This window comes from Pinus tabuliformis, chromosome 8 (assembly GCF_031772625.1).
Source record: "Pinus tabuliformis cultivar Carrire ecotype Pingquan chromosome 8, CPIR1, whole genome shotgun sequence".
Taxonomy (NCBI): domain Eukaryota; kingdom Viridiplantae; phylum Streptophyta; class Pinopsida; order Pinales; family Pinaceae; genus Pinus; species Pinus tabuliformis.
This window is the reverse complement of record NC_142294.1, coordinates 72,043,003-72,187,181: the sequence shown is the minus strand read 5'-3', so window position 1 is coordinate 72,187,181 and position 144,179 is coordinate 72,043,003.

Genomic DNA, 144,179 nt, shown 5'->3' with positions numbered 1-144,179 from the left:
ATCTAAGAATCGCTAAGAAGCATTGATACCTTATCACATTAGCTACATTATCATCTATTAGGTCATATATTCATTGTTTATTCATTTACAAATCAAAACACAATGAGATCCAGACATCATCACTGCCATAATACATGTTCATAACCCACATATAACCAATATAAATAACAAGGATATAACAAACATAAAGACCACATATAAACAAGTATATTTATCCATCAAATACAAGAGGAAAGAAGCTCTTATTAACATATGCAAAATGCAACTAGGTCTAGGACTTCCATGAACCACCTGACCATAGACTAGGATGAACCAAATCTCTCTTTCAACCAATCACCCCCGTGCCATATTCCAAGCATGAATGTGGGATCTCATGTAACACATCCAACAAAACCAAACTAGGGATTCCAGAGACCAAAACACCTCAACCTTCAACCAAGGATTCCACCTTATGGTTGGACATCACTAACCATCACCAGATTAGTCTCCACCCAAGTTGTCAACGGCTCCAAAGCATTTCTTCCAACCAGGGCTTCTAAGACTAGTAACTCAACCCACTATTGTTGTCAGGATTCAAGTGTATTTGTCCAACTAGGGCTTTCAAGACTAGTAAATCAACCCACCAAGGGCTTCTAGAGAGCTTGTCTAACCAAGGCTTCTAGGACTAGTAAATCAACCCAGCCTGTTACAGGTATTCTAGATCATTTTTCCAACCAAGGCTTCCAAGAACTAGTAACTCAACCCAGAACCAAAGGAACATGAGAAGCAACCAGGAAAAAAAGGAAAGAATCCCAAAACACCATGGATATCCATGAAATGGCAAAGCTAATCAAATCCAGCATCAATCTAGGAATTTCTCCATGCTAATGACAAATGATAACGAAAAAACCATATGCATATGCCATGCATGCCAATACTAGTAAGGAAGTCACACATGCAACTCAGTACCTGCAAGAAAAACACATTGTAGTTTCTGATCCTGATGTCCTCTTGCACTTTCCTACTCTTCCTTTTCCTTCTCACTCCAAAACTCCAAGTATGACACACTCCTCCAAGAGTGTTCCAAGAACACTCTAAGTGTCCAAGAGTATGAGAGAGAGAGAGAATATAGAGAGCTCCAAAATTGAACTAAGAAAAGGTACCAACTGATCCTCAGAAGCCTTTTTATTAATGAGGCCTCTATTTCTTCATTTCCATTATTTTACTTCATTTTCCTCCTCACATGCAACCTATGACCTTTCACCTCCGTTTTCTCCTAATTTCCATTATTTTCATAAATAAAATGCCAATTAATGTCTCATGCCTTTCTAAAGACTTTTGATTTTTCCTTTGTCAATTTCCTTAGCCATTAATTAATCATGAGTCATCCCCATCACTTTGTTTTTGCCCAACATCTATCTTGGGATATGTGTCCCATTACCATGCTTATTATTTTTCCTTTATTAACTTTATTACATGGATTTTTGACTGGGGTTGTTACATCAAGCACAACCTAACCCACCTTATGTTGTGATGATGAAAATTCCCACAGGGAAACAATATCAACCATATGAAGGTATCCCTCAGATGCCTTATGGTCAACAAATCCAAACTAAGCAATTTCAACCTTTACAAAGTTATCCTAGAGAGGAAATGTGTATATTGGTTATCAGAATCCTCCCTATCCCGGAACCAAGATACATATTAACTAGGCTATCACAACTTTTCCAGGATATCCTCCACCAAACTCAACAGAAAGTTACCATTTGTGGGAATTCTCAAATTTATGGATTTAACCAAGCTCACCAATTATCCCATTTCCCATTCTCCTTGGTGGTCGGTTATTCCCTCGAAGTTTCCTAGTGATATCCCAAAATTCAATGGAAATCCCAGAGAAGACTGATCCATACATGTGATAACTTATCATTTGTGGTGTTCTTTGAAAATTTTCAATGATGACTCATTTAATTTATTTCTTTTCCAGCATACAGTCATTGGTACGACATAAAAATGGTATATTGAATTACCACGAGCTTCATTTGATAATTTCAGTGCCTTGGCTACCATATTCCTAACACAATTCCAATTACCCATACAATAAGATACTGTAACAAAAATTTTAACCAATTTCAAGCAAATTGATGCCAATCACATCTCAGATCACATTCATGAGTGGTGACATCCTCGTCATTTAGTTAATATGTTTTTTCCTAATCAATTATTAGTTGAATGGTTCATTAAGTCTCTATCTCCATCAATCATAGAAGACATTGCCAAGGGTGGAGTCATGACCAAAGAGAAGGTAATTGCTCATTCCCATTATTTGGATCTCATCTACACCTAATCTGGCATTCTTTATGATAAAGTACCAAATTCTCTATGACCTTCCAATATTGTTCCTCAACCTCCTAGTAAAGAATCACATGCCTCTGATGGTGTGATTAGTTCTACTAGTTAGCGGTCAATGAGTAAACCATTTGGTTCGACTCTTGTTGTGGTTGCTCAAAGCTCTTCGTCCACTCCTACAACTTTTGCTACTAAGATCAATGTCGTTCAATCTTATAAAGGCAAGTCTCAACAACTCGGAAGAAAGAAGAAAGGCAAAGGTAAAAAGAAGAAAGAAACCCTTCACAAGATAAATAAAACAATCAGTCTTCTAAAGAAAAGCGGAAACCTTATTACTGATTAATGATTTGTAATGAGGAGCATTTCAGACACAATTTTCCACACCGGGAATAAGTGAATCAATTCCTTAAATCATCCACTACACTAGTTGTGTTGACAGATTTGTTTATGAATCAAGAGACTAATATGGTTTCTCAGGTTCCTGCTTTCTCTAACTCAATTTTGATGCTTTCCTCTACTAAGCCCAAAAATGACATTATGGTGGCCACCTGAAATAAACACTACGATAATGTGAATCACTCAAATGGTCAGGCTACTAATTGACCTGCTATTTCGACTGCATCGGATCCTACTACAAACGTCATACGTACTGATTTAAGAATTAAGTATCCCAAAGGCGTTATCCATAAATCTACATTCAACCCTTGTGCAAGAGTTGCTCAGAATTATAACATAGTTGAGGATATGGCTTAGGCTCCTTCATATATGTCGACTCTTGAGTTGTTGCAAAATTTTCCCGCCCAAAAGAAGGCTTTTCTATTGGAAATTGGATGTATTGATCCCTCAAATTCCAAACTCGTAGTTTTTATCCATGAGAATCATACACCTCGACTTTCGGCTCAATTAGATTTCATGATCTAGGTTGTCATTCGTGGTAAGAATATTCATTGTTCCATTGTGGATGAGGGAGCCTCAACCTGTATTATGTCCATGTCTGGCTGAAAGGGCATTGGTTGTCCTTAATTACATCAGTGACCGACCAATTTGAAGGCTTTTGATGGAAGAAGCCATAAACCTTGTGGCATTTTGAATTTTCTGCAAGTGGAATTAGGCGGACAGACCTTATCAGTAGAGGTCAAAGTTATCAATGGACTGCTAGATTACAATCTTCTACTAGGTCATACATGGGTCTATGTTATGGATGTTATGGTTTTGACCTATTTTAGAATGATAAATTTTCCTCATAAAGGCAGTATAGTTTCCATTGACCAACTCACTTTCTTCACCATCAATTATTCAGTTACTGGAAGCGTTCCTCTCATTGGGGAAACCCCACACCCATATCAGCATGTCAAGGTTGGACTGCTTAAGCCTCTCTCATGGGAACCTTTTCACTTCCTCCTCCTTCACTTCCTGACAAATCTACTTCGATTTCCTATATCAATACAATTATCCTCTTTTACTAGTCCAAGTAATCCTTAAATAGTACCAGATGAATCTAATCTTGAATATTTTGGTGATCGCATGACGATCAATCCCATTGAGATTGAATATGAAGCCATCTATTCAACCTGTGTGGTGAGCTCTACGCTCTCCTCATTGATCAATTGGGTTAACCATTCTTTAGATTACGACACATCCTCTAATTCTTTCTCTCTTATGTTTCCTACAGATGAGAGCATCATGGAGATCCTGATAGCAGATGATGCATTGTTTGATGATCATCATCATCGTTCCTCCTTGCTAGATTCCTACGAGGATAATCTTAGAGAACTTTATTGACCGAATATCATTTAGTTGTCTATGAATTTTGTATAAATCCATGGTGTCTATTTTGAGAAGAAATTTTCGAACATTGAACAAACTATCCCTCTTGACATTTCAATCAAAATTGACATTGTCAAGAATCTACATATGGGTGTGTTCATTTGTCCCGATGAGATCAAGACTTATAAAGCCCTGTTCTAGGAGTTTAGAGATTTTTTTGCCTGGTATTATGAATAAATACTAGGTATCATTTCGAACATCATTTTGCATGAAATTAAAGCATATCCTGATGCTAAACCATTTTAGTAGCACCTCCATCTAGTTCATACTAGGAAGGCTAGCACTAGTAAAGTTGAAGTTAAAAATCTTCTACGGATTGGTTTGATCTATCCGACCTCTTTAAATGATTGGGTGTCTAACATTGTTCTTGCCATGAAGAAATAAGGAAAAATTTGTGTGTGTCGATTATCGAGACATGAATCGTGCTTGTTTGAAGGACAATTATACCACCCCATTCATCCATCAAGTTGTTGATGATTATGTCAGTTGTGAGATATTTTCATTTGTGGATGGCTTCTCCAGCTATAATCATATCAGCATTCTCCTGGCGGACCAACATAAAACCATGTTCATTTTTCCCTAGGGCACATTTGCGTAGAGGGTGATGAATTACACATTCCATGACATTAAACATATTGTGCAAGCATATTTAGACGATTTTCCTACTCATTAGAAACATTAGGTTGATCACTCAGTGCATCCTAGGGCCATATTTTTATGATGTAGACATTATAACATTCGACTCAATCCACAAAAGTGTGTGTTTTGTGTAAGTTTTGGCCTACTTCTCGGTTCCATGGTATCAAAACATGCAATTTGTATTGACCAATTGAAAGTACATGTGATCATCGATTTGCTTGCTCCTTCTCCCCTTCTTCGCCTTCAACGACTCCAAGGGAAGGCTAACTTTCTTTGAGGGTTCGTTCCCAACTACGTCGAACTGACAAAAGGATTTACTCGCTTGCTAAAGAAAGGGATTCCCTTCCATTGGGATGATGCTACTCAAAATGTATTTGATGCCTTCAAAGATGTACATTTTCAGGCATCCTTGTTATATCCCCCAAATTACCAACATGATTATTTGATGTGCCTCACCGTTCTAGTTACTACCATTGCTATGGTATTGGTCTAGGAGGATGATGTATGAAATAAACATCATATTTATTACTCGATTAAGAATATCAATGATACAAAAGTCAAGTATACTCATGTTGAAACGTTAGCTTTGGTGTTTTTCCAAGTTGTCTAGATATTTTGCTATTACATATTACTCCGCAAAACTATAGTTATTTTGGATTGCAACCCCCTGACATATATCTTATCTTATCATGACAATTATTGGGGGGAAAGTACTCCAAGTGGATTGTAAACCTAAAGGATTTCAATTTGGAATTCATCAAATCCAGGTCAAATAAATCCTTAGTTTTTTCTAAGCTAATGTGTGACCTTCCCACTGTTGAGACTGAGACAATGTCTAGTGATTCTATTATGGATGAGTCGTTTTTCCTGATCTCATCATCTGAACCGTCATATGGAGACATTATAATATATCTACAAACCTAAACTTTCTGGTCTGATACCTCTCATTCTAACCAGCGATGTATCCAATATCAAGCCAAAAATTACATTATAATTGGTGACACCATTTATCGTTGTGTTATCAAGATTCTATTTTGAAGGTACCTCCCTCATGAGGTGGTCATATGTCTGATTATGCCACCACATAGAAGATCCTGCTTGTTAGTTATTTTTGGCCTACCATATTTCGTGATTGCATCCTCGCTATCCAAAAGTGTCATGCACGGCATATATATGATTGTAAGACCCATGCTCTGCATGTGTCCTTTGCATCATGTTATTGCCATTGGACCATTTTCAAAATGGGGCATTGATTTCATGACATGTAACCCTCACTTGGTCGGGGGGCATGGCTATATCATTGTAGAAATTGACTATTTTACGAAATGGTCTGAGATGATTCCTACGTACAATAATACTGGTGAAACAACTGCTCTCTTTTTCTTCAACCATGTCATTGCTCAGTTTAGTGTTCCACAGGTTGTAGTTATGGACTATGGAAAAAAAAATTGCAATCACATTATGTCTAAAATGAATGCCACAAGAGTTCCACTCCCTACTACCCTCAAGCAAATGGGCAAGTTGAGGAAATCAATAAAGTTGTAACATCCTCCTCCCACATCTACCCAAGCAACGGGCCAGTCGGGGTAAACATGTGATGAGAAGCCACTATGATATGATTCAACCTCCTAAGTAACCTTAAGGAATTGGAATCGATGAAATCACACCATTCAAACATCAATCATCAACTACAGGACCCTCAAGAACCAATCCAATAGTTTAGACAGCTTGCCTTGGGGTCCCACTGAGCTTTTGGACAATTTAAGGCTCAATGATCCCATGCTATAAGCATAAGGGTGACCAGAAACCCAAAGTCGCTCCCATAGGATTTCCTCCCAGCAACCAGAGACCTAAATTGTCAGTGTTATGCTATCAAATCCAGGATTTTAGCCACTTTTTTAGGCGTAGAGCCCAAGTCACTACCCAGAATTGAACCATCTCTTTAGATTGGTAACTTAACATGGAAATGTAACACCCCATACGAGGTCTACCCAAAGTAACCATGCCAACTGGGGTAAACATGAGGAGACATGATACTACAATCAGATTCGACCTCCTATGTCACCTTAAGGAAGTGGAATTGACGAAACATCACATAAAGTCATCCAACACCATCAACATACCCCTCAGGAGACAAGTCATCCTATCCTTGGGTCCCACTATTATTCTGCAGCTCTTAGGCCTCAGTCTCTCTCATTCTATGGGAAAGGGAGTGACCAACAGGCCTTCCTACCAGCGATTATGGTTCAGAATTACCAGTTTTTGTGCTAACTACTCCAGAATTGCTAGTTTTGTGCTAGTGAATCCTGGCCTCTGCCCAAAACTTGTTGTAACTTTTAGAAATTATTAAAAACATGATAACCATGCTGATCAATAAAAAATCATCCTCAGGACTAGGCCTAAGCATCCCCAACCAAGACTAACATTTTTTCAAACACTTGGCATCAATGCAACCTACAAGTCTAGGATACAAGACAAAGCATAAATGACTGAAGCAATTTATGAAACATCATCAGAAGGATCACCTCCTTATCCATTGAACTAATGTATCATCAATTAGGTCTTGCATCCATCCATTGTATAGTTACAAGTAAATACATGAAACAACCATGACATAAACCAGTCATTCAACCATGCTTATAACCAGCATAAAACCATATAAATATAAGAGATATGATAGTCATTAAATCCACATATAAATCAATGAAAAATTAAGAGAACTTAGCTTTTATTGAACATAGGAAAATCTAACCAGTTTTGGGACTTCCACATACCACCCGACCATAGACATGGCTGAACCAAATCTCTCTTTCATCCAGTCACCCCTGTGCCATATTCCAATAATGAATGTGGGATCTCATAGAACAACCAAGGGAATCTAGAGGTTAAACCACCTCCATCGTCATCAAACTGTGATCACAGCAAAACTGGTGCTCTGATCACAACTGAACATAACTTGGAATACCATCTAGAATCTATCACTATACTTGAGAAATTTTCCTCTCCTTGTCTCTCAGACTTTACCACAATCCAAACAGAATCACTAGGCCCTAAATTGAGACCAATCTCTCAGGCTTTACCACAATCCAAGCCTTGATCACTAGGCCCTAAACTAATACTTCTCCCTCAGGATTTACCATTTATCCAGCCAAAACTGATCAACGTATTCCTAGGCCTTTGGGAATGAACCTTGAGACCACCTCCACCTCGGATTCTGAAAGCCATCCAAAAAACCAAAGCTCAAAAATCTAAATAAATATCCCAACACCATGGAATCTGGGAAAGGAAAGGCTATGTTGAAAACCACTATCATAACCCAGAAAAACCATGCCACCGACAATAAGAGAACCATACACCAACATGTAAATCCATGCATGTACAAACCAGCTAGGAAATCACACATGCAAAAGGTTACCTGCAAGTATTCCTTCTTAAGCTACTTGATCCTACTTTTCTTTCCTTTGATTTCTTTTCCTTCCTTGATCCAAAGCTAGAGTGCTCAAAGAAAATTCCAAGTGACCAAGAGTGAGAGAGAGAGAGAGAGAGAGAGAGAGAATAGTGAAAGAGCTCCAATCTTTCCCTAACCAAGAGCTTACACTGACTAATCTTAACACTAAGCAACCTACCAACTAATCCTTAGAAGCCTTTTTATGAATGAGGCCTCTATTTTCTTCATTTCCTCCTCACACTCAACCTGTGACCTTTCACCTTACTTTTCTCCTAATTTCCTTTATTTTCATAAATAAATGTGCCAAAAATGCATTTTTTTCCTTTTGATGCCTTTTCCTTAGCCTTTTCAAATTTTCCTTGGCCAAAACACACATCTAGTGATGCCCACTAGGATATCTTTGCCCAAAATTCAGCTTGGAATACATGTCTCTTACCCTTGCTTTTATTTTTCCTTTATTTACTTTATTACATGGAATTTTCACCAAGGGCGTTATAGAACCCTCCCCCTTGGGGAAACACCACCCTCGGTGTTAAACCACACCAAGACCTCAGCAAAACCATAGAAAAGAAAACATACTACCTATGGAGCTTTATAACTTAGCTCGTTGTAGTATTTACAATGAAGGACCTGCTGAAAAGAAAAACATCATGACAACATGACAATATAACAACCATACTGCTTACTAGAGCTTCATAACATAGCTCATTATGGTATTTACAATAACCACAAATACACATATCCATATTTTCTAAACTAGAAAATAAAGGTATATGATGCCTGTATCAATCAACAAGGGAATCGAGAGGATTACACCTCCACCGTCAAAGTAATACCAGGATTCACCTCCTTCCTAGGAAGTCCAAAATCCACTTCCATAGTCAAAGTTGCAACAAATTTTTAGTGCTACAATCCCGTGCCACTTGTTCTCTTAATGAGCAGTTACCAGCTCATTGTTCTAGGGCACACTCCCAATGTGCATCTGATTCCATCTAGTAATTCTAATGGCCAAAACAATATATTTGCAACCTTCCATTCTCTTCTACACAGTCCCTTGGCAAATCTGGTCACCCCCTTCTATGCAGTTACTCACATTCCAAGTTCCTCGGAATCCCCTAACCCAGGCGATCCATCCCTTGGCAAGGCTTCCTCGCGTCGAAAGATACAAAAACAAGGCATATACCTACCTCAAAACCATCATACTACTCATAGCATGCTCATGGAAATCAATGGACACTATTGGGTACCAGTGTCCCACAATGGCCCTACTCTTGAAGTGTTTTACTAGCATACTACTACATGTTACAATTTATTTTGTTGTTGCTACTAATTCTTGTAGTCAATTTCAAACACTTGACTAGGCATGTTCATGCATTCCTGTTCCAAGCACATAAATCCCATTAGTTCAAATAAATTGAAATAACCTCAAACCAAACCTCATTGGTAGTTTGTCAATAAGGTACACATGCAATCTTGTTTGCTTCCTATCACAAAAAGTCAAAATAACTATTTGATCAAAACATGATGTATAAACATATCACTTCTGGTTAGCTCAAAACACAACTATCATAAATCAAAATCATAAATTACATATAACCATCATAAACCAAAATCATAGATCACATGTAATCATCATAAACCATAGTCATAAATCACATGTAACCATCATAAACCAAAATCATATATCATATATAACCATCATATACCATAATCATAAATCACATGCATAATAAAACTGAAATAAAATGTTAATACTTATCCTTTCATCAATCCTTAGCTTCCACCTTTGTCTTTATTTCATGCGCACTCTAGATCAGTTGCCACACTCGACAAACACCAAGTGCCTTCTCCTCAACCACGTGCACACACACATAGTGTGCATCACACATGTACAACTAAAAACATCATACAACACCATGCAATACATGCATCTGCACCATTACCATATGTACCACATGTACATAGTTTCACTTGTACTTTGCAATCACCTGCACAATGTCGGTAAAGCATCACATGTGCATGGCACCACATACACAACGTGTACACAACTCCACATTTACACTGCACCACTATACAAAATGTACACAATACAAAATGTACACAGCATCAGATGCACGACATGTGCACGACACAACATGTACATAGCATCATATGCATGGCATGTACATAGCACCACATGCACAATGCACCACATGTACAACATGTACATGGCACCACATGCTCACAACACCACTTGTACAATCATGCACACAACACCATATGTACATAGCACCATATGTACAACATGCTTAGAACACCATATGTACATAACACTACATATCCAACATGTACATAGCATCATCTGTACACGGCACTACATATCCAACATGTGAATAGCACCATATGCACACAACACTACATATCCATCATGTACATAGCATCATCTATACCTGGCACTGCATATTTAATATTCACACAACACTATTTGTACCATCATGTACATAACATTGCATAAACAACATGTACACACGCTATGTATAAACAACATTGCATGCACACAACATCATAGATTCAATATGTACAACATATACAACATATGCATAACAATAGTACCTCACATCCAAAAGCACCCTGCCTCTACTAAGAAACCTTTCTCCTAGTGTCTTATCTATGCTTGTCCCAACATGTCGCAGACCACACTACTTTCATTTCGCCGATGTATCCTTCCACATTACCTACCATAAACATATGCATAATACAAGTGTACAATATCAATTCATATCCACATGATACTCACCTCGTATATTTTTCATGGCTACTCTTCCCACTTGATTGCTCATGAACCAGGATTCTCTTCGTGTCATTCACCTGCATAAGAAATCATTCCTCCACAAGAACGATCCCTGAAAACCCTGTCAGACAGTGACAACATACATACATACATATATAATCATTAGAATAAAACAATCATCATCATGTTAGTCAATGACATACATACATACACACATACATTGATGTATACATATATATACATCAACATCATCATGGTCATAACATGATTACTAGATAACACGAGGTCTAGGTTAAGAGAACTTCCTTATTCATGCAAAACATTGAGAAAAAGCATTCTCAACATAGCCAAGGCATCTGACACCTTAGATCCATTTACTTTATATTTTCTAGTTACCTTTCTCATGTCTATACTACCACCGTCCATTTACCACAATGGACCCAGCCAGTACAACCGAATATCATAGTCTTACCTTCTGTTGCACTTACTCATGCATAGAGCTTCATCTGAGTCTTACATCAACTACTGTGTACCATATGACTCTCCTTGAGCTCCATTAACTTCCTCATTTCCAAACCAATTCCCAAGACTCAAAACATAAAAGGCAACCAAAGAAACAAGCAAGAAGAAGATCATGAAAACCCATTACAACAATACAACACCACAACAAAGTGGCACAGTTATGCACCAGACACATGGAAAATTGTAAATCAAGTGCAACAACCACAAAATACCAAAATCACAAGACTAACAATAGACACCATCACTCAATCCCCATGGTTCCTAGTGCTTCCAAAGGAAAGATCAACCTGGGCTTTCTTCATTATTCCTGGCAATCTCTCTTGCCATGCAACTCCCTGCATTATACTACCATAAACAAATAATGCCAGTGCATAAATAAACATAAAAATAGATCAATTACCTTATCTTTTCATGTGAGCACATTTCCTTGTAGTTGAACATGTCCATGCCATCTCTCAAGGGACTTAAATTCCTTTGGCAAATCCACCTGTAACTAAAGACTGGCTAATGTACCTAGCAAGTACATGTTCATGAATCTAGCACATATCCACATAATCTCAGGCAATATTAAAGTTAATAAGACTTCATGTATGCAAAACACTCATTCGTTTGGAATTAGGGTTTTCAAACCTAGCCAAAGAAATTCTTGACCAATTCCTTTCTTTTACCTTTTTCCTTGTTGCAATCGAGGCTTACTATGCATTGACGCATAACCCAACTATTAGTTATATAAACACATCAACAATTACCTTGTCACGCTAATACCAAGTATGTTTCCTGCAACTTCTCACGCATGTCAACCACATGTTCCTCATATCAATACAATCATATCTATCAATTCAAAATCAACCTTTACCTTGACTAACAATCATGCCATAATCCATAGTCAACTCATAGTCATAAGTTATAATACATAATGCTACAACTATCACCTATCATACTCAAGTACATTTCAGCTATCTCAACTCATATGTATTAGCACAATCATCTTAAAACAATATCATTTGAACACATATATTATGCAATTCATCAAACATTCAACCAAATTGCAAACATACCATGTTAAATAAATCAACTAGATGATGTAATAGACACCAAAAGCTCAAACACCCAATAGATGACATAATCAAATAGTCAAGCACCAATACTACGACATAAGCAAACTCGTACCTTGTTGTATCTTAGGGGAGGATATCCTTTTTGCACAATCAAACTAGTTAGCATGATATAACTTCTCAACACATCAGCTTAAACATAAATAACATCATGTTATCCATAACAATCAGTAACAAACATGTTCACATCTTAACTCGGAAACAATTATCATTTATGCATAGCAATCACATATGTACGATCGGTCTAGATTAGTACAATGCATTGCAACACAATAATTTGACTCATACATGAATGTCGTAAACCTAAACATCTGCATATGCCAATCCAACTTAGTGTGATACATATAACATCAAGATATAAATTCTATAACCCTAATCATCAAGCTATCTGTCATATAAAAACAACAATTTAACCTATAACGTACTCATCAACAACATATAACATAATCATCAGGTTATCTAATATAAAACAACAATAGAAATGCATACAACTACAAGTTATTATCATTCTTGACTATCCGACACATGTGCATGTAACTACACTAATCAACTAACATCTATCATGAATGTAACCATAACATCAAAAGACATGTACATAAACCTAATGTATATAAATGTAATGAATATAACAATGATTGATTTACATACCTGCATGCCAAACATACGATACCTGTATGACGATCTACTCTTACCCCAAAGTCCAATGTGGCAACCTCATTATGATGCTTTGCATCTTCTATTCTATCTCATCCAACACATTAGCATCATAACATGAAAATATCACCTTGACGATGTAAATTGCATACCATGACTTCAGAAAGTGTGTTTGAAGTACTATTCATGCATAACTATAACCAAGACCATACATCCATGCAACTATCAACATGCTTAAGAAATGCTTAATCAACTACACATACACATAATCACATGTAGTTGAGCATAAGTGATCAATTATTGTAATCAACCTACAAGACTGATGCATGTAATCAAATAACCAAGAATGCAACCCAATGTAGAAGAATGTAATCAAGCTACATATAATTGTATAACCAATCATTTACTCTTGATGATGCTTTCCATAAAATCAACATCAAGTTCCTCATGAAAACCTTACTACAACCATGATCAATCATTATGAAATGCAACAAGCACATGGAACACAAGTGTAAGAGCCACACATGCAACTAACATGCACGCATAACCAACACATCCACCCATATTTGTAGCACCAGATATGACCCAAAGAGAGCAAAATCATGCTCTGATACCAATCTGTAACACCCCCTCCTAGGTATAACCAAAGTAACCATGCCAAAGGATACAAGACATAGCATAAATGACTTAAAAAGCATATGAAACATCACCATAAGGATCACCTCCTTCTCCATTGAACTGCTAGATCATCAATTACATCTTGCATCCATCCATTGAATAGTTACAAGTAAATACATGAAATAACCATGACATAAACCAGTCATTCAACCATGCTTATAACTAGCATAAAACCATATAAATACCAGAGATACGACAGTCATTAAATCCACATATAAATCAGTGAAAAGTAATAGAACTCAGCTTTTATTGATCATATGAAAATAGACCATGTTCGGTACTTCCACGTACCACCTAATCATAGACATGGCTGAACCAAATCTCTCTTTCAGCTAGTCACCCCCGTGCCATATTCCAAGCATGAATGTGGGAACTCATAGAAAAACCAATCCTAGAAGAACCAAGGGAATCCAGAGGTTAAAAAACGTCCACCCTCATCAAACCATGATCACACCAAAACTGGTGCTCTAATCGCAACCGAACAGAACTTGGAATGCCATCTGGAATCCATCACTATCCTTGAGGAATTTTCCATCTCCTTGTCTCTCAGGATTTATGAAATCCAAATTGGATCACTAGGCCCTAAACCAAGACTAGACTCTCAAGCTTTACCGTAATCCAAACCCAATTCACTAGGCCTTAAACTGAGACTTCTCCCTCAGGATTTACTGAGTATCCCACTAAAACTAGTCAAGGAATTCCTAGGCCTTTCAGAATGAACGTTGAGACCACCTCCACCCCAGATTCTGAAATCCATCTGGAAAACCAAAGCTCAAAAATATAAATAAACATCCTAACACCATGGCATCTGGAAAAAGGGAAGGTTAGGTTGAAAACCATTATCATAACATGGAAAAACCATGCCACCGACAACAAGAGAACCATACACCAACATAAAAAGCCATGCATTTCCAAACCAGCTAAGAAATAATGCATGAAAAAGGTTACCTACAAGTATTCCTGTTGAAGTTGCTTGATCATGCTTTCCTTTCCTTTGTTTTGTTTTCCTTCCTTGATTGAAAGCTAGTGTGCTCCAAGAAAACTCTAAGTGACCAAGAGTAAGAGAGAGAGAGAATAATGAGAGAGCTCCAAAATTTCCCTGACCAAGAGCTTACATTGACTAAGCTTAACACTGAGAAACTTGCCAACTGATCCTCAAAAACCTTTTTATGAATGAGGCCTATATTTTCTTCATTTTCCATTGTTTTCCTTCATTTCCTCGTCACATGCAACATGTGACCTTTCACCTTACTTTTATCCTAATTTCCTTTATTTTCATAAATAAATGTGTCGAAAATTCCTTTTTTTTTTCCTTTTAGTTCCTTTGCCTTAGCCTTTTCCAATTTATCTTAGCCAAAACACACATCCATTGATGCCCATTAGGATATCTTTGCCCAACATTCATCTTGGAATACGTGTCCCTTACCCGTGGTCTTATTTTGCCTTTATTTACTTTATTGCATGGAATTTTCACCAGAGTTGTTACATGAAATGAGAACATAAGAAAATACATGTTCAATACCTTGATAGGATCCCTACTAACCTTGAGAGGAATTTAGTCAAACATATCGTTGACATGTAATCTACAGGTGTAAATAATAGAGTTAAGTGTAGCGATCTCATACTTATCTGAGAATCACTATGAACCATTGTTTCCTCATGCCATTTGTTTCATTATCATCTATTAGGTCATAGACACATTATCCATTCACATACAAGTAAAAACATGTATAGAGTCATACATAACTATTGTCATATAATGTGCATATAACCAGCATAATAGGAACAGAAATACAATAAATGTGACAGCCATCAAATCCATAAATACATTAGTACCTTTACACATGGAAATCAAGGAAAGGATTTCTCATTAATTAATGCCATGAACCAACCGGAGATGGGACTACCATGTTCCACCTAATCGTAGAATGGCTAAGCCAAATCTCTCTTCAGCCATTCACCCCTGTGCCATATTCCAAGTATGAATGTGGGATCTCATAGAACACATCAATCAAAACTCATACAGGGCTTCCAGAGGCCATCCACCTCAACCCATAAAATAGTGATTCAACCTCATGGCCGGACATCACCAAAACCATCATCAAATCGGTCTCCATCCAAGCCTTTTAGGGCTTCTAAAGCATTTGTCCAACCAAGGCTTCCAAAACTATTAACTCAACCCACAGCTTATACAGGGCTTCCAGAGCATTTTTCCAATCAAGGTTTCTAGGACTAGTAACTCAACCCACCAAGGGATTCCAAAGTTTTTTTCTAACCAAGGCTTCCAGGACTAGTAACTCAACCCAAGATGTTACAGGGCTTCCAGAGCGCTTGTTCAACCAAGGTTTCTAGGACTAATAACTCAACCCAAACTAAGGAAACATGAGAACCAACCAAAAAAAAAAATGAAAGTAAACCCACAATCACCATGGCTATCCAAGAAATAGAAAGGCTAGGCATTCCACTGTCGATCAAGGTCATCCTCCATGCCAATGACAAATCACATGCATATTCCATGCATGCCAAAATTAGTGAATAAATCATACATGCAACTCAGCACCTATAAGAAAATATGATGTAGCTGTTGATGTCAATGCTTTCTTGCAATTTCCTACTCTTCCTTTGCCTTCTTGCTCCAAGAATCCAAGTATGCCACACCCTCCAAGAGTGCTCTAAGATATATCTAAGTATCCAAGAGTATGAGAGAGAGAAAAAATGAGAAAGCTCCAACACTGAAAGAACAAAATATTACCCACTAATCCTCAGAAGCCTTTTTATAAATGAGGCCTCTATTTTCCTCATTTTCCATTATTTTCATAAATAAATGTGCCAACAATGCCTTTTAATGCCTTAGCCATTTCCTTTTCCAATTTCCTTAGCTATAAACAACCAAATGAACACCCCCTAGGATGTATTGCCCAACATTCAACTTGGAATAAGTGTCCTAGTCATCTGTGGTTTTTTTTTTAAACATTTATTACATGGAATTTTCACCAAGGCTATTATAGAACCCTCCCCCTTGGGGGACACTGTCCTCAGTGTTCAATCACATATACCTTAGCAACCTACTGAAAGAAGACATACTGCTTATGGAGCTTTATAACACATCTCTTTACGGTATTTACATCCATACATGGGTGTACATATAACAACATCTTCAAAATATATATAGCGAAACATATGCCAAATCATATATCAAAACATATATAAAACATATACTAAAATCATATCTAAGTATATATATCAAAACATCATATATCATATATCAACCATCATAAAGCATATATCAATCACCATAAAGCATATACTAAACCAACATAAAACAAATACTAAACCACCATAAAGCAACTACCAACCACCATAAGAAATCACCAAACCACCATATCAAAGTTGCTTTGCCTCAACTGAAAAACAATGAGGTATATGTGGCCCACATTTGATCCACCATCTCCCATGTAGCTTCATCAAGCCTGAAGTGCTTCCTTTGCACTTTAACTTGCTCTATTGCTTGGTTCAGGAGCATGAGCACCTTTTTCTGCAATATGTACTGAGGCTCCAACTGGAATTCTCCATATGGTTCCACCTGAAATATAGACCATTCGGCCACATAATCAACATATTTAGCATACTTCTTAAGAAATGAGACATGGAAAACATCATGGACATTCATTGTCAGAGACAGTACAAGTAGATAGGCTATTGGACCAATCCTCTCAATTATATTGAAGGGTCCACAAAACCATGGTGCGAGCTTGGCACATGATCTAGTATGCAAGGAGCTCTTGTTTGGTTTGATGCACAAGTACACATGTTCCCCAACTTGGAACTCCTTGAACAACCTGTTCCTGTCTGCATAACTCTTCTACCTATCCTATGTTTTCTAGAGATTCTTCTTGATCAATTGCATCTCCTCTTCCATGTCTGCCAACATATCTAGTCCAATCAATACTCTGTTAACCAAATCACTCCAACTAATGGGAGTGTTACAACTGTACCCATACAATGCCTCAAAAGGACTCATCGTTAGTTACTCCTGATAATCATTTTTGTATGAAAACTCAACCAAAGGGAGATACTCTTCCCATTTGCATTGTTGATGCATCACATACATCCTCAACATGTCCTTTAATATCCTTTTGACCCTATCCATCTATCCATCTGTCTGCAGATGATAAGTTGTGTTGAAGGCCAACTCTGTGCCCAAACATGAAAATAACTCCTTCCAAAATTTGGAAGTGAACTTTGCATCCATGTCTGACAAAATATTCTTTGGAACACCATGTAATCTAACCACATCCCTAATGAATACCTGTGCCACATCACTAGCTGAGAATGTAAACTTCAGAGGAATGAATTGTGCAACCTGTGTTAACCTATCCACAATTACCATGATGGAATCATGTTGCTTCATTGTCCTCGGAAACCCTATGATGAATTCCATGGAAATGACCTCCCATTTCCACTCTGGAATCATGATCAACTGTAGTAATCCACCTAGATGTTTGCACTCTGCCTTCACTCGCAGACAATCGAAACATCTAGCCACAAACTCTCCTACATCCCTCTTCACGTTTGGCCAATAGTAATATCTCTTCACTACAGTCAGTGTCTTCTGGTAACCTGGGTGACCTAAATACATTTTTGCATGAAACTCCCTCAAGATCACCTTCTTAAGATCACTTTCATACTGTACATATATCCTATCTCAGAACCTAACCAATCCATCTCCCACAAGACAATAGTCCATGCCCTATGCACTTGCACCTGTACCTATACCACTCCCTATACCTATACCATCATTTGTACCTATAAATATACTATCACATGTACCTATACATGTGCATGTACATGTATTGCCACCTATACCTTCACCAATACATGTACCTATACCTATACTATCACCCTGCTACAACCTATGCACAATTTCCATATACTTGACATCCTGTTGTTCTACCTGGAAGATCCCATCTGATAAATCTGTCCCATAAGATCTCATAGTTTCCAAGTGATGGATATGTATCTATATACTGAGAACATCTGCCACCCTATTCTCCTTACCTTTGATGTACCTAATCTCGAAGTCAAAATTGCTGATCATGGCCAGACATCTAGCCTACCTGGCATTCTGATTCGAATGGTCAAACAAGTACCTCAATCCAATGTGATCACCCATAAGCACAAACCGCTTGCAAAGAATTTAGTGTTTCCGCATCTTTAGTGCATGTATAATCACTGCTAACTCAAGATCATGCGCCAGGTAGTTTTTCTCATGCTTGTTTAGTTTCCAGGACTCATAATATACCACCTTTCCATCCTACCTAAGGACTCCACAAAGCCCTATCTTGTAAACATCTGTATATACTACAAACTCTTTGTTTGGATTTGTAATCTGTAGTATTGGTGGATGTGTTAGCAAATGCTTAAGCTGCTCAAAGCTAGTCTCACGTTCTTCAATCCATTTGAACTTCTTACCTTTCCTCTGCAATGATGTGATGGGGTAAGCAATCTATGAGAAGTTCATGATGAACCTCCTATAGTATCCTGCCAAACCCATGAAAGATCTCACCTCATCCACACTATTAGGAGCTACCCACTCCATGATGGCCCTTATCTTTTCTCGATCTACTGCAATGCCCTCCTTGGAGACAACATGTCCCAAGTAGTGTACCTCCGTCTAAAAGAAACTACATTTGTTGAGCTTAGCATACAACTGATGCTCTCTCAACAACCTCAACATTGCTGCTAAGTGCTCGGCATGCTCTTCCTCATTTTTAGAATATACCAGTACATCATCAAAGAAAATAATGAAAAACTTATCCAAATATGGATGCAACATAGTATTCATCAAACACATGAATGTAGCTAGAGCATTTTTCAAGCCAAATGGAACAACAACAAACTCATAATGCCCATACCTGGTCTTGAATGAGGTCTTATATATGTCCTCCTCTTTTATGTGTACCTTATGGTATCTGGATCTCAAGCCAATCTTTGAGAACACTGCTACTCCCTTCAATTAATCGAACAAGTCATCAATCCTTGGTGAAGGGTATCTATTCTGGATAGTCACTCTGTTCAACTACCTGTAATCAATGCATAATCTGAGGGTACCATCCTTCTTCCTCACAAAAAAGACTGTTGTGCCCCAAGGTGATACACTTGGCCTAATGTACCCCTTATCTAACATTCCCTCCAGTTGCAGCTTTAACTCAACCAACTCAGGTGTTCTCATCTTGTAAGGTTCTTTCGATCCTGGAGCTGCCCTTGGCACTAACTCAATGAAAAAGTATAACTCCCTATGAGGTGGAAACGTTGTAATGTCCTCAAGAAATACATCCCTAAACTATTGTAAAACTAGGTACTTGTTCAACACATCTACATCCTCAAACTCCTTACCCTTATCACTATAAATATGTACTGCAAATAGCTTGCACCCTTTCCTATGGCTATGCTTTTCTTGCATAGTTGTCACCATCCTAATTGATGTGGCTTTCTTCTTACCCTGCAAGACTCTCGGTTCTCCATTGTCATCAACACATTCAATGGCCTTGTCATAGTAGTCAACCTTGGTTGTACGTATATACAACTAATCCATGCCCAATAACATATTGTATGAACCCAACAGTAAAAGATTCAAATGCATTGTGGTAGACATACCATTTAAGTCAAATGCGCAAGCTCTTACCCAATGATGAACTCGCTTCTTTGTACCTGTATCCAACTGAACTAACCAAGACTCTGCATGCAACTCCTTATTCAACCCACACTTATCCACCAAGTTAGGACTAACATAGCTATAATTAGATCCATGGTCAATCAAAATATAAATAACTTGATCACGAAGATTACCGTCCATCTCAATCATAGATGTTTGATGTTTTGCCTGCATGTTGTCCACAGCTGCATATATATGAGGAATACTCTATCCAACATCTCCAACAGTATGTGCCTCCTGTGCATTGTATATTTTGGGTCTACCACCCTGATTCTGTGGACAATCTCTCTTGCGATGATCTTTTCCACAAGTCCAACACTCTATAGGCTTCCAGCCTCCATCCTTGTTTTTCTCTTCAACTTGATATCTGTGTCCTCTATTTGATGCATTGAACCTCTTAGGTGGTGCAACATTCTCCTTGTTATCTGTACCATGTGGCCTTGCTCACTTTTTATCCCATTTTCCTTTGTTCTTTACATTACCTCTCCAGTCTGGCTTAGTCTCAATTTTGTGCTTTGATTGTTCATAGCAATGCTTTAGCTTTCGAATGGACTCTTCCAATGATCTAGGCTCATCGAATTCAATCATGTCTTTGAATGTAATCGATAGTCCACTAATGAATCTCTAAATCTTAGCCTTCTCCTCCTTAAGGTAAGGCACATACCTCAACAGTTCCAAGAACTTATTGGTGTACTCATCATCTATCATGGATCCCATTTTTAGTTCATAGAATTATTTTTCCCTGTCATCGAAGTATCTCTTCGATAGATAATTCTTCTTGAATAGTCGCTCAAACTCATTCCAAGTTAGATCTTCCTCATATGTATGTTTAACAGTCTTCACATCTTTCCACCAGAAGTCTTCTTTACCTTTAAGACTGAAAATATCCACTATAGCTTTCATGTTCTTTGAGTAGTCATGCAACCTAAAGAATTTCTTCATACCAGACATCCATGCCTCTATATCTTGTGATCTCTTTATCTCTCCATCAAAAGTAGGTGTCTTTGCCTTCTTAAATTCATACGACAATTATCCCCTATCATTCCTCTTGTAAGGATGATACCGATAATGATCATAGTGCCTATCTGAATCAGAACTAGAATCATACTTGTATCTATCCCTCCTCCTCTCTGAAGTGTCCTGTTATCACTCAGGTTGTCCCTCAGGTTGTAATAAAGGGATACGGCCGAGGTAACCATAGACCAACTTTGGACTATAGGTTCTAGCCCACCTGCAATTAGAGAGGGCTCTCTCTTTATGATTTAGCTTTATTTGAAAGGATTTTAGGCTAGCTATTGAATTTGGGAGTTTTTGTTTTGATTTTGGTGGGAAAATTGATGTTTCCAGGTAAAGAGGCAGGTATAGTGTGAAAATTTTAAACCATTGGGCATGGAGTCAAAGAGTAGGACTGCTGGTGCGTTTTCTTGGTCACAAGAGAGGTATGGAGCAAGGTAACTGCGCATGAAACAATGTTTCAGGTTTAAAGGATGGAGTGAATGTTAAGTAATGAGAGGCAGTTAAGAATCTCTTGATCAGCTTAACAGAGGGAAACAACGGAGCCCTACCTAGGGGCAGTAAAGAATCCCTAGATAATTGGCAAACACAGGTGAATTAGGGTAAATACGAGCCAGAAGGAATTCATATTCATTACCAATTCATTCAAATGAAAACATAAAGGAACAGCAGAAATTGAGCATAGAGTGCATTTAAACAAGTTCTAGGCTAATCTTTCTTTCTGCTATTTAGATAGTGGTAAACAATGAACAGAGGTAAGATGCACTTATTGTTTCATGCTGCAGCACAGGAATTCCATCTTTCAGTCTCTAGAAATCATTAACAACACATCAGACAGTGTCTTCTCCAGGCTTTTAGCAATCTTTGATTACAGAAACAGTCTCAGGTATACAGTGCGAGTCTCTAGTGAGAATTATCAATCGACCAACCCTTAAAACAGTACAGAGGGTGGTATATATAGGGAAAACTCTCCTAATTGCCTTTATTACAACCTGACCTAAACAGGTCTGAGAAATGATTACTTTTAACCTAATCCTATCCAGAAATAAATGTAAGAAAATATCTTGAGCTGCGCTGAGGGCAGCCGTATCAAAACTGAGTAAATGTGTTGTCCTCGGTGGCTTGGTGCAGTGTTTCTGTAATAACTGTGCATGGGCTTCTGCTCCATTGTAGTTCGGTGGCTTTAAATGCTTTAACTGTGATTTGAGAGCTGGGATGGGTTTGCACAAATTGATTTGACTTTGGTGGTTGCCATTCAATGTAACCTGCTTTGGGAACTGAAGGTTTCCATTAAACAATTTAACTGGTACACTTTGCTGCTTCATCTCTCCTCTGATACTCTTTGACAAATGAATTGGGTTGCGTCTCTCCTTTCGTTGTGGGTCAAATCACAAATTAATGGCCGTTGTTCGGCCCTCTGTTTCTTTTAGAACTGTCTTCTGATCCTTTCTGCATGCTTCGCAGAGAAAAACGGGTCATTCAGCACCTTTTGGGCTTGCTGGGGGGTGCGCGATGAGGGGTTTTCCACTTCGGCTCATTTCCCGTAGCCATACACGATTAGCGCTAGGCGCTAATCGCGCATGGAAAACTGCCTCAGAAACTAATTCTGGGCTTCCTAAGCACGATTTTCGCCTTTCGCCTCAAAAATTGATGATGACGTAAGCAGGCGGGACCTGGTACGGCGGATGACGTCAACATGATGATGTCAGCATGATGACATCGGTGAGATGATGTCAGCATGTACGGTGGATGACGTGGTAGGGACATGGTGGCAGTGACGTGGCAAGGGTGACTCGGCAGGAGGATGACGTGTGCAGATGATGTGGCAAGGTCCTGGGGAAGTCGTCAAGGGGGGGAATAGGCGGTTTATGGTTTTCGTCGGAACGCCTTTGGTACGGGGGCAGTTTCTGTCAGAGCAGCTCTGACGCAATAGAAAGTGGACGCACGTCCTCCTGTACGGGGAGAAAACCACTACAATATCAGAGGCCAACGTCCGGATGCAGGGGGCGCTCCGAAATTGGCGAGAGCCATCGGATGGGGAGGGAGCAGATCGGAGGGTTGTCGGGACGGTTATCTGGTGGGTGGTTAAAGGACGGAGCCCGCCCAAATATTTAATGAAAAATGTGATGCGGCGGGGGGGTTTGAACTTAGGAAAGTGGGTTTTGGGGTTCTTTATATAAGGTTCGGGCGGGGTAAATGCTTTAAATAATGTTTAATAAAACTTTTAAACATTAATTTTTGAGAAATGATTGCAGAGGGGAAAGATAGAAGGTTTTGAGGGGTAAAGGGGTGAATGAGGAAGGTTATTAGCCTAATCAAATGTTAGGCTAATTCCAGGACACGGAAGGCTAATGCTGGGTTCCGGATGAATTCAGCATTTCCAAGACTTTGATAAATATGGCTATAATGCCAAGGGATGGGAATATATACATAGGGGAGTTATATAGTGCTTTTTAGTAAGGGAAGGGGAAATGATGTAGGGAGTTAAATAGTATAGTTAGGAATTAATATGAATTTGTGAGATGAAGTGTGGGGGAGAGCCTAAGTTTGTGAACTGAACTTAGATATGGGGAGTGGATGAAAATGTGAAGAAATGATTTTTACACAAGGAATGTGGCTTCTTTTCATCAAGGAAAGCCCAAAATTGACTTAGTTTTTCACAAAAATGAAAAGATGACAGGACTGTTGGGCAGATCCCAAGGTCCTCAATGGGATGTTAGTGAGTGATTTGGGGGAATAAAAGAATGGGGGGTTAGACATGCCTCGCTTGAGCTCCTTCATATAAAATGCCTGACATATGTGACCTGAATAGATGTAACACTTAAAAATAGGAAATGGATCACATGGCTTGATTCTGCAACCACAAAAAGTACCTACCCAGCCTACTTACCTAACATTTTTTGCTTCTTTTGGTTTGGGTGCACTTGAACTTGCAGACCCAGCTTTACAATTTTTCTTTTCTTTGTTCTCCTATCTAAGTCTACACTTACTTCTGCGAAGGGCCCAGATTAAGCAGTTGGGCTCCTTTGATTCTCTACCTATCTACAAATCTGCCAAGATTAAACTGTTTGGACAGATATCATTCTCTATATTATAAAACAAGAAATTGAAACCTAGGGAGGCAAAGATTAAACTGTTTGGCCTTCCCTTAACTGAAAGAAATATTCAAAAATGGAATGCAGCAGTGGCACTTAGACTAGCACACTTTCATGGCATCTTCTGGAAATATGGAACACTACAGCCTGCAAAGTATGACATATTTGGCATGTAAAAATGTCAATCATGAAAAATGAACACCTATTGCAATAGGAGGCTAACAGTGGCTCCACTTGGGGATGGCTTTTCCTTGTGAAAAGCCAAGAACAGCAGGTCAGAATGCCTTGATCTTCTATGCCTGCTGTGGATTGAAGGAACTTCTTTGTGTTGGCTGTTAGATAATTGAAGCTTTGTAATATGAACAACATCCTCCTTAATTGAACTATTGTGAAATGCATAGCATTGCCTGCTTTCTTTTGCGTGCTTGCTATTATGTAGAATGTTGCTTGAGAATTGTACCTTTTGAAACATTCTCACACATGGATCAAAACTGGTGTGTTTGCTTTACTTTTGCTTTGACCAAGGGTGCTAATATAAACCGAAAATACTACTCTGCTTTGATCCCTCTAGCTGAAAACTGCGAACAGTTTGCTTTTACCATGAATTGCTTGTGATTCGACAGTGCTTCTCTTGCTGTTTTGTTGAGATCAGTGCAGGGACAGAGCTTTTTGAAACTGGAACACTTGTATTGGCTATGTCTTCACAAAATTTACTGTTGCTCCCTTGAAAATTGGTTTGCTGATATAAAAATGAAAACAAAGTGCTGATATATACGAATATCATTGTACAAAAGATATACACAAAAAGCCGCATTGTATCCTCTAAATGGGATCATGGTAATGTTTTAGCATACGACCATTGATAGGGCCTTCTTCAGCAGTATTGCCATCTATAGATTTGAGAAAATATGTGTTATTTCCCTGAACAACAAAAATAACGAGTGGTCCTTTCCATAAAAAATCAAACTTGGCATGCTTGCCCTTGTCTTCTCTTCTTGAGTCCCACCTTAGAACTTTGTCACCAAAGTAGAAATCCTCAGCCTTAACTCTCTTGTCAAACATCTTTTTGAGTTTTTCTTGCAGAATTTGAGCTCTGTCATAAACGTGTTCTCTGGTTTGCTAAAGATGAATGGTCTAATTAATTCTTCTTTGAATGTCATTTGGTTCAGCTTGAATCTCCAGTAACAGCTTGATAGTAGGAATGCCCAGGGATGAAGGAAATCTGGCCTCCATGCCATATACTAGCTCATAAGGGCTCATCCCAATGGATCTCTTAGTTGAAAGTCTATCTGCCCATAGGGCATTTACTAGCTTTTTGTGCCAGTTCTTCTTGTTCTCTTCCAGCACTTTCTTTATGATGTTGATGAGGCTTTTGTTAGATGATTCGGCCAAGCCATTACCTTGAGGGTAATAAGCTGTAGAGTGGCCCAAGGTAATATGAAATTGGTGGCAGAAATTGATCATCTTTTTGGACTTAAAGGCAGCGGCATTGTCAGTGATGATTTTCTCAGGGCAGCCAAATCTAGAAAGGATATTGCACTCAAGGAATTGGATAATGATGGTGTCATTGGCTTGCCTACAGGGAATGGCTTCAACCCACTTAGTGAAATAGTTAGTGGCTGTTAGGATCCATTTGTGCTGGCCTGAGGAAGAGGGATGGATTTCTCCAATGAATTCAAGACCCCATTGTTGAAAAGGTTTTTCAGTTGAGATGGGTTTAAGGGGCAAAGGTAACAGCTTTCTCTTGCCCTCAAAGATTTGGCACTTGTGACATGACATGGCAAATTTCTTTACATCTGCAAAAAGAGAGGGCCAATAGAAACCGGCCCTTAAGATTTTATCAGCAGTGGACTTCCAATATAGATGTCCTCCACAATCACCTGCATGGAATTATTTCATGACTTTGTTAGTTTCATTCGTGGTTAAACAATTCAGCAATATACCCTCATGATTTCTCCAAAATAATGCACCATCTATTACACAAAACTTTAAAGCCTTCATTTTCAAAAATCTCTTCTTGGTCTTGGACAATCCTGGGGGAGCACACAGGTTCAACAATACAAAGCATATATTAGCGTACCATGGGGATTGCAAAAATATTTCACTGATCTGTGGAGTCACCAGCTCCGGTTCATTGTCCAGCTGGTTAATGTCTAGGGCCCGAAAGTTTGTTTCGGACATCAGTTTGGCTAAACCTTGTCCCTTTATTAGCTTGGTTGGTTTTATTTTTATGTCATACTCAAGGATATTTGCTATCCACTTGCCTCTTTTGCCTTCTAAACCCTCTTGGGTCAGTATGTCTTTTACAGCAACGTGTGGGACATAGGCAATCACATGTGAATATAAAATGTATACTCTGAAATCCTTGATGGCCTTAACGAGTGCATAGGCCTGCTTTTCCATGATTGGGTACTTCAAAGGGGCGTCTCTTAAGGCTCGACTAAAAAATGCAATCGGCTTTTCAGCTCCCTGTTCATCCTTTTGCAAAAGGACAGCAGCTATAGTATGATCAGATGCAAACGAGAATATGATAAAGTCTTTGTCAAATTGTGGGCTGGTGAGGACAGGGGTTTGGGTTAAGGCCGTTTTGATGCTCTCAAATGCTTGCTTGGTTTCAAGAGACCATTTTACCTTGGCATCCTTTTTTAACATGTTGCTTAACAGTCATATCAGTTCAGCTAAATTTGGAATAAATCTTCTTAGGAAATTGATCTTTCCAAGGAATGCTTGCAGCTCTTTTATGTTTCTTGGATATGGGATTTGGAGGATGGCTTGGATTCTTTCAGGATCAATTCTAATCCCATCTTTTGATATGATGTGGCCAAGTAATTTGTCTTCTTCAAGGCCAAAGAGAGGCTTCTTGGGGTTCAAGGAAATGCCATATTTCCTGCATGTCATGAATATTTGCCTAAGATGCTTGAGGTGCTCTTCGTCAGATTTGGAAAATGGGGTAAGATAATCAAGATAGACAACTAGGAAGTCATGTATTTCTTTAGCAAACGCAATATCCATTGCTCGTTGAAAGGTTGCACCAGCGTTTTTAAGTCCGAATGGCATCTTAACATACTTAAATGTTCCCCACGGTGTGGTAAAGGTTGTTTTGTCTTGGTCATCCAGGTGAACAAGTATTTGGTTGAAACCTGAAAAGCCATCCAGCAAAGAGATTCTAGATGACCCCACTACTCTTTGTAGGATGTGGTCCATTTTGGGCAAAGGATAGTGGTATTTTAGGGAGACTTGGTTTAAATTTCTCAGATCTACACAAAGTCTAATCTCACCTGTCTTATTTCTTGTGGGAACAAGGTTGGATACCCATTCAGAAAATATGATGGGTGCTATTATGCCTGCTTCAAACATCCTCTTCACTTCCTTCTCAATCATGGGAAGAAGCATAGGGTTAATTCTTCTAAGTTTCTGTTTGAAGGGTTTCTAGTTTGGTTTTAAGGGAATTGTGTGTTCGATCACCGAGGTGTCATAGGATTTCAAATCCTCATAACTCCAAGCAAATACATCTTGGAACTCTTTAAATAAATCAATATACTTGGGCTTTTGATCAGGTGGCAAATTTTTGGATAGTTTGATCATTTTGGGATTCTCTTTTGTCCCGATGTTGTGTTCTTCTATAGCAGCGTTTAATGGTTGTAATTTCAGCTTTCTGGGAACATCATTGGCGTCAAATATGTCTTCTAATTGGGTTAAGCTAGCAGGCAGAAAATTATCGTTCAAGTCAATGATATCTGCCTCTGTTTTGGAAATTTCTTCCAAATGCATTCGTTTCAGCTGTTCTATGTTTGTTTTGTCAAAAACAGTTGGGTTCAGGATCTGTTTGGCTATTGCAGCTGTTACAGCTTGCTGATTTTCCTGCTGATTTTCAGTTGTTTGATGTTGGTCATCTGTCATAGTGTCCATGTCAATGTTAATATTTGAAAACTCATGCTCAAGGGTAAGGAAATTATTAATCTGGACATCATTCTCGAACACTTGCCAATCTTTGACGTTATTTGGGACAGAAGGCCTATGTTTTATTTCAGCTATGAAGTGATGGTTTGGCTCAAAGGGAAGCTTGCATGTACTAGCAAAAGTGGCTAGGCTATGTGCATGAATGTTATGCTCTCTTGAAATCTTGGCCAGGCTGAATTCAGTGAATGCAGTGAGTATGTTAGTGGCAGCAGTCCTATAGGCCCTCATTCTATTGTCATTGGTTACAAAGTTACCTTTCATCTGTTGTATGATTAAATCAGAGTCACCTAAAATGGACACCTTTGCAGCTCCTAGAGCTTTGAGCAATTTAAGGCCTAAAAGCAAAGCCTCATACTCTGCCATATTGTTTGTGCATTTGAAATTCAGTCTGTAGGCATGACCTTATGCATGATTGTTATGTGTATTGTGAATCCATACACCTGCCCCTGCTCCTAACTTGTTGACAGAGCCATCAAACTCTAAATACGATGTGATTTCTTGGTTGTGGTTAGCACTAAGAGTTTCAGCTATGTTAGGATTGAGCAGACTTGAAATTTCTGTTTGGGGAGCTTCTTCTAGTATGCTGGTTGCATTAATTGTTGTGACAGTCTCATGGGTATGTGCAACCGATTCTTCATTAATGTGTGCTTGTTGTTCTAGAGCCAAAGGCTCATCATCAGTTGGCGAATTTATATCATCATTAAACAAAATAAAGGAATCCATGTCAGAATGGATTGAGTAAATGGGAAAATTTTCAGGATTGCTCTCACTACTTACCACATATTTCATAAGTGTTTCTCTATATAGTCTCTTTGGTTGCCCAAAGACTGAAATCGTAGCATAGGGGAGGTCTAGTTGAAGGGATCCTTGGAGCTTTGCTCCCCATGATCTTGACAGGAGCATACCATATTTTGGTGGGATGTCAGCCACCACCACATCCATGAGGATGGTCTTGTTGGGATATTGGACTAGGGATACGCACAAGTCTTTGATGAGGCCTAAACACTTGACCTGGCTTGAGTCAAAGGAAAACAGATCTTTGTAGGGTCTGGTAATATCAAGGTTCAGCTTTTCCATAACTGTCTTGGGCATCAGATTATGTGATGCTCCTGAATCAAACATAGCGTTGTGCAAAACTTTGTCATGTATATGCAAACTAACATAAAAGGGTGGAATAGGTCCATATGTTGATTTTCCATTAACTTCTGGGCCAAACAGCAGTTCAGGAGTATCATCCAGAACATTTACATCATCCTTATTCTCTAGTATTTGAAGTGATCTTTGAATTTGTTGCCTATATACATCGTGCTTGGAAAGTTCTGAGAGGGGGATGGATATCTTCAACCTAGCTATTTCTGCCTCTAAATTAAATGGCTTTTCCAATGGAGTCTTGGTGTTGATAATGGCAGTTTTTTCTGTTTCATTTGAATTATCTGGTATTTGCTCTTGTTTATCGGCGTTATGGGAAGTGATCGCCTGCGGTTTTTCGACTTCGGGAGAGTTTTTTGGAACGTTGTTTGAGTTTTTCTCAGAGGAAGAAGGTGGAAAAACCTTATCTATAAAAGGCTGCGCTTCTGTAATGTCTTCTACAGTCACTTGATGTGGGTTTGGGGCAGTTGTATCAGCTGGTTATGTTATGGCAGCCTTGCTCTTAATCTTGTTGGGCTGTTTGCCATCCTTTGTTTTGCTAGGTTCAGAAATGTCAATGGTCCTAGTTCTCAGCTTATATTGTTTGTGTACTTCATACATAGCAGTATCATAACCTTGTTTAAAATCAAAAGACTCACCAGACTTAGTGTGAAACTGATTATAATTATGGTCATCTTGGTCTTCTTGGCTCAGAAAAGTTTGTTGTTCACCCTTTAGATCCATCAGGTTCATATGAGTATCTTCTAAGGGTTCACTAGAAGTAGATCATTCAACATAGTTATCTTGAAAAGGAGGTCTTATGTCATGGTCGGGGCTAGACCTGCCAGCATTTGTGTTCTACGTTTTCCTAAAATTTGGGTTCCTTATGGTATTGGGCTGTTGTCCTTCCCATGATGATCTTCTCTCAACGCTTTCTACTCTTTCTCCCAGCCTTTGCAGGCCATTGATAATAGCATCAAGCTTTTGATCAAAGGCTGAGGGTTCTTCCTTAAAGGTGGTTCTTCTTTCCATTCTAGCTCTGTTCCTTTTGGAAATTAGGTTGGCCTCTACGCTAACAGCAACATTTTGCATGTCTGCAAGGGTCTGAGGAGCTCTTTCTTTTAACTGGTATGCCATGTCTGGGTCGAATCCATCAGGGAATTTATACAAGGCAAGGTCAGGTGGGGGTCTTAAGTTCTGTGGTATTGCATTATAGACATTATTGAATCTTGCACAGTACTCCAAAACAGTCTCCTGAGGACCTCTTTTAATTGTATCATATTCAGCTAGTATGTGCAAGGGGTCTTTCTTTTTCTCCCATCTGTTGGTAAAGGATTGGTAAAGCTCATCTGGGGTGGTTATGGAGTTTGCAACAAGTGATCTAAACCAAGTTCTTACATCACCGGTTAAACTTTGAACAAAAATTCTCATTCTCACGCTATCATCGTCTATCTCGTAGTTTTCAAAATAGTCTTGAATCTTTTTGGTATGCCAAAGGGATGTGAAAGGACCGGTACTTTCAAAATAGGTAATTTTGGATTGATACTCCTGAGGTAAGGCCCCAGGATTAGCAGGCAATTGCAGGGGTGCATATCTATTAGCCATATTTGCTGGGATAAGTGGAACAACTGGGACAACAGGGATAACAGGGGTAACTGGAACGACAGTAGCGGTAGTTGTAGTATGTGCAGTGAATGGAGGTGTGGAAGGAGTGCTATGAGATGTGGATGATGAACCAGGGGAAGCAGGAGTTGAACGAAATAAAACCTTGACTGGGGTTGGAACACAGCTTGGGTGAGCTGTTTCAGGACTCAAATCAGCAAAAGCTTCCTGTCTTTCTTGCTTCCTGAGGATCTTTGGGATTAAGTTCAGATTTTCAAAAGCAGCTGGTGGGTCTGGATCTGGATTTGACCTTGTATATCGTGGATTCTTCTTGGGAGCCAACTTCCGAACTGTTTTGGTGTTTTTCTGGGAATGTTTTTATAATTAACAAGGGACTGATCAGATTTTGGAATAGCTGTGTATAGTTTAAAACTAGCATGAAGATTGACTGAAGCAGCTTTTATCTACTCCTGTAAATGTAGAAAAAGAACAGTTTCAAAGGCTTGTTGGCTGACATTTAGGCTTCATCTGTAGCTTTAAGGGATATACAGCAATTAGAAAATCAACTTTTCCAGTGGATTTTCACAACCTTGTTCGTAAAATTAACTGAGGAGGGTCCCTAGCGGAGTCGCCATTATGTTATCACTCAGGTTGTCCCTCAGGTTGTAATAAAGGGATACGGCCGAGGTAACCACAGACCAACTTTGGACTACAGGTTCTAGCCCACGTGCAATCAGAGAGGGCTCTCTCTTTATGATTTAGCTTTATTTGAAAGGATTTTAGGCTAGCTATTGAATTCAGGAGTTTTTGTTTTGATTTTGGTGGGAAAATTGATGTTTCCAAGTAAAGAGGCAAGTATAGTGTGAAAATTTCAAACCATTGGGCATGGAGTCAAAGAGTAGGACTGCTGGTGCATTTTCTTGGTCACAATAGAGGTATGGAGCAAGGTAACTGCGCATGAAACAATGTTTCAGGTTTAAAGGATGGAGTGAATGCTAAGTAATGAGAGGTAGTTAAGAATCTATCGATCAGCTTAACAGAGGGAAACAACGTAGCCCTACCTAGGGGCAGTAAAGAATCCCTAGATAATTGGCAAACACAGGTGAATTAGGGTAAATATGAGCCAGAAGGAATTCATATTCATTACCAATTCATTCAGATGAAAACATAAAGGAACAGCAGAAATTGAGCATAGAGTGCATTTAAACAAGTTCTAGGCTAATCTTTCTTTCTTCTATTTAGATAGTGGTAAACAATGAACAGAGGTAAGATGCACTTATTGTTTCATGCTGCAGCACAGGAATTCCATCTTTCAGTCTCTAGAAATCATTAACAACACATCAGACAGTGTCTTCTCCAGGCTTTTAGCAATCTTTGATTACAGAAACAGTCTCAGGTATACAGTGCGAGTCTCTAGTGAGAATTATCAATCGACCAACCCTTAAAATAGTACAGAGGGTGGTATATATAGGGAAAAATCTCCTAATTGCCTTTATTACAACCTGACCTAAACAGGTCTGAGAAATGATTACTTTTAACCTAATCCTATCCAGAAATAAATGTAAGAAAATATCTTGAGCTGCGCTGAGGGCAGCCGTATCAAAACTGAGTAAATGTGTTGTCCTCGGTGGCTTGGTGCAGTGTTTCTGTAATAACTGTGCATGGGCTTCTGCTCCATTGTAGTTCAGTGGCTTTAAATGCTTTAACTGTGATTTGAGAGCTGGGATGGGTTTGCACAAATTGATTTGACTTTGTTGGCTGCCATTCAATGTAACCTGCTTTGGGAACTGAAGGTTTCCATTAAACAATTTAACTGGTACACTTTGCTGCTTCATCTCTCCTCTGATACTCTTTGACAAATGAATTGGGTTGCGTCTCTCCTTTCGCTGTGGGTCAAATCACAAATTAATGGCCACTGTTCAACCCTCTGTTTCTTTTAGAACTGTCTTCTGATCCTTTCTGCATGCTTCGCAGAGAAAAACAGGTCATTCGACACCTTTTGGGCTTGCTGGGGGCTGTGCGATGAGGGGTTTTCCACTTCAGCTCAGTTCCTGTAGCCATGCGCGATTAGCACTAGGCGCTAATCGCGCATGAAAAACTGCCTCAGAAACTGATTACAGGCTTCCTAAGCACGATTTTCGCCTTTTGCCTCAAAAATTGATGATGATATTAGCAATATGTAAGCAGGCGGGACCTAGTACGGTGGATGACATCAGCATGATGACGTCAGAGAGATGACGTCAACATGTACAGTGGATGATGTGGTAGGGACATGGTGGCAGTGACGTGGCAAGGGTGACTCGGCAGGAGGACGACGTGTGCAGATGATGTGGCAAGGTCCTGGGGCAGTCGTCAAGGGGGGGGAATAGGCGGTTTATGGTTTTCGTCGGACCGCCTTTGGTACGGGGGCGGTTTCTGTCAGAGCGGCTCCGATGCAATAGAAAGCGGACGCGCGTCCTCCTGTACGGGGAGAAAACCACTGCAATATCGGAGGCTAACGTCCGGATGCAGGGGGTGCTCCGAAATCGGCGAGAGCCGTCGGATGGGGAGGGGGCAGATCGGAGGGCTGTCGGGACGGTTATCTGGCGGGTGGTTAAAGGATGGGGCCCGCCCAAATATTTAATGAAAAATGCGATGCGGCGGGGGGGTTTGAACTTAGGAAAGTGGGTTTTGGGGTTCTTTATATAAGGTTCAGGCGGGGTAAATGCTTTAAATAATGTTTAATAAAACTTTTAAACATTAATTTTTGAGAAATGGTTGCAGAGGGGATAGATAGAAGGTTTTGAGGGGTAAAGGGGTGAATGAGGAAGGTTATTAGCCTAATCAAATGTTAGGCTAATCCCAGGACACGGAAGGCTAATGCTAGGTTCCAGATGAATTCAACATTTCCAAGACTTTGATAAATATGGCTATAATGCCAAGGGATGGGAATATATACATAGGGGAGTTATATAGTGCTTTTTAGTAAGGGAAGGGGAAATGATGTAGGGAGTTAAATAGTATAGTTAGGAATTAATATGAATTTGTGAGATGAAGTGTGGGGGAGAGCCTAAGTTTGTGAACTGAACTTAGATATGGGGAGTGGATGAAAATGTGAAGAAATGATTTTTACACAAGGAATGTGGCTTCTTTTCATTAAGGAAAGCCCAAAATTGACTTAGTTTTTTACAAAAATGAAAAGATGATAGGACTGTTGGGCAGATCCTAAGGTCCTCAATGGGATGTTAGTGAGTGATTTGTGGGAATAAAAGAATGGGGGGTTAGACATGCCTCGCTTGAGCTCCTTCATATAAAATGCCTGACATATGTGACCTGAATAGATGTAACACTTAAAAATAGGAAATGGATCACATGGCTTGATTCTGCAACCACAAAAAGTACCTACCCAGCCTACTTACCTAACATTTTTTGCTTCTTTTGGTTTGGGTGCACTTGAACTTGCAGACCCAGCTTTACAATTTTTCTTTTCTCTGTTCTCCTATCTAAGTCTACACTTATTTTTGCCAAGGGCCCAGATTAAGCAGTTGGGCTCCTTTGATTCTCTACCTATCTACAAATCTGCCAAGATTAAACTGTTTGGACAGATATCATTCTCTATATTCTAAAACAGGAAATTGAAACCTAGGGAGGCCAAGATTAAACTGTTTGGCCTTCCCTTAACTGAAAGAAATCTTCAAAAATGGAATGTAGCAATGGCACTTAGACTAGCACACTTTCATGGCATCTTGTGGAAATATGGAACACTGCAGCCTGCAAAGTATGACATATTTGGCATGTAAAAATGTCAATCATGAAAAATGAACACCTGTTGTAACAGGAGGCTAACATGTCCAACAATATTCCATCTCTAACTGTATCATCTCTATCTAATCGGCGACCACCATGTGATCTATTACCGTATTCCCAATTAGTTTTATCTTCCTGCTCATGACTGATTCGTAGTGGTCCTTGTCGCTACAAATACGACAAGCTCTGAAGTATTACTGCATTCACCTTTGCTAACTTTTCCTATGACTGTATGATTATGTCATTATCTGCCTTACAACTCCTTATCTCCTCCTTTAAACTTCTCAATGTAACTGCCAAGTCAGAGGGGTTCCCAACACCATAATGCTCTTCAAATTCATAGGGAGAGTCTCTATATTCAACCATCTTGCTAGTCATTTGATATTTCTTCCTGCAAGGCATAATATGTTAGATAAACCAAATCACAATAAACCAATGTACCTTAGTATAGCTCGGGGAGGATACTTGTCTGCAAGATCACCAAATCAGTGTGATACATGTATAACATAATCATAACATCATATAGACATACGTGAGTAAATGTATCAATTCATAAACATTACTCAAACTAGGATCCAGTGATCAATGCAAGGCCCTATCAACAATGCATGTTATGACCTCATGCATGACAACCACCATTACTCCATTTTACACATTGCCACATGCAACCAGTAGTATGCATTTATAATGCCAAACCAACTACAAATACGCATAACCACATGTAGTTGATGATGGGCCTCCAAATTAGACATAAATTAAGGCCCATCTGACCATCCTTTAGCACATTAAACCCTCTCTTTTTGCATTAGATAATGTATTTTTAACTTTAATATGTTCATTAGGAGGGTTTATGGATAGTTGCATATTTGTGCCTAATATTATTGAGTTTTGTAGAATATTGTGAATGTTGAGCAGATTATGGAGATTTAGAGGAGGAGATAATTTAGGGACTTTCTCAATACTATAAGAGGATCAATATTAGATAATAAATCAACAAGATATTCTAAAATTATTGCATAGATTCTAGAGCTCCAATGATTGAGAAAATCTAGGAATGTGTTCCCTATCATTTAAGGTAGATTCCTAGTGTTGGCAACCAGATCCATTATTTGAGGGATTTTGGAGGGGAAAGCTTCCTCCTTTCATGGGGAATTTTTACTAATAATTTTTTAAAGTACCAAGTCGAATTTACCTTTAGGGGTTGATTTTTCTTAGTCTTCTGAGACAGAGAACTCGTATTTTTGCACCTCCACTATCATTTCTTGCAAGAATATAATTGTAATGATGGAAATAATGAATATTGGTGCCATGTTTAGCTTCTAAATCTTTGTATCCTTCATAGCACTCTATTTTCCTTGGCCTTGGCCATCCCAGGGGCCTCAGAGCCCTTTTGTATCATTTATTTTTCTTCATTTTACTTCTTATTCACATGCATATCTTGTTCTTATTTTTTTCTATTTATGCATTTAGTATTAATGATTCCTTATTGCAGGATTGGGTTAAATGGTTGAATTAAGTTATTTTTCTAGATCACAAGCATCATTTCATCCTTGGAACAACTTTGGAAGCTCATAGTAATCATTTAGCTACTTAGATTAGTTTTCTTATTCCCAAATCTAAATTTCTAGAAGTCCCTTGTGGCAAATAATAGAAAACATTTCTGCTATTTTTTAGAAGATGCTAACGATATTCAATTGAGTTGATTCCACTTTCATTATATCACAAAAAAATATATTTAATAAAAAAATTTACCCCATTTAATTTTAACTTAATTAGGTTAGGCATTTGATAGATTTACTAGTTCACTATTTCTTCAATTTCTAGATTTTAGACTAGTAATTTTCTGTTATTTTTAGCATGGGTTAACAAGGGTATTTTTGAGCAATTCCACTTGGAATGGAGACCTAAGACATCTTAGTCAATAAAAAAAATTGTCTTGACCAATTTGGATTTAATTTTCTTGGTAATTTGGTGAATTATAACTTCTTGTAGCATCATGTAGTTTCTTGTATCACTCTTTCAACATGTATATACTTATCAGATTTGCTCAAAAAGATTGGTTTTCATCCCTTAGGGTTTAATCATGACCCGTAGGCTCTAAATAAATGGTTGAAGAGGAATAAAAATCACTTAGGACTTGCCTTTTTACCCATGCAAAACATCTCGGCGATTTGGGTTAATGGATAGATTTATGAAATGGGAATACAATGATGATTTTATTGATTTCCACATCCAAGGAACTCTACCAATGGATCTGAAATCTTTGAAATGTAATGATTGACATTTAGTTCATAATATTTACTTTATGAAATTACAATAGATTTCTTTCCTTGTATTTTCTTTCTTGCAATAGGTTAAGGTTTCCATTTCAAGCATTTCATTTTTTGAAATTTGTTTAGGATTTGATTTCATTACATTTACTCCATTACATCATGACAACCAAGGAAAGACACATTGTATGTTGCACATATAGTGTCGATACCTCTTAAGTTTGTATGAACCCCGGGTTGGTAATTAAATTTGGTAGCTTTGGGAGTGTTAGGGCCTAAATCTACCTTAGGCTGAGAAAGGTAGGTCTAGGGTAACATCAAACCACGCTTAACCTGGTAGCTAGCCCTCCCAGGTCGGGTGAGAGCTCTCTCCTTGTCAATATCATGAAAATATGGCAAATAAAGCTTGAGATGACTGATATAAAGACTAATTTTAGGCTAGGTATGTGCTCAGAGGAGTTTGATTGAATTTAATGGTGGTTTGTTGGATCAAATGTGGAAGGCAGTTTTGGGTGCGGGGAATGAGCTCAGTTTTGCAGAGGTTTCTGTGGGGCGAGGTAGGCAAGTGCTTTAGTACCTTGAATTAAGTGAAATGGAGATTCTTAAGACTGGTGAGGAGTTGTAGAGGGCATGGAAATTTCATGAGTCCTCTTCAAATAGTAGAAAACATGTAAAGCTAAACAAACACTAAGGTAGAGCACTGCAACATCAATGATTTCCACCTTTATACTTGATTCATTTAGTTAAGCTGAAAAGAGAGAGATAATGGCACACATAAACATATGGTAACTTGAATCATAGAAGGAAAAAAAATACTAAGTCACCTTGCCACAAGAATCCCACAAAATGCTGCAAACCCTAGTCTATTTCCTTGCCAAATTGCAGAAATGATATACAATAGTGCTCAAAGCATTCACAAGAGTCCAACCTTGACAAATGACTGAAAAATCACATGATATAGACCTCCAAACCACCTATTCTATCCATCAGGGGTTGAATCCATGAGAATAGGGGTGGTTTCAACCATATCTAATCTAGGAACACAAAAATAGGTAGTGGAACAACTTACCTCTAAAACCTAGGAAACTGATTCATTCAACTCAAAACAACCTACAACTAATGTATCTACCTCATCAAGTCAATTTTTATCATTTTTACATCATAGTACATAAATTTAAATCATTTCACATCATCAATTTGACCATAAGAGAGAAAAAGTCAAACTAGAAGAAAACTAGGCGAAAAACAAAGCTTTTGAGCAAAATTGGTAATTTTTCATCCTGTGCGTAGCACCATTTTTCTTGTGTGTAGCACTTTTTCCAAGCTGATTTTGGAAGGCTTCCCGAGGTCCAAATTAGGTGCACAATAGCTTGGTGGAAATCCCTGTGAGTCTACTTTCTGGAACAACTTGAAGTTTTGGATTTGGAGTCCATTTGACCCTCCTAAATTGCAATCTCCAAAGACTGCTTCTTGTGTGGCCAAAACGTGGCAGAGAGGGCATTTTTTAGGTGTTTTTGGCCCTTTTGGAGGTCCAAAACTTGTCAAAATTTCCTAGTAATTTTTGAGTATGTATAAATTTTCATAAGGAATCCAAAAATGCCAAGTTTTCTTCAAATGGAGGTCCCCATCAAAAGCGAGCGCCAAGTGGCGCTACGCACCTGCCAGAAAAACCTATTTTTTGCATTAAAAATTTCAAAAATGACAAAAATTGCTCCAAATTTCTTGAAATTTGGCATGAGTGATCCTTGTTATGTGATTTGATGGGCCAATGATGCTTCAACCAATATCTTTGAGTTTATCATGCTCTTTTTCCTTTCTTAAGGCCCTTTTTCAACTTATCCTTAAGCCTCTTCATTATGCTGTCAACATACTATCCTTTGTTCCACTGTTCACCAACATTTGGAATGCTTATTGTTTCTTAGATAGTGGTAGGTGACAAGGTGAAGGAGACACCAGCAAGTTTCACTTGGCCATTATGTAGATGAGTGACAAACAACCGAGCAAGCTCATAGCAAGAATGATGTCTAAAACAAGATATAGCAAGAGGAAAAGCAAGCAACTCTTGAAACTGATAGTTTCCTCCCGGATGATCTTTCCCCCTTTGTGTGGCTCTCTTGGTACATGAGCTTCTCTGGAAGAATCACTGAGAGTTTCCTCTTCCCTCTGATAGTCTAAATTTGTCTACATGCTTATGAATTGGAAGTGAAAACAGATGAGTATGAAGAGATTTGGAAATATGAGGTGAGTGGTGTGTATAAGGAAGTGAATGCTAGGAGGAAGGGTTTCTTTTGGGAATGAGGGTAGTGTATGGTATTATGAATGTGGAATAAGGGATTTGATAATGAAGCGGATGTAGTGAAGGAATAGGAAGTGGGAGTTATGGTTTGGGAATAAAGTATAGGGCTAGGGTTTGGTAAATGAGAGTGGGGTTTAGGGAGTGAATGTTGATGATGTTAGGGAAGGGGCATTGGATTTTCTAGGCTGAATATGGATGAAGTGAAAAACAAGAGCAATGCCCTTTAAAAACTTGCAAAAGAGGATTTAGGAATTAGCTAGGGTTTATGTTAGCAATTTAGCTAGGGTTTTTCTTAAAGGAAACCAAAAACATCAAAGGCACCAAACACAAATTCCCTGAACAAGGAGGAATGCTTTACTTACTTGGAACAAGCTTTAATTTGATTTTTAGGAAGTTTGGAAGAGTTTTGAAGTGTTTATGTCTTTTGGAACAGGTGCGTAGCGCCATTTTGCAGACCAGTTTTGGAGGCCTTCCCGGTGTCCAAATTGGGCGCGGGATAGCTCGTTGGAAAGCTTATTGAGTCTACTTTCTAGAAAATCTTGAATGTTCCAATTTGGAGTTAATTTTCCCTATCAAAAGTCAAATCTCCCAAGACGGTTCAAAATGTGAAAAATGAGGCTGCCTAAATGCAGAGTGTTGTTGCGGTCAACTTTTGAAGGTCTTCTTCAAGTCCAAATTGAGCTCATGATAGCTCATTGGAAATATCTTTGTGCCTAGTTATCATTTGACTCATCAAGAAAGTCATGTGGCCAACCCAGCTAGGAGAAATCTTTATTTTCACAAGGTCACTTCAGAGGTGCATCAATTCTCCTGAGGCAACTGTAATTTTGACATTTCTCTAAAACCATGACACCTGTGTAAAAAGTGAAGGAGGTTTTTCTTTCTTGGCATATTACAGAAAAAAATATCTCTCAATTTTTCCAAATTCATTTTTTCTTTCTCAGAAACATCATTTGAGTAAAACCTATCCCGATGTGTGGAACAGGGGATTTGTCGAAATGAAGTGAAATGAAAGGGATAAGGGGCTTCTAAATTCTTGAGAAAATTTTTGGAAGTAGGGAGGGATGTTAGGAAGCAGGGGAAAGTGGAATTTCAAAGATTGAGTGAGGGGAAGGGGTCTAAAAGGGAAAAACATAGGCCTAGCCTAGAAAATTGCCAAATTGTAGCAAGAAACTAGGGTTTGTGTGAAAATGAGGAATTTGAGGGATATCAGTGATGGGAAGTGTTTAATAAGGTACATTAAGGATAGGAGAAGGTGTATGAACATCAGGACACAAGTTTTGTTGATGATTTGACCATCCAAGAGAAATTACCTTCAAAGCCTTAGGAGAGGGAAATGAACATTACCCAAGTACAACTGAAGCACGAACAAGGTGTAAAATGATCCATGGGACTTGAAATGATGATGAAAACTCTCTAAATGATGGTATACTCATCTGAATGGTGACATGGACTGATATTTGGACAACTTTGAAAGGAGTGAAAACAAACCCTAGACCTAATACCTAGTGACCAAATTTTATTTGAAGACTCACTGAAATGACAAAATTTGACTTTGACACCTAAAACCACTTTGTAAGAGCATGTTTGATCACTGGTGGAAGGCTTCAAAGACTAACACTAACAGGGAGTTGTATCATTTTTGCTGCGATAATGAGGCTCGTCACTCTTTGGCACCATTGTCAGGGAGATGTTAAAGTATGAATTTTTTTTTTCCCTAGTTTATTCATTTCTTTTATTTTCTGCAAAACAAAAAAAATGCATTAGGCATCTTTCATTTCAATAATAGAAAAGTGCATTGAATTAGTGTTTTCATTGAATCATAAAAGCACAAAAGTTGTCCAACACTAACCCCCCATTTGATCACGTGGTGCAGTAAGAGCCACATCACCATTCATTTTTGTAGGTAGAAGAAGAGGAGGTGTTGGGAAGAGGTCCCTAGCGTCATTTTTGGGGTTAAAAGCCCAAGTTTTGTATAACAAATGTAAAGTCTTTGCATTTTTTAGCTGCAGAGCGCGAAGATGTAAAGAGTAAACAAGGGCTTCCACCCTTCTTTTATGTAACTTGTGTTGGCTTTAAGAGATCCACCCATGGTCCGCGGACCATGGGATTGTATAAAAGGGGAAGTCTTAGAATATTATAATGTAGTTTAGTTGAGTCTTGGTATGTTTGGAGTCATTTATGGGTTTGTGAGAGCTAAGAGTGAAGAGTCTTAGCGTAGGAAAGTGGATATGCAACTGTGTACACATAGGCTTGGGGTAGAAGTCAGCAGCTTAGTGCGTAGACCCCTGCAGTTGTGTGTGCAAGGCGGTTAGAATTTGTAAAGAAGATTTGAAGCATAAATAAAGAGAATTATTCTAGAATTATTTGTGTATGATCTATTTTACTTCTGCATATGATTATGTTATGATGAATACTAGGTTTATGTTTTAATGTTGTATTGATGCGCAAATCCATATGTTTTTCTTTGTTATATGAACGCAAGTAAGAATATATGTTTACGTGAAGATCATCTTAACGCATGTGAAGTTATTCAATACTTAAGCTAATATGGGTAAAAACATAAGTAAAGAGTAATTATAGAGGCACGTAAATGTTTGATTCGCCTATCTAGGGTACGCGAAGGACAATCGTAGACCTTTGTGGAGGTCTGAAGGACAAATAATAGAAGTATATCGATAAGCCCTGAAAGGTTTATCATCCTACGTGAAGGAAGGTTTAGGATATAAAATGACATCACTACCATCTCTGGGTGCAGAAACTTGGTTCCTGCATCCCCCCATACTGCTTCGGGTGAGACTTCAGTCCACGCTCCACGGATTGATGCTAAAAGGGCTAGTAGTGTAGGGATTTGCTTAGCTAATTAATGATGAACCTGGGTCAGAGCCCATCAAGCCAACAAATGGCTCTTTTGCAAGGACCGGGATCTGCATAAAGAGATGTTTGATGTCGCATCACTGGAATCCAACTAAGAAGGAGATCAAAGACTAGTTGGATTGAAATATCCATGAATTCGTGATGTAGGAGAATAGGAATCTGTGATTGATGAAAGAATAGTGGTTGGACAGATATATGTACACATAGATACATGAAATCTTCTTCTTTTCCTTCCCAGTCGAATTATATGAGTGGGTCATAAAATTGGCAGACGGCCAAGGATGGTGGAGACTTTACAGTCCGATAGTTTGGACCCTAGAGTTAGTGTGGAGATTAAAAGCCTCTGAAGACAAGATCACATGCGCTGTCGATCATTGGCTTGATTGTAGCATAGGAGGGTTCATGACAGAGTTCACGGTCGATACATTCGTTAGTTACAGCGAAGCAGAGTGCTGCTTCTTCAAGGGACCATGAGGTAAGTATTTAAGGTCTTTAAATACTTGGATTAAGATTCTCTTGTGTGAAAAGCTGGTTATGCATCTACCTTGATGTTTGGAGCTATGTGAAGTGGAAATGTCTTTGGGAATAGAGGGAAAGTAGGCCTTGAATATAGCCCACTGATTGGACCTCCTCTGAGTGATGATGAGGAAGCAACACAGGCTTCTCCATAGAGTGTTGTTCAATTAATAAGACAATGGTTCCCACGAATACCCCATCCACCCACACCACCTCCATCTTCACCTCCACCACATATGCCTTCACCCACACCACTGCCACCTCCACCACCATCCAATATGGCGAATTCAGTAAAATTGCCTGTGTTCAAGGGGTTGGGAATTGAGGACCTGGACCAATTTTGGTTTGTCGTGAAGGTTGTATGGGAATCTCAAGGTATTACAGATGATCAGATGAAGAAAGCAATGTTGGTTACTGATTTGTTGGAACATGCACTAACATGGTACATTAAGTACTGCACTAATAATCTGATGACTGCATTAGATATTCAGACCGCGCTGAATAAGGAATTCAGTAGGCCCAAATCTGAAGCTTAGTCAATTGTGGGATTCAAGGAGATCATGATGAAGCCTGGAAAGACACCTTGGGATTTGGATCAGAGGTTGAAGTGCACAATCTGCAAAGCCAACATGAATCTTATGGATGGGTAGCACCGTGAATGGTTTGTGGCTTTGCTCCTACCTCATCTAAGGGTTGCTTTGTCACAGCAAAAGATTGGAACCCAGGCAGAAGCCCTGGAGATTGCAATGAGATTGCACGAGACACCGATGCAAGATGCTAATTTAGGGGTTCAGCAGATTCACATGCAGTTGCAAAACCTATGCCTAGAATTTCAGAGTCTGAAGAAAGATAGAATAGCTCGGTAAGAGGTGCACGAAGAAGTTTGGTGCCTGAAGTGCAAAAGTCAGGGGCATGACAAAGATCACTGTCCAATCTTCACGAATTATGTTGCAGCAGGGGGGCCAATGCCTCTGAGGCTGAAAGCTCCAGCAGGGCCAAGTACAGGGCCCACACTATGGTGTGCTATCTGTCAGGTAGCTCGAAAACATGCGACAAAAAATTGCCATTTGCTGCAGAATTTTGTACAGACACCGCAACAACACTAATGCAACTTATGTCAATCAGTAAGTAATGATGAGAGTAATTTCCATAGTTATGAGCTAATGATGGATAGAACACCGCATATAGGGTGCAGGTAGAAACCTGGCCTCTAGACCAAGGTGCTGGGGGAGCATGAGGTGAATATTAGGGGTGCAGACTAGGCCGAGGTGGAGGATGACCTGGGAGAGGTCGGGGACAAGTCATTTGTTACAACTATGGAGGACGGGGACACTACGCATGAGACTGCACAAACCCGACATGTTTGTCATGCTGATATTGTACTCAGTTTGACCATGCGATGGAGGATTGCCCTATATTATTAGCTAAGATATGTGAAAAGGGGGCGCAGCCTCAACAGCCAACTCAAAACCTACAAATGATGAAGGCTAAGCCTCGCGAGGAGGATCCTAAGGTAAATATTGTTCTACGGACTGGAATGATGACTAGCGAAGATAAGGGGAAGCAACCTGAAGAAGGTGAATGGGTTCGTAAAGTGCTAGAAAAGGAGATCAGGTTTGATCTAGAGCATGCAAACGAAATTTTTATGGAAGCAAAGAAAAGTTTCGTTGAGGCCTCTACCTCAAGAGGTCAAGGTAAGCCAGTTGAAGAGATGGACCCTTCCATGCTTACTACTTTCTTGGGAACCTGTATGAAGTTGTTGCGTGATAGCAAGGCTATGAAAAGACTACAAGAGATGATAAATAAGTGTGCTAGAAAAGAAAACACTCCTGACAAACCACACATAGTTAGGAATATTGGTAAGCATAAGGCAAGAACGGGGCGTGAGATGAATCTCATTGCACAGATAGGAGAATATGCAATGGATAAAGTTATTCTAGATCTGGGGTCGAACGCAAATGTTTTGCCTAAACAAAAATGGGAGAGGATTGGGAGACCTACATTGCAGTGGTCTCTGATTCAATTAAGAATGAAAAATCAGTAAAAAATCATCCCCATGGGAAGATTGTAGGGAGTGACAGTTGATATTGAGGGTGCGAGCGCATTGGTTGATTTTGAAGTGATAGAGATTGTGGATGACAACAATCCCTACCCTGCACTCCTTGGGATTGATTGGGCTACTAACATGAATGGGGTAATCAATTTGAAGAAGCGAAAGATTATATTTGAGAAGAAATCTCTTCATGTAGTAGTTCCCCTGGACCTTGCAGAAGGACCACGCTATATTGAACCGGTCTACAATTATGAAAGCGATGATGATTTGGACTAGATTTATAAGATAATGGCATGAGATCAGGATTGGGTGAATCTAACAGCAGATGGACACATTTCCTGGGACCGCGAAAGTTCCTGCACATCATATTTAGATGAGGAGTTGGAGCACTGGAAAAACCAACTGCATGAAGTATCTACGATGTGTTGTAATATGATGATGCATTGTTTATCATCGGAGGTAAGATGTTTGCCTTACTATGATGGTCTAACTGATGTCAATAAATTTTTGGATGCATTCGAAAGGGAAGTGTGAGAGAATCATCGCTTCCAAGCCTTAGATTGAGAGTTGCATGCTACGCCTGTGAGATGGTGAGGTACGCAAAAAGACAGTTTTGATGATTGGCACGTGTACAGAAAGATGATGAGAATACAATTTGGTCACCCACAAGTATGGCTAATAGAGAAATATGATGGAAGGAATGACCCGCGCTATCACCTGGAAAAATGGACTAAGGTTTATGGAGTGGAGCCTCAGCCTGAATGGGTGCATCTATTTTGTCATACTTTAGATGTAATACCGATGAACTGGTATTTGGAAATAGAGCTCCACCATGGCACTGAAGAATGGAACATTTTGCAATAGAAGTTCTTGATGACGTTTAGATTTGAGGATGGGTTTGAAAGTATTAATGAGGCATTGGAGGAAGTCAAGGCAACAATTTTCAGAGTACCATAGGACCCCTTGGACTCAATTCAATCGAATTGGACCACCCAGCTATGCCACATGCTGGAGTGCTACAATGTGACTTTCAATGAAGAGGACGAGGACTCGAGGAGAATTAATATCCCAGAGACTGAAGGTCACCGTGAAGTTGAAGGACCGCAAATTAAAAATCTAGATATCACCATGATGCTAAAAACAAGACAAGTGAACATTGGAACAGAGGAGGAGCTAAAGTTTGCAAATGTTAGGGACTACTGGCATGATGCAACAGTAGATAAGGTTGGTGAATTGCTTCGTGATTACCAAGACTTATTCCCTACAAAGTTCTTAGACCTAAAGGGGATAATAGGGGATCTAGGAGTTATGAAAATCATGTTGAAATTGGATGCGAAGCCGACCAAGCAAAGGCCTTACCACCTCAATCCGAAGTATAAAGAAAGGGTCTGCTTAGAGTTGGATAAAATGCTTATAGTGGGTATTATTGAACCATTAGAAGAGTCTGACTGGGTGATCCTAATAGTAGTTCAGGAAAAGAAGCATAAGGATGAAATAAGGATATGCGTAGATCTCAGGAAGTTGAATGACACCTGTGTACATGATTCCTTTCCAACTCCATTTACTGACGAAGTACTAGATAATGTAGGAGGACAGGAGGCATATTCATTCACGAATGGGTTCTCAGGGTACCATCAGATCAAGATCGTACAGGAGGATAGAAGTAAGACGACCTTCGCCACGGAGAAGGGGTGCTTCCAGTATATTGTAATGCCTTTTGGATTGAAGAACGCACCGAAGATCTTTTCACGTGTAGTCATCACAGCGTTTAAGGACTTCATTCACATGTTTCTAGAGGTATACTTTGATGATTGGATGGTTTTTTGGCTGGTGAAAGACCATGTAGCTAGCCTACGATTGATGTTGGATACATGTTGGAGGTATCAGTTCACGCTCAATTTGAAAAAATGTTTGTTATGTGCTCCTTTCAAAATCTTGCTGGGTCATGTGGTGTGCACATAAGGATTAATGGTCAACCCAGCTAAGATAGGAGTTATAATTAATTTAGAAGCACCAAGAAGTGTGAAACAGTTGTGCGCAACACTGGGGTATGTTATGCTCCTCTACAATAGGTGTCATATTTCATGATTGACTGATAAAATGCCAAATATGTTCATCCTTTCAATGCTGCAAAGGTTCCATATTTTCAAAAAAATCAAAAAATTAAAAAATGAAAAGAGGGTATGCCCTAAAAGAAAGATCAAAGGGAAAAAAGAATGAATTGGTCAAAAAGAAAGAAAATGAACCCCAAAGAAAAGACAAAGAAAGTGTGCTAGTAAAAAATGCCACTACTATTCTGTTTCTGCAAAGAATTTCATCATATGCAGTTAGGTGACTTCTGTCACACTTGATGGATGGCCAAACCACTGAATCTTGGCCAGTCCATGTTTAAATTTCCTGTTTTAGAGGTAGAGAACAAAATCTGTCCAAATAGTTCAAGCTTGGCAGATAAGTAGTTAGATAGAGAAACAAAGGTGCTCGACAGCTAAATTTGAGTCCCTAGAAGAAATAAGGGCAAACTTAGATAGGATGGCAGCTAAAAGAAAAGAAGAGAGTAAGGATTGGCTAGTTCAAATGCACCCAAGGAAAAGGAAGAAAAAATGTTAGGTGTAACAGGCTGGGTAGGTAGTTTTGATGTTGCAGAAACAGGTTTGTAATCCATTGTCTCTTTTAAGGTGATTCATCTCATGGATATCATAAATGCCATGGAAAGGTGTGGCTACAAAGTCAAATGAAGCATGACTACTTTCCCCTTACTTCTCTAAGAAACATTTACTAACCTCCCCACAAGGACATTGAGATCAACTTAGTGCTCCTAGTTCACTTCATTTCATGAAAAAGATTAAATAAAACTCTGTTTTTACTTAGGACAATAAAGCCACATTTCTTGTGTAAAAATGTTTTTCTTCCATTATGCTAAGTTCTCCAAGTTCATAGCTTGGATCCCTTTCATTTCCCCAAAGCCTAAGTTGATTGACCATGTAAACTTGGTGCCTACCTCTCATAAACCCATTTCAACATATTAACTTTATTATATAAACCCTCATATTTTCCCCATGCCCGTACTATATAAAATACATGAAAAACCCCAAAAGAATGTAAATATCCCAACCCTCGGCTAAATATAGCCATATATTAATGTTTTATGGGAGTTAACGGTTCATTTGGGGCCATTAACAACCCTTCACATACACAAACCATTGAATTTATTTAACATTTGGTTAAATGAATAACTAAACCCACCCGACAACCCAAGCAAATACACCGCAAAACATATAAATTCATTGTTTTATGGCGCGAGTCCCACATCGTTGCCTCTGCCCTATCCCAGTCGTCGCCAGCCGTTGGATCTGGCCCTCGCCATCCAACGGCCCACATGAATATCGTGAGCCCTCCTCTGCCTGATTGTTAGTGCCCGGGGGATGGTGGTATTGTTGTCGTACCCTGGGACAGGTGGCAACCTCCCGCACTGCTCGCTGGCCCCCCCCCACCCCTGCCCCCCCCTCCGATACCACCATTGCCCAAAAGCGGTGTGGGGGCCAAATCGCTTATCGCCCATGCTCCCTCCCCGCTGACATCACCCTCGCATCATCCACTGATGTCACGACTACATCAGCACCACGTCACCCCAGTACACGACAAAATACCACGTCATGCTGATGTCATCCAACTAAAAAGCGCCAAAAGCCCGCCAAAGTTAGTTTTTCGTCAAAAACACGTGAATGTGTCGTTTTCGTTCATTTCCATTGGTTGCTTTCATGAGACCGGTGCCCGCAATGTTCATCCAAATCAGCTATTCAACCACGCAGTCTGCCACCCAGCTAAATTAAGTCCACAGTTCGGCCTTCCAGCTCGGTCTGCGACCTGCAAATCGCACAGTCCACTGTCAAAACATGTATTTACCCAAAATTCATCCCCAAACCCCGTTTTTTTTCAATTTTCTCTGCAAAATTGCTCTAAGAACCCAAATTTGAGTTAAATACACCGTGTTGTCTTCAAACATACGCACCAGAACCACGGTTTTTGCCCGTTTTTACCAAAAAATCCCGCAAACTTCACTTTCCTCTGCAAAATTCACCCGGCAAGCTAAAGTTCGAACTCACTGTGGTCTGCAATTGCCGAAAAAGAGCCCCAGAGTTATCATTTTACCTAGTTGGCTACAAATACTAAATTCCAAGTTGAAAAATCACAAAGAATTGGATAATGGAAGCTCCAGTTGCCCTGAACATTGCTCCCCTCAATGCACCGCATAAGGACCTGGAGTGGTTGCCCTTAGCTGATAGGGATTTTCAAATACAAAACTTAATTGGTGACAAAAACTACCTCCAAGAATTCTGTGAAATCAGGAACAATCACCTAAACAAAACTGATCTCTATGGGATATGGGAATCCAATCTGCCCAGATACTATCTACCCTCAGTAAATGTATTCCCAGATGTAATTCCCCTGTGTTGTCCCAATTATGAACCTACTGAGAGAGCAGTCTTGTCTCCAACTGGAACTGTCCTTTTCCATATAACTCCTGACTCAATCAATGAAATGATACACTTCAAACCTAGTCAGCCTCTGGCTCCTCTTTCCATGGGACATTTGGTTGATGAAGGCTCTAAATTATCCACTACAGAAATAGGCCGAATTACTCAGTTATTCATGAGACTAGATTGCCAACCCAGAGAGCCACCTCCTTTCCACCATGTCTAGTTCAATGAAGTTGGAAAATTCATCATTGATATGATATCCTATGTCCTAGGATTTAAGACAAGTGAATATGTTGATGAGACCATTTTAGCTCTGATGTCCATGTTTATTCCAGGACATCCTCCTGCTATCAAATTTGACTTTGCTACTTTCATTACCAACAAGATTCATGACCAATTCATGAGTCTAGAAAGAGAAGGAGTCTTCAAATATACCTCTTATATCTATCATTTGTTCTTGTACTATCAAACAGACAGTTTTCAGTTTCCTATCAGAAAATTGGATACTAAAGGAGAAAGGAGATCTGTCATATTTTGGACCTCAGTCTTCCATGAAGTCTGTAGCTCTCCTTACACTTACTGTGAATTCATTGATTTGTTCATACATCCAGTCTCCTCTCTGCTGATGAGAACTCCTCCTCCTAGACTCTCTGGTGACATGCAGAAAATTTTACAGCTCTCCAAAAGCTACAAAATAGGTGACTGGTATTTCTACCAGAATCACACTGAGATCAGGATATATGGCTGTGAGTTGTGCCCATACAAACTGCCAAGATATGTGCCTATGAGACTCTTTTCTCTTGAATATTTCAGGAAATTTATCAGCTTAGATTTGACACATTTCCATAGTGCCAAGAAAAAAGCTCAGCTGAAATTAAGAAACCAATTAGGCCCTTTCATCATTAACAAAAAGGAAGGATCGCAAGATGTTGAAAAGATATTGGGTGAACAACTCAAATTAAAAAGGAGCTTTTGGTGGGTACCCTATGACCCAAATGGATTCATCTATGATAGAAAGGTAAAAAATAGGCTATCAGCCTATAATCATTGTAGGATCCATGAAATAGAGCAGTATGCTAATCAAGATGAATGGGTAGAGGGCACATTGATAGAAGAGCTTACTGAGGAAGAAAAAATGGAGTAAGATATGAAAAATCTTGAAAAGACTCTTGACCTGGACTTTTGGACAGGTCTCTTTCAAATTGCCTCAACAAACCGGAGTGGGCACATCAACTGCTGCAACTTCACAGCAACCTTCCCAAGAAGGCACTACACTAGCTGCAGGGACATCTAAAGGCAAAGAAGTGTTGCATACAGAGCAACACGAAATGACAGATTAGCCAACATCATCAAAGCAACAAGGCCAAGGGCAAATTCCTCCTGCCTAGACCAGAGCACCAGAGGTACCAGCATTGCAGACTCCTCTAAATGAGGAGAAGGGCAGAAAAAGGGACCGAGAAGAGACCACGCCTGTAAGTGGGCCAGTAGAGCAGCCAGGGGCAAAAAGGCAGAGGGTGGATCCTCTACCTGAAGAGGAAATTATAGAGGAGATCATAGAAAGTCCAAGAAGTGATAGGGTAACCAGCCCACGGACATCTCCAGTGGTAGAAACATCCACCAGTTCTCATAGGTAGGAATTGGAGAAATAGCATAGTGTGGAAATTTCCTCAGCAAGGCCACAAAGCAAGCAAGGTTCTGATATCAAAAGAACATTTACGGATATCAAGGCAAAGAATGAGCCAATAAGACTGCAACTTTATGATCAATTTGTCAATATGACCCCGTCTAAACAACAAAGGTTAATGTCTGCATATGATATTAAAGAAGGGAAAATGATCTTGAGCCACTTCAAGCCTAAAGTGCAACAACCACAGTCAGCAGCTGATTATATTAGAACAAATCTGGAGGCCCTTGCCAAAGACATTCATCCTTTGGACCAGATTGAGTTGCACAAGCAAACTGGAGAGATGGTCTACTCCACATTGGCAGACAAGGCAATATTAGCTCAGAAATTGCAGGACTCATTAAACAACACATCTGCCCAACTAGATTTGGAAAAGGCATCTTCTTTAGCCAAGGACAACAAGATAAATTCCTTAGAAGAAATTATCATTGAGTTGGAACATGATCCCAAGGATGCCAAGGGAATAAAAGAATTAATGAAGAAAAAGGAGGATGACATAGCTGCCCTCATGAAACAATTGAAGCTGCCAATTACTATGCATCCACAAACCACAATGGTTGTGCAAGAAAAAGTAGAGGAAGACATGATGGATTTGCTAATGAAAATGAATCAAAGACTAAATGAGACAGAGCAAGAATTGGAGAAGGCATTACAGGAAAAGTAGGGAGTGTCGACCTCCCAGCCATCTCAAACAGCTCCAACAGTTACAACTACTCCTACCACAGTTACAATAGCAGTCCCTCCCACTGTCCCGACATCAATAGCACCAAGTACTTCAGCAACAACAGTAGCAGGCATCAGCACTACCATGACCACTGAGGAATTAATAATGTCTACGGAGGATTTAAAACTCCAAATATCAGAAGTGAAAGAGGCTAAAGAGAAATTGGCCAAGTTGGAAATAAGTTATGACAAATCTAAAATGACTGTGGCAGAAAAAACAAGAGAGGTAAAGGCATTAGAGAATAAAGTCAAAGTATTGGAAAAAGATCTCTCTTTGGACAAGCCTCTGGGAGAAATCAAGGGAATTTTGTGGGCTAACATCAGTGAATCCATTAGCAATATCTGGAGATCCATTCAAATTATATATGAGCAGATTGATTTGATAGCAGCAGCCCAGGTGGAAATTCAAAGGGCCAGAAATTTATTGGGACATAAGCCTGAACAGGCCAACAAGCTAATCCATTTTTTGAACACTAAAACCAAGGAAGAATTAGTAGCATTGGACATCAGAGATAGGACAGGCACCATCCTAACAATCAAAAGGGTCCTGACCATGAGAACCTTGATGCAGAATTTGGAGAGGAAGAGCCAAGATATGCAGGTGGAGGTAAATTCCTTTGTAGAAAAATTTGTAGTTTTGCAGGAAAGGGGCTTGCCCAGCCTGGTGGGAAGTAATCAACGCCTGCTGAGACAAGCTGAGTACCAGATCAGATTGAATAAATATGCTACTGATCAAAAAAATGCATCATCATCAAGTACTCCAGCAGAGAAGACCCTTCCATCTGGCCAATCTCTTTACCGCAACTTGGAAAATTTGTTTTATATTGAGCATGAAGTACAACATCTTTTTACAATCCAGCCTAACTTCTATAGGTATACAGACGCTAATGAGGCATTGATAAAACTGCAAAGACATCAGTTGCCAAAAGAACAATGGTGGCAAAGTATGTTGGAAATCTTGTAGACAGGTTTCAAATTTATTTATTTTTTCCCAGAAAACAAGAGATATCATAAAGCAGGTAAAAGGAACGGGTAAGGATCTTGCTGGGTAGCGGTCTATTAAAGCAAAATTAAAATCACCTGAGAAAGCAAAGCCAGCTGCGCGGAATATCAGTGAAGCATCCACCGGCCGACTCACCGAGCAAACATTCAATGCAACTTATCAATTCAGCGGCCAGCACAGCAGCATTTACTTCTGCACTCATTTCTTCGAGATTTCAAGATCATTTACTTCTCCTGTAAAGTAGGTAGAAGAAGTTATTGCTAGATATTATCTCATTGAGATATTTTGTAAACATTTTTGTACAAATACCTCCCCAAGTGAAGTATTAGGGGTTGGTGATACGTTTCTGGAACTGCGATGTAACTCTGAAAACTCTTCTGAATAAAAGGTTGTTGGAATGCGTTGTTGCTGAACTCTCTAGTTATGGAATTGATGGCAGAGGACCATGTTGTAGAATTCTCGAATTATTTCATGGATCAATAAGTATTTTTTACTCATGTTTTACAGTTTATGTGTTTTTATATATCATCTATGTTCATAATCTTAATAACAGGGGAAAAAAAATAACCTGAAAACTTGTTTAACTGTACTCTGTGTTCAATCTCTATTATTATTTGTGTTTTCTTTAGAATTAGCATAAGCAGGAATTCTTAACTGCTCCTGTTTCCCCTAGTTCTTACATCTTGAATATAGCTAAGGAATTCTTAATTGCTCCTTAGAAATATTCATCCACTTTCCCTCTGTCAGCATGATGAAGGATTCTTAGTTGCCCTTTTCCCCCTGACTCCATCTGACCTGTTTCCAGCCTACAATTTGTTTCATGGTTGATTACCTTGCTCTGTAGTACCTCCCTCTGTCAAAGAAACCATATCCAGCAGTTCATATTCATATACTCCATTAGCCCAATGGACTGAACTTCTCATATTTACACCCCTGTTCTATTGAATGTCACCATCCAAAAATCAAACAAACCTTTGTACTTCATAAATTGCCTAATATACCTTAAAAACAAAGCTAAATCAAAAAGAGAGAGCCCTCTCTAGATGCAGATTGGCTAGAAACTGCATCTAAAAGATTGGTCTGTGGTTACCTCGGCCGTATTCCCTTTTCTCACAATGTTTGGGGAACAACCTGAGTGATAACATCATTGGCGACTCCACTAGGGACTTGAATGAATGTTTGTTACTGTTGTCTATTTTCTAAAGCTACAGATGGAGCCTGAAGTTATCCAAGTAGCCTTTGAAACTGTTTTTGCTATGCAATTACAGGAGTAAATAAACGTTGCTTCAGTCTATCTCTAGTTTAGTTTTAGACTTTGAACAACTGTCTCAAAAATTTGATCAGTTTCCTTTTTGTTTTCAAAAGATCTTTAGGAAAATTCAAGACTCTCACAATTCAAAATTTCCTAGAAAGGTATTGTCAAAAGTTGTGTTCTTCAAATATTTCAAGAAAATACTAAAAGATATTTTTAGAAGCTGGCTCCAAAGAAGAAAATTCGTTACACTAGATCAAATCCAGATCCAAATCCTCCAGTTATCTTTGAAAATCCTAATTTGATCTCTAAGAACCTTAGAAACCAAGAAAGTCTAGAATATTTTGCTGATTTAAACCTTAACACACCTCAGCAGAACTCTATCCAAACTGAACTTACTGTTGGGAAAACACAACTCCTTTCTACCATTGTTGTAGCTTCTTTTAGTTCACCATCAGCACTTCAAAACATCTTTTCCACTCCCCCATCCACAGCACATATTTCCACTGTTGTCCCTGTTCTTCCAGTTGTTACATTTATCCCTGTTAATATGGCAAATCGATATGCTCCCCTGCAGTTACCTGCAAATCCAGGGGCTATGCCTCAAGATTATCAAAGCAAAATTACCTATTTTGATGGTACTGGCACCTACACAACTCAACAGCATACTAAGAAAATGACAGATTATTTTGAGAACTATGAAATTGATGTTGATGATGTCAGGATGAAAATCTTTGTTCAGAGTTTAACTGGTGATGTTAGGACCTGGTTTAGGGAACTTCCTGTAAACACTATTGCTGACCCATATGCCCTTTATCAAAATTTTTTGAACAAATGGGAAAAGAAGAAGGACCCATTACACATCCTATCAGAATATGAAAGCTTGAAAAGGGGCCCACAAGAAACTGTTCAAGATTACTGTGCCAGATTTAATAATGTGTACAATGCTATTCCTCAGAACCTTAGACCTCCACCAGACTTGGCCTTGATCAAATTCCCTGATGGATTTGATTCTGACATGGCTTACCAGCTCAGGGAAAGAGCTCCTCCAAGCTTAGAAGACATGCAGAGCATAGCTGTCAGTGTAGAGGCCAATCTGATTTCTAAACGAGCTCGAGCTAGAGCTGAAAGAAGGACTCCCTTCAAAGAAGAACCTTCTGCATTTGAGAAAAAACTAGATGCAATTATTAAAGGAATGGATAGATTGGGTGATAGAGTAGAAACAATTGAAAGGAAATCCTCTTGGGAGGGTCAACCAAGTAACACCGGAAGAAATCCAAACTTTAGGAAAATTCAAAATCCTAATATTTGAAAGACCGGCTCTAATCAAAACATTAGGCCTCCATTCCAAGAGAACTATGTTGAAGCTTCAACTTCTAGTGAGCTAATAGAGGACACTAAAATTAACTTAATGGGTCTAAACACTGAACAGCAAATATTTTTGACCCAAGATGATTAAGAAGCTCACACCTTTAATCAATTTCAAGCCAAATCCAGCGAATCATTTGATTTTGGAGAGGGATATGATGCAGTTGTCTATGAGGTTCATAAACAATATAAGTTGAGAAGCAGAACGATAGATGTTCCAGAACCCAACAAGCAGAAAGATACCAAGCAGCCTAAAAAAGCAAAGGTTAATACTTCCCCTATAGAGCTCCCTACTAGAACAGACCTCAACCCAAAAGAACCCATGGTTGAGGACATATCAGATGGTCCACCATCAAGCAGTAAGCCTTCCACCTCCTTTCCTCCCAAAGAAATTCCAAATAAATCTCTTGAGATTCATTTTAAAGTAGATTCAATTCATAACAACACTCCTAATAAAGAAGAAAGCATTGAAAACACAATAGAAAAAGAAAATCTTTCCGCCCGAAATGCAAAAATTCAAACAGAAAAACCTTTCAATCTTGAAACCAAAATAGGAAAGTTAAAAATAGTCATTCCATTGTCCAAATTGGCTAAACATGAAGTTTATAGAGAACAGATCAGCAGGTCACTTCAACTTTCAGAAAATAGAGATGCAGTGAATGTTCTAGATGACCAGTCAAAATTAATTTTTGGCCCATAAGTAAATGGCAAATCAATAGATGGAGGAGTTCCTCCATTCTATGTAAGTCTAAACATTCATGACAAAATGCTTCACAATGCAATGTTTGATTTGGGATCTTCCCATAATCTAATGCCTAAATCTGTGATGGAAAAGTTGGACCTAGATATCACCAGGCCATATAAAGACTTGTTCTCTTTCGATTCTAGCCAGGTCAGATGTCTAGGCATAATTAAAGATTTATGTGTATCACTAGTCCAATACCCTACCAAGACAATTTTAATGGATGTAGTGGTAGCTGATATCCCACCAAAATATGGAATGCTTTTGTCCAGATCTTGGGGTACAAAGCTCCAGAGATCTCTACAGTTGGACATGTCTTATGCTACCATTTCAGTCTTTGGCTAGCCAAAGAGATTGTACAGGGAAACTTTGATGAAATAGGTTGTCAGCACCAAGAAAAACCCCAAAACTTTCCTATCTATTCCATGCATTTGATATGGACTCTTTCATCTTATACAATCCGAAATTTTTCCTCCAACTGATGACAAGATCCTAGCATCAATACAAGGAAAAAGCATAAATGAAGAATGTATTACCCAACCTCTACAAATTGTTGAAATAATTGACATCACAAACACACAAGGGAAGCCACACAGAACTGAAAATCCAAATCTGCCCACTAGGCAAGTTTCTAAAACTCCTGATGCTAGCTGTAATCAAGAAATCCTATGGTACTTAGAGTTTGATGGATCAGTGAATAAACTAGGAGTAGGGGCAGGGATTTGGATACATAACATGCAAAATGATCATGCTAAAGGACATGCATACAGGCTGAATTTTAGATGTACAAATAACATGGCTGAATATGAAGCCCTTCTGCTAGGACTCAAATTGGTCAAAAGTCTAGGGGCAGTTCGGATATCAATTTTGGGAGACTCTGATTTGGTTATTCAACAAATGAAAGGAAACTTTGTCACAAATGATCTTAGGTTAAGAGCTTATAGAGGGGCAGCAATTGAAATACTCAATACCTTCCTAGAATCACATCTTACCAAAATCTCAAGGAACCACAATTTGCATGCTCACAGTTTGGCAACATTTTCCAGCACTTGTAAACTGCCGTTTGAGCCTAATCATCATTTTACTGCTGAAATTAAACACAGGCCAACTGTTCCAAACAATGTAAAAATCTGGCAGGTGTTTTACAATGACACTTAGATCAATAATTTCTTGACATTAAAAGAGGAATTTTCCAACACAAACATAGACACAAGCAACATTGTGAAACTGATCAAACAGACAGCATTGAAATTCCTATTTCAGCTAAAACAACAAATCAGATTGTGCATCCAACAATATTTACCAGCAAAGAGTTGCAAGAGTTGAAAGTAATAAACTTTGATGAAACTGCTGAAGGAGAGTTTGAAGTGATTGATTTAAAGGATATTTTTTTACCCACAGGATTAACTCCTCTGGAGGACATTTTTTACTCTAATGATATTCCAAGAAAACCCAAAATGTAGCCATTAAATGCAGAAATTTAGGACAGTAATATAGGAACTGCAGAAAACCCTAAGATGATAAAACTGTCCAAAACATTGCCACCTATCCAAAAGCTAAAATATATTGAACTATTCAAAGAATTTCAAGAGGTCTTTGCATGGAGCTATGAAGATCTTAAGTCCTATGACACTTCTGTGATTCAGCATACAATACCCCTAAAAGAAAATCAAAAACCATTTAAACAAAAACTTAGAAGGGTCAATCCTGTATTTCTTCCTCTCATTGAAAAAGAAGTAAAAAGAATGTATGAAGCTGGCATTATTGTACCCATCATATTTTCAGAGTGGATCTCAAATCTAATGCCCACGAGGAAGAAAACAAGAGAAATAAGACTGTTTGTTGATTTGAGAAATATTAATAAAGTCTCTTTAAAAGATCATTACCCCTTACCCAAGATGGATCACATTTTACAAAGGGTAGTGGGAGCTTCTAGAATTTCACTGCTAGATGGATTTTCAGGCTTCAATCAGATCTTAGTTCACCTGGATGATCAAGATAAAACTGCTTTCACAACACCTTGGGGAACTTTCAAGTATGTAAAAATGCCTTTTGGACTGAAGAATGCAGGGGCAACTTTTCAACGAGCCATGGACATAGCTTTTGCTAAAGAGATTCATGATTTTCTGGTCATATATCTAGATGACCTTACTGCATTTTCCAAATCAGATCAGCAGCATTTAGAACACCTCAGACAAGTGTTTTTAATTTGCAGAAAATATGGTATATCACTCAATCCAAAGAAATCATTGTTTGGCCTAGAAGAGGGCAAACTGTTAGGTCACATAATCTCAAAAGATGGCATTAGAATTGACCCAAACAAAATACAAGCCATTTTACAAGTTCCTCACCCTAGAAATATCAAAGAACTGCAAGCTTTCCTAGGGAAAATCAATTTTCTAAGAAGATTCATACCCAACTTGGCTGAACTGATAAGATTGCTTAACAACATGCTGAAAAAAGATTCCAAAGTAAAGTGGACAGTAGAAGCTAAGCAATCTTTTGAAGAAATCAAAATAGCTTTAACTAAAACACCAGTCCTCACAAGCCCAAAATTTGACAGAGACTTTATAATCTTTTCCTTTGCATCTGAACATACTATTGCTGTTGTTTTGTTACAGAAACATGATCAAGAATGTGAAAAACCCATAGCTTTTTTCAGCAAAGCACTTAGAGATGCACCTTTAAAATATCAAATCATGGAAAAATAGACCTATGCTCTGGTAAAGGCTATCAAGGATTTTAGAGTTTATATCTTTTACTCTCATGTAATAGCTTGTGTACCAAATACTGTGCTCAAGGAAATCCTAGCTCAAGAAGGAATTGAAGGTAAAAGAGGCAAATGGATAGTTAACATTTTGGAATATGACATTGAAATTAAACCAACAAAGCTGATAAAAGGACAAGGATTAGCTAAACTTATGACTGAAACCAACTTTCAAGCCCTTGACATCAATGAACTGGATAACGAGCAGGAGATGGCGACTCCACAGATCAATAAAGCCTTTTTACAATCACATTGGTATGCTAATATAATTTATGTATTGTTAAACCTGCAGGTTCCTCCAGGGTTATCCAGAACTAAAAAGAGATTTCTAAAAATGAAAGCTTCAAAATTCTATATTCTAGATAATGTGTTATTTTGGAAAAATCATGAAGGCATTTTACTAAGCTACTTAACAAAGGATGAAACTGACAAAGTGCTTAAAGAATTTCATGCAAGGGACTGTGGTGGACATTTGTATTGGAAATCAACTGCTGATAAAATCCTAAGAGCTGGATTTTATTGGCCTTCCCTGTTTGCTGATGTAAAGAAATTTGTAGTTTCTTGCCATAAATGTCAAATCTTTGAAGGCAAGAGAAAGCTTTTACCTCTACCCCTAAAGCCAATTTCCACTGAGAGACCATTTCAACAATGGGGTTTAGATTTCATTGGGGAAATTCACCCTCCCTCTTCTGGCTAGCATAAGTGGATTTTGACTGCCACAGACTACTTCACCAAGTGGATAGAAGCCATTCCTTGTAGACAAGCTAATGATTCAGTGATCATGCAATTCCTAGAAACCAATATCCTGTCTAGATTTGGCTGTCCGGAAAAGATTATAACTGACAATGCTGTTGCTTTTAAATCCAAAAGAATGATCATTTTTTGTCACAAATACTATATTACCTTAGGCCACTCCACAACCTATTACCCTCAAGGTAATGGTCTAACTGAATCATCTAATAGAAGCACTTCAAAATCTTTGGGAGCAAATGTTATATTAAGAACACTGATGAGCAACTTGGCAAACTTGAACCAAGAGCAGATGAGGGCATTCTTCTTGGTTATTCTCCACATAGCAAAGCATACAAGTGCTACAATAAAAGACTTGGCAGAATTGTTGACAGTATTGATATAGTGGTTGATGAGAAGGGATATATTCCTAGGCAAGTTCATCATGAAGACATTGAAGAAGATGAAGGTTACTCTCAAAGGCGAAATGATGAAGAAGAAGAACCTCAAGAAGAAGAAGAATCTCAAGAAGAACCAGAGGAGCAGACAAGAATAGAAGAGAAGACTCCATCTAGATATGTTCAAAAGAATCATCCAGAAACTCAGATTATGGGGCAGAAAGAAGCAGGAGTACAAACAAGAAGGACACTTGCAGAAGCTTCAAGCTACTTGGCATTACTCTCCTCCACTGAACCACAAAATGTGAAAGAGGCATGCAAAGATGAATGTTGGGTCAAAGCAATGGATGAAGAACTTGAGCAAATCGAAAAGAACAACACTTGGGAATTAGTTCCTAGACCAAAAGATAAGAATGTAATAGGAACAAAATGGGTCTTCAAGAATAAATTAAATGAAAATGGAGAAGTAATTAGAAACAAGGCCAGAATTGTTTGTAAAGGGTATGCACAGCAAGAAGGAATAGATTTTGAAGAGACCTTTGCTCCTGTGGCAAGACTTGAGGCCATCCGAATGTTCCTTGCTCTCTCAAGCTTTCAAAACTTCAAGGTATTTCAAATGGACGTGAAATCAGCCTTCCTGAATGGAGACTTAGAAGAAGAAGTATATATTGAGCAGCCAGATGGTTTCATTCTTGGGAATGATCCAAACCTTGTATGCAGATTGAAAAAGGCTCTCTATGGACTCAAACAAGCTCCAAGGGCTTGGTACTATCGGTTGGACAAATATCTTCACCAACAAGGCTTTTCAAAAGGATCAGCAGATAGCAATCTCTATATAAAAGTTGAAAATAACAAATTGCTAATTCTTGTTGTTTATGTAGATGATATTATTTTTGGCAGCAATGAAGAGACTATGAGTCAAAACTTTGCCTTGGTTATGCAGAAAGAATTCGAAATGTCACTTCTTGGAGAATTGACATATTTTCTTGGATTGCAAATCCAACAAAATGAAGGAGGTATCTTCTTGTCTCAAACCAAATACCTCAAGCAGATCTTGAAGAAGTATGGCATGGAAGAGTCAAAGCCAGTATGTACACCCATGGTTACAGGATGCAGCCTCAGTGCAAATGATGAATCAGCAGCAGTTCACCAACCCACTTATAGATCCATGATTGGGAGTTTGCTTTATTTGACAGGTACTCGACCAGATATTACACATGCAGTAGGAATGGTTGGAAGATTTCAAGCCAATCCAAAGGAAACTCATCTTCAGGCAGTCAAAAGAATCTTCAAATATCTTCAAGGGACCCAAAACTATGGCTTATGGTATCCTAGAAATACAGATCTCACTCTTCATGCTTACACAGATGCAGATTGGGCTGGAAGTGTGGATGATAGGAAAAGCACAAGTGGTGGTGCTTTCTTTATGGGTTCCAGATTAGTATCTTGGTTCAGCAAGAAATAGAGTTCGATTGCCTTATCTACAGCTGAAGCAGAATATGTGGCTGCAGCATCTTGTTGCACACAACTTCTTTGGATGATGCAGACCTTGCAGGACTTTCAAATCACTTGCACTCCACCCGTCTCTATCTTATGTGATAATACAAGTGCAATCAGCATTTCAAAGAATCCAGTCATGCACTCAAAGACCAAGCACATACCAATCAAGTACCATTTTCTTCGGGAACAAGTGCTTGAGCAGAAGGTCAAGTTGGAGTATGTTCCTTCTAAGGAACAAGTTGCTGATATTCTCACAAAACCACTGCCCAGGGAAACTTTTGAATATCTCAGACAAAAGCTGGGAGTAGTTGATGCTTCATCTTGCTGTTGAAGCTTGTCTGTTCTACAGAAAAATTGGTATACGCAAGTTACGAAAGGTATATACGCGTATACACGCGGATTTATGCTGGGAAAGTCGCGTGTATGGTGTACGCATGTTGCAGGATTATATCTGCGTCCATACGCTGTTTCATGCAGGAGAAATCGCGTATATGAAGTTTTGAACAGCAAGGGCAAACTCTGGAGTTCTGAACAGCAATGGGTATGTCAGAATTCTTCAGGCACGGTTTCAGGGGGTGCAGCAGGCACAGGTTCAGGGGGAGCAGCTTAAAAGTCTCATAAAGTATAGTTGGCATTCAGATGTTTTGGTTGTTGATTTTAGGAAAAGGAGCTCAGAAAGAAATCTTGGTTGCTGATCTAAAAAGATGTTTATCATATGCTGCTGGTGACTGTCATAAGTCTTGATCTAGATCTGTTGTCTCTATGTCATGTATCTCTCTTGTAATATCTCTTTTATGGTGTCAAGGTCATGTAACGGCCTATGTTGGTTTCCCCACTATGCCTGGGATGAATGCTGTAATATAATTGGTTGTTTCTGATATGTCCCCTCTTGGTAGGGAGTATGGATGTATGTATTGAGTCTTTTGGTGATAGGAAGGTCCCTTATGGTGTATAAGTCTTGGTTCTTGTTGAAGAACATCTTTTGCAGATCTGGCCTACTGTCATGGGGAGCATGAGTCAGCACAGCCAAGCAGAGGTATCAGCATGTCCTCAGGGGGAGCACAGCCCTTTGCCCTTGATGTCAAAGGGGGAGAGTGACTTGGTGTGGTGGTTGCCATCAAGTCCAAAGGAGGAGATTGTTGGCATTATGATTCAAGTGTTGTCCTTGATGGCAACTCACTCAGAAGTTGGTACAGGTGCTCAGAGGTTGGTAGATGGCAACTCACTCAGAAGTTGGTACAGGTGCTCAGAGGTTGGTACAGGTGATGGCAACTTAATCAGAAGACAGATCTTAGTACAGCATGCCAAGGAAGTTCATATACGCAGGTTCGTTAAGCCCAAGTTGCGTGTACACGCAAGTTGGATTCAGAAAAAGCGCGTGTATGTGGAAAAGTACCTTTGGTCCATGGTGGTTAGTCCTTGGAAGTTGTGCCTATGATTTCGGACCATTGTGTCTCGACGGGCGTGTCGATCCCTAGTTTTGAAGTTGATGGTATTGTGTTACTATGGTTTTGGCTCTTGGTATTGAGCAAGGCCTAAGGCTATATAAGGAGAAGAAGATCATTAGGCAAAATCATCTTTCGACAAGGCTTGAATATCTAAGAGAGAAAGAGATCTGATATGCAGGGTCTGGGTTGCTTGATATGAGCTAAGGAGAAATCACATCGGTGGATGGAAGACTAGATCTAAGGATAAATCGGGATCTAATGGTTTGAAATGCACTATTATGATTGATTATGCGTATTTCTAAATCTGCATACTGTCGCAATATTATGTTCTGGATCTAACTGATGTCTAGTACAGCTGCAAGTTGAGAGAATCTATTTTTAGATCTGTACGCAGGTTGGCTTAGGTAAAAGCGCGTGTATACGCGGGTTTCGCTAATTGAAGTAGCGTATATCTCTTAAAGCTTGATTTTTGGGTTTGCAGTTGGATCTGACTGTTATTACAGAGTTCTGTAGACTGCTCTGTGTTCTGGTATCTGGTGATTGACAGGGTTCAGTGGTTCAGTGATTCAAAGTTTGATAATACTAGTATTGGTTGTTTTATGCTTCAATGATCTGTTGTGAAAGTTGAATGAATTGGGGTCCACAGATTGTAATGTTGTGCTTCAGGAATATCCAGTCTGAAAATGTATGAAAGGTGGTACCTGAAGGAAAGAAGATTGTAGGTCAGCACCTACGTACTAGTATCTTGGCTAGTACAAGAGCAAAGGGGGTTGGAGCTCCCTTCCAAGGAAGTTTGGAGAACGAGAGAAGGTTGTAGCCTTCTGCAGGTTGTAGCCTGCGTACTGGTATAAGGCTGCACCAGTACAAAAGATTGTAAACTGAAGTTTCATATTAAAGAAAGATAGAGACAACTTGCAGCAGGTGGTTTTCACCCACATTGGGTTTCCACCTTATATCTTGGTGTTCATGTGTGTGGCTTTTTGATCTGTTCTGTTATACTGCACCTGCTTACTGTTAATGTGCTGAATAATGTCCTGATGAACTTAACTGAAGAATAAGCTAACTAAATTATGAGTTTTCTTCTTATACGTTGTTTTATTTAGTCACAGTAGCGTGTACACGCTGGTTCACCTAACTGAAGTAGCGTATATGTTTCTGAGCATTGAAAAAGTTTGATTGATCTGATAATACTGATTCACCCCCCCTCTCAGTATTATTTCCAACACTTTGGGCAGACTGATTGACTACAAAGAGATCCATTGGAACAAGCCCCTATGAATTGGTTTATGGCATGGAGGTTGTATTCCCTTCATCTTTGGGAATCCCTGTGATAAAATTGCTGCAAGAAATACAAGCAGAACCCAATGACATTCAAAGAAGAATCAATCAGACTATTTATTTACAACAAACTAGAGAAGAAGTGTATCAAAGATCTCAGATTCTACAAGAAAAACTTAAGAATATTTTTGACAAAAGGACAAAGGCAGAGGATTTTTTCATAGGAGACAAAGTACTGAAATGGGATTCCAGAAGGGAAGATAAAGGAAAACATGGGAAGTTTGACTTCCTATGGAAAGGACCTTTTGTTATTCAGGCTTCACAAGGAAACAACACCTACTTTTTGAAAACCCTGAAGGGTACAGAAGCAGAAGATGGGCCAGTCAATGGTCGGATGCTCAAGCATTATTTTGATCCACTTTGTTGATATATCAGGACTATGACTTGTACATAAAAATATTTACTTTATACAGTTTATTACAGCAATAAGATAGGAAGGAATATGTAGCAAATTTTGAGAAAAAGGCAAGGAACTGTGCCACCCTTTTTGTATTACCTTTTTAGCCTATCAGAAGAATTGAAGAAGAAGACTTGGGAGCTGTAAATATGATGACAAGCACTCAGAAAAACTATCAAAATAGGGCTGCAAGTGTTTGAATGAGCTAGGAAAAATGTGCATATGTTCCGGAGGTGCAGTTTGGTTATTTACAGCAAAGGGAAAATTCCAGAATGCAGCAAGAATTGAATGTAAGGCCATCTAACCTGCTGTTCTTGGCTTTTCACTAGGAAAAGCCATCCCCAAGTGGAGCCAGTGTTATGCTCCTATACCAATCGGTGTCATATTTCATGATTGACTAATAAAATGCCAAATATGTTCATCCTTTCAATGCTGCAAAGGTTCCATATTTTCAAAAAAATAAAAAAATTAAAAGAGGGTATGCCCTAAAAGAAAGATCAAAGGGAAAAAAGAATGAATTGGTCAAAATGAAAGAAAATGAACCCCAAAGAAAAGACCAAGAAAGTGTGCTAGTCCAAAATGCCACTACTATTTTGTTTTTGCAAAGAATTTCATCATATGCAGTTAGGTGACTTTTGTCACACTTGATGGATGGCCAAACAACTGAATCTTGGCCAGTCCATGTTTAAATTTCCTGTTTTAGAGGTAGAGAACAAAATCTGTCCAAACAGTTCAAGCTTGGCAGATAAGTAGTTAGATAGAGAAACAAAGGTGCTCAACAGCTAAATCTGAGCCCCTGGAAGAAATAAGGGCAGACTTAGATAGGATGGCAGCTAAAAGAAAAGAAGAGAGTAAGGGTTGGCTAGTTCAAATGCACCCAAGGAAAAGGAAGAAAAATGTTAGGTGTAAAAGGCTGGGTAGGCAGTTTTGATGTTGCAGAAACAGGTTTGTGAGCCATTGTCTCTTTTAAGGTGATTCATCTCATGGATATCATAAGTGCCATGGCAAGGTGTGGCTACAAATTCAAATGAAGCATGACTAATTTCCCCTTACTTTTCTCCAAGAAACATTTACTAACCTCCCCACAAGGACATTGAGATCTGCTCAGTGCTCCTAGTTCACTTCATTTCATGAAAAAGGTCAAGTAAAACTCTGTTTTTACTTAGGACAATAAAGCCACATTTCTTGTGTAAAAATGCTTTTCTTCCATTATTCTAAGTTCTCCAAGTTCATAGCTTGGATCCCTTTCATTTCCCCAAAGCCTAAGTTGATTTGACCATGTAAACTTGGTGCCTACCTCTCATAAACCCATTTCAACATATTAACTTTATTATATAAACCCTCATATTTTCCCCATGCCCGTACTATATAAAATACATGAAAAACCCCAAAATAATGTAAATATCCCGACCCCGGCTAAATATAGCCATATATCAATGTTTTATGGGAGTTAACGGTTCATTCGGGGCCATTAACAACCCTCCGCATACACAAACCATGGAATTTATTTAACATTTGGTTAAATGAATAACCAAACCCGCCCGACAACCCAAGCAAATACACCACAAAACATATAAATTCATTGTTTTATGGCGCGGGTCCCACGTCGTTGCCTCTGCCATATCCCAGTCGCCGCCAGCCGTTGGATCTAGCCCTCGCCATCCAATGGCCCACATGAATATTGCGAGCCCTCCTCTACCCGATCGTTAGTGCCTCGGGGACGGTGGTATTGCCGCCATACCCTGGGACAGGTGGTAGCCTCCTGCACTGCTCGCTGTCCCCCCCTGATACCACCATTGCCCAAAAGCGGTGCAGGGGCCAAACCGCTTACCGCCCATGCTCCCTCCCCGCTAACATCACCCTCGCATCATCCGCTGACATCACGACTACGTCAGCACCACGTCACCCCACTACACGACAAAATACCGCGTCATGCTGACATCATCCAACTAAAAAGTGCCAAAAGCCCGCCAAAGTCAATTTTTTGTCAAAAACGCGTGAATGTGTCATTTTCGTTCATTTCCATTGGTTTCTTTCATGAGACCGGTGCCCGCGATGTTCGTCTAAATCAGTTGTTCGACCACACAGTCTGCCACCCAGCTAAATTGAGTCCACAGTTCGGCCTTCCAGCTCGGTCCGCCACCTGCAAATCGCACAGTCCACTGTCAAAACAGGTATTTACCCGAAATTCGTCCCCAAACCCCGTGTTTTTTCAATTTTCTCTGCAAAATTGCCCAAAGAACCCAAATTTGAGTTAAATACACTATGTTGTCTTCAAACATATGCACCAGAACCACGGTTTTTGCCTGTTTTTACCAAAAAATCCCGCAAAATTCGTTTTCCTCTGCAAAATTCACCTGGTAAGCTAAAGTTCAAACTCACTGTGGTCTGCCATTGCCAGAAAAGAGCCCCAGAGTTATCATTTTACCTAGTTGGCTACAAATACTAAATTCCAAGTTGAAAAATCACAAAGAAGTGGACAATGGAAGCTCCAGTTGCCCTGAACATTGCTCCCCTCAATGCACCTCATAAGGACTTGGAGTGGTTGCCCTTAGCTAATAGGGATTTTCAAATACAAAACTTAATTGGTGACAAAAACCACCTACAAGAATTCTGTGAAATCAGAAACAGTCACCTAAACAAAACTGATCTCTATGGGATATGGGAATCCAATCTGCCCAGATACTATCTCCCCTCAGTAAATGTATTCCCAGATGTAATTCACCTGTGCTGTGCCAATTATGAACCTACTGAGAGAGCAGTCTTGTCTCCAACTGGAACTGTCCTTTTCCATATAACTCCTGACTCAATCAATGAAATGATATGCTTCAAACCTAGTCAGCCTCTGGCTCCTCTTTCCATGGGACATTTGGTTGATGAAGGCTCTAAATTATCCACTGCAGAAATAGGCCGAATTGCTCAGTTATTCATGAGACTAGATTTCCAATCCAGAGAGCCACCTTCTTTTCACCATGTCTGGTTCAATGAAGTTGGAAAATTCATCATTGATATGATATCCTATGTCCTAGGATTTAAGACAAGTGAATATGTTGATGAGACCATTTTAGCTCTGATGTCCATGTTTATTCCAGGACATCCTCCTGCTGTCAAATTTGACTTTGCTACTTTCATTACCAACAAGATTCATGACCAATTCATGAGTCTAGAAAGAGAAGGAGTCTTCAAATATACCTCTTATATCTATCATTTGTTCTTGTACTACCAAACAGACGGTTTTTAGTTTCCTATCAGAAAATTGAATGCTAAAGGAGAAAGGAGATCTATCATATTTTGGACCTTAGTCTTCCATGAAGTCCATAGCTCTCATTACACTTACTGTGAATTCATTGATTTGTTCATACATCTAGTCTCCTCTCTGCTGATGAGAACTCCTCCTCCTAGACTCTCTGGTGACATGCAGAAAATTTTACAGCTCTCCAAAAGCTATAAAATAGGTGACTGGTATTTCTACCAGAATCACATTGAGATCAGGATATATGGCTATGAGATATGCCCATACAAACTACCAAGATATGTGCCTATGAGACTCTTTGCTCTTGAATATTTCAGGAAATTTATCAACTCAGATTTGACACATTTTCATAGTGCCAAGAAAAAAGCTCAGATGAAATTAAGAAACCAATTAGGCCCTTTCATCATTAACCAAAAGGAAGGATGGAAAGATGCTAAAGAGATATTGGGTGAACAACTCAAATTAAAAAGGAGCTTTTAGTGGGTACCCTATGACCCAAATGGATTCATCTGTGATAGAAAGGTAAAAAATAGGCTATCAGCTTATAATCATTGTAAGATCCCTGAAATAGAGCAGTATGCTAATCAACATGAATGGGTAGAGGGCACATTGATAGCAGAGCCTACTGAGAAAGAAAAACTGGAGCAAGCTATGAAAAATCTTGAAAAGACTCTTAACTTGAACTCTTTTGGACAGGTCTCTTTCAAATTGCCTCAGCAAACCGGAGTGGGCACATCAACCGCTGCAACTTCACAACAACCTACCCAAGAAGGCACTACATCAGCTGCAAGGACATTTAAAGGCAAAGAAGTGTTGCATAAAGAGCAACAAGAAATGACAAATCAGCCAACATCATCAAAGCAACAAGGCCAAGGGCAAATTCCTCTTGCCCAAACCAAAGCACTAGAGGTACCAGCATTGCAGACTCCTCTAAATGAGCATAAGCATAAGCAGGTAACTGCTCCTATTTCCCCTAGTTCTTACATCTTGAATATAGCTAAGGAATTCTTAATTTCTCATTGGCATTATTCATCCACTTTCCCTCTGTTAGCATGATGAAGGATTCTTAGTTGCCCTTCACCCCCTGACTCCATCTCACCTGATTCCAGCCTACAATTTGTTTCATGGTTGATTACCTTGCTCTGTAGTACCTCCCTCTGTCAAAGAAACCATATCCAGTAGTTCATCTTCATATACTCCATTAGCCCAATGGACTGAACTTCTCATATTTACACCCCTGTTCTATTGAATGTCACCATCCAAAAATCAAACAAACCTTTGTACTTCATAACTAGCCTAATATACCTTAAAAACAAAGATAAATAAAAAATAGAGAGCCCTCTCTTGATGCAGATTGGCTAGAACCTGCATCTAAAAGATTGGTCTGTGGTTACCTCAGCCGTATTCCCTTTCCTCACAACTTTTGGGGAACAACCTGAGTGATAACAAGGTATACAAGATACTATAGAAAGTTCATTAAGAGTTATGCCCAAAGTACTGCGTCGATGGAGAAGTTGCTAAAGAAGGATGCTACATTCTGTTGGAATGAAGAATGTCAACAAAGCTTAGATGTGTTAAAAGAGAATATGGTCACCGCGCTAATCCTAGTCTTCCCAGATTGGAAGAAGGAATTTCATGTGCATGTGGATGCGTCATGTATTACGGTCAAGGTTGTAGTGACACAGGCTAGTGAGGGAGAGTTGGATCACCCTATAGTGTTTGTGAGTAGGAAGTTGTCTAAAGCTGAGAAGAATTATTCAATGACAGAACGCGAAGGTTTTTCCATAGTATATGCGCTCCAGAAGTTCAGACACTACTTGCTAGGCGGACACTTTAATATGTATACAGACCATTTTGCATTAAAGGACTTGGTGAAAAGGCCTTTGTTGGGGAAGAATATATGCATATGGTTGCTGTTGTTTCAGGAATATGATTTCGAAGTTATTGTGAAGCCAGGATGATTGAATTTCAGACCAGATCATCTATCATGCATTGAAATAGGAGAGGAGCCTACTAATGTGGAGGAAGGACTACCTGATACGCAGCTCTTTCCAGTGCGTGTCACAGAAAATCACTTTGCAGATATCATACACTTCTTGACAAGGAGGATAGCTCCGGAGGGGTATACTAGTCAACAAAATAAGGTGTTGGTGGTGTGCACAGCAAACTTTTCTATCATTGCAGGACACTTAGATAAAATGGGGTTGGATGAAATACTGCGATGTTATGTGGCTAAGTTTTAACGAAGCAACATCCTTATTGAAGCTCATGGAGGAGCTGCGGGAGGACATTATGCGAGAAAAGAAACAACGCATAAGATTTTATGCACTGGGTTACGGTGGCCGATGCTTCATAAGGATTTCGAGGATTATTGCAAGGCATGTGATGCATGTCAGAGGATGGGTAGGCCATCACAAAGGGATGAGCTACCTCTAAATCCGCAACTGTCATTATAGCCATTTGAGAAGTGGGTGATTGATTTTGTAGGACCAATTCAGCCTCTAGGAAAGAAGACAGGTGCGTGGTACATCATCACCGCGACAGAGTATTTGACTAGATGGGCGGAGGCGCATCCTGTGAAGGACTGTATCAAGAAAACAATAGAAAAGTTCATCTTTGAGTATGTATTGAATAGGTTTGGTTGCCTGAAGATTCTGATGAGCAATCATGGTATGCATTTCCTTAATGAGACGATCAGCATGTCGATGGAGGAATTCTAAGTTTATCACTAAAAGAGTACGTCTTGTCACCCGCAGGCTATTGGAATGGTTGAAGCATTCAATAAGATATTAGAGAATGCGTTGATGAAGGTTTTCAATGCACAAAGGAATGATTGGGATGTGCATGTGCCCGTGGTGCTATGGTCTTACAGGACGACTTGTAAAAAGCTGACTAGACAAATGCCTTTCAGGCTAGTTTATGGTGTATAAGTTATGATGTTGATGGAGTACATTGTACCTAGTCTGTGCATAGTGGCATTTACAAGAATAGCAGATCGTGGAGCCCTGGAGGAAAGGCTCGCACAGCTAACAGATCTAGAAGAGGATAGATTTTTAGTTCGATTCCATTAGCAAGTTCAAAAGGAGCGCAAAAAGGCAAGGCACGATTGACGCATAAAACTGTACACCTTCAAGGTAAATGATTTAGTGTTATTATATGACAGAAAGTTTGATAAATTTCTAGGAAAATTTCAGATGCATTGGCTGGGGCCCTATGTCATTAATGAGATTACCAATGGTGGAGTAGTTCAACTGGTGAAGTTGAATGGAGAGCCATTTCCAGGGAATGTATATAGCAGCAGATTGAAGCCATACATCGAGGATCCGGCCGGATGACTATATGGTGGAAGCACAGTCTTAGCACTCCAGGCAGGTAAAAGGAGGCGTGGGACTATAAACTACATTGTCCAGGTTGTAGAGCTGCACAACTAGGGGACTGCACCAAAAGGAAGAATATCACAGTATCAACAAAAGCGCGAAGGGAGCTATGCTATAGGAGGAGAGACCGTGCAGGGAAGCTAGAAAGTGTCCATTATAGTCACTTTTCATGAGTTGACAATGAGAAAATGGCTAAGTGAAGTGGGGGGGTGGCATTTAAGCCGGAATTGAAGAGTGATATCTTTGATAATTTGCTGCCAATCTAGCAGTTATGAGCGGATTTTGGGAGTAACAATCGGATTCGAATTTGAATTTGCCTATAAATTACAGATGGTCGCCCAACGAAAAACACTTTGCATTCTAAGAATTGAGGTGTTGAGCTATTAGGCGCGCATGAGTCTTGAGAATTTCGAGGCTTAGGTGGCTAGTTCAATATTTGACAATTTGCCTAAAGTAACCCAGGAGCTTCTTACTAGCCTCATGTCGACGCCCATGGAAACCGCAAGTGCTGGAGGATCAATGGCATCTGAGGGAGCCGCCTCGGAGGTCGTGAGTGTGGAAATGCCCGCAGAAGTGCCGAAGTCGCCAAGGTCACCCAGGCCAGCTTATCCCAACCATAGAGGGTCCTAAGACAAAGAAGGACAAACAGAAAGTGCCACAGCCAGTGCGTGCATCTCCCAGGAAACACTAGAAGAAATAGAATCCCACCATGTAGGAAAAAGGAAAGGTGGTAGACGTAGAACCTAGCAAGGACGTAGAAGAAATTGGTATGGGTGCAGAAGATATTGACATTGAGTGTGTAGATCCTATCTCAAAACTACCTTAATATATCCCTCCATGCCAGCATAAGGTGAATATCACGAAGGATCCAGATGAGGGAAAATTATGCTCCACAAGCCTCTATTTCTGGAGAAAATCACGTTTGAAGGACCACACCTGGCATGCGTCCCCCATTTAAAACTTGAGGATTAGGACCTGGCGGACATAGAGCGGTTCCCCCACCTGGCCACTGACAATTTCATGCAGAGAGTATTCTATAAGGATTCGGGTGTCACCGCGCTAGAGCTGGTGAAGTGAATTAAAGGGGTTGACAAGGAAGGGTTGTTGAATCTCCTATGGGTGTCACATTACAAACACACTCCCATAAACATGATCATGATCAAACAATTGTTGTGTCTATTGCACGACGGGTGCCTGTCGTTGGAGGAGTGAATCCCGATAACCGATATGTTGATCCATAGGATCAGTTTGTTGCCACATTCAGGGCTAAACCTGGCCAAGGCATTTGGCGGCAAGGACGGCAAGCATGACCTCATTGAAAGAATGAAGGACAAGTATAAACTTGTCAAGAAACCATGCGGATACTCCATATCAAGCATAACCGACCCTGCGATTAACGTAGCCACCCAGATTTTGGCTAGAAAGATAATGCGGAAGTGTCGTGCAGATGAGGTGCCAGCGCCAGTTGTGTCACTAGCGGCCTAGTGCGCGGAGGGTGTACAATTCAATTGGGCGTGCTATCTCTGCAGTGAGTTCCTCGCGAACTGCAGAGAAGCACAAGACTAGAGTAAGACCTTTCACTACTCTTGGCTACTGTTATCAATTGTGTTGGTCACATGGCAGTTGCTGGAGGACAGTCAGTTTCCTCTGGTTGTGAAGGATTTACTAGAAGCAACAAAGTTTGCTTCATTGTGGGATATGAAGGACATTACATGGGCCTGCAAGAGCAAGGTATTTTGGGTATTAATGGAGATGAGTATCGATATTGTTTCCAAGAAAACTAGTAACTTTTTGATCTGTTAGTCCCACTAGGATTGGCAGCTATCCTAGAAACAAAAAATCAAAGCAATTTGTGATTTCCTTTATGTATGATAGATAAGAGAGGAGCAAAGGGACCAACCTAGATCTTCCGCTTGACTCCTTGCTTGATTTCTCTCTCCCTTGATAGAGCTTGCACCTCTTCTCCTACTTATCCCACTCAATGAATACTTGTAGAGACAAAGTAACAAAACACCATCAAAGCATCTCGATCTATTATATCATAAACAATTCAGAATCAGAAATATATTGATCATACAATGACATTCACAAATAACAACATTCACAAATACACGATTATATGGAGGAAAACTCAAAGAAATTTATTAATAATAGAAGGGAGAATTACAACCCAGCTGTCTGATCCAGCATCATCCTCCCAACATCAAAGCCCTCTTCACCTCATGAAAAGAAAGATCACCCAACAATACAATGCTCTTTCTCAAAGATAAACTATCAACACTTCCTTACAAATTACAAAATTCCAGCCTCTAAATCTCTCAGATGAGGGATCCATTTATAGATGTCTGCAAGGGTGTGAGTCATCTCTAGGTTTTTGATTAGTGTCATTCCACTTGTTGTTCTTGGTTCCACTTGGAGATTTCTTGGATCTCTTACTCATCCCTAGGCGAATACAGAGAGGCAAGTGTTATAGGAGAAGTTTCTGGAAGATTCCATGAGCATCCACTTCGCAAACTGTCTTAGAAATTTGTCCATCCCTGCTCATCACACCCTACAGAAGGCCTTTTCAGTATGCATCGCATCTGGCTATTGTAGAAGTTAGTATGCATCACACCTTGATAGTGGGGCAGTCAGTATGGTCCAGTTTTGGCCAGTTCTAAGTGGTTTTTCAGGTGGAACTTTTGGGGAATGATGTAATCAGTTGACTATGATCCTTTAGGGTATGAAACAACACTTTTTGGGGTCAAAGATCCCTTGGTTTATTGACATATAATATTGGGGTTGTAGTGCCCAAATATGTCTATAATAGATATGGCCATCAACAAGAAACCATGACTATCACCAACTGTCTTTGAGCAGTTGTTAGGATATGTGGAGTTCAAGGCGGACTTCCACTGTGTCTCCATGTGGGCACAGAAAGTAGAAGTGGTATGATCTCCCATACCTCACAATAGATGATGCAATCAGAATGGTCCTTGAGCATTGGCCAGTAGAGTGGCACATGACATCAGATTTTTCAGCGGGGTCTAGTAAGTCCAAATGGAAGTACTAGAAGGAAGAGGCCCGTTGAAGATGCAATAGCTAGCCGAACAGAGGAAAAAGGAGGCTGAGGAAAAGTATAGAGTAGAGTGCACTACTAAGAAGTAGATAGAAGAGAAGGAAGATGAGGAAGAGCGCAACTCTGATATAAGTCAAAAGTCTCCTTCACCGCAGACGGAGAAAGAAGAGAAGCAATCAGGATAGCGTGGTACAAACCCGAAGACTACTCAATTCTGGGTTAAGCGCACCAGGGAGCAGGAAAAAGAAGGGCCATTGAAGAAGTCCATGGCCATTAAATCATTGCTCGGCTCGATCACTTTGATGGAAGGTGATCTGAATGACATCAAGGATACAGTAAGGGATCCGACCGTGGAACTGATGTAGCAGTTTGAGCAACAACCGAAGCAAGCCCTAGTCATCATTCAGATAGGTCTGCATGAGCTGTAGACCCAGGATAATCAGACTGGTGTAGGGCAAGGTAGTGTGGCATCAACTAGTTGGGTGTCAGGAACCTCAGAAGCAGCAGAGATGGTTCACTCTATGGAACCCCAGGCTGTCACGCTGCCAGATGGAGCGTTGACTGCAGAAGCAGAAGCTGACAGGGCCACTGCCAATTCTCTAACAATGGTTGAGTTGAACTTGGCCACGCTTCCAAGTGAAGCCTTTCACACCTAGCATAACAGTGTGATCATGGAACTTTGGGCCCAAGAGCAGTGTGCATTGAATGTGATCAGCGAGCAAAAGGTTAGCAATGCCCATATGTCTATATAGAAGACTTTCATGATTGATCTCCTTAAGAAGATTCAATAGAAGAATGAGCACACCACAACCGTGGTAACTGAAGCATGCAGAACCATTCCAGAGCTGCATATCCTAGAGGATGCGTCGGTCGACACTAGAATTTGGAAGCTCGCTGCAAGTGTCAACGATACAGGGTAGAGCTGGCTAAGGTTCAATTTGAGCTAAACCTTAAAATTACAAAACTTGAGTTGAAGGCCCAACCTTTGACTCCACCATAGGTTAAAGAGCAGCGCGAGCTCGCTATCAAAAATGCAGTTGCAACAGTTGATTCCGTAGTGAAGGATTGCACTACGTTCTTCGAACAGTCGCTCGATGTAGTTACCAATATGCAGGAAGATACCAACCTGCATAGATTAGAAACCAAGGTAAGGGAATTGTAAAATAGGTATGATGAGGTTAGAGCAATGGCACACATTGTCACTATTACACAAAGGTTGGAAAATCTATAGGAAGCAAGGGCACTAAAGGAATAGGTGGACGCAACACAGTGCAGGGAGGTCATACTAAAGGCTATATTAGAGCTTTGGCTAGATGAAGCCTATGTGCTCACAACCACCATTGCAGGAAAGCTAAAGAACCTATAGGCAACACAACAACAAATCACAGCAGATAGTGCAAGACCAGCAAGTTAAGCAGGCGAGACATGTTAAGCAGGTGGCGACGCAATGTGCTGCCGAAGTTACAGTGGTACAAATAGAGTTGGGAGGTCTTCACGGAAAGATCTCTGTGCCAGTAGAGTGACTCGGGGGCAAGTCACCATATTTGTGTTGGGGGCTTGTTGGGAATGGGTCCCCTAAGGTCATTTTTGGGGTTAAAAGCCCAAGTTTTGGGGCAGAAAGCCCAAGTTTTGTATAAGAAATGTAAAGTCTCTGCATTTTGTGGCCGTGGAGCGTGAAGATGTAAAGAGTCAACAAGGGCTTCCGCCCTTCTTTTATGTAACTTGTGTCGGCTTTAAGAGATCCACGATTGTATAAAAAGGGAAGTCTTAGAAGAGTCTAAGGTAGTTCAGCTGAGTCTTGATATGTTTGGAGTCATTGCTAGGTTTGTGAGAGCTAAGAGTAAAGTGTCTTAGCGTAGGAAAGAGGCTCTATAGTTGTGTGCACAGAGGCCTGGGGTAGAAGTTTGGAGCTAAGTGCATAGACCCTTGCAGCTGTGTGCATAGGGCAGTTAGAGTCTGTAAAGAAGATATGAAGCATAAATAAAGAGAATTAAGGAATTATCTGTGTATAATCTATTTTACTTCTGCATATGATTAGGTTATGATGAATATTAGGTTTATGTTCTAATTTTGTATTGATGCGCAAATCCATATGTTTTGCTCTGTTATATATGAATGCCACTAGTGTAGGGATTTGCTTGGCTAATTAACTCTGAACCTGGGTCAAGGCCCATCAAGCGAATAGGAGGCGACAATGAAGGTAGGAGAAATGGATGGAGATGATGACAATGAGGAAGATCCTGTTGGATTTCCCATTCAAGATACTAATGTTAGTGTGAATATGAAGAACATCCCTCCATATTTCCTTCCCAAGTTCCATGGTTTAAGGTCAGAGGATCCATAAAACTTTCTCTTTGAATTTGAAATTATTCTTAGATCTTATGGTTATTTGTTAAACACTCAAAAATTGAGATTGTTTCTGGCAACATTGAAGGATGGAGCTCATAAATGGCTCATGAGTTTAGGGACTAATTCAATAATATCATGGAATGATATGCAAAAGATATTTCTAGAAAAATATAAAGATTATGATCTTAAAGAAGAAATCTTTAGAATGACTCAAAAGGAAGATAAGGGTCTAGAGGATCTAATAGAGAGGTTCATGTATAATGTTAAGAGGGAAAAATTACATCATTTAGGATCAGACACACTAAAAACCCTCTTACTTAGAATAATTAGGATGAGTGGATTGATCTCCTTAATCTCATGAGTAGAGGTGATGTATACCAATTATCATTTGAAGAAATTTCTGAAACATGCAAACACATATCAAGAGGAAGGGTAAGAGTAAGTCAATCAGTGTTAAGATTGGTAAGTCAAGATAAACTTGGAAACTTTCTTGATAACTTTAAAATATAAATTCGTAGAAATCTAAGTGAACAAGTAGAGATGTTAAGAATACAAAATGAGCAAAAATAAGATGTTGATATTTGTGTTTTCCATTAAGAATCACATGATGTTAAATATTTCCCTTCATTACCAAGGTTGAAGAAAGTTTACCAAGAGGACAATGGAGCAAGTCAATTGCCAATGCAGCGATGTTATGTAGCTCCAAGAGGACCATGGTAGTCTATTCAACGTGATATGATGCAAGAGCCTAATTCACAATTTCAAGCTTATGCACATCCATATCAAATTAATTGGAACACACCCTTTCCTTGGCATCCCTTGCCATCTCAACCCCAAAACGAATATTGGCAACAAGGTTGGAAAGGAACTTATGGTAGCCATCCACAATATCCTCAATAGTTTCCGCAATATCCTCCATACCCAACTCCATGTTATCTGTACCCTCCACCTCCACCGCAACCACAACCCCAACCACATCCATCTCAAATATCCACTCCCACTCAACTACCTGTACCATAGTTTCCAAACCTACACAAGGAAGTAGCTTAGCCCACTTACAATGTTGAGGTACAACACTTCCAAATATCTCCTCTTGATCTCAATGGTATTCATCTTAGCTTAGGAAGAGTATTGCAAAAAGGATATTCACTTAATGGCATTGAATACAACATGTAGAAAAAGAAGATTCAAATAAGAAGACCAAATAATCGTGGGCTGCACTTGATGAAAAGTAGACATCAGAATCAGAGATTGAGAAAGTTCCCTCATATTTACCATCCGATCCTCTATGTGTTCAAGAGAATAATCAACAAAAAGAAGAAGATTTGAATTTCATGGAACAAGAAGACATCCAAGATGATCCAAATTAGAAAGTGGACCAGAGGCATCAAAACTATATTGAAATATGGTTCCAGACAATCAGTAAGTTGTAGCCACACACTCTTCTTCAATAATTCTTGATATCATCTTAATCAAAGAATTTGGTCTCTAAAATTTAGGTACATGTGAAAACATATATTTCAAGCCTACACATCAGTTTATCTATCATCTTGATGTGCACATGGCTCCATTGGGAGTATTCTTATACTTGAAAGATATTTTGTTTTTCAAGTAGAGTAGGGTAGAAAAAATAAAAATGAAAAATAAGAGGAAAAAAATAAAATCTCAGTTGAAAACCTACTTTGAGGTGCTTGATATTGGCTCATTGATAGAAAACCTCCATGAGGCGGTCAATGTGTTCAAAAAAAGTGAAAAAAAAAAATATATCCTAGGTGAAAACCTCCTTTGAGGCACCTAGGCTGACCTACTAGCTGAAAACCTCATTGAGGCGACTAGTACGCCTAGAAGAAAAAAAAGAGAAATAATAAAAATATTTCCTCCATGTATCTCTCTCCCATGAATGCAGGTGCTCTCTAACCTTTTCAAGAAACAAAAACAAGTTAACCACCAAAAGAAAAGCTGATCGAAAGCTTAGTCAAAGGAAGTCAAATTGGACGTTCTCCTCCTTTTCTCAGATGCTCTAGAAAAATAAGAGGAAAAAAATAAAATCTCAGGTGAAAACTTCCTTTGAGGCACCTTAGGTTGGCTCATTAATTGAAAACCTCCATGAGGTGGTCAATGGGTTGGAAAAAAGTGAAGAAAAAAAAAGAGATCCTAAGTGAAAACCTCCTTTGAGGTGCCTATGCAAACCTACTAGTTGAAAACCTCATTGAGGCGACTAGTAGTCCTAGAAGTGTTAGATAGCTAATCTTCGAGATTAACCTTGGGTCATTTTGGGTAGTTATTGGAGTCTAAGAACTCTCGGGAACTAATTCAATTGTTTCCTATATTTATTTATATGTACAACATGTACGTAATTCTTTGAGATTGATTAATATACATTAGATTTGTTTTCCAGTCTCGTCTGTTCTACAGTGGTATCAAAGCGGGTGAGATGCTCTATTGAATGAGAGAATGGTTAATTTGCTTTATAAGATAGAATGAATATGAGATTTCATAAGTTAATTTGGATGTTATGAGAGCCCTCATTGAGTTGCTTCTAAACTCCATGTATTTGAAGTCTATGGCATAAAGGATATGCAGAGCATGAAGGCTGTGAGGATAGTTGAATGCAACATAAGATTACAGTTGAGTGTGAAGGGGACTATGAGAATTTTGCAGCGAAATCTCAGACCAGTGAGTAACTGACTATGCGAAGCTTGCAGCAGAGAGAGGTATAACGTAGAAGAAGTCAGTAAGCATGGAAGAAATGACATTCACATTAAATTGTGGTGAAATTTGAAAATTATTTAAATACTAATTTCTAATGTCAACGCTAATTTTTGTGAAAGTTGTGAATGTTTTCTTTAAATTGAGAAAGGAATAAAACATACCGAGGAGTAAGGAGTAACTCTCAAGATGTCGCCATAATGTTCACATGTAACATTCACTATTAAAAATATTAAATTCAACCAACAAGCTTTACTTAAAATGAGACATGGTAAAAAGTAATTTTTATGTGAAGAAGAAAAAAAAAACCTTTATGTAAAAGGATCCAAGATAAAAGAAGTAGTAAGGCTTGCTCCTTCCTTCTCTTATTTTCAATAAATGGAGTAATTTTGATTGGTGGAAAGTGGAGAAAAGGAGCTTCTGGGGAATGACATCAAGTTTTGATTTTGCTTTGTTGAATTTTAAATAACTGAGTTTATGGACATAAAATCAAGAAGGGAAAATGACATTGTGGTTAGGGAATATTATATAATTGTTTGGTCTATTGAAGGTCTCAAGTTCAAATATTTATAGAGAATTTTGAAAGATATTTTTTTAAAAGCAAATTTTGGGAGATATTTTTGAAAGCAGAGTTTATGGATATAAAATCAAGAAGGGAAAATGACATTGTGGTTGGCAAAGTTTATATAGTTATTTGGTTTATTGAAGGTCTCAAGTTCAAATTTTTTTAGAGACAATTTTGAAAGTTAATTTTTTTTAAAGCTAATTTGGGGAAATATTTTTGGAGGTTGTGAACATGATTTTGGTTTCCATCAGTTGGTGACCTGAGCATGCCACTATTTGATAAATTTGCAACTCATGAATATTGGATATAACTCACAAAAAACTTGAGTTTTCATGGTATCCATTGTGTGGAGCAAAGATAAAAGTTCCTAATTGTGTAGTTGAAGCTATATAATCTCTTTATTTTTTAATCTTCTTTGTAAACGGGTGCATTTTCAGTTGAACACGAAACCCTGTTAATTCATCGTAAATTTGTTTATATTGGGTGCATTTTCAGTGGTAGTCGACACCCCTTTTTTCAAAGTTGATTGTTGGACAAAATGGTCAAAGTCGATGATTTCTTGCAGTTATTACACAGTTTAATGTCATCCAGTATTCATAACAGTGTCCGAGTCAGCAAGGACATTCTCTCTGACATTCAGTCGTGTTTTCAAAATGCTAAAAGCACAATTGAATTCTTGGAGCTAGAGGTTTCAGCGAGAATAACTGCAAAAGAAGAATTCTGAACCTGTTCTTATATAGAACAATTGTTTGTTTGAGCCAAATCGTCAATCAGAAAATCATCAGAGTAATGCAGTGGTTTCAAAAGAAAATGCAACTGAATGTTCTTTTGAGAAGCCTGTTATTCCCAAAAATTTCATAAGGCCATGGGAAGATATTAGAAATAATAAACATAGAATTGGTTTGGGTTACAAATAGGATATTTTGGATGTATCTTTTCACATACCAGATTTTGCTAAAGCGATACAATTTCGAAGCGTTGGATTTTTGGACAGTGTTATGCCAGAACAAGTTGGTAGATGCCAACAGTGTAACAGAGTTGGACATATGAAATATTGATGTTTTGATATTCACCCGTGTGAGCACTGCGGAAATCAAAATATTCATATAAATAGATGTTCCAAAAAGAAGTCTATTACAAGAAAGAAGGTAAATTTCGGATGGATTTCTTCTTGGAATTGGACCAAAACAACCAAGAATATTTACAGGGCATATCAGAGAATATGTTCCAGAGTGATGACCAGCCTTGTAGTGATGAAGAGTACTTATCACCTTGTATCCAACAAGGGGGGAATAGTTGAAGGGGTCTGATACAAGTTTGAGTTCAAGATGTCAAGCGAGCATGACTCAGAGTTGTGTTGATCGAGTTGATTGAGCATTTCCATGTTTGGAATTGTTCGAGGAACTATTGTGATAGTTCTAGAGTTTTTGGTCACCTTAAAACCCCATTTTTTGTTGTTCTTAGAATCGCTATGAAGGTTCTAGAGTTGGTGTTGGTTGAGACCTTGATTTCTCCCACATTAGTTTGTGGTCATCCTTAAAAACCATTTTCTGAGCGACATTCAGCTCTTTGCTGTATTTTGAGATCTTGTTCTTCGACTTTGGTATATCCCTTCAGATTAAGGGGGGACTGTTAGATAACTAATCCTCAAGATTAACCTTGGGTTAGTTTGGGTAGTTATTGGAGTCTAAGAACTCCCGGGAATTAATTCAATTTTTTCCTATATGTATTTATATGTACAACACATACATAATTCTTTGAGATTAATTAATATACATTTTATTTGGTTTCCAGTATCGTCTTTTCTACAAGAAGAAAAAAAAGAGGGAAAAAAAATATTACCTCCATGTATCTCTCTCTCATGAATGTAGGTGCTCTCCAACCTCTGCAAGCAACAAAAACAAGTTAGCCACCAAAAGAAAAGTGGATAAAAATTAGCCTAGTCAAAGGAAGTCAAACTTGGACATTCTCCTCCTTTGCTCAAATGCTCCAGAAGGATCAACGCCATGCCAATCCATCACCCTCGTCTATTTCCACCATCCACTCATCATTCCCAAGCTTTTATCACTCATTTTCCTTGTTGTCCTAAAATGCTACAAGAAGACTCTATTTTGCTACAGTAAACAAAAATACATAGACCAAAAAATTATTTTTGTCATATCTTGAAAAATGTGCCTACGTTTGCCAAATTGTTTAAGGGGGAGATGGATATGGATAATAGTAACATGCGCAACCAATTTCAAAAAAGTTTGGTTCACACTTTTTGAGAAATTGAGCTCCATCACCTACATCCATTTCTAAATTTTCTTGATATCTGTGCATATATTTCCAAAGTTGTTTCATGGGAATATGCATATGGATGGTGGTAACATACGCTCAAGAAATTTCAAAAAATTCCAATGCACAGTTTTCGAGAAATTGACCTCCATCACCTACAACCATTTTTAATTTTTATTGAGATTTTTGCATCCATTGGCCAATATTTATTTATGTGGAGGTGCGTAAGGATGATGGCAACATGCTCATAAAATTTTAGGTCAATCTAGAATAGCATTTGGGAGATATGGGAAAAACAAGTCTGCTACAGGAAATTGCTACAGGAAGTTGGATGAGTAGTTTTGCGGGAAAAGAATGGTGAGATGAAGTGTTGGAAGGATGTATGATAATTTTGAAAAGTCTTAGGAAGGTGAACTTCGTCCATGTCCAAGCCCAATACTCGAAGAAGGTCGGATTTGACTAAGATAGCTTGCTCACGGTAACTGAAAGACAGAGGTTTAGAATATGGGTCGACATCCATCAAGTCCACCAGAAGCAGATTGGACATAGGAAAGAAACTTGCATACAACAACCTTATCAATCAAAGAATCATCAAGCTATGAAGACTTGTGCATAAGAAAACAAAGGAAATTATTAGCTCCAGAGGGCCATGGATCGATCATCAACTCAGTGGCAACATACATGCCTCTCCAACAACCATTAGGTAGGCACAAGTATGAAATATTCTTGACCGATTCTCTTGAGCATATTATAGCTAGAAATTTGTTGTAAATGCATGAGAGGTGAGTTTTTATAGGCTAAGGATGGGTTAGCAGTCTCATCCCTCACTCATGTAGTGTGGAAAAGCCAAATTAGGAAGGGTGATGATTATGATGAATGGGGAAAACAGTTAAAAGAGGAAATTTGTACAACGTCCAAGTCACCAAAGCACTCCAAGCCCTAAATCCACTTCATATCCACTATCTATCCATAATTCATACATTCCATTTCATAAGAAAAAATTAATATTTTTCAAGAACAAACCCTACACTCTGTCTCACCCTGAAAATTTCTTGAAAAAACACACAGACAACATCCTCTCCATTTTCACAAATCTACACTATTCCCTTTAAGCCCTAGGATTATCCTACAAACCCTCTACATCATTTCACATCACTCCCATATAATTAGAAGACCCTGAAAGAGAAGGAAGGACTGCTACAAGAATAAAACCTCCTCCTATAGCAGCTTGTGCAACCATTACAACAAGCCATAATCCTATTTTTTCCCCTTTCCCATCAAGTAGAGGGGGTGATACCAACTCATGAGGCACTATACCACTCCAAGTAGGAATCTCCACTAGCATAATTAGCACCTAGGGCAACAACAAAGGACCTGCACACATAGCAACAACAACAATAAAATACCATGAAGGGCAGAGAAGAAATACACAGAAACAGGAAAAACAGAAAATCCCGAGAAGGAGCACTAGGAGAAATGGGTGCAAGATTTAATGGAAGGGAAGCAATTTTTGACACCTATGAGGAGGCCAACCAATAGAGAAACCATAATTGAGAATCTCAAGGCACAAACTATTTTTCTATAGGAGAAAATAGAGTTGCTATAAGACAAATAGGGTTTCTACAGGAGACAATCATCTTGCTACATAATTGCCCCGGAAGAAAAAATGGGCCTTATATTGAGGATTATTGGCCACAAAAGCCAGTAACCTTGAAGGGGACTTCAAAGAAGCGGTAATTAATTGACCTATCACCTCTTGCAAACAAAAATTTTGTGAATTTTTGCAAAACTCTTCCACTAAACATCCTATAGCTGAACCATAAAAAAAAAATGAATTGTGGATTTTTCTTGTAAGGATGAGGATTATGATGGGATAATAAATTTGTTTTGAGATTAGTAAACCATTATTCACCTCACTCATCAACAGGAATCACTCATCCTCTTACCATAAGCTGAAATGATGAGTGATATGAAATTGACAATTGGCAGCAGGGCTACCTTGCACAAACCTTCAGAAGACTTGGACAAATGTTGTTGACATGGATAGAAAATCTTTTCTAGATTTAAAGAGATAGTCAGGATGGATCTACAGAAGAAGAAGAGGGTGAAAAAGAAAAATAAAATGTTGAAGCATAAGATAAAGTGCCTAAAAAAAATTAGAACAAAGGATAAAAGGATAATAAGAAGCAAACTGAAGAGAGAAGCTCCCTCCAATCCAAAAGAAAGATGTCCCAAGCCTCTCAGAATAAGCCAAGCACTAGGGGAGCCATGAATAAACAACTCAAAAGAAGAATATGCCTTGCTATCGAAAGCTAGAAATTTTCTACAGGAAGGTAGAAAGTTGCTACAGGAAAGTGTTGAATAGCAATAGAACAAATTAGGGATGCCACCAGGGCCATGAATGACACACAATGAGGTCTCTAAGTTTCTCATAGGATGAAAAACACTTTCATCAAGGGAGTATGATGGGCCTCAAAATTAGATACAAATTAAGACCCATCTAACCATCCTTTAGCACATTAAACCTCTCTTTTTGCATTAGATAACATATTTTTCACTTTAATATGTTCATTAGGAAGGTTTATGCATAATTTCATATTTGTGCCTAATATTATTTTTTTTTGTAGAATGTGGTGAAAATATTGGACAGATTATGGAGATTTGGAGGAGGAGATAATTTAGGGACTTTCTCCCTACTACAGGAGAATCAATATTGGATAATAAATCAACAAGATATTATGAAATTATTGCACAGATTCTGGAGCTCCAATGATTGAGAAAATCTAGGAATGTGTTCCCTGTCATTTAATGCAGATTCCTAGTGTTGGGAACCAGATCCACTATTTGAGGGATTTTGGAGGGGAAATCTTCCTCCTTTCATGGGGAATTATTCTTAATCATTTTTGATAAGTACCAAGTTGAATTTTCCTCTAGGGGTTGATTTTTCTTAGTCTTCTTGGGGAGAGAACTCGTATTTTTACAGCTCCACTATCATTTCTTGCAGGGATGTAATTGTAATGATGGAAATAATTAAGATTGGTGCCATGTTCAGCTTCTAAATCTTGGTCTCCTTCATAGTACTCTTATTTTCCTTGGTCTTGGCCATCCCAGGATCCTCAAATCTCTTTTTTATCATTTACTTTTATTCATTTTACTTCTTATTACCATGCATCTCTTTTTCTTGTCTTTTTCTATTTCTACATTTAGAAATAATGATTTCTTGTTGTAGGATTGGGTTAAATGGTTGAATTAAATTATTTTTCAGGATCAAAAGAATCATTTTGTTGTGAAACCATCTCAAAAAAAAGATAGAAAATATATATCAACACCTTAGAAACCAGCCTCTTCGAGGGGGCAACCTCCTTTACATTACATAAATGAACAATTCTTGGACGATACAAATGACCACGTAACAAGTGATTTACAAGAACAAAGCCCTTTATACCATAAAAATTGATCTAGTTCTAAATTTGAAGATGCAATATGTACCTTTTCTAATAGTTTCACCTCATGTAGATCAAAATATTGCTCCATCTATAGTATCCAATTTACTGGATCCTTGCCATCAAACTTCTTCATATTGCCTTTTGTTGATTTTAGGAGCTCGATATTGAAATGACTGTAACTCTATAATTTTGGATCTTTCAGTTCTGAAATCTACACCTGCAGTAGCCCTCTACATTCTCTTTCCAATGCCACCAGTCTTATTGAAATTGGATTCTCCAAGAAAGGGTTATGCACAAACTCCCAAGATGGCCTCATTATATACCTTTTTAGAAGAGAGAACTTGTATGAATTGCCAAGTGTCACTATTTCGACCTTCAGATCTACAAAAGATACACAAAATACTAAAGTATGTCCTCTTTCTGTAACGTTTTACAAAATTTCAATTTGATGCTTAGAGAGACAGTTATGATGATTTTCCCCAGGTCACTTGTTTGGGTTGTAACTCACAAGCCTGCCAAAACCCTAAATGTCTTGGACTGTATCTCACCAAATATAGCGAAACAAGAACTCAAATTCAGGCCTGAGCGTCCCTACGATTTGGTCTCAAATGGGTTTTAATTTCAGACTCTGAACCTTCGTAGCAAACAAATTATAGCGAAAATTCCACGATGACCTGTTTGAGATGATATTTTGGAGTTTGAAAAAACCCTACTTCCTTAGATCATATCTCCAAAAATATAGCGACACAAGATTTGAAATTCAGACCCGAGGTTCAGAAGGATTTCTTATAAAATGGTTTTTTGTTTTAGCTTCTGAAACTTTGTAGCAAAAACGTTATAGAGAAAATTCCACAATGTTCTATTTGGAGCAGCTAAAGCCTAGAATCCAAAGCTCTGATACCAAATGTTATGAAACCAACTCACAAAAAGATAGAAAAGATAGATCAACACCTTACAAACCAGCCTCTTCGAGGGGGAAACCTCCTTTACATTACACAAATGAACAATTCTTGGATGATACAAATGACAAGACCTCCTTTCTATATATAGGAGTCTAGGGGGTCATAATATAATCAGAGATGACATAACAATAATAATGTAAGGGCACAATAATAACAATAGTGGGCTTCTTTAGGGCACAATAATAACAATATGGGGACTACATGGGCACAACAATATAATAAGGGGGTTGTACTAATAAAAATAAGGGGTTACAATAGTAGTATAGGGACCTAACACATTTCATCCTTGGAACAGCTTTGGAAGGTCATAGTAATCATTGAGCTACTTAGATTAGTTTGCTTATTCCCAAATCTAAATTTATGGAAGTCCCTTGTGGCAAATAACAAAAAAAATTCTGCTATTTTTTAGAACATGCTAACGATCTTCAATAGAGTTGATTCCACTTTCATTATATCACAAAAAAATTATATTTAATAACAAAATTCACCCCATTTCATTTTCACTTAATTAGGTTACGTGTTTTACAGATTTACTAGCTCACTAGTTCTCGAATTTCTAGATTTTAGACTAGTAATTTTCTGATATTTTTTAGCATGGGTTAACATGGGTATTTTTGAGTGATCACACTTGGAATGGAGACCTAAGACATCCTAGTCAATAAAATAATTTGTCCCATCAAATTTGAATTTTATTTGCTTGGTCATTCAGTGAATTATAACTTCATGTAGAATCATGTGGTTTCTTGTACCACTCTTCCAATGTGTATATACTTGCCCATATTTGCTCAAAAATATTGGTTTTCATCCCTTAGGGTTGAATCATGACCCCTAGGCTCTAAATCAATGGTTGAGGAGGAATAAACACCACTTAGGACTTGTCTTTTTACCCATGCAAAACATCTCAGCGATTTGGGTTAATGGACAGATTTATGAAGTGGGAATACAATGATGATTTTATTGATTGCCACGTCCAAGGAACTTTGTCAATGGATCTAAACTCTTTGAAATGAAATGATTTAAATCTAGTTCATTATCTTTACTTTATGTAATTTGAATGGGTTTCTTTCCTTGTATTTTCTTTCTTGCAATAGGTTAAGGTTTCCATTTCCAGCATTTGATTTTATGCTGCACATATAGTGTTGATACCTCTTAATTTTGTATGAACCCTGGGTTGATAATTAAAGTCTGTAGCTTTGGGAGTTGCAAAATTATTGCTGCAATACAGAGGCTCATTAGTTGAACACAATCAGTTAATTCTTGTGATCAACCTATAAGGCTAATGCATGTAATCAAAATATTAAAAAATGTAACCTAACATACAAGGATGTAAGTGGGTACCATGAAATCAACATGTAAGCGACATATAATCCATACACAATCAGTCACATACTCATTTCAAATACATTTCATGAAATCAATAACAAATTCTCCATGATAACCATATTGCAACCCTAATCGAACATCAAGCAATTGAAATAAGTATATAAGTGTAAGAGACACACATGCAATTGACATGCATGCATGACTAAAACATAACCCATCCAGTCCGAGGGGTGAAACATGCTCTGATATCACTTTGTAACACCTTCCTCCCACATCTAACCAAGCAACCAGCCATCTAGGGTAAAAATGCGACGAGAGACCACTATGACATGATTCAGCCTCCTATGTCACCTTAAGGAAGTGGATGATCCATGTTTAAATAGGAACACAAAAAATTATAGATATAACCATAAATACAGAGATGCGGCAGAAATAATAATTCATTTCATTAGTGTAAAATACTAAAATATGCTTACAAACAGAAATGGAAATAAACCAGTGAGGGCGATGGTAGCTTATCCCTGAGAAGAGATGTGGCAGCTACATGCCTCTGAACTCTCTTACAATCAGGCTTAAAGGCCTATTTATTGTTGAGAAACAATGGAAAACCCTAAACATCTAAAAATCTAACCCTAGGAGATGAAGTGCCAAACTAAGGGCCCCATTTTGGGTAAATTGGTACACCAACTTCGCGAGGTCGTAACTTTGGCATACGATCTTCATTTGACGTGCACAATACCTCGTTAGAAAGATCTATCCGAGGACTACAACTTTGGGATGAGAAAAATTAGTCCATGGACCCATGTTGCTCCCATTATTTCCAAAAATATGTTGTTTAGGGCCTCAAAATAGCTCCGGAAGTTCAGGACCCGGAAAACTACTAAAAATAGTAAATAGTGCTACAATTAAGGAAAATGAAAAATTGAAAGAGACAGTTGTGGGGGTAAAATTGGGATAGGTGGGTGGCCACCAACATCCACCTGGATCATTCCTCCCCCCTTAGGAAGCAATGGTCCCCATTGCGTTGAGTTCCTCCATGAGATGAGGAAACTTCTGCTGAAGTTGGTCCTTGGTGAGTTGTTCTGCAATCTTTAATGTTTCCAGTAATCGTGGGAAGCATGGTCCAGGGCATTCCACATTGAACACTCCATGCAAGATAAGGAATGAGGAAATGTTGTGCTCCAAAGCATTGTTTCCCACAACCTTGGTAACGGTGTAAGGACCATATCGGAGTAGTATGAGCTTCCGATGGGCTCTTGTAAGGTGTTCTTTCTACAGGTGCAACTAGACTTTGTTGCCCACCTAAAACTTGTGTGGTACCCGATGTTGATTATGTTGCTGCTTATACTTGGCATTTTCCACAATGGAGTGGTGATACATCGGCCCGTTGGGTAGAGGTGCTCCGGAAGTCAGATTGGAAGAATGCTTGACCTGACAGTGCAACGGTACCCTTGTGGGTGAGGAGAAGATGTCCCTATCTTCTTTCATGACCATATCCACCTACTTCTTCTGCATGGAGGCACCCTTCACGGGGCCATGGATGTGGCAAAGATCTTCTCCTTACTTTGAGAGTGAGCCAGACAAAAAATAAATTTCCTAGTATGGGAGATGATCTTGCTACCTTTCTTAGTACAGATCAAAGAAGTGGCGGTAGGTGGGGCTAACTTTGGTATCCTATATAATATATTACACAAATAAATAATAACAGTGCGAGGCCTTGACTCATACACAGCATGTTGCTTTCACAAGTATGGTTGGCCTAATAATACATCACAAACATCAAGTAGTGCAACATCACACAATACCTCATCTGTGAAGGGCTTGATGCTGTAGGGAAGGAGGCACTGCTAGCAGACTCGGAGATCTCATCCTTGTTGAACCCCCCTGATGTTGTACAGTTGTGGGTATGGTATGGTTGGTAGTCCCAGTCGCTTCACAACCTCTGCTGAAATGAGGTTCTTTTCACTCCCACTATCAACAATGAATTGCAACAGCAAATCCTTCACCCACATCTGTGAGTGGAAAAGATGCTCCCCCTCCTCTAGATCTTCAGGCTCATTCTTATAGACCTTGGTAGTGGTAACAGTGGCATTGGGCTTGGCATCAATGATTTTCTTCCCTTTGTCATTCCTCTTGTTGGGTTCTGACTCAGGGTTGGAACATGCATCTAATTCTGAAGCCTTCAACTTGGCCACCAATGACTACTTGGTCTGACACTCACTTGTGTTATGAGTGGGGCTCTTATGGAACTCACACCACTTTCCTTTGTCCTTTTTCAAATTCATGGTGTTGTCTTTTCTTATGCCTTCAACGGGTTGTCTTGGGTCACCCCACCTTGGCTTTGTCCTTTGTTCTTTGGATTTGCAGATCCAAAGTCTTGCTTCTTTTGTTTAAACTTTTGCTCAATCTTAACAATGTATCGGTACAATGTGTCGAGTGAGGAGATGTTCAGGAAATCCATCTCATCTGGATGTACCTATGTAGGCATCCGCAACATTTGAGTACCAAATGCAGCTTAGAATCCTTGATACTCAACTTTGTACGAATGGTATGAAAAATATTTGTAAAATCTGGCACATCTTGGTCCCTTCCCTGCCGCAACGTTGTCCACTTTATGTATTTGTCCTCATAGCTCTTGACAGGGTAGTACTGCTCCTTGATGGCATCCCGAAATGAATTCCAAGTGGGTGCGGCTCAAAATAGTGAGCCCGTACTTTGACCCTTCTGCTCGCAGTAGGTTTCCCACCAATCCTTGATGTGGGGGGCTACTTTGAGAAGTGCAAAAGTAATCTTTTCTCGGTTGGAAAAATCATGAACAGAAAAATCACCATATAGCAGATTTAACCATTTATCTACGGCATCTGCATCTATCTAACCCTTGAATATGGGGATTTCAAAGTTAACTTGTACCTTAAAGGGTGCGTGGTTTCCAGCATAGTTGTTCGAAGCAGATGTGTCACCCTTGGGTAGCCGTTGAAGGATCTAGGAAAAGGTTTCCATCATCTCATTCCTTTGTTGCTTGAGGGCTTCTTCGAGCAATATTTTGATAAGATCTCCTGCTCCCTCGTCTTTCTTTTCATCTGCCATGGGAGGCCATCAGGATTTGTGAGGGTTGTCTTGCAAGGGTTCAACCAGTTCAAGCTGTTGGCTTATTGGGGCCTGACCCAAGTTCAGAAGCGATTTAGCCAAACAAATCTTGAAACTACCGGCCCTTTTGGCAACAGTCCACGGTGCGCAGACTGAGGTCTCACCCGAGGTAGTATGGGAGGGTGTTAGAACCAGGTTTCCGCACCCTAGGGATGTCTTGATGAAGTCTGGGAAGTTCGTGAACTGATCCTATGTGCTTGCATTGCTCCACGCAGCCATCTGACCTTCGCGTGGCTCTATAAAGAGCTTGAAGAGGTGTGGTCTAGATCCTTTAACCTTACTGCATTATTATTATAGATCTTAACTTAATTTCAATCATTTAACATTCATATTAAGTGCACGCAATCATAAACTGTAAGGAGATGCATAAACATATAATAGGAGCATAAACATACATATCTATGAATAGATGCACAATATTTAGAATCAACTTAGATTTTATTACTCTTCTGTTCCATTACAATCCCAACTCTGCCCTACACACTCAACTGCAGGGGTCTGTGCACATAACCGTCGACTCTATCAGGCCTCTGCACACATAGCTGCAGAGCCTCTTCCTACTCCTACAATCCAAGACTCAGACTTACAGAATCAGAGTGAATATCATAATCAAAAACCCATATCACATCAGATCACATCTAAAAACTGACTTCTACCCTTAGAACCTCTCTCTATTTATACATTCCCATGGTCCATGGACCATGGCTAGGCCGACACACTCTATATTAAATTACAATATTTTAAGGTGGACTACCCTAGACTCTTGCGCTCCACGCCCGCATTTCACAGGGTCTTACATTACCTTTAACCAAAATTCGAGCTACAAGCCCCAAAAATTCATTATGGGGGCTCCGCTGCCCAACAGGCCCCCAACACAAACATCGTGACTCACCCTCAACTGACCCCATCGGTGTGGCGAGTCACGCTACCAAGGCTTCGCGGTTCGCCATCCTTGTGAGCGATGCACTACAATCTATTGCTCCGTCATTGCCTCCTACAATGCTTCTTCAAGCTCCTACTCCATTGCCCCTACTAATTTTCTTAATTGATGATGCTCATTCTGCTCTACTAGGTTAACAAAAAGCAACCACTCATAGGATTTTAGCTCTAGCTGAGATGTGAAATGCGTGAACTTTTTGTGCAAGAGCAGCAAGCTTGAGGTCTCTAGCTCAGTATACTCAATGTCTGCTGAAACTTGTGTTGCATTTTTGCAAGAGAGGTGTTTCTGTCCACAAGGTCCTAATCTTCAAGTTTCGTCGTGGGCACGCAACCCAGAGATGACTTCTTAAATGGAATTCCATCTTTTGTCTCAAGATTCACTATCTTTCCCTAATCTTTCATAGATCGCTTACTAGACCGCGGGTTTCCCGGCAACATCTGGACTGGTCCTGCTACCTGCCTGGGAATTTCCGATACATCTCCCACCATTGGCATTGGGCATGGTGTGGCGTCCTTGGCTGTCGACCTTACGTTGTCTCGAAGGTCCTGCATATCTTTTGGCAATGTTGTAAACATTGGGCTTACTCTCAAAGCATCAAAGTTCGATGGGTCCATACCTATTGGATAGCGCAATAACTTAATTCTCAAGATTCCATGGGTTGCTCGATGGATGACTAGAGGTGATTTATAGGCCTCTTGAAATTCAAATTCAACCATTCCTCCCTTATTCTAGTCATTAATGCGAGATTTACAGTAGAGTGTTCCGAATCTGGCTCTTAATTCGTATCTTAATTGCCCACCACCAGCTCCATTTTGCCTTAACTCAAACATCTTGTCATGAACAATGACATCAATAGTCACTTCCTTGTCTATCCGCATAGCGATGCAGCCCCTTCTGTGCGACCGCAACCCTTGTGACATACTGACCCTGCGTGCACCCCTATTGTCGCACAGCTCCCTAACAGACTGTGTTATAGTCCTGCACTATCTTTCAACTGTCTGGAGTAGTGAGACTATCTCCTCTTTAGTTAGTCAGGTGGTCACACCCCCTTGGTGCACCACTATTGCGTCTTGGCGAACAACCCACAACACTGTCTCTATTGTCGCCGCCACATGCACTACTAGATGTGGCGCGCTCTCCTGATTTCCCTTGAGAGTGAGGTGCGGCCTTAACCACGGCATTCAACCAACTATCTTGCGGTCATACTCCTCTAATCCATCCTTAGGTTTGCACGTATCCAGCTACAACTTTCCAGGTTTTTCGTTCAGAAAGTCTTCCTTTAGTTCCTTTTCTAGCTGTTTAATCTCCATGTCCAGCATCATATTCTTCGTTCTCAATAGTACCCTGTTTCATTCCAGTTCACTGATTTCTTCATCCAATGTCACACTTTTCTTTCTTAGCCATGCCCACTCTTCATCGAGTTCACGAAGTTTCAAGCTCCGCCGAATGGCTTCATGTAACTGCCTAATTCTTTTACCCAAGTCCTCGTGTCCTATCCCTACTGCGAGAGTTGTGGTCTGGGGATTCTTCTATGTCCTCCTAGTTTCATCTCTTCTTGTCAATGTTGGGGTCATTTCCATGCTCGGGTTTTTTCTTATGGTCCTATAGGCCCATTGAACTGCTAGTACACGTAGGTCCCAGTCGGTACGTCTCATCTGGTGAAGTCTGTTCATGGCTCCACATAGCTTTTTGAATGCTCCGTCACAGACTGTTTATGGAGTGCATCACCTTCCCTGCTGTCGCGTCAGGTTCTAATTTCCAATCCTTATTCTGGGAAGTGTTTGCACAGCATGCATCTTCACCCATCGACACAGGTGGGCGCGCAACCTTCTTCGTCCTGGCTGCCTGGCTCGCGTTCGTCACTGGGGATTTCTAGGTCATAAGCGCATCTGTCTTCTACCTTCGTGCAATTCCCCATAATCTTCTGAGATGTGTGCCCCCACTGTGTGGGTGTTGTGCTCAACACCCCTTCTAGTGCATCGCCCTGCTGTTGTTCCAGTACTGCACTTTCAAATTTGTCTAAGGATTCATCCACTCTTGTTACCCCATCATATGTTATCAGTTCCCTTGCTTTGATCATCAGGCACCGTAGTGATCTAATCATCATGTTGCAATTCAATGTTGTCACTTCGTGCAACCAGTTCTGCCAGCACTCTATTTCTTCATCTGAATCCGAAGTACAGGAACTGTCATGCTCCCATGAGATTCTACCATCTGCTGTTGGGTTCACCCGACCCTAGTCTTGCACCATTATTTGGTAAATGCAATCTAGCTCATCATCGTGCACAGGTTCAATGTAGCGTGATCCTTCGGCTGGATCTAGCAGAACTACTACGCATAGATACTTTTTCTCGAATATCATCTTCTGCTTCTTCATGTTGACTCCATTCATATCATTGGCCCAGTCTATTCCTAACAACGCGGGATAAGGATTGCTATCATCGACAATCTCTATCACTTTAAAGTCCATTTGCGTGATTGCGCCTTCGATATCCACTGTCACCCCTTGCAACCTTCCCATGGGAAATATCTTCTGTTGGTTCGTCATCTGTAATTGAATAGGGGACCACTGCAATGTAGGCGGGCCCATGCATTCCCATGTTTGCTTTGGTAACACATTCATGTCCGAACCCAAGTCTAGAGTTACCTAATCCATTTCATATTCGCTAATCTATGCCATTAATCTCATCTCCCTCCCAGTGCGCAATGTATGCTTTCCTAGTTTCTGGACTATGCGCGATTCACCTGACCCTGTGCACCTAGTTATCAACTCATGTAGTCCTTTAACTACCTTATTATCACGTAGTAGTTTCATGCATGTCTCTAAAAAGGTAGTAAGCATAGAAGGATCCATTCCTGGCTCTGGTTGATCCTTACTACCTGAAGTCGAGGCCTCCACGAAGCTCTTCTTAGCTTCCATAAACATCTCCTTTGCGCGTTCCAAGTCACACTTAGATTCCCTTATAGGAGCCTTGCGAACCCATGTATCTTCCTCGGGCTGCTTCCCCTTCTCTTCCCCTGTGATCGCACGGATTCTGAGCACCATGTTCACGTTAGGGTCTTCTTCATGTGGTTCAGACCTCATCATTTAAATATTTTGCATCGGATTAGGCTGAAGTACCCCTCTCTCACGCATCTGTGCAATCAACGTAGGACAATCTATTGCTTCATGATCGAATTGAGCACAGTAGGAACAAGATAGTCTCGTCGGGTTGGTACAATACAGAGCATAGTACCCCAGTCCTCCGCAATTGTAACATATTAATTGTACGCAGCCCCTTCCTGGCCCCATTCCTCCTCGTCTTGGAGCTTGCCCTTGAAATCTAGTGCGCGCCATCCCCACAACTGGGTCAAGGCCTCGCATTTCCGTCTGCATTCTATATGCTGGGGTCTACTCCATCATCAACTCATAGCTGCAACAAGTATGCTCGTCGTGGCCCATCGATCTACAAAAATTGCAAAACAACTGCTGGGGAGTCTATGTATACTTCTGTAACAAATGACAGTTGTATGTCATGTGCTTTCCTCCCACCTGACAGATCACGTACCAGAGCGCGGGTGTCGCACTTGGCCCTGCCTGTCAAGTAGTTCGTGGATACTGGATAGTGGTATTTGTCATGGCCCTGGCCTTTACATTTTATGCACCACACTTCATCGCACACCTCTGGCCAGGGTGCCCTATCCTACTTCAAGCTCTGCATTTCCAGGCAGAGAGTTTGAAGTTGTGCATGGATCTGTTGAACTCCCAATCCTGAATCCTGTATCAGTGTTTCATGCAACCTTATTGCCATTTCCAATGCTTCTGCTTGGGTTGAAAGCTTCTGCTGCGACAGCGCCGTCCTCAGGTGTCGTGTCAAAGACGCCACAAACCACGCACAGTGTTGCACATCCGTTAGCATCATATTAGCCTCATGGATCATACTCTTCAATCTTTGATCTAGATCCCAGGGGGTCTCACCTAGAAGCATTGTGATCTCTTTAAATCCGATGATTGATTGTGTCTTTGATTCCAACCGGCTAAATTCCTTGTTCAAGGCATCTTGGATCGTTGCTATTCCTGCATTTGGGTGATCATTCAAGTGCTTGATATACCATGTTAGCACGCGATCCTGCAGCATGCTCACCAATGTGGCCTTCTTAATGTTGTCATCTGTGACCCCTTGTGCTTCCCACACTGCTCTTACCATGTACCAAAACTGGTCTGGATCCTCATTCCCTACCCCTCTGAATATCGGTAGCTTGATTGCACTCGCCATATTGAATCATGGGGGTGGTGGAGGTGGGGTGGGTGAAGATGGAGGTGAAGTAGGTGAAGCGGGTGATGGCGTAAGTGGAGGTGATAACTGTGGAATGTGCTACCTTATCAAACTGACCACATTTCTCGAAGAAACCCGAGCGCACTCTTCCTCGCTCTCTCGTGAAGGTGAAATTAAAGGACTGTTCCCTAATCCCTCGATCCCTTTGTAGATCTTTCCACTCTACACCATTCCAATCATTAATGTACTTGCATAACCTGCTTTTCACATAATAGCATCTTAATCTAGGTATTCAGGGATTTGATGTACCTACCTCACAGTCCCTTGAGAAAGCGTTGTTTTACTTCACTATAGCTCATGGTTGTGTGTATCGCGAACTCAATGATAAACCATCCTATTATCCAGTCGAGCCAATGGTCTATGGCCCATGTGATCTTATCTTCTGATGCCTATAGCTTGTGCACTAGCTCTGGAGTCCACACTATTGGTTGATTGAGCTTATACCTTACCTAGCTATCAGCTAACCTCACGATCCAATCATACAGCTCCAAAGAGAAGGAGGCGAAGAAGATCTCGTGGATTTCTGTATATACGTAGCGATCCAGCCACCTCTTCTCATATATCGATGGAGTTCTATTTTCTTGTGTCACAAACTCGTGAAGCTTTTGATCCAACCAATCTTCAATTTCGTTCTTCGTAGGATTCCAATGTTTCGACATCAGGCATCCATTAGGTAGATCCCTGTACCAGCAATGGAACCATTTGTTGGCTTATTGGGGTCTGACCCAGGTTCAAAAGTGATTTAGCCAAACAAATCCTGAAACTACTGGCCCTTTCGGCAATAGTCCGCGGTGCATAGACTGAGGTCTCACCTGAGGTCATATGGGAGGGTGCTAGAACCAGGCTTCCACACCCTAGGGATGTCTTGATGAAGTCTGGGAAGTTCGCAAACCGATCCTGCGTGCTCCGCGCAGCCATCTGACCTTCGCGTGGCTTTATAAAGAGCATGAAGAGGCATGGTCTAGATCCTTTAACCTTACTACGTTATTATCATAGATCTTAATTTAATTTCAATCATTTAACATTCATATTAAGTGCGCGCAATCATAAACCATAGGGAGATGCATAAACATATAACAAGACCATAAACATACAGATCTACAAAGATGCACAATATTTTAGAATCAACTTAGTTTTTATTACTCTTATTTTTCGTTACGATCCCAACTCCACCCTGCGCACTCAGCTGCAGGGGTCTGTGCACATAGCTGCAGACTCTATCAGGCCTCTGCGCACATAGCTGCAGAACCTCTTCCTACTCCTACAACCCAAGACTCGAACTTATAGACTCAGAGAGAATATCGCAATCAAAAACCCATATCACATCAGATCACATCTAAAAACTGACTTCTACCCTTACCACCTCACTCTATTTATACATTCCCATGGTCCGCAGACCATGGGTAGGCCAACACATTCTATATTAAATCACAATATTTTAGGGCGGACTACCCTAGACTCTTGCGCTCCACGCTTGCATTTCACGGGGTCTTACATTACTTTTGACCAAAACTTAGGCTACAAGCCCCAAAAATTCACTACAGGGGCTTCGCTGCCCAACACAAGCCCTAGCTTTTTATATCTCGACCTTGTTGGGGACATGCAAAGAAAAATAGAGAAAGAGCAGACCGCTCTGATACCACTGATCCAGATTTAAACAGGAACGCAACAAATTACAGATATAACCATAAATACAAATATGCAGCAGAAATAATACTTCATTTCATTAATGTAAAATATTGAAATATGCTTACAAACAGAAATTGAAATAAACCAACTAGGGCGATGATAGCTTATCCCTGAGAAGAGATGTGGTGGCTACATGCCACTGAACTCTATTACAATGAGGCTCGAAGGCATATTTATTGTTGAGAAACAATGGAAAACACTAAACATCCAAAAACTTAACCCTAGGAGATGAAGTGCCAACCCGTCAAACTATCCGAGGAATACAACTTTGGAATGAGAAACATTGATCCATCGACCTATGTTGCTCTCATGTTTCCCAAAAAACATTGTTTAGGGCCTCAAAATGGCTCTGGAAGTTCAAGACCTGAAAAACTACTAAAAATTAGTAAATTGTGCTACAATTAAAGAAACTGAAAAATTGAAAGAGACAGTTGTGGGGTTCCAAGTGGGATAGGTGGGTGGCCACCAAAATCCACTTGGATTAATGGAACTAAAGAAAACACACCATTCAGACAGCAATCATCAGCTACAATACCCTTAGAAGTTAATCCAATAATTTAGACAACTTGCCTTAGGATCCCACTGAGCTTTTGGACAATTTATGGCTCAGTTGCTCCCATGCTATAGGCATGATGGTGACTAGAAACCAATTCATGGATCCCTACTAACCATGACAGAAATTTTGTCAAACATGTCATCGACATGTAATCTACAAGTCTAAATAATAGATTTAAGTGTAGGGATCTCATACTTATCTGAGAATCTCTATGAACCATTATTTACTCATGCCATTTGCTGCATTATCATCTATTAGGTCATAAACACATTATCCATTTACATACAAGTAAAAACATGCTGAGAGCCATACATAATTGTTGTCATAAAATGTGCATATAACGAGTATAATAGGAACAGAAACACAATAAACATGAGAACTGTCAAATCCATAAATAAATCAGTACCTTTACACATGTAAATAAAGGAAAGGATTTCTCATTAAATGAATGAAATGAGCCAACTGGAGATGGGACTTCCACGTTCCACCCGACCATAGAATGGCTGAGCCAAATCTCTCTTAAGTCATTCACCCCCGTGCCATATTTCAAGCATGAATGTGGGATCCCATAGAACAAATCAATCAAAACTCATCCAGGGCTTCCAAAGGCCATATACCTCAACCCATCAAACAATGATTCCACCTCACAATTGGAAATCACCAAAACCATCATTAGATTGGTCTCCATCCAAGCCTTCCAGGGTTTCCAGAGCATTTTTCCAACCAAGGCTTCCATAACTAGTAACTCAACCTAATGCTTATATAGGGCTTCTAGAGAATTTTTCCAACCAAAGCTTCAAGGACAAGTAACTCAACCAACCAAGGGCTTCTAGAGTGTTTTTCCAACCAATGGTTCCAAGAGTAGTAACCCAACCCAAGCTATTACAGGGCTTCCAAAGTGTTTTTTCAACTAGGGCATCTAGGACTAATAACTCAACCAAAGCTAAGGAAACATGAGAACCAACTAAAACAAAACAATGAAAGTAAACCCACAATCACCATGTCTATTCAAGAAATCTCAAGGCTAGGAAATCCACTATCAATCCAGGCCATCCTCCATGCCAATGAAAGATCACAACCATGAATCCACATGCATATGAGATACATGCCAAAACTAGTGAAAAAATCATACATGCAACTCAGTGCCTGCAAGAAAATCTGATGTAGATGATGATGTCGATGCCTTCTTGCACTTTACTGCTCTTCATTTGCCTTCTTGCTCAAGAATCCAAGTATGCCACACCCTCCAAGAGTACTCCAAGAAATTTCTAAGTATCCAAGAGTATGAGAGAGAGAAAAAATGAGAGAGCTCCAACACTGAACTGACAAAAGGTTACCCACTGATCCTCAAAAGCCTTTTTATGAATGAGGCCTCTATTTTATTCATTTTCCATTATTTTCCTTCATTTTCCTCCTCACATGCAACCTATGACTTTTCACCTCCTTTTTCTCCTAATTTCCATTATTTTCGTAAATAAATGTGCCAACAAAATGACTTATCCATTTCCTTTCCCAATTTCCTTAGCCATAAAAAACCAAATGGAAATGCACTAGGATGTCTTGCCCAACTTTAAGCTTGGAATATGTGTCCCAACCATCCGTGGTTAATGTTTTTAACATTTATTACTTGGAATTTTCAACGGTGTTGTTACAAAAGTTCTCAAAATGATGCTTCAATGCATGATAAGCGTCAAAAAATCAGAGTGGCATCTTATCCCTTATGCGGCCTTGTGGGCATATTCAACCTCCATTAGTACTACTACCAGGTTGATACCATTCCAATTGGTTTATGTTCTAGAAGCAATCCTTCCAATTGAATGTGAAATTATGCCTCTCAAACTTGTTGTCTAACACCTCCCTGCAACTTTTGTGGAAGAGGAAAGTCCCTTACATCTGACACACTTATATGAAACACAGCGTGATGCCACAATGGCTAATGAAGCCCATAAGAAATGTATCAAGGTGCAATATGACAAGAATGTCAAGCCTCATGTCTTCTCGAAAGAAGACCTTGTCTTTCCATACGATCAAGGGTTTGAAAAAATAGGATGGGGAATTTCAAGCCAGTGTGGCTAGGTCTATACATTGTCGAATGTGTTCTCCCTAAAGGGGCCTATGAGCTTGTTTATTTCGATGGAGTTGCCTTGGCACAACCTAGAAATGCATTGTACCTTAAGAAATATTATTCTTGAGTTTTGTGTAGTGCACTATGTACATGCTATATATAGGTGTGTTGAGTGTGTTTGCAATGTCTTTCCTTTGTATTTTCCTATAGTTTCTATTCTTTTTGTTTACATTTGGTTTGCATATGTCGGCATCCCTCAAACCATATGTTGGTTATGCTGATGGTGCTATTCATAGTAATCAAAACCTCTCTTCCGTAACATGGGCTACATATGCTCTGAATGGTGAGTTAGTGAGTTTAAAAGGAATTTTTATCAGTCACTCTACCAATAACACCATTGAGTATAGCGCAGAGATCGAGCTGTTGTTTGATGCTATTTCCTGAAGTATCTATCATCTAGTTATAAAAAACGACTCACAACTTGTAGTAATATAGTTGACTAATGTCTATTCAATTAGGATCCCAAATATGCTTCATATGTTCTTGAGGGTTTGCCTTCTGGAAATATATTTTTATTTCATCCAATATCAACATATTTCTAGAATCTAAGCATGTTGATAGATACATTGGCTAATCATGTTTTAGATACATTTGCAACACGTGTAAATTAAATTTAATACACATCACATACATCGAAAGAGATAATAGAACCATAAGAAACACTGAAGATAGTTATCTATATATATATATATATATATATATATATATATATATATATATATATATATATATATATATATATATATATATATATATATGTATATGTATATATATCAAAGTTTGGTTTTACAAAATTTGTGCCTGAGACACATATGGCCACATGACCTAAAATATACATGCAGTAAAAATATGGCTATAAGCCTCTTAGTAGACTAATCATAGTGCTCACGATAGTACGCCATTGCATGAGCCATCTTGCATAGTAGCCGACTAATACAACTAGGCTCGCCAATAGTATGTCGATGCAGTCTCATAGTAAGCTCGTCGAACCTAGTTTTAGCTATGTCATGGGTCAATCCCTCCATGTGATGCTCAACCTTTTGAAGGGTCTTGTCCACATTGAGATCTTGTAGTGCCTCTTGTCCTGCTGCAACAACCTATATTGTTGTTAGTTCCTATTGTGGGTATCCTACACGATGAAGATAAGAAGAACCCATAGGTTGAATGGGTCCAATATCTGCATGTGCACAAAGTAATAGTTTAGTCTTGGGTACATCAAAATATCACAAAAAAATTATAAAACTTTAATCCAAAAACGATCAAAATGTTTCTTGTTTTACATATGGCACCCCATCACTCACCATCATGAAACACAATCTCCTAGTCTCTATGAAATTCCATCCCTGCATATGGATAGTCCTCTATCATAATGAGTTTCATGCGTAACCATCTGAAGAAGAGTGGTGTGAAACTCATTGTTGATAGACCTATGGTTCTAAACATGAGATCCACCCATCTCATAATCCATGGGACTCTTGGATTTGTAGGCTTGAGCGAAATATGTTGTGGTCTAAGTAATGGAATTCACTCTAAGGCAAATGAAATCAAGATCGAATCATAGCCAAATTTATTTAACCATCCATATTTTGCCTTGGTCAACTGCTCCTTCATGTTTACTAGTACTCCCTCACTCCAGTTGAATATTGTCAACTCCATACACTCTAAAGCATACTAAATAGGAGACTTATTGGCCAAATGTAGAGTTTCACTATCCAATCTAGCAATGATAAACAACATCGTTCTTAGAATCAAATGGACCACATCCTTGATGTATATTTTCACATATTTAGTCAGTTGGGATCTCAGTCTACAGTGTGCACTAATGTAAACCTCCAATGTCTCTCCACTACTCCTCGAACCAAATAAAGAGATGGGGGTACCTCACCTGAATAGACTAGTTAATAAGTATATATATTCCACCTATATTTCAAATTTATGTGCACACTGTCTGAATGTGTGTGCCTGAACATCCCATGCATGAACAAGATAGCTCAATAATTCCATTTGTTCCCTCATACCAGGAAGCCAAAGGAATTTCAAGAGCCCACAATCTCTTAAAGCTTGGATAGTGGCAGGATCTTAAGCTGTAGTTAAATATTGTTCCTTATGTTCTCTTCTCCCTCCATATTAAATCCATTTTGTTCCAATAGACACCTCAAACATAACAGAAGGATCATTAGGACAAGTTTCATGCAAAAAACTAGAATAAGTTTAAGGAAAATAGGAGAAACAAGATTGGTAATTGCACTCAGTGCACCCCACTAAGGGATGACAATGTGTTGCATCGCCCCCATCAGTGTATTTTCTTCCCTTCCAGTGCTCCTTTAGACTTGTTGGCATTGCATTGGACCTAAAGCAATAAATTAGAGCCCTAGGGCCCTCAAAAACTAAAAAAAAAAAAAAAAAAATTGCATGAAATCACAAAATGGAAGTATCAAAAGAAAGAGGAAGGTTATATCTCATACTTGGAAGTGGTGGTGCTCAAAATACTCCACCAAATTAGTCACAATCAACCATAGAGGATTTGGTAGACAAAACACTCAGAACTCACTCTCCATGAGGTAAAATGTGAAATGCTAAAAATGTATTACCTTTTGCCTATTTTATAGTCAATTTCATCATTATTTTATTGATGTTTTAATATTTTTACCTAAATGTGATTCAATTTTATCATGAAACAGGTATTTTTAATATTTTGGTGGTGTTTTGAGTAGGTTGATAGTTTTTTAACAGATTTAATGATGTATGAATTAAAACAAATCATTTTGACTGTAGAGCATACTTTTATAACTTTTTTGGGCTCTGTAAACCTATGAAAAAGGAACCCCTAAGAGTCCTCTTTAAACTCTTTTCAGACTCCCAAAATATGAAAATATTTTCGAGTACTTGTCTTTTTGAACTCGTTAAATTAAATGAAAAGGCTTCTACTCGGTATAAATTTAACCCTTTTCCAGAATGAGCTAGACTATCTACAAAAAAGGAATACCCTGGTCGAACATGGCTATGAGGTTCTCATGAGTATAATTTTGGGCTCAAGAGACTATTTACGAAAAGAACCTTTGGAGTTTTCTTTTTCCTTCTTTTTGAAACTCTCTAAACATGAAAAAGGAGCTAAGTTATACCTTCTTTGGACTTGTAAAAGCATAAAAGAAGTGACGGACTCGTCGAACATGATGGGACCAAACCATACTTCTCATGGTTCATTAAATATACTCAGAGGGATTCATCCGAAGTATGAACTTACAGATCAAGCATATGTTATCCTCCTCAAGCTTGTTAAAAAATAAAGGGGTAATGACCAAAAATGGTTGGGGAAATTAGGAAAATGGGGTACTCTACCCATTACTGCCAACAAGTCGCTCTTGAACATGACACTCTTCCGCTTCATCTCCATGGTTGTTGGGTTGGGAAATATGCTTGTCTTTTGGTTCATCATACCATATCAAGGCTTCACTTTTGATTTTAGTTCATTGTTACCAACTCCATTTAGTGTCAACGATGTGTTCAAGAGAAGTCATTCAATTGATATCTACTACAATACTCTTAACCCTTCATTCCATGTCTATCGTTCTTGAATCAGTTCCACATCAAATCATTTTGTCTCAAATCATGATACCCATTTCATGCCATTAATGGGGGATACATTAAGGCCATCCTATGATGGGTTTCTTCTTGTTGACATTATCTCATTATCCAAAAAGTTGACTTAGAAACTCTTCCTTCAGTACCTTGGGACTTGCATACATCAATGGCAAGCTTTGTCGCTCTTGGAAATAGGTTTACATCATTGGCCTTCAACCGAAAGGTTATATGTGGTGATTGACTTCAACTCATTCATTCACACCATACAGATTGCATTGCTATACCTTGAGATTTGTTAACATCATCGGTGGTTTATCTCACGTCTCTTAATGACTTACATCATTGACCTGTAATCAAATGGTGTCTTCCGTGTTTGACTCCTGCTCCTTTATTCACATGGTTATACCTTTACATTGAACGATCAAGTGAATGAGATAGAAGACCCTATATCTAATTCCATCCATCTAGGTTGCGATTCTGGGATTAATGCAAGATTACAAATAAAAATGGCTATGACCATATAGACAATCATCCAATCATGGATCCACACCTTTTCATCAATGGATAGGACTTCTTGATCATTGTATATGTAATGTTAGCTTATATGTTGAGCATGGGTATGCCTCCCTAAGCAAATATGTCATGATAAAATGTATTGTAAGAGATGATGATATCGATTAGTTGTTCTTGATCCGAACTTGTCACAAGATAAGTCGCTTCAATCATCAGTGATTGTTTCTGACTTTTTGCTTTAGGGAGAAATATGTTATAGGCCATTTTGTCGCATCTGGTTAATAAGCCTACAAATCGAATCAATCCACATCCGTAAACACCTTGTCTTCATCTCTACACAAAGCCCTAATCATGACTCTTCCAAATCCTTGAGTTTCTAGGTCTAAAAGCCTCAAATCAGTTCTTTTAAGGCTCAGTGCACCCTGGCCCTTTAGGGACCTACGTTCAATAGTAGATTACTCATTTCTTCACCAACGCTCTTCAACAGTAGGTTGTCCCTTGTTGGGGGTGCACTAAATCTAGAAATTCGAGAAAAATAAAAAGAGTCTCGAAGCTTCCTCTTCCAAAATCTTCTAGGATTTGTTTCAAACATCTACCTTGGATAAAATATTTGAATCCTATCTGATCCTTCCTTTCATATTTCACCTCTTATCCCTTGAGCTCATCCTCCCACCAAGAGTGGATCTCAAGCCTAGACTAGTAAATGGATAAGAATTCCTAAAATCCCACACTCTCCTATAAATTTGCAGCCATCTACAACATCAAGGTTGGCTTTTGGAGACTAATCATACCCTCATGCTACTACTTTGAATCTAAGAGTGTCATTATCTTCATGCATTAGGTTGGCATTGAGGCGTGCTTTGTGGTAAGGAAGAACAAGTCAACTTGGGGAGATCTCTACAAGATCAGCTTCTATTCTTGGTTGTAAACTCTCTCCTATTCATATTAATACAAAGAGTATACCATTTCTCTATATGTGTTATCTTATGTTTACATTCATATATTTCAATTCTTTGTTGATATATTGAATAAAGTAATTGGATAATGCTATATAGATGTCTGACCAGCAACAGAATGGGGCCAACAAGCCCTGATTATATGTTTTTTTCATGATGTATGTCTGTGAACATAATTTTCACTCTTATTTATGTACATAATTTATTTGAGAGACATATCACATGTAAATTTTATTAGTCTCTCAGCCTGGGACAATATAATTACTGATAACATCACATAGACAGTGGCATAGCCACCCTTAATATCATATGCTTACAAGAATCTATAGCATGTAATTTTCAACTCATTAATGAAAATTACAATTTTTTGTTGGGGAAAAAATGCTACATAGATGTCGTAGATCCTTGGCTTGTGTTGATTGTAGGTGTAGGTTCTAATTATAGCAATCAGAGCTATGATTGGAGCTTACAAGCCAAGAGGAGAGAAGAGCTTGCAACAGATCCCAAGTATGCATCTTTCCATCCTCCAATTTCTCTAAAGGGAAATTCATATTATTTTATTTCTATTGTTTTGGACTAATCAACTAGGTCTAGGGAAGATACTTCTAACCACTGTCATAAATTCTACATACCACCAGCAGTAAGGCTATATAATTGGTCTAAAAAAATTAGGTTCTTCAACATCATCTACAAGTTTTGTAAACCTTGGTCCTTGGCTTTGATCCAACAGTTGTATAACCCGAACTCCATCCACTTCGAAGGTCATAGTTTCCCATTTGAGATTAATGATTTCATAGTTTACAAATTCCTAGTCAATTCTTGATAAATATGGGTACAGATATTTGTCACCCATAATGTTTATTACTTAAAATTCTTCATAGGTCTTAACACCTGAAATTTCAACCTCAACATCTTCCAAATTTCCAATACAAAAAATATAGTACTAGTTTTCCATCTGTAGTTGAATTGGGGAAAAGCCTAGCCTCAGTTTTCCTAGCGCCTACCACATTTTCCTTGGTAAAATGTTCACATCTGAGCTGATATCTAACATGGATTCCTTGATCTGGTATCCAACAATTTTTGCATCAACTCAGAATTCTCTTCATGTTCTCTTCTTATTTCTCTACACCCTCCTAGAATTCCTTTCAGGAAGATTAGCATATTTATTCTCTTCTGAGAATGGATCATCTTTCACAATTGCTTTTAGTTTCTTGCACAAGTGACCATTTAATTTACCATCATTCATAATCTATAGAAATAACTTAAGTAATTTTCAAAATTCATTTAGATGTATCTTGTGTTGGGTGTGGAACCTAATTATCTTCTTTATTTAGAGGTATTACCGCATTGGACCCCAGTTCGTAATGTGGCAGCAACGCCGCCCATAAATGTACACCACCAGCGGTCTAGGAGGGGGCAACTGAAATTATTTGGAGCCCCACCCCCCCCCCCCCCCCCCCCTCAACAAGGGATCAAGAGCAGTGCCCCCAATGATCCAGGTGGATGTTGGTGGCCACCCACCTATCCCATTTGGACCCCCACAACTGTCTCTTTCAGTTTTTCAGTTCCCTAAATTATAACACAGTTTACTATTTTTAGCAATTTTTCAGGTCCTGAACTTCCGGAGCCGTTTTGAGGCCCAAAACGACGTTTTTTGCGAAATCTGGGGCAACATGGGTCCATGTTGCCTCCCAAAGTGGTAGTGCTAGGATAGATCTTTCTAACGAGCTATTGTACGCGTCAAACAGAGATCGTATGCCAAAGTTACGACCCCGGGAAATTGATGTACCAATTTACCCAAACGGGGCCCACAATTTGGCGTTTCATCTTCTAGGGTTAGGTTTTGGAATGTTAAGGGTTTTCCATTGTTTCTCAACAATAAATAGGCCTTCGAGCCTCATTGTAACTCAGTTCAGAGGCATGTATCCACCACATCTCTTCTCAGAGATAAGCTACCATCGCCCTAGCTGGTTTATTTCCATTATTGTTTGTAAGCATATTTCAGTATTTTACATTAATGAAATGAAGTATTATTTCTGCTGCATATCTATCTTTATGGTTATATCTGTAATCTGTTACGTTCCTGTTTAAGTCGGGATCAGTGGTATCAGAGCGGTCTACTTTTTCTTTGTTTTTCTTTGCATGTCCCCAACAAGGTCGGGATATAAGGAGTTAGGGCTTGAACTGGTCGAACCTTTGCAAGACCAGCCTCAAAAATCCCGACAACCTCCCATGGCAGATGAGAATAAAGACGAGGGGGCAGGAGATCCTATCAAAATCTTGCTTAAAGAAGCCCTCGAGCGACAACGGAACGCGATGATGGACAGCTTTTCCCAGATCCTTCAACGGCTACCCAGAAGCGACGCATCGACTTAGATAGATGCAGATGCCGTAGATAAATGGTTAAATCTAATAGAGGATTATTTTTTGTTCATGATTTTCGAGTCAGGAGAAGATTGTTTTCGCTCTTCTCAAAGTAGCCCCCCACGTCAAGGACTGGTGGGAAACCTACTGCGAGCAGAAGGATGAAAGTATCGGCTCACTATTTTCAGCTGCATCCACCTGGAATTCATTCTGGGATGCCATCAAGGAGCAGTACTACCCTGTCAAAAGCTATGAGGACAAATACATCAAATGGACCACACTGCGGCAGGGACGGGACCAAAAGGTGCCAGAGTTCACAAACATTTTTCATACCCTTCGCACATAGTTGGGTATCAAAGATTCTGAGCTGCATCTGGTACTCAAATACCGCGACTGCCTATATAGATACATCCAGGAAGAGATGGAGTTCATGAACATCTCCTTGCTCGGCACGACATATCGATACGCTATCAAAATCGAGCAAAAGTTCAAACAGAAGAAGCGAGACTTTTGATCTGCAAATCCGAAGCCCAAAGGACAAAGCCAAGTCGGGGTGACCTAAGAAAACCCGTCAAAGCCGCAAGAAAAGAACAACACCACGAAGCCGAAGAAGGACACATGAAAGTGGTGTGAGTTCCACAAGAGTCCCACTCATAACACAAGTGAGTGCCGGACCAAGCAGTCACTGGTGGCTGAGTTGAAGGCTTCCGAATCAGATGCATGTTCCGACCCTGAGCCAGAACCTGACAAGGGGAATGGCAAAGGGAAGCAGATCACTGATGCAGATCCCAGCGCAACTGTTGCCTCTACCAAGATCCAGAAGAATGAGCCCGAAGACCCGGAGGAGGGGGAGCATCTTTTCCACTCCCAAATGTGGGTGAAGGGTTCACTACTGCAATTCATTGTCGACAGTGGTAGCCAAAAGAACCTCATTTCAGCAGAGGTCATGAAACGGTTGGGCCTACCGACTACACCACACCCACAGCCGTTCAGTATCGGGTGGCTTCATGAAGGACGAGATCTCAAAGTTCGCCAGCAATGTCACCTTCCCTACAGCATCAAACCCTTCACAGACGAGGTATTGTGTGATGTTACACCTCTTGATGTTTGCGATGTACTATTAGGCCAGCCATACTTGTGGAGGCGACATGCTGTCTATGAGTCAAGGCCTCGTGCTGTCATTATTTCTTTAAATAATTCATTATACAGAATACCAGAGGTAGCCCCACCTACTGCCACCTCTTTGATCACTACCAAGAAAGGTAGCAAGCTCATATCACAGACCAGGAAATTCATCTGTCTGGTTCACTCCCAAAGGGGAAGATCGTTGCTACATCCATGACCCCTGTAAAGGGTTCCTCTACGCAGTAGCAACAGCAAAGGAATACGGTCATGATAGAACACAGGAACAACTTCTCCTCACCCACAGGGGCACCACACAAGCTTCAAGTGGGCAACAAATTCTGGTTGCATCTGTAGAGAGAACACCTTACCAGAACCCATCAGAAACTCAGACCACTCCGACGTGGTCCTTACACTAGTACCAAGGCTACGGGAAATAATTCTTTGAAGCACAGCATTCCTCCATTCCTTTGCTTGCAACAAGTGTTCAATGTAGACCATCGTTGACCATGCTTCCCACCATTTCTGGACACATCAGATATTGCAAAATAGCTCACCAGAGACCCAGATCAGCAAAAGCTTCCTCATCTCAGGGAGAAACTCAATGCAATGGGGACCATTGCTTCCTAAGGGGGGAGGAATGATCCAGGTGGATGTTGGTGGCCACCCACCTATCCCATTTGGACCCCAACAACTGTCTCTTTCAGTTTTTCAATTCCCTAAATTATAACACAGTTTACTATTTTTAGCAGTTTTTCAGGTCCTGAACTTCCGGAGCCGTTTTGAGGCCCTAAATGACGTTTTTTGGGAAATCTGGGGCAACATGGGTCTATGGTAGTGCTAGGATAGATCTTTCTAATGAGCTATTGTACGCATCAAACAGAGATCGTATGCCAAAGTTATGACCCTGGGAAATTGATGTACCAATTTACCCAAACGGGGCCCACAATTTGGCGTTTCATCTTCTAGGGTTAGGTTTTGGAATGTTAAGGGTTTTCCATTGTTTCTCAACAATAAATAGGCCTTCGAGCCTCATTGTAACTCATTTCAGAGGCATGTAGCCACCACATCTCTTCTCAGAGATAAGTGACCATCGCCCTAGCTGGTTTATTTCCATTACTGTTTGTAAGAATATTTCAGTATTTTACATTAATGAAATGAAGTATTATTTGCGCTGCATGTATGTCTTTATGGTTATATTTGTAATCTGTTGCGTTCCTGTTTAAGTCCAGATCAGTGGTATCAGAGCGGTCTGCTTTTTCTCTGTTTTTCTTTTCATGTCCCCAACAAGGTCGGGATATAAGGAATTAGGGCTTGAACTGGTCGAACCTTTGCAAGACCAGCCTCGAAAATCCCGACGGCCTCCCATGGCAAATGAGAATAAAGATGAGGGGACAGGAGACCCTATCAAAATCTTGCTCGAAGAAGCCCTCGAGCGACAATAGAACACGATGATGGACAGCTCTGCCCAGATCCTTCAGCGGCTACCCAGAAGCGACGCATCGACTTCCAGCAGCTACTCTGGAAATGCCACGCCCTTTAAGGTACAAGTTAATTTTGAAATCCCCATATTCAAGGCTCAGATAGATGCAGATGCCATAGATAAATGGTTAAATCTGCTAGAGGGTTATTTTTCTTTTCATGACTTTTCGAGTTGGGAGAAGATTGTTTTCGCTCTTCTCAAAGCAGCCCCCCATGTCAAGGACTAGTGGGAAACCTACTGCGAGGAGAAGGATGAAAGTACTGGCTCACTATTTTCAGCTGCACCCACTTGGAATTCATTCCAGGATGCCATCAAGGAGCAGTACTACCCTATCAAAAGCTATGAGGACAAATACATCAAATGGACTACACTACGGCAAGGACGGGACCAAGATGTGCCAGAGTTCACAAACATTTTTCATACCCTTCGCACACAGTTGGGTATCAAAGATTTTGAGCTGCATCTAGTACTCAAATACCGCAGCTGCCTACACAGATACATCCAGGAAGAGATGGAGTTCTTGAACATCTCCTCGCTCGGCACAGCATATCAATACGCTGTCAAAATCGAGCAAAAGTTCAAACAGAAGAAGCGATACTTTGGATCTGCAAATCCGAAGCCCAAAGGACAAAGCCAAGGCGGGGTGACCCAAGACAACCTGTCAAAGCCGCAAGAAAATAACAACACCACGAAGCCGAAGAAGGACACAGGAAAGTGGTGTGAGTTCCACAAGAGTCTCACTCATAACATAAGTGAGTGTCGGACGAGGCAGTCGCTGGTGGCCGTGTTGAAGGCTTCCGAATCAGATGCATGTTCCGACCCTGAGCCAGAACCCGACAAGGGGAAGCAGATCATTGATGCGGATCCCAGCGCCACTGTTGCAACTGCCAAGATCCAGAAGAATGAGCCCGAAGACCCAGAGGAGGGGGAGTGTCTTTTCCACTCACAAATGTGGGTGAAGGGTTCGTCGCTGCAATTCATTGTCGACAGTGATAGCCAAAAGAACCTCATTTCAGCAGAGGTCATGAAGCGGTTGGGCCTACTGACTACACCACACCCACAGCCGTACAGTATCGGGTGGCTTCATGAAGGACAAGATCTCAAATTTCGCCAGCAGTGCCGCCTTCCCTACAGCATCAAGCCCTTCACAAACGAGGTATTGTGTGATGTTACACCTCTTGATGTTTGTGATGTACTATTAGGTCAGCCATACTTGTGGAGGCGACATGCTGTGTATGAGTCAAGGCCTCGTGCTACCATTATTTCTTTGCATAATTCATTATATAGAATACCAGAGGTAGCCCCACCTACTGCCACATCTTCGATCACTACCAAGAAAGGCAGCAAGCTCATATCACAGACCAGGAAATTCATCTATCTGGTTCACTCCCAAAGTAAGGGTAAGATCGTTGCTACATCCATGACCCCTGCAAAGGGTTCCTCTATGCAGCAGCAATAGCAAAGGAATACAGTCATGACAGAACACAGGAAAAAACTTCTCCTCACTCACAGGGGTACCACACAAGCTTCAAGGGGGCAACAAAGTCTGGTTGCATCTGCAGAGAGAACACCTTACCAGAACCCATCAGAAACTCATACCACTTCGATGTGGTCCTTACACCAGTACCAAGGCTACGGGAAACAATGCTTTGAAGCACAACATTCCTCCATTCCTTCACTTGCTCCGAGTGTTCAATGTAGACCATCGTCGACCATGCTTCCCACCATTTTTGGACACATCAGAGATTGCAGAACAGCTCATGAGAGACCCAGATCAGCAAAAGCTTCCTCATCTCAGGGAGGAACTCAATGCAATGGGGACCATTGCTTCCTAAGGGGGGAGGAATAATCTAGGTGGATGTTGGTGGCCACCCACCTATCCCATTTGAACCCCCACAACTGTCTCTTTCAATTTTTCAGTTCCCTAAATTATAACACAGTTTACTATTTTTAGCAGTTTTTCAGGTCCTGAACTTTTGGAGCCGTTTTGAGGCCCTAAACGAGCTATTGTACGTGTCAAACAAAGATTGTATGCCAAAGTTACGACCCCGGGAAATTGATGTACAAGTTTACCCAAACGGGGCCCACAATTTGGTGTTTCATCTTCTAGGGTTAGGTTTTGGAATGTTAAGGGTTTTCCATTGTTTCTCAACAATAAATAGGCCTTCGAGCCTCATTGTAACTCAGTTCAGAGGCATGTAGCCACCACATCTCTTCTCAGAGATAAGCTACCATCGCCCTAGCTGGTTTATTTCCATTACTGTTTGTAAGCATATTTCAGTATTTTACATTAATGAAATGAAGTATTATTTCTGCTGCATATCTATCTTTATGGTTATATTTGTAATCTGTTGCGTTCCTGTTTAAGTCCGGATCACCCGAAGATAAAAATAAATATAAAATTTCCTTGTAAAATGCTGTAATTTTGTAGTCAATCTGGGTCGTCCATTAGGCGGAGATCTGATGATAGAAGTTATGTTTAATTTAGGGTTTTTTTCCCTAGAAGGAAACCCCTCACTATATATGAGGTTATTTTATTGCATTTATGTAGATCTGTATTCTAAGTGAGAAAGAGAGAGGAGATTGTGTGAGAGCGAAGAGGGAATTACATCAGATCTGCTGTAGGTTGTATCTATTCAGTTTGCTGGATAATATAAAAGGAACGATTGGTTGTTTCTCCGTGGACGTAGCCCAAATTGGGTGAACCACGCATATCTATGTCTCTATTGTTTTATGTGTTTTCTATGTTTATATTTCTGCAATATCTTTTATGTGTTCCGTTGCTCTATAATATATAATTTTCTAACATCTTGGGATGGTCTGTTACTCTTGTTATGCACTTGATCTTGCATCTCCACATGGGGACCATGGGAGGAAACTAGTTTCCTGAATAGTTCAGATGCATCTTGGTAATATTATTTTTATTGATTAGGATCATAGTCAATTGTTCAAGAGTCCCAATATCAGCTCAAGTTATTTTCGCTCCTCTAGTCACAATGCTAATATAAGGCTGCACAATTGGTTTTAGTTAGGGAGGTTCAACATTAACCAAATTGGCTTTCTTCACCTAGTTGTGCTCTTCCTAGGAAGAAATAAGTTCTACACAACCCGACGTAGTATGTGTATTCACCCGACAGTGTGAACACTAAGGTCTTCTTGGCATTGAAAAATCCCTCACAATGTGACCTTCTTGGTCACAGTTATAGCATCAGATTGGAACTCTCCCTCCTATCCTTCCTACACTTGGAGCTCCTCCTACTCATCATCAAGGAGTTCCATTTACTCAAAACATTATGTGGTCCAAGCGATCATCCAATGAATCTAAAGATTAACATTAATCTGTATGATGTGTAGGTGGTCCACGGAATTCACAGAGTATGTTGTTCGACACATTGGAATAAGTATGTAAAATAAGATAAAAACAAGGTTATTGACCAAAGGATCTGCAAATTTCGTAAAACGTGTTCATAGACATACCTTGTTGATTTGGGAACGCCTGATATGGAGTAGGTCCTTGAAAAGGAATTGCTAAAGAAATGTGTGCAACCCTAGCACTATGTGGTGGTGGTAGAGGAGGTCCCATAGGCATGCTAGATGGTCCCAGACCCCTAAGCTATGACCATTTTGTGACATGATGCCCTTCAACTTGGCAATGCATGCACCAAACTTGAGGTCTCATGGGTCGTGTAGGATAAAGATGCTTTAATTTCTCATTCAAGTTGCAAATTTGAGTTTGAAGCCCCATAATACCAGGATCAGTAGAAGAAGTATCCATTTTATAATCTTGAGGGTATCCTGTAACTTATGAATATTTTGTTTTGACAATGGAATATTAGTCATTGGTAATAAAGCCTTAATGAAGCAATATCTCTAACAATTAGGATCAATGGGATAAGATTGTAACACCCCCTCCCAAGTCTACCCAAAGTAACCATGCCAACCACGGTAAACATGAGAAAAGAGGCTAGTATAATCCAATTCGACATCCTTTGTCACCTTAAGGAAGTGGAATCGATAGAACATCATATACAGTCATCCGACATCATCAACAGATGCCTTAAGAGACAAGTCAGTGACTCAGACAACTTGTCCCTAGGTCCCATTGTTATTCTGGAACTATTAGTCCTCAGTCACTCTCACGCTATGGGAAAGGGAGCAACCAGCAACTCAAAGTCGCTCTCACAGACCTTCCTACCATCGACTGTGGTCTAGAATTGCTAGTTCTGTGCCACCGACCCTGGGATTTGATCCATTTTTATAGCCCAGAATCCTAGCCTCTACCCAGAATTTGTTGTAACTTTTAGAAATCATTAAAAACATGATAACCATGCGGATCAATCAAAATCACCCTCAGGACTAGGCCTGAGCATCCCCAACCAGGACTAGCATTCTATTAAACACTTGGCATCAATGCAACCTACAGGTCTAGGATACAAGATAGAGCATAAATGACTGAAACAACCTATGAAACATCATCAGAAGGATCACCTCCTTCTCCATTGAGATACTACATCATCAATTAGGTCTTACATCCATCCATTTAAAAATTACAAGTAAATATATGAAATAACCATGACATGAACTAGTCATTCAACCATGCTTATAACTAGCATAAAACCATATAAATATCATAGATATGACAGCCATTAAATCCACATATAAATTAGTGCAAAAGTAAGAGAACATAACTTTTATTAATCATTGGAAAATCAGACCAGGTTCAGGACATCCACGTACCACCCGACCATATACATGGTTGAACCAAATTTCTCTTTCATCCAGTCACCCTTGTACCATATTCCAAGCATGAATGTGGGATCTCATAGAACAACCAAGGGAATAAAGAGGTTAAACCAACTCCACACTCACCAAACCGTGATCACACCAAAACCAATGATCCAATCACAACCATACAGAACTTGGAATGCCATCTAGAATCCATCACTATCCTTGGAGAATTTTTTGTCTCCTTGTCTCTCAGGCTTTACCGAAATCCAAACTCGGGTCACTAGGCCCTAAATCGAGACTGGTCCCTAAATGTTTACGTGTATCTCGCCAAAACCAACCAAGGAATTCGTAGGCCTTTGGGAATGAACCTTGAGACCACCTCTTCCCTAGATTCTGAAATCTATATGGCAAACCACAGCTCAAAAAATGAAATAAACATCCCAACATACCATGGCATCACGAAAAAGGCTAGGCTAGGCTTCAAACAACTATCATAACCCAGCAATACCATGCCACCGACAACAAGAGAACTATACACCAACATGCAAAGCCATGCATGTCGAAACTAGCTAGGAAATCACACATGCAAAAGGTTACCTGCAAGTATTCATGCTGAATTTGCTTAATCCTACATTCCTTTCCTTATTCCTTGCTTACTTTTCATTTCCTTTCCTTGCCTTCCCTTTCCTTCCCTTTCCTTTGCTCCAAACTAGATTGCACCAAGAAAACTCTAAGTGACCAAGAGAGTGAGAGAGAAAGAGAATAATGAGAGAGCTCCAAACTTGAACAGGCAAAAGCCACGAACTAGTCCTCAGAAGCCTTTTTATGCATGAGGCCTATAATTTCTTCATTTTCCATTATTTTCCTTCAATTTTGTCCTCACATGCAACCCATGACCTTTTTCCTTCTATTAGAGTCCTATAGTGATAGGATTGATAATTTTGAATTGGCAGAGGTTAAGTCTTGTAATATTGTACATACCTTTGCTTTATGCAAAATTTTTCCATATTAAAATTAAAAAATGTAAAGAGAGTATGTCCTAAAACAAACATCAAAGGACAAGAAAAATAAGAAAAGATCAAAAAAAAAAAAAACATGAACCCCAAACAAAAAACAGATCATGAAAGTGTGCAAGTCCAAGTGCCACTAATTTTTATTATTAATGTCTTAAATAATGGTTGTGTGCAACTTGTCCTATATGCCACAACCCATGATAATCAAACTATTTAATCTTGACTATTTCATGCTTCGAATTTCATGTTTATAGTTAGAGAATAAAAATCTGACCAAACAGTTTAATCTTGGGAGATCATTAGATAGGTAGAGAAATCAAAGGAGCCCATCAATTTAATCTGAGACCTTGGAAGATATAAGGTTAGAAGTAGATAGTTTGTTTTATAAAAGAAAAGGAAAGAAAAGGGTTTTCTAGTTTAAATGCACCCACCAAAGTGATGAAAAAAATGTTAGGGTAGGTAAAAGGGTAAGTAAAGAAAGGTTGCAGGAGCAGCTGTCAATGAAAAAGGCATGCTCATAAGCTGATTTTCCTAACTCCCCCTTCATTTCATTTCACACCCACTATATACTCACTAACTTCCCTTTTACCCCTTCATGGCTTATGAAAACCCCTTTGTTATCGGGAAATCTAGTGTGTATGAAGAGCTGCTAGTCCCACTAAGGTTGGTAGCTACCTTAGAAACAAACAAACTAAAACTACTTTCGTTTTCCTTTATGAGAAATAGATAAGAGGGGAATAAAGGAGACCAACCTTTGTCTTGCACTTGGTTCCTTACTTGATTCCTCTCCCTTCTGATAGATCTTTGCCACTCGCTTCCTCGTCTACCCAGCTTCAAAGAGCACCTGTAGAATCAAAGCAGCATAACACTATCCAAGAACATAGATCTATTATCATAAACAATATAGGACCAGATATATATTGACCACACAAATGCATATAACGTCAATCATATAAGAATGTGAAGGAAAACATGAATAGATTTATTGATAATCAAGAAAGAGCAAAGAGGATTACAACCAATTGTTCTGACCCAACATCATCCTCTCAGCAAGAAAGCCCTTCTTCACCTCATGAAAAGCTTAGATCACCCAACACTATGATGTTGCACCAAGAAACCAGCAGCACTTCCTTACAAGATACAAAATTCCAGCCCCTGGATCTCTGGGATGAGGGATTCATATATAGATGTTTGCAAGGGGGGTGAGTCAACTTTTGAGAGTTGATTAATGTCCTCTCTCTGATAGTTCTTGATTCCACTTGGAGATTGATGATCTCTTACTCATCCCTGGGCAAATGCAGAGAGGCAAGTGTCATAGGAGAAGTTTCTAGAAGATTCCATGATCCTCCACCTTGCAAATTGACCTTGCCATTTGTCCACTCTCGCCCAACGCACCCCATAGAAGGGCTTTTTAAGATGCATCGCACCTCATGTGTGTATTTAGGTGGGATGCAGTGCACTTTGACCATGGAGCAGGTGAGATGGTCTAGTTTTGACCAGTTCTGAGTAGTATTTCCTGGAGAACTTCTGGGAGAAGATGTAATCAGTTGACCTTGTTCTTTGACAGGTTGGAACAACACTTTTAGGGACTTAAGATCCCTTGGTTTATGGACATTTATGCTTGGGGTTGCAGTGCCCAAAAATGTCTATAACACCCTTCCCCCTCATTTTTACTCCTACCCCTTAGTTTCGCACACTTCCCTAGTCAATTACTCGTAAAATCCATTCCCCTAACTGTGAAACCCATTTCCCCCCTTATAAAATCACGTTTTCACTTCAATAATTACACAAAACCCCTTAAAACCCATTATCCTAACTCTAAAAACCCCCCACCTCTCTGACTCAGCCACTTAACCATTTTCCCAACTAAACTCGAGTTTAACCCACCACCCTGGTGAGGTAAACTAACCCCGCTACCCCTAAAACTCTGCAGTTTAATTAATACACACTTAAACATGGGTTAATTACTCTAAACTGTAATTAAAACCCATGGGTACCACTAACCTCCACCCCATTTCCCCACCATGCAACTTTCCCACGCGATGTCCATCTGATCATCCACCCCTAGATCCAACAGCCATCGCCCATATCGCGCTCGTGCGATGTCCGACCTTTAACGGCTTGAGAGCACGTGATATGGGTAGTTTTGCTCGAGGCCCATTTGCCTATGTGTCAGCCTCTGGCATAGATCACATTCCCTCGGAAAAATACTGCCTGACCCCCATAAGCGGTGCGATGGCCTCCAAAACCACCTCCCCGCCAAAGTGAAAACCAGCACTATTCATAAAACTTTTTTCCCCGCCATTTTTCCAACTGTTCGTGGTTAAAAGCCTTCTGACCCCCATTTTCACCCTTTTTCACTCAAATCGCACTGCTGAACCTCTAAAGCACCTGCGCCTTCCGAACTCCTACGACTAGCTATTAACTATCAGAGCCTTCTGACACCACCACTACACAGCATCCTAGCTATAGAAGCCCTCTGCAAACCCCAATTGAAAACAAGTTGCAGCCCCAACTGTAAATTCCAGGTATTTGAACGAGAACGAAGAATTACCCTCTCTTTGAAGAAAGAACATTAAATTCTTAAAATAACTAAAATAATTTGATTAATTTCAATTTAATTGAGAGTATTCCATTACCAAAGTACCAGAACCCCAACCTGCAAACTGCTCATGTCCTACCCTAGTTATTCAATTATCGAAATTTCACTCCCAAAGCCATATAAATCCCAATTTTCCACAGTTTATCACAGAGATGGCTACCCCAACCTCTCTTGATGTTAGACCAGTGACAACCCCTCATTTAGAAAATGAGCATTTGGCCCTCACAAATAGGGATTTCCAAATTAAAGACACAGTCACCCAAGGCAACCATCTGAGAATCCATTGTTAGGCCAAGGATAGGTTCCTAAACCATGTTGATGATATAAACCTTTGGGAATCCAATTTTCCCAAGTATACATTCCCATAAGTCCATCCATTCCCAAACATACTACATTTTTACCATGCCTGTTGTATTCCAATCCATAGGGCTATTGAGGCACCAAACCATGAAATATTATTCACCATCACTACTGAATCCATCAACCAGATGCTGCAAGTCCAGTTTACTCCTAATCTAACTCCTTTGTCCATTGCAAACCTGTTGGACCTGTATACCACATTGGACCCAGCCAAGATCAAACAAATATTTCAGAATTTCATCATTGAGGAGTGACATACACCTAAAGACATTGCACCCAATGTTTCTGCTATTTTTCAAAGATTGGCAGGAGAATAATCACCCTGATCTCAAGCATCCTAGGATTCACATCAGATGAGTTTGTGGATGAGATAATCATCACCTTCGTGTCTATTTTCACTCCAAGTCAGCCCCCTGCTATTATGGTAATCCTTTGAAGTTGAAGCCTGAAGAGAAGGCCCTGAGCTTTGAGGGATTTACTATCATAAGTATCAATAAAGCAGAAATCACAGAAGGACAGTTCACAAGGTAACTATAGTCACAATTCAAAGGTTATTGATCTTCATAGTTCTTTACATTTCACCAAAAAAATGCCATCCCCATATGGAGCCACTGTTAGAGTCCTATAGTGATATGCTTTGTAATTTTGAATTGGCTGAGGTTAAGTCTTGTAATATTGTACGTACCTTTGCTTTCTGCAAAAGTTTTCCATATTAAAATTAAAAAATGTAAAGAGGGTATGTCCTAAAACAAACATTAAAGGATAAGAAAAATAAGAAAAGATCAAAAAAATGAAAAAACACGAACCTCAAACAAAAAACAGATCATGAAAGTGTGCAAGTCCAAGTGCCACTACTTTTTACTATTAATGTCTTAAATAATTGTTGTGTGCAGCTTGTCCTATATGCCACAACCCATGATAGCAAACTATTTAATCTTGACTATTTCATGCTTTGAATTTCATGTTTATAGTTAGAGAATAAAAATTTGACCAAACAGTTTAATCCTAGGCGATCATTAGATAGGTAGAGAAATGAAAGGAGCTCATCAGTTTAATCTGAGCCCTTGGGGGATATAAGGTTAGAAGTAGATAGTTTGTTTTATAAAAGAAAAGGAAAGAAAAGGGTTTGCTAGTTTAAGTGCACCCAACAAAGTGAAGAAAATATGTTAGGGTAGGTAAAAGGGTAAGTAAAGAAAGGTTGCAGAAATACAAGTCATTTGGAGCATAAGCACTATTATCATACTTAACTATGTGTTTCAAGTGTGCAGGAGCAGTTCTCAATGAAAAAAGCATGCTCATAAGCTGATTTGCCTAACTCCCCCTTCATTGCATTTCACCCCCACTATATACTCACTAACTTCCATTTTACCCCTTCATGGCTTATGAAAACCCCTTCCCCCTAATTTTTACTCCTACCTCTTAGTTTCATGCATTTCCCTAGTCAATTACAACTAAAATCCATTCCCCTAAGTGTGAAACCCCTTTTCCCCCTTTTAAAATCATGTTTTCACTTCAATAATTACCCAAAACCCCTCTAAACCCTTTATCCTAACTCTAAAAACCCCCCGCCTCACTAACTCCACCACTTAACCATTTTCCTGACTAAACTCGAGTTTAACCCACCACCCTAGTGAGGTAAACTAACCCCGCTACCCCTAAAACTCCGCAGTTTAATTAATCCGCACTTAAACATGGGTTAATTACTATAAACTGTAATTAAAACCCATGGGTCACGCTAACCTCCACCCCATCACTTAACTGCGCAACCTTCCCACGTGATGTCCATCTGATCTTCCACCCCCAGATCCAACGGTTGTTGGCTTGTTGGGGCCTGTCGTAGGTTCGGAGTTAATTAGCCAAACAAATCCTCGTACTACTGGCCCTTTCAGAAACAGCCCGCAAAGCGCGGACTGAGGTCTCACTTGAAGTAGTATGGGAGGGTGCTAGAACTAGGTTTCCACACCCTGGAGATCTCTGATGAGTTCGAAAAGTCCTTTGTCTGTTCCTACGTGCAGGTGGCTTCGCGCACCCTTCGTGCCTTGCTACCTGATACCCTTCCCTCGCGCAGCCCTAACCAGGAGTTGTGCCATGCTCTACGTTATTACCTAAGATCTTATTTATCCTTTAATTTTAGTTAAGCACCTTCACCTACGTAAATGTCTTAAGTTATACATAACAATACAAAACAGTCATATAGGTACGCATAATAACTGAATAGTATATTTGCAAATTATATCAATCATACATTAACCAAAGAATAGATACACAAAATTATAACCAAACTTCTCTTTATTGATATTTCATTGGTTATAGACTTGACCTGCCCTACGCACTTAGCTGCAGGGGTCCGTCCACTCAGTTGCAGACTATTAGGCCTCTGTGCACTCAGCTGCAGACTACTAGGCCTCTGCGCACTCAGCTACAGATCCTTCTCCTACTCTACGACCCATAGACACACTCTACACTTTGACTCAACTTCTATTCTCTTCCTTACTTAGTTAGTTCTCTTTTACACTTAGAGCCTCGCTCTATTTATACAATCCCATGGTTCATGGACCATGGGTAGGTCTATCTAGCTAACATTACATTACAAACTAGGGCGGACAACCCTGTAACTCTATCATACTTTCGCAGAGCTTTTACAACAAGATTTGGTCAAAACTTGGGCTTTAAGCACCAAAACATGCCTTGGGGGGGATTCCATGCCCAACAGGCCCCCAACACAAACATTGTGACATGCCCTCAAGTCCCTCTGTCAACGCGGAGTCCCTCCAGCTGTTATTGAACTGCGGAAAGGTTAGCAGCACACTGAGCTGCTACTTGCTAGATCTGCTGCATTCATTGTTCTAAGACCTCTGTGTTAGGAGTGCTTCTCTACATCAATGTGTGCATCCCCTACATTTGTGCGAGCTTGCCTTCAATATCTGTTGTGATGGTGAAGGCCTCCTCGATCCAAGGCTGGGCATGCGCCTTTAGGACTGCTTCCTTGTGTCATGCCGCATCCACCTTCTCTTTCAGTGCTTTCGCCTGCTGCATCCGCGCGAGCCTCTAAGTGAGGGCCACCGTCTGTGCAAATCCTTTGATGCTGTAGTACTATTGTTGGAGTTCTCGTGCCTCTATCTCTAAAAGCTGGATGTTGGGGTCCTCTTGTAGATTTGTGGGAACCTCAAATGATTCTTCCAACATGTTGTCGCAGTCTCGCACTGCACTGCCGATTTCCTCCAATCCCGCTATGATAGCGCTAGCGCGCTATTCTCTGACTTCTGAGGGGGTGGATGGCTACGCCTTTAACCGCAGCTCGGTGGTCTGAAGGTTTAGATCTAGCTGAACCTTTGTCATTTCTTCCCTCACCTCGCGGACCCTTGTTTCTAACCTTTGGATTTGTGCCTCTACTGGTATGTCTGCTAGGATGGCCAGCTCCGGGACACTTTGGCAAGCGTCATCTATCACTTGTACCATCTATTGATTTTGCGACACCACTTCATCGCGTTGTAAGTTCAGTTGTTCCATATTGATTTTCTGCTCACTGAGGACTTGCAGTGCATGGATCTGCCTAGCTCACAACTCTGCAGTTATCCCATCCTGCAACACATATAGGGTCTCTCGTGGGAGTGCAGATAGATTGATACCGAGACCTTTCAGCACGGTAACCAAAGGAGTGTCAGCCTCATTTGATGTCACTAGTTCCCCTTCCGGTAGCACTATGGTGTTCATCATCCACACGCGCGACATCTATTCTGCTGCTATTGAGCCGACTGCCAGTTTGGTCGAAATGGTACCAACCTGAGGGGGGCGTGCCTGTAATTCCTACAACTACACTCTGAGGGCCCCCAACACAATCTGGTTCTCCTGCATGAAATCTTGGAGAGCCTCAGAGGTGACATCATGCACTATCTTGTCGATGTCATGCAGATCACCCTCGGTTAGGGTGATTGGGTCAATAGACAACTTTGATTCCTTGAGCTTCCTACACGAACCTGCCTGCTTTGTTGGGTGTTGGCACATTAGCTGTTTCAAAGCTGTTCATGCGTCCATGCCTCCCTTTTTGGTTTCTTCTTCCTCTACTTCCTGTACCTGTGAAGGCGTTGTTTGGCCCTTGCCCACCTTCACGGCTGCCTCCTATGCTGTTATTGCTGTTGCGGCCTTTTCCTGCTCAGTTAATTTTTGTGCAGCGTCCCATGCTACCCGTACTTCTGCTGCAACTACTTCCTTCCTTCACTTTTCGGCCAACTGTGTGATGCGCAGCTTGGCCTCATCTTTCCTTCTTTGCGCCACCTACTTCTCAATCTTTGTGGTGTCTGGGGTGCGCCATTCCGATGGCCATGCCTCCAGGACATTGAAAATGACATCGTCTGTGAATACGAAGGGTAGCTTTGTCCACTGTTTAGTCAAGTCCTTGCGCGCTCTTATATAAATGTTATGCATGTCCACCTTAAATTCTACAAAGCTTTGCAGACTGTTGTAGATAGTGGGTGACAACCACAGCTTGCAGTTGATCCCCATTCTGAGGTTCATTTCCATGAACACCCAGAAGATTTTACTGTCGCAGATCCTCTTAGCATCCTTTGTGGCCCAGAGTGAAGCATACTTCGCGGCCTCTGGCAGGTCCCTGTCAATTATGGGGAATTGACTATCCTCTGGTAATTCCCCGGCCATGAGCACTATGGACAACAGAAGCCATGCATAGTGGAACGTTTTGCCCTGTTCCTGAGCTTCACGACAATTTTCTAAAAACTCCTTATAGAGGAACTCGGACCAGTTAAACTGGACCCCCTCCGTGCACTGCTTAGCCAGTGCTACCACCGGCACAGGTACTTCATCTGCGCAACACTTGTGCATGACCTTTCCTACCAAGATTTGGGTCGCCACGCGTACTGCTTTTTCCTTGATGTTGGAGATGGCGTAGCCCCTCTTCTTCTTTTCCAGCTTGTACTTTTTCTTCATGGCCTCCACGATGGCCAAGTCACTGCCCTTCCCTTTCGAGATGTTCGCACGGTCCTCTCCTTTGAATGGAAGCCAGGAGACACGGTGAATCAAGTCTGCTATGATGGGGATGGGCTCCTCCAGCCACAAACACCCACCATGCACTAGGTAGAGTAGCTGCCTGATGACAAAAATAGTTATGGGGGTGCGATGGAAATGCGGCAACCATAGCAGATTTAGTAGCCCATCCTTTTCCACACCGTGTAACCACTTCCATGGCTCTAGCTCTATAAGCCCCGCCGCGGTGTTTTGCTTGGGCTTCATAAGGTTCCTAGTCTCAAGGTGAGGGAACTTCTCGTGGTCAGCGAGGTCCCAATCTTTGAATTTCAGGCTCGACACGTGTCCCAGGTGTGTGCCCTCAAACATAATGTTAACTGGGAGGAGCGGGGTATGAAGCAAGCTCTTAGTCTCGTCCAGGTCCTAAGGCACTTTTGCCTTCCCTTTTCGCGAGGGGACATAGGCGGGAAATTTTGTCACGGGGTGTGCAGGTTGAGTGTCCTCCTCCATGCCTTCATCCTCCTCCTCTGTGATGATAAGATCCTCTAGATCTTCTTCTTCTTCATCAGTCTCTATGGTGATGGCTTTCCCCTTCTCCTCCATTGACATCTTGGTGTGCAGAGGGTTCTGTGGGGACATACGTATGGGGACTATTGCTTGTTTTTCCTTCTTGGGTCTTCGCATGCGCGGTGATTTCGGGATTTCTGCCACAAACCCGGTGCCTTCCGGAACATCCCTCACAGTTAGGTCCTGCGTGGCCTCATCAGCGGTCATTTCTGTTATCTCCATAACATCCTTAGCTGTTGCCATTGTATCTGTGCATAAATCTATCACTCGTGAACTCAGGGGCTCAATTAACACTTGGCACTCAACAATCAGGTCTCTGCTCAATAGCTCAATTCACAAATGCCCAAGTGTTGTTTGCTAGGTAGCCCTTTGTAATTTATAGCAGTTTTTGAATTCTAATTCAATCGTTCCCCCAAAATCCGGTTCATTTCCTTTGGTGGCATATTTTCCCAAATCTTGCCCATAAATCGCGTCTTAAATGCTTGTTGCCCACTCCATTTGGTCTCAAGTCGAGTATCCCATTAGGAACAGTGACTTCAACGGTCACTTCCTAGCCAACCTACACAATAGCACAACCCCATGCGTGCAGTCGCGGACCTTGTGACTCTTTGCTTCTGCGCGCGGCTCCAACATCACGCAGCTCTCGGGTAGAATAGTTTATAGTCCCGTGCTCCCTTTCAACTACCTGGAGCACTAAGACTATCCTTCCTTCGGCTAGTCAGGTGGTCGAACCACCCATGAAAAGTTTCATCCTATCATCCATTAGGTTTCTTGGAGAATCCCCACCCTTTATTATGATGATCAGCATCACGCACTTTACCATTTGCAATGCGCTACCCTAGTCACTACTCTTAGCAATGTGCGGTTCAAGCCAAGGCATCAGACTGATCAATTCGCGGCAATAGGTCTTAAGCCTATCATCGCAATCGTACACATCTGACCTTTCCACCCTGGTCTTTTTGCCGAGAAAATCTTCCTTCATCTTGTCCTCCACCTTCCTGACTTCTGCATCCACTAGAGCATTTTTATTCCTTAACCGTAGCCTTTCTTCTTCAAGTTCTTGGAGTCTATGATTTCCCTGTTGGATTTCTACTTCCAAAGTTTCGTAAACTGGCGTATCTATCGGTGTTGTCAGGCATCTTCTAAGTTCCCCAAGTACTATAGGGCTTACTGCGGTTGCTTCATACTCTAGCCTTGGTGATGCTTGCACGGTCAGGTTCTTGCACGCGGTCCTATAAGCCCAGAGAAACATTGGTATGCACAGGTCCCAGTTAGTTCGCTTCACATGGTGGACCTTGTTCAGTGCGTCGCGTACTTTTCTAAATTCTTTTGCATGGATATTCTTCTGCGCACTTGGTCTTTCCATACTTCTTGGTCCCAACTGTTCACGCCATTACCTTACTCATTCCTGCTCCCTGATCGTGTCTCCTACCATGAAGACGATATGCCTTTGTGCGGGTTTTGCACCATATGCCTGTATCCACCTTGATAGGTGGGTGCGTGGGTCGGTTTGTCTATCATACTTATCTTTCAATTGCACTCGAGGCTTCCCAAACTGCATGAGTAGCATCCTTCTACATTCATGCTAGTCCTCTAAACTCTTCTGGTGCGTACCCCACCACCTTGCAGGTGTAGCACGTAGTACCCATTTCAAAGTGTCGAAACGCTACTGTTTAGTACTTCTCTTTCAAATTTATTCAGGAAGTCATCCACCTTGCTTAACTCATCATACGTAGGAATCTCTCTTACCTCTGTTGCTATGTAGTGCAGTGACCTTGTCATCATGTTACAGTTGAGCGTGGTTACCTCGTGTAAGTAGTTCTACCGTCGTTCTATCTCTTCGTCAGAATCTGATGTGCAGGAGCTTTCGCACTTCCAAGATATTTGGCCATCCACGGTTGGATTTACCCAATCTTTCTCCCATGAAGTTATCTTGTAGATGCAGTCCAGATCGTCATCGTTGTCGTTGTCATGCATTGGCTCTGTGTAGCATGATCCTTCTGCAAGGTCTAAAGGTACCACTACACACAGTGACTTTTTCTCAAAAATAATCTTGTGCTTCTTTAGATTTATCACTCCATTCATGTCAATGGCCCAATCTATTCCCAGTAGCGTGGGGTAGGGATTGTTGTCATCAACAATCTCTATCACTTCCAAATCTGCTAGCGTGCTTGCTCCTTTAATGTCTACTGTAATTCCCTACAATCTTCCCATAGGTAGGATCTTTTGATAGTTCGTCATGCGTAGTTGGATAGGAGACCATTGCAGCATAGGCCTGCCCATGCACTCCCATGTCTACTTTGGCAGGACGTTCACATCTGATCCTAGATCCAGAATCACTTGGTCCATCTCATATTCCCCGATCTGCATAGTCAATCTCATCTCCTTTCATTTTCGCACCGTGTGCTTCCCGAGCTTTCGGACTACACGTGGTTCTCCTGGCGCGGTCCCAGCGCATCTAGTTATGAGTTCTTGTAGCCCCTCTATAGCCTTGTTGCGCACAACAACTTCATGCATGTCTCCAATAATGTAGTGAGCATCGATGGGTCAATTTCTGGTTCCAATTTGTCTTTACTTCCTGAAGTGGAGGCATCATCGAAGCTCCTCTTAGCTTCCATGAAGGTCTCCTTAGCGCGCTCCAAATCAAATTTTGGTTCCTTCGTTGGAGCCTTGCGAACCTAGGTACTTTCTTCAAGCTGCTTACCTTTGTCATCCCCTGTCGTAATAGCACTCCGGAGCATGATATTTACATTAGGGTCTTCCTTGCATGGCTCATACCTCATCATTTGCAGGTTCTTAGTCGGAGGAGGATGGAGTGCTCCTTTATTGCGCAACCTCACTATCAGTCTGGAACAGTCCTTTGTCTTATGATCAAACTGCATACAATATAACCATGATGGTCTTGCTAGATTTGTACAATTGTGGGCATAATGCCCTGGCCCTCCGCAATTGTAACATATCAACTGCCCGCATCCTCTTCCTGGTCCCATTGCTCCTTGGCCTCGTCCGTGCCCCTGAAATCCAGTGTGCACCATTCTTGCATTTTGATTGAGGGCCGGTATTTTGGCCTAAACTCTGTAGATAGGAGTCTGATCCATCATCAGTTCATAACATCTACAGGTGTGCTCATCATGTCCTACTAACTTGCAGAAATTACATAACAATTGTTGGGAACTCTGTGTATACTTTTGTAATAGATGGCCATTATCTGTAGCATGCTTCCCTCCTATCTGACAAATCGCGCATCATAATGCAAGCGCCGTGCTTGGTCCTACTTGTGCCTCCAGTCTCAATGGCATTGGTCCTCCTCCTGCGAGGTAATTCGCGAACACCGGGTAGTGGTCCTTGTCGTGCCCCTGGCCCTTGCACTTTACACACCATACCTCACTGCGCACTTCTAGATGAGCCATCCTATCTTGCTTCAAACTCTGCATCTCAAGGCACAAGTTTTTCAATTGCGCGTGAATCTTCTGGACTCTCAGGTTAGGATTTTGTATCGGAGTCTCATGTAATCTCATCGCGACCTCCAAAGCTTCAGCCTAAGTGGTTAGCCTTTGTTACGATAGCGCATTCCGTAGATGCGGTGTTAAAGAGGCTACAAACCATTCACAGTGTTTCCCATCTGTTAAGGTCATGTTTGCTTCGCGAATTGTGCACTTCAGTCTTTGATCCAACTCCCACGGGGTTTCACCTAGTAGCATTGTAATTTCCTTGAATCCAATGATCGACTGTGCCTCTGATTTTGGTCTGCTAAATTCCTTATTTACAATAGCTTGGATATCTTCTATCCCTACATTTGGATTATTATTGGAATGCTTAATGTACCAGGTCAACATGCGATCCTGCAAAGCATTGACCAACGTTGCATTTTCTATATTGTCATCCATGACACCCTATGCTTCCCATACAGCTTTTATCATGAACCAAAACTGGTCTGATATTCATTCCCTACTGCCTGGAACACTGGTAGCTTTATCGCGCTAGCCATACTGCTTTGCGGTGGGGGGTGAAGATGGTGAAATTAGTGGTGGTGTGGGTGGGGGTGGTATGCATAGAATTCTCTACCTTATCAGGTTGATCGCACTTCTTGGTGAAGCCTTCGCGAGCTCTTCTTCACCCCCTTGTGGAGGTGAAATCAAGGGGCTAGTTTCAAGTTCTATGCTACCTTCGTTTCTGTGGATTCTCCCACTCCACGTAGCCCCAAACATCAATTTATTCGCATAACCTACTTTTCACACAGTATCATTTTAATCCAAGTGTTCAAAGATTTAGTGTACTTACCTCGCGGTCCCTTGAGGAAGCGTCTTTCTACCTCGCTATAGCTGACTGAAGTATCTACCGTGAAATCAGTGATGAACCCTCCTATGATTCAATCAAGCCAGTGATCGACAGTGCACGCGATCTTATCTTTTGATGCTTCCAGTCTATGCACCAATTCTGGAGTCCACCTAATAGTTTTGTCGAGTTTACACCTTCCTTGGCTATCTACTAGCTTCGCGATCCACTCGTACAACTCAATGGGGAAGGATGCAAAGAAAATTTCATGGATCTCTGTATACAAGTAGCAATCTAACCACTCTTCCTTTGATAGTCACAAATTCCTATTTTCCTGCACTGTGAAATCGTGAATCTTTCTATTTAACCACTCATCAATTCCTTTCTTGGTCAAATTCCAGTGACATGACATCAGACATCTCTATGCATATCTCGGTCCTGGCAACAGAACCATTTTTTGGCTTGTTGGGGCTTGACCCAGGTTCGGAGTTAATTAGCCAAACAAATCCTGGTACTACTGGCCCTTTTGGCAATAGCTCGTGGAGTGCGGACTGAGGTCCCACCCGAAGTAGTATGGGAGGGTGCTAGAACCAGGTTTTCACACCCTGGAGATGTCTGATGAGTTCGACTGGTCCTTTGTCTGTTCCTACGCGCAGGTGGCTTCTCACACCTTTCGTGCCTTGCGGCCTGATACACTTCCCCCGCGCAACCCTAACTAGGAGTTATGCCGCACTCTACGTTATTACCCAAGATATTATTTATCCTTCAATGTTATTTAAGCACCTTCGCCTACTTAAATGTCTTAATTTATACTTAACAATACAAAATAGTCAAACAGGTGTGCGCAATAAATAAATAGTATATTTGCAAATTATATCAATCATACATTAACCCAAGAACATATACACAGAATTATATCCAAACTTCTCTTTATTGATCTTCCACTGGTTACAGACTTGACCTACCCTACACACTCAGCTCTAAGGGTCTGTGCACTCAGCTACAGACTACTAGGCCTCTGTGCACTCAACTACAGAGCCTTCTCCTACTCTATGACCCACAGACACACTCTACACTTTGACTCAACTTCTATTCTCTTCCTTACTTATTTAGTTCTCTTTTACACTTAGAGCCTCACACTATTTATACAATCCCATGGTCCGCGGACCATGGGTAGGTCTATCTAGCTAACATTACATTACAAAACTAGGGCGGACAACCCTATAACTCTATCATACTTTCACGCCCCGCATCTGTAATTCGCAAAGCTTTTACAACAAGATTTGGTCAAAACTTGGGCTTTAAGCCCCAAAACATGCCTTGGGGGCAATTCCATGCCCAACAACAGCCATCGCCCATATCGCTCTTGTGTGATGTATGACCTTTAATGGCTCGAGAGCACGTGATGTGGGCCATTTTGATCAGGGCCCATTTTCCTACGTGTCGCCCTCTGGCATAGGTCAGGTTCCCCCGATAAAATATTGCCCGAACCCCATAAGCAGTGCGATGGCCTTCAAAACCACCTCCCCGCCAAAGTGAAAACCAACACTGTTCATCAAACTTTTTTCCCCACCATTTTTCCAACCGTTCGTAGTTAAAAGCCTTCTGACCCCCATTTCTACCCTTTTTCGCTCAAATTTCACTGCTGAACCTTTGACGTCAGCTTTATAATAGTCGATTGTTCAAGAGTCCCAATATCAGCCCAAGTTATTTTTTCTCCTCTGGTCACAATGTTAACATTAGGTTGCACAATTGGTTTTGGTTATCGAGGTTCAGCATTAATCAGATTGGCTCCCTTCACCCAGTTGTGCTCATCCTAGGAAGAAATAAGCTCTGCGAAATTCGGCATAGCATGTGTATTCACCTGATAGTGTGAACACCAAGGTCTTCTTGGCATTGGAAAATCCCTCACAATGTGACCTTCTTGGTCACAGTTATAGCATCGCATTGGACCTCTCCCTCCTATCCTTCCTACACTTGGAGCTACTCCTCCTTGTCATCGAGGAGTTCCATTTAATCAAAACATTATGTGGTCCAAGAGATCATCCAATGAATCTAAAGATTAACATTACTCTGTATGATGTGTATGTGGTCCATGGAATTCACAGAATATTTTGTTCGACACATTAGAATAATTCTCTAAAATATGATATAAATGAGGTGAATGACCAAAGGATCTGCAAATTCCATAAAACATGTTCATAGACATACCTTGTTGATTTGGTAATGCTTGATATGGAGTAGGTCCTTGAAAGGAATTGCTAAAGAAATGTGTGCAACCCTAGCACTATGTGGCGGTGGCAAAGGAGGTCCCATAGGCATGCTAGATGGTCCCAGACCCCTGAGCTATGACCATTTTGTGACATGATTCCCTTCAACTTGACAATGCATGCACCAAACTTGAGGTCTCATGGGTCATGTAGGATAAAGATCCTTTATTTTCTAATTCAAGGTGGAAATTTGAGTTTGAAGCCCCATAATAGCAAGATTAGTAGAAGAAGTATCCATTTTATAATCTTGAGGGTATCCTGTAACTTATCAATATTCTGTTTCAACAATGGAATATTAGTCATTGGTAATAAATCCTTAATGAAGCAATATCTCTAATGATGAGGATCAATGGGATAAGATTGTAACATCCTATCCCAAGTGTACCCAAAGTAACCATGCCAACTACGGTAAACATGAGAAGAGAGGCTAGTATGATCCAATTCGACCTCCTTTGTCACCTTAATGAAGTGGAATCGACATAACATCACATACAGTCATCTAACATCATCAACAAATGCCTCAAGAGACAAGTCAACCACTCTGACAACTTGTCCCTAGGTCCCATTATTATTCTACAATTGTTAGCCCTCAGTCACTCTCATGCTATGGGAAAGGGAGCGACCAGAAACTTAAAGACGCTCTCACAAACCTACCTGCCAGCGACTGTGGTCTAGAATTGCCAATTTTGTGCCACCGACCCCGGGATTTGAGCCATTTTTCTAGCCCAGAATCCTTTTCCTTTTCCCAGGACTTGTTGTAACTTTTAGAAATCATTAAAAATATGATAACCATGTGGTTCAATCAAAATCACCCTCAGGACTAGGCCTAAGCATCCCCAACTGGGACTAGCATTCTATTAAACACTTGGCATCAATGCAACCTACATGTCTAGGATACAAGACAGACCATAAATGACTGAAACAACTTATGAAACATCATCAAATATATCACCTCCTTCTCCATTGAACTACTACATCATCAATTAGGTCTTACATCCATCCATTTAACAGTTACAAGTAAATATATGAAATAACCATGACATGAACAAGTCATTCAACCATGCTTATAACCAGCATAAAACCATATAAATATCAAAGATATGACATCCATTAAATCCACATATAAATTAGTGTAAAAGTAAGAGAACTTAACTTTTATTAATCATTGGAAAATCAGACTAGGTTCAGGACTGGCACATACCACCCAACCATATACATGGCTGAACCAAATTTATCTTTCATCCAGTCACCCTCATGCCATATTCCAAGCATGAATGTGGGATCTAATAGAACAACCAAGGGAATCAAGAGTTTAAACCACCTCCACCCTCACTAAACTGTGATCAAACCAAAACCATGATCCGATCACAACTGTACAAAACTTGGAATGCCATATGGAATCCATCACTATCCTTGGAGAATTTTTTGACTCCTTGTCTCTCAGGCTTTACCGCAATCCAAACCTAGGTCACTAGGCCCTAAACCAAGACTAGTCCCTCAGGCTTTACTGTGTATCTCGCCAAAAATGACCAAGGGATTCCTAGGCCTTTGTGAATGAACCTTGAGACCACCTCCACCCTAGATTCCGAAATCTATCTAGAAAACCACAGCTCAAAAACTGAAATAAACATCCCAACATACCATGGCATCCAGAAAAAGGCTAGGCGAGGCTCAAAATAACCATCATAACCCAGCAAGACCATGCCACCGACAACAAGAGAACCATACACCAACATGCAAAGCCATGCATGCCCAAACCAACTAGGAAATCACACATGCAAAAGGTTACTTGCAAGTATTCATGCTGATGTTGCTTAATCCTGCATTCCTTTCCTTATTCCTTGCTTACCTTTTATTTCCTTTCCTTGACTTCCCTTTCCTTTCCTTGCCTTCCCTTTCCTTTGCTCCAAACTAGATTGCACCAAGAAAACTCTAAGTGACCAAGAGAGAGAGAGAAAGAGAATAATGAGAGAGCTCCAAACTTGAGTAGGCAAAAGCCATGAACTAGTCCTCAGAAGCCTTTTTATGCATGAGGCCTATAATTTCTTCATTTTCCATTATTTTCCTTTAATTTCCTCCTCACATGCAACCTGTGACCTTTTACCTTATGTTAGAGTCCTATAGTGATAGGACTGATAATTTTGAATTGGCTGAGTTTAATTCGTGTAATCTTGTACATACCTTTTCTTTCTGCAAAAGTTTTCCATATTAAAATTAAAAAATGTAAAGAGGGTATGTCCTAAAACAAGCATCAAAGGACAAGAAAAATAAGAAGAGATCAAAAAAATGAAAAAACATGAACCCCAAACAAAAAACAGATCATGAAAGTGTGCAAGTCCAAGTGCCACTACTATTTACTATTAATGTCTTAAATAATGGTTGTGTGCAACTTGTCCTATATGCCACAACCCATGAGAGTCAAACTATTTAATCTTGACTATTTCATGCTTTGAATTTCATGTTTATGGTTAGGGAATAAAAATCTAACCAAACAATTTAATCTTTGGAGATCATTAGATAGGTAAAGAAATGAAAGGAGCTCATTAGTTTAATCTGAGCCCTTGGAAGATATAAGGTTAGAAGTAGATAGTTTGTTTTATAAAAGAAAGGAAAGAAAAGGGTTTACTAGTGTAAGTGAACCCACCAAAGTGAAGAAAAAATGTTAGGCTAGGTAAAATGGTAAGTAAAGAAAGGTCGTAGAAATACAAGTCATTTGGAGCATAAGCACTATTTTCATACTTAACTATGTGTTTCAAGTGTGCAGGAGCAGTCGTCGATGAAGAAAGAATGCTCATAAGCTGATTTTCCTAACTCCCCTTTCATTTCATTTCACCCCCACTATATACTCACTAACTTCCCTTTTACCCATTCATGGCTTATGAAAACCCCTTGCCCCTCATTTTTACTCCTACACTTTGGTTTCACACATTTCCCTAGTCAATTACTCCTAAAATCCATTCCTCTAAGTGTGAAACCCCTCTACCCCCTTTTAAAATCATGTTTTCACTTCAATAGTTACCCAAAACACCTCTAAACCCTTTATCCTAACTCTGAAAACACCCCGCCTCACTAACTTTACCACTATTTTCCCGACTAAACTTGAGTTTAACCCGCCACCTTGGTGAGGTAAGTTAACCCCACTACCCCTAAAACTCCGCAGTTTAATTAATCCGCACTTAAACATGGGTTAATTACTCTAAAACGTAATTAAAACCCATGGGTCCCACTAACCTCTACCCCATCTCCCGACTTCGCAACTTTCCCACGTGATTTTCGTCTAATCATCCACCACCAGATCCAACAACCATCGCCCATATCACGCTCATGCGATGTCTGACCTTTAACAGCCTGAGAGCATGCGATATGGGCGGTTTTACTCGGGGCCCATTTTCCTACGTGTTGGCCTCTGGCATATATCGCATTCCCCATGCAAAATACTGCCCGACCCCCATAAGCAGTGTGATGGCCTCCAAAACCACCTCCCTGCCAAAGTGAAAACCAACACTGTTCATAAAACTTTTTTCCCCGCCATTTTTCCAACCATTCATGATTAAAAGCCTTTTGACCCCCATTTTCATCCTTTTTCTCTCAAATCACATTGTTGAAACTCTAAAGCACCCACGCCTTCCAAATTCCTACGACCAGCTATCAACTATCAGAGCCTTTTGACGCCACCACTGCACATCATCTTAGCTGTCGAAGCTCTCTGCAAAACGCAATTGAAAACCAGTTTCAGCCTCGACTGTAAATTCCAGGTATTTGAACAAGAACCAAGAACTACCCTCTCTTTGAAGAAAGAACATTAAATTCTTAAAATAACTTAAAGAATTTGATTAATTTCAATTTAATTAGGAGTCTCCCATTCCCAAAGTACCAGAACCCCAACCTGCAAATTTCTCATACCTAACCCTGGTTATTCAATCACTGAAATTTCACTCCCAAAGCCATATAAAGCCCAATTTTCCACATTTTATCACAAAGATGGCTGCCCCAACCTCTCTGGATGTCAGACTAGTGACAACCCTATTGGAAATAATACTGAGAGGGGGGGTGAATCAGTATTTACAAATCAATAACTTTTTCATTTCCATAGTCAAATTTATATATGCTACTTCAGTGAAGGGAATGTTCGTGTCCATGCAACTGTTCTTAAGGCAACCATCGTATATCTAGTGAACTTATGATTCAATTAATTCATCATGTGTTGATCTTTAATCAGTGCATCAGTACTTTATTAAACATTAAATAGTAACCATGTGCAGTAATAACAGAATAAACCATCACATATAAGCAACACACATGAACAGTAAGATTTAAGGTGGAAACCCAATGTGGGTGAAAACCACCTACTATTGTCGTCTCTATCTTCTTTTAATAATAAGAAAATCTATTTACAATATTGTACTGGTGCAGACTCATACCAATATGCAAGCACCCACCTACAGAAGTCTACAACCTTCTCTCGTTCTTCGGCTTCCACTGGAAGGGAGCTACAACCCCCTAGCTCTTGTACTAGCCAATCTGTTTACTAGTACGTAGGTGCTAGCCTATAGAAGGCTCCAACCTTCACTCATTTTCTAGCTGCTACTGGAAGGGAGATCCAACCCCCTAGCTCTTGTATTGGCTGATATGTTTACGAGTACATAGGCACCAGCCTACAGAAGGCTACGATCTTCTCTCTTCCTCCAGGGACCACGTTTCATAAATATTCAGACTTGATACTCCTGGAACACAACACCACAATCTAAAGGCCACGTTTCATCAAATTTTCATATTGGAACCGTCAACAACATTGAAGCTCAAAATCAATCACAACTGAAATACTAACATCAAATACATTTGTATCAACCAATCACTGAAACCCAATCAATCTCTTATATAGCTGAAACCCAATCATCAATCTCTGATATAACTGAAATAATCAATCACTGAAACCTCTAAACCTCTAACACAACTGAATCAAACAATCACTGAACCTTTGAACCTCTAACAAAATTGAATCAAACAATCATTGAACCTCTGACACAACTGAATCAAACAAACACTGAACCTCTGACACAACTGAATCAACTATTCATTCAAAATTAATCAAATTCAACCATTCAATTGGCACAGATAGATCACTATAACCAGTACACAAATCTGAACCCAGAACACTGCATCAACAACTAGAACTAATTGTAACCTCAAAAGTCATGTGTCAGAATGTATACGCTCCTTTAATGAAGCAAACTTGCATGTATACGCTACTTCCTTTTGCCCAACTTGTGTATACCTCTAAAGATACTGAATCATAAAACCTCTAAACCACAAACTGTAGCAATCAGTGACATTTTGAAGATCTACTATCATATTATAGAGTTCTAAACAAATAGAAACAAGGATCACCCTTCTTTCTCAATCAATTAATCAATGAGACACAAACTCTTTATGCATTCATTTTTACTTTCAGATCTAAGAAGACTTCATTGACAAACAGTAGTAAAATAGTAGCACTGATCTGATAGACCAGTCATCCTTGAACATCAAGCTTTTCTTTTGCATATGCTACTTGGAAGAGCCGAACCAGTGTGTATACGCACCTTCGCCAAAGCGAACCAGCATATAGATCTGCAAATACTTACTTATAACTTCGCTGCAATTCTCGACTTCAGACATACCCAGATCATCACATATAAAGGATAAAACATGTGTTAGCAATCAGATCTAGCCCATCCATTATCAAATCACATAATGATAAGTCATCATGATCATGATCCATCATTAGATCTCATCCATCATCAAATGCTTAGGTACATATTTAGTATATATCAAGCAAAGTATCAAAAACCCGTAACATGCATATTTTCCTTTGATCTAACATGTCATAAGATTTTCATACCTTGTGTACATATCCCTTTGATCTTCTCCTCCTTATATACTTAGATCCTTTATCAATACCTCGAACCAAAACCACTAAGGACCAATACCTTGGACCAAATACCTAGGGTCAATACCTCAGACCAAATACCTTGGACCAATACCTTGGACCAAAATACCCTAGCCCAAATACCTTGGGCCAAAACCTTGGTTTTCCAACATGTACGCGCTTCTCCTCCTATGGGAGTGCATGTATACGTATACTCTCTTTTTTTTTTCTGTGGACAAGCATGTATACGTTCTTTTGACTAGATGGACCTGCGTATACTTCTTAAACTGCTTTACATCAACCTTTTCATTTACCTTCTTTATTCTGATCAGTAGACCTTAGTTCCATCTTCCTGTTCTTCTGTACCAGTGCCCTATTACCTCTTAATAGACCTGTTACACCGTAAATTTCCATATTACTACTGAAATGATTCCTTTGAATTGCCCTGCATTTTGTCACATCTATAAACACAACTGCCATGCATTCTGTCACATATGATATCTCTCTTGTAGATTCATCTAGTTACATAGATTCATCTAGTTACCATATTCAAGTGAGTTGTTCTGCTACAAGTCAGTTGCCATCAAGTACAACACATGCATCATAATGCCAACAAACCCCTCATTTAGACATTGACCATTGGCCTTGGAAGATAGGGATTTCCAAATCAAAGACACAGTCACCCAAGGCAACCATCTGAGAATCCATTGCTAGGCCAAGGATAGGTTCCTAAACCATGCTGATGATATAAACCTTTGGGAATCCAACTTTCCCAAGTATACATTCCCAGAAGTCCATCCATTCCCAGACATAGTACATTTTTGCCATGCCTATTATGTTCCAAGCCATAGGGCTATTGAGGCACCAAACCATGAAATATTATTCACCATCACTACTGAATCCATCAACCAGATGTTGCAAGTCCATTCTACTCCTAATCTGACTCCTTTGTCCATTGCAAACCTGTTGGACCTGTATACCACATTGGACCCAGCCAAGATCAAACAAATATTTTAGAATTTCATCATTGAGGAGCGCCATACTCCTAAAGACATTCCACCCTATGTTTTTCCTGTTTTTCAGAGACTGGCAGGAGAATAATCACCATGATCTCAAGCATCCCAGGATTCACATCAGATGAGTTTGTGAATGAGATAGTCATGGCCTTCATGTCTATTTTCACTCCAGGTCAGCCCCCTCCTATTATGGTAATCCTTTGAAGTTGAAGCCCGGAGAGAAGGACTTGACCTTTGCGGGATTTACTGTCATAAGTATCAATAAAGCAGAAATCATAGAAGGACAGTTCACAAGGTAACTACAGTCACAATTCAAAGGCTACTGATCTTCATAGTTCTTGACATTTCACGAAAACAATGGCATCCCCATGTGGAGCCACTGTTAGAGTCCTGCAGTGATAGAATTCGTAATTTTGAATTGGCTAAGGTTAAGTCTTGTAATATTGTACATATCTTTGCTTTCTGCAAAATTTTTCCATATTAAAATTTAAAAATGTAAAGAGGGTATGTCCTAAAACAAATATCAAAGGACAAGAAAAATAAGAAAAGATCAAAAAAATGAAAAAACATGAACCCCAAACAAAAACAGATCATGAAAGTGTGCAAGTCCAAGTGCCACTACTTTTTACTATTAATGTCTTAAATAATGGTTGTGTGCAGCTTGTCCTATATGCCACAACCCATGATAGTCAAACTATTTAATCTTGACTATTTCATGCTTTGAATTTCATGTTTATAGTTAGAGAATAAAAATCTGACCAAACAGTTTAATCTTGGCAGATCATTAGATAGGTAGAGAAATAAAAGGAGCTCATCAGTTTAATCTGAGCCCTTGGAAGATATAAGGTTAGAAGTAGATAGTTTGTTTTATAAAAGAAAAGGAAAGAAAAGGGTTTGCTAGTTTAAATGCACCCACCAAAGTGAAGAAAATATGTTAGGGTAGGTGAAAGGGTAAGTAAAGAAAGGTTGCAGAAATACAAGTCATTTGGAGCATAAGTACTACTATCATACTTACCTATGTGTTTCAAGTGTGCAAGAGTAGTTTTCAATGAAAAAAGCATGCTCATAAGCTGATTTTCCTAACTCCCCCTTAATTTCATTTCACCCCCACTATATACTCACTAACTTCCCTTTTAGTCCTTCATGGCTTATGAAAACCGCTTCCCCCTCATTTTCACTCTTACCCCTTAGTTTCACACATTTCCCTAGTCAATTACTCCTAAAATCCATTCCCCTAAGTGTGAAACCCCTTCCCCCCTTTTAAAATCATGTTTTCACTTCAATAATTACCCAAAACCCCTCTAAACCCTTTATCCTAACTCTAAAAACCCCCCACCTCACTAACTCCACCACTTAACCATTTTCCCAAGTAAACTCGAGTTTAACCCAGCACCCTAGTGAGGAAAACTAACCCTGCAATCCCTAAAACTCTGTAGTTTAATTAGTCCACACTTAAACATGGGTTAATTACTCTAAACCGTAATGAAAACCCATGGGACCCACTAACCTCCCCCCCATCGCCAAACCGCGCAACTTTCCCACACGATGTCCATCTAATCATCCACCCCCAGATCCAACGGCCATCGCCCATATCGCACTCGTGTGATGTCCAACCTTTAATGGCCTAAGAGCACACGATATGGGTGGTTTTGCTCAGGGCCCATTTTCCTACATGTCGGCCTCTAGCATAGATCGCATTCCCCCAGAAAAATACCGCCCGACCCCCATAAGCAGTGTGATGGCCTCCAAAACCACCTCCCTGCCAAAGTGAAAACCAGCACTGTTCATAATACTTTTTTCCCTGCCATTTTTCCAACTGATTGGGGTTAAAAGCCTTCCAACCCCCATTTTCACCCTTTTTTGCTCAAATTGCACTACTGAACCTCTGAAGCACCTGCACCTTCCGAACTCCTGCAACCAACTATCAACAATCAGAGCCTTCCGACACCACCAATGCACACCATTTTAGCTATCGAAGCCCTCTCCAAACCCTAATTGAAAACCAGTTGCAGCCCGGACTATAAATTCCAGGTATTTGAACAAGAACCAAGAATTACCCTCTCTTTGAAGAAAGAACATTAAATTCTTAAAATAACTGAAAGAATTCGATTAATTTCAGTTTAATTGAGAGTCTCACATTCCCAAAGAACCAGAACCCCAACCTGCAAACTTCTCATACCCTACCCTAGTTATTCAATTACTGAAATTTCACTCCCAAAGCCATATAAAGCCCAATTTTCAACATTTTATCATAGAGATGGCTGCCCCAACCTCTCTGGATGTCGGATCAGTGACAACCCCTCATTTATACATTGACCGTTTAGCCTAGGCAGACAAGGATTTCCAAATCAAAGACACATTCACCTAAGGCAACCATCTGAGAATCCATTGATGGGCCAACGATAGGTTCCTAAACCATGCTGATGATATAAACCTTTGGGAACCCAATTTTCCCAAGTATACATTCCTATAAGTCCACCCATTCCTAAACATAGTACGTTTTTGCCATGTCTGTTATGTTCCAAGCCATAGGAATATTGAGGCACCAAACCATGAAATATTATTCACCATCACTACTGAATCCTTCAACCAGATGCTGCAAGTCCAGTCTACTCCTAATCTAACTCCTTTATCCATTCCAAACCTATTGGATTTGTATCCCACATTAGACCCAGCCAAGATCAAACAAATATTTCAGAATTTCATCATTGAGGAGCGCCATACTCCTAAAGACATTCCACCCTATGTTTTTCCTGTTTTTCAGAGACTGGAAGGAGAATAATCACCATGATCTCAAGCATCCCAAGATTCACATCAGACAAGTTTGTGAATGAGATAGTCATGGCCTTCATGTCTATTTTCACTCCAGGTCAGCACCCTACTATTATGGTAATCCTTTGAAGTTGAAGCCCAGAGAGAAGGACTTGAGCTTTGAGGGATTTACTGTCATAAGTATCAATAAAGCAGAAATCACAGAAGGGCAGTTCACAAGGTAACTACAGTCACAATTCAAAGGCTACTAATCTTCATAGTTCTTTACATTTCACCAAGAAAATGACATCCCCATGTGGAGCCACTGTTAGAGTCCTATAGTGATAGGATTCGTAATTTTGAATTGGTTGAGGTTAAGTCTTGTAATATTGTACATACCTTTGCTTTCTGCAAAAGTTTTCCATATTAAAATTAAAAATGTAAAGAGGGTATGTCCTAAAACAAATATCAAAGGACAAGAAAAATAAGAAAAGATCAAAAAAATGAAAAAACATGAACCCCAAACAAAAAACAGATCATGAAAGTGTGCAAGTCCAAGTGCCACTACTTTTTACTATTAGTGTCTTAAATAATGGTTGTGTGCAGCTTGTCCTATATGCCACAACCCATGATAGTCAAACTATTTAATCTTGACTATTTCATGCTTTGAATTTCATGTTTATAGTTAGAGAATAAAAATCTGACCAAACAGTTTAATCTTGGGAGATCATTAGATAGGTAGAGAAATGAAAGGAGCTCATAAGTTTAATCTAAGCCCTTGGAAGATATAAGGTTAGAAGTAGATAGTTTGTTTTATAAAAGAAAAGGAAAGAAAAGGGTTTCCTAGTTTAAGTGCACCCACTAAAGTGAAGAAAAAATGATAGGGTAGGTAAAAGGGTAAGTAAAGAAAGGTTGCAGAAATACAAGTCATTTGGAGCATAAGCACTACTATCATACTTAACTATGTGTTTCAAGTGTGTAGGAGCAGTTGTTAATGAAAAAAGCATGCTCATAAGCTGATTTGCTAACTCCCCCTTCATTGCATTTCACCCCCACTATATACTCACTAACTTCCCTTTTACCCCTTCATGGCTTATGAAAACCCCTTCCCCCTCACTTTTACTCCTACCCCTTAGTTTCACACATTTCCCTAGTCAATTACTCCTAAAATCCATTCCCCTAAGTGTGAAACCCCTTTCCCCTCTTTTAAAATCATGTTTTCCCTTCAATAATTACCCAAAACCCCTCTAACCCTTTATCCTAACTCTAAAAACCCCCCACCTCACTAACTCTGCCACTTAACCATTTTTCCGACTAAACTCGAGTTTAACTTGCCACCCTAGTAGGGTAAACTAACCCCACTACCCCTAAAACTATGCAGTTTAATTAATCTGCACTTAAACATGGGTTAATTACTCTAAATCGTAATTAAAACCCATGGGTCCTACTAACCTCCGCCCCATCGCCAGATCACACAACTTTCCCACACGATGCTCGTTCGATCATCCACCCCCAGATCCAATGGCCATTGTCCATATCATGCTCGCGCGATGTATGGCCTTTAACGGCCCGAGAGCACGCGATATAGGTGGTTTTGATCGGGGCCCATTTGCCTACGTGTTGGCCTCTGGCATAGATCGCGTTCCCCGGCAAAATAACGCCTGACCCCCATAAGCGGTGTGATGGCATCCAAAACCACCTCCCCACCAAAGTGAAAACCAGCACTATTCATAAAAAAAATTTCCCCACCATTTTTCCAATCGTTCATGGTTAAAAGCCTTCCAACCCCCATTTTCACCCTTTTTCACTCAAATCACACTGTTGAACCTCTAGAGGACCTGCGCCTTCCAAACTCCTACAACCAACTATCAACTATCAGATCCTTCCAACGCCACCACTGCACACTATCCTAGTTGTTGAAGCCCTCTACAAACCCCAATTGAAAACCAGTTGCAACCCCGACTACAAATTCCAGGTATTTGAAAAATAACCATGAATTACCCTCTCTTTGAATAAAGAACATTAAATTCTTAAAATAATTGAAATAATTTTATTAATTTCAATTTAATTGAGAGTCTCCCATTCCCAAAGTACCAAAACCCAAACCTGCAAACTACTCATACCCTACCCTGGTTATTCAATTACTGAAATTTCACTCCCAAAGCCATATAAAGCCCAATTTTCCACATTTTATCATAGAGATGGCTGCCCCAACCTCTTTGGATGTCAGACCAGTGACAACCCCTCATTTATACATTAACCATTTGGCTCTGGCAGACAAGGATTTCCAAATCAAGGACACAGTCACCCAAGGCAACCATCTGAGAATCCATTGTTGGCCAAGGATAGGTTCCTAAACCATGTTGATGATATAAACCTTTGGGAATCCAATTTGGCTAAGTATACATTCCCAGAAGTCCACCCACTCCCAGACATAGTACATTTTTGCCATGCTTGTTATGTTCCAAGCCATAGGGCTA